This window comes from Cuculus canorus, chromosome Z (genome assembly GCF_017976375.1).
Source record: "Cuculus canorus isolate bCucCan1 chromosome Z, bCucCan1.pri, whole genome shotgun sequence".
NCBI classification, from domain to species: domain Eukaryota; kingdom Metazoa; phylum Chordata; class Aves; order Cuculiformes; family Cuculidae; genus Cuculus; species Cuculus canorus.
The window spans coordinates 5,649,329-5,793,507 of NC_071441.1; the positions used below are offsets into that span (position 1 = coordinate 5,649,329).

Here is a 144,179-nt window from a genome sequence, read left to right on the forward strand (position 1 = left end):
TAATGTGAATTTAAAAATACAGACTCATAGAATCACTAGGTTGGAAAGAACCCACTGGATCATCGAGTCCAACCATTCCTAACAATCCCTAAACCATATATATAAAATATTATTTAAAAAAAAATCCCTAAACTATAAATATAAAATACTTCATGTGAACACTTGTTGTAATTTTTATTTATATCCAATACCTTATTTTTTAATTGTGATTGTTAGAAATATTGCCTGAAAGGTCCCAGCCTATAGACCCTAACCTCTAGAAGTTGTTTATTGATTTTTTTCCCAAAGATTCTGCTGTTCCTGGACTAGTCTCTCAGCAATTGAGTATAAACAAAATATTTTTTCAAGTAGTTAATTGTATCTAAAGCCTACTGATACAGATATGGCCACTAGGAGACCAAACTCAAAACATTTTGATTGCTTTCAATGGATTATTTTGGTACAATTTGGAAAGAATGTTAAATAGTATGTACACCGTCTTCATAAGGCAGTTCCTTTTCTGAGTGCTGCCTCAACTTGTTAGAAAACAAAAGAGGTATAAGAGAAATATGAAGTGCTCATACAGTTTTCTGATGCACATATTAAATACATGGGGAAGTGAAATTTCAAGAGTATTTATAATGAAAGAAAGTATACAACTTAGCTCGGCATCATGAAAATAATTGATTGGAGAGGCATATTTTTCATCCCACCTAAACACACCTCACTGAGTAAAGGACGTTCCTGGATACTCAACACTGAATATAACGTGCCTTCTCAGGTACTTGTAGCTAGGGAAAAAGCAGATTTGGGTGTAGACCAGTGTTGGGCCTTTTCCCAGATTTCTGCCAAGACTGTTATCAAACTGACATCCAGAGAGACACTGGCAAGCCTGAAAGGTGGGTTTGTGCTAACTTCATGAAGTTCAACAAGGCCAAATGCAAGGTCCTGGACCTAAGTTGGGGCAATCTCAAGCACAAACACAGACTGGGTGGAGAATGGATTGAGAGTATCCTTGAAGAGAAGAACTTCGGAGTGTTGCTGGGTGAGAAGCTCAACATGAGCAGCTCATGAGAAGCCAACCTGGGCTGCATCAAAAGAGGTGTGATCAGCAGGTCAAGGGAGGTGATTTTGCCCCTCTACTCCACTCTGGGGAGACCCTACCTGGAGTATCACATGCACTCTGGGGTCCACAACACGAGAAGAATATGGATTTGTTGGTTTGAGTCCAGAGGAGGGCCACAAAAGAAATGAGAGCGCTGGAGCACATCCCATATGAGGACAGGCTGACAGTTGGGACCGTTTAGCCTAGAGAAGGGTCTGAGCAGACCTTATGGCAGCCTTCCAGTACTCAAAGGCAGCCTACAGGAGAGATGAGGAGGGGCTCTTTATCAGGAAGAGCAGTAATAGGAGGAGGTGTAGTGGTTTTAAGCTGAAAGACGGTAAATGTAGATATTAGGAAGAAATTCTTTACTGTGAGGGAGATGAGACACTGGCACAGGTTGTCCAGAGAAGTTGTGGATGCCTCACCCCTGGAGGTGTTCAAGTCCAGGTTTGATGAGGCTTTGAGCAACCTGATTTACTGGAAAATGAACCTATCCATGGCAGGAGGATTGAACTGGATGATCTTTAAGACTGCTTCCAATCCAAACTACTCCATGAGTCTATGAAAGGGTTAGAAGTCCATTAATCAATTAGTAAACATTCCATAATAAAAAAAAAATCATATAACATGATTTAAACTAATCCACAGAATAGTTTGGATGGTGGAGTAGTACATTTGGAGCTTGGATGAATGGCTACACCAAAGGTACACACACTTTACATTACAGTAGTAATAATAACTTTAATATCTTAATTTTTACTTCACTACATTATTGCAAGACATGTATAGCTTCCAAGCTTTGATGTAATCAGATCCTCTGTTGTTTTGATTTTTCTATGTTTTCTATGTACAATCGGAGCCCTAAGTATTTTGCACAGAATCATACAGTGGGGTACTTTCTGTGATTTTTAACAGATACTGCAATTCTCATAGCCTGATCTCTTGAAAATGGTCTGATGGGACACGTGTTTCTGATTTTACTAACAGCTTATTCATGTATTCAATTGCATGAGTTAGCATTTTGTGTTAATGAAATAGTATACAGTGGTGTCAATAAAGGTTTTGGTGCAAATTATCCTCATTTATAGTGCAGTAATCTAGGGATCAGTGCTTCTGTATCACTCACTTGAGGCTTTGTCATGGTTCCTTCATTTTGCCTTTCACAGGGGCATATTTTCTTTACATTGTTGGGGTGGGCAAAGGACATATTGCATTTTTTCTCTGGGATTAGTGAGTGACAAGACATCAATTAGGTGTCTGAGATTCACCGTGCTTCGTTAGAAAATCTTCAAACTTATATGAGAAAGCTTCCATATAGTTAAACACGAGGTTTAAATATTTAGGTGTAACTATAAACCATAATTAGATAGGTCCAAACCCAATTCATTTTTAATATTCTATTTCTTTTAATGAGATGGAAAACAATGGGTTTTGTACGTGTTTGTTATTTTCAGTTGCACTGAAACTGTGTTTGTGTTATGTGTTGTACTTTTCTTTCTCGAATTCAACAGGAAATCAGGAGGACAAATTCTGCCTCACAATCTAACTTAATAGAGTAAATAATGATACTTGATACTTCAAAAGAGGGGCTGTTTTCATGCATTAGTTTCAAGATCACTCCCTGAAGCAGTTATAACTGATTGTGTGAATACAGACAATCCGTTTCAGCAGGGGAACGAATTACAGAATTGTGCTTATACACTGGTCTTCTTGTATTACTAAAGCTCACTAACTTTAGTGTACTTTGTAAAACCCGAAATGTCTTGAATGAAGTCTTATATAAAATGTAACTTTTTTTCCTATAATTAAGGTTTACTTCAAAAATGCAAGTATATGTTCTTCTTCCTAAACCCCTTCATTCTTTCACCAAATGAACTTCTTTAAATTCATTGCTTTTTCCACTGTATAAACTAGGTGGATTTGAATACTTTCAGGAAGAATCTAAAGCATTTGGTTGTTGTTAGTGGAGAGATAGCTGACTCACACATGCAAAAGATTAAAGAAACTTACAAATGTTCAAGTGATTTTTGTTTTGTTTTGTGGCTATACAGCACCAAACCACATCCTGTAGTACAACGGACCTTTTCCCTTTTTATTTTTATTGTGTAGTATCATTTCTGGTTAATAAAACAAACAAAGACAATATTCTTATTCTCTAATCCCCATGTTTTATTATTTTTATTTAAATATAACATACTATACATTGTTGCTCAGTGAATTCTGTTTCCTTTTTCCTTTTTAAATCCCCTTCTCTGTTTTCCTTTTGCTCAGAATTCTGTTATGCTGAAGGTGATACAGAATACAGAGCTTATGATTAAGGATGTGCGATACTCTATAGATAGAGTGTCTGCAGTTTTCTCCCACTATAGTGGGTATTACAGTATACCAAACACACAGGAATCATTGATTCCTTCAAGGCTTTTTTTATTTTGGTTAATTTTCAGAAACCACTATTCATGACACAAATTGCTCCTGACTCACTTTGGAAAAGTGATATTTCCTGATCTTGGCCTCTGAGCAGCATGGTGTTTTCAGTACTATGATAATATTTACACATAATCCCCTGACCAAGTCATCTAGGTAATCCTGTCAAAAGAGAACTTCATTTGTACCCTAAATGTTCTGTAAGTGGTCATCTAACACTGCATTTGCCCAAGCTCACACTGAATGTTTACAGCGGGTGGTCTATTATGTCTTGTCAGTTTTAATTATCAATAAGGATTTTTTAACAGCTGAAACTCACTTTTATCATGGTAATTAAGTTTTGCTGTGACCTGCAATCACATATAAAATCTGAAATCCTTGTTTTACTTTCTAGGAAAATCTCATTTGTGAAGAAGAAAGGTGGAATAAAGAACCATGAAAGGCAAGGTCAGCTGTCAGCTAAGATGTTGTTTTTCAATAAATTCCTGGTTTTAAAATAGTTGACTTTCTTGAAAGACAGGAAATGCAATCTGACCATTTTGTATTTTATGGGAAAGCTATTATTTTTTGCTTTTTTAAAAAACAGCTAATACTTAAATAACAGATTAAGACTGAAGTGCTGGTTAAACATTGATTTAAATAAGTTATAGAAGACTCCAACAACACCAGCTTTTATAGAGGTTAAACATTCTCAAAAAGACACATTAAGCAAGGCTCTCCCTTGTACCAAAATACAGTTTCCAAACAATAAAAATAAAACCAACTTTTTCACAACAAGAAATATTGAAGATAAAACTGCAGCATCAATATAATCTCATAGTTATCACTTAAAGTATTTAGAACAAAATAATATACTACTTTTGTTTCTTACTAAAGACACTGCAAAGACTTACTTATTTAAGTGGAATACAATGTGAAGACAGTGGTACAAATTGCTTGATGTACTGTTTTCTATTTATCTGCTCTAACAAAATGAATCTCAATATGGTTACATTGGTGAGCTATCCAGAGCTCTCTAAAATTACAGAGTAAAGCAAAACATAAAACAAACTTTATGTACCTTTAACTGAACAGACTTCCTATTATGCTTAACTTTGTTATACTGCAGTTGCTCCAGTTAAGCCATGGGACTAGTAACACTTCATAAAAATGTGCTGGATATTATGTATTTTGAGCCTTCAGTTACTATGACAGATATGAAAGGCATGCTAAAGCTGGTTACCAGCACAGCTTTTTGATTGGCTCTCATATATGCTATACATGTGAGTAATAATTTCTGATAAATGCATGAGCATGATTTTGGATCTCCTGTCCCTCAGTCGTCACTTATATATCATTCCCACTAAATGCCCATGATTCCGCAAGCTGGTAACAAGGACAAATGTGCTGAATGGGCATCAACTGAATAAGGAGTGCAGGGCTATATTGCTTTCTTATTTACCTTTCAGAGGCCAAATTTTCACTTGGGAACTACACACTGTTTAATTGTAACATCTGCAATCTCAGTGACTTTAACGGGGCTGTCCAAATCCAGGTTCCAGCCCAATGCTTGCTGCAGAATACTGCACTGCTTGCAATGCGTTAGGTCTTGGTTCCAAATTGAAATCAAAGTCAGTTGAATATACATACAGATTAACTGACACCCAAGTACAGAAGTGGCCCCTTCTCACGACTTCAGAATAGCAGAAAGACCCTATCAACAAAGTTTTTCTTGAAGTTTGTTCTTGAGTGCTGATAATTAAAAAAAAGATCCCCAACATAAAGACACTCAATACCGTAAATCCAAGCACTGCTTGTTTGGTCTTTTTGCTTAAGTGCAAGACAATTTAGGAAAAAAATGGATTATACACATTAAATTCTGCCTTTAAAGCCTTGTCTAATACCTATTCTCAGAGTACTTCTGAGGTTTTGACATTTAACCTATCAATCTCTTTGTGAAGTACTGAGAAAAAGAGAAAATAACAAAGAAGCAAATGAGAAAAACATTTCAAATCAAAAAGATATTTAACATCCTATTAAATAAATAACTTAGAGAGAAATAAAAAGAAATGAAGTTAGAACATACAAGCAAACCATACTATTCGTTTTGTTAGAACAGTTTTACACTACTTTGCTTATATTCTTTAATCCTATCCACAAGGCTTCTCCAGAAATGTTATTATTCGTGCATATGACCCAAGTGCTTCCAGTAAATGCTTGCGTGCCTAACTGTTCATTGGATCATTAGGCTTGAATGAGCGATTAAGGTCTTTGATATGAGTTAGTATTCCATAAATAACTTTCCCCATGAAGATCATTCAACAAATCGTCTCAAGTCCCTTAGGTTCCGTTGCAGAGATAAAAAAAATTGTTCACACTGGCAATAACTTCCATCCCATTTGATCCAGCTTATATCTTGATTATAAGATATGACACTGAACTAAATAAAAGTATTTCATGTGCCAGCAATGAGTACAATACCTTCAAAGGCTTCCCTAGCTCTCTTTTCAAACAAGCAGATGTCTGCACTGTTTCTTTGCATTTACCCTTCAAAAGGATTACCAAATATTCTTGACATAAAAGCCTTTGGTTCAACTGTAAAATAGTTCCTTCATCTATGACATTACAACCATTGGAAGAAAGTGAGCTGATGTGTTTTTCCTTCTTGTTTTCTGCCCTCTCTTCGTGGCTCCCCTTCCATTCAGAGCCACAAACATTTGCCTTCCATTATGCTTCCAATTTAAGGATGCATATGTGTTATATCCATTTTCTTCTATCCTTTCCTTCAATTTGCAATCACTGTTAAACTCCTTCTGTTAAAAGAAGAAAATAAATATACAAATTCAGAATAAACATACATTTTCAGAGTTGCAGTATACTGAAGGTAGTTTCTAAAAATGTTTTGGAAGATTTCAGTCTTGCATGCATAATTCTGCAGTGTATTTAGAGAAAAGTTTCAGTATGTCCAAAGCATTTGAAGTAGTATTAGTTAGATTGCAAAAAAAGGAAATCAACAAAAGACATAATCAGTTGTTAAGTGTATAACTATAGCAATGAAATTATATTATTCACTCACAGCTGAAATGATACTTCCCTGTATTGGAATACAGCAACAATATTAAATTGAATTCTCAGTCATAAACTCAAAGTATGAGGTAGCGATCCTGGACTCGTTCATTGTATTTCAGTTCTAACAAATAAAAAGCTTAAATATCTTGACCAGATTATTGATACCATATGTTAAACAAACATGCATGGCATAGACCTACTTCTTATTTAAATTAAGATCCTTTACACCACCCTGGCCATGAAAAAGGGCTTTTTTTTTATATAGCTGCTCTTACAATGGATGTGGCCTATTTACTTTGCTGACCTGAAGAGGGGCTTAGACTAAAAAAGGATCCCGTAAGATCCCGCATCTTATTGACTAAACAGTTGATTAAGATTTTCTATTTTTAAAGGAGAATTATCCTGTTAGAAAGAATGAAAAATACAAGCATGTGGAAGCATGTATGGGGGACATTATTTTTTTCCTACGACGTTGACTGCACTTTTACAGATTTGCTGCTCTATAATAAAAACAAGAATGCTTTGGGGTTTTTTTATGAACAAATAATTCCAATACATCAAACAAAACAGTTTTATCACATTACTTGTATTCCATTTAGAGGGCTTTTGGAAGTGTGACATATACAACATACTTGAATTAAACCAAAATTTAGCATTTTGTTCCTTCTGTGTTTCAGAAAATAAGACGTTATTTCACATCTCAGACAGAAGCATGTCAGAATCTGAGACTATTACATACTAACTACAAGTTGTATTTTTAAGGTGTCTAAAAACAGGACAAAAAAAATGTCTGAATAATAAACAATTTTCATGGTACAGATAAGAATTTCAGGGATCATTCATTGCATTAAAAGTCCTTAGACATTCAGCTAGTAATGACATAGAAAATATTCATGCTAATAAAAAAGGACATCAGAAGGTTAAAATATATATTCTCCATTCCTAATAATTTAAATTGAAATTTTAAAACTCATTAATGTTTGGTATTTTGGAACAATAAGGATTTTTGGGTCTATAATTAATGTTTTACTTAGTTGCTGCTAAGACCGCAGACCACATGCCTGTTTTTTCCTAGCAGAATTGCACACATTGAAAATAAGTTTGGCTCCCCAAATGCTCTTTGACTTTGGATTTACTTGAACAACGACTATTGGGGAAGATGCTATCAAGAGAAGACTCTCCGTAAAATGACCCTTGATACTGCCAGTGTTCACAAAGCTACATAAAAATAATTTAATATTTATTTGCTGTAATACACCAAGTTTAGCGTCAAGGTATGAAGAAGCCAGGTGACCATCAATCAGAGTTCTAAACTGCACTAACTTCTACTATCTGCCAGCAAATAGATAGTCTTCTTTTTCTCCCTCATTCTAGCCAAAGTCAGTCAAATGGAAACATATTTAATAAACATAGAAACAGTCTTGGCTCATTTTCCCAGATGGAGAACCCTACTTTAATCCAAACTTTTATCTCTATTCTTAGGTAATACACAGAGAATGGCCGATGTTGTGATATGGTTAAGAAGTCTTATTGGCAGGGCCTGAGTGTTAGTCTTTGCTCATTTCAAAAAATTTCAGCATAACCCTACAACAATGTCTATAGTGCACATGCTTAAGAGTGTTTTTACAATTTTTATTGGTTCCATTTTTCATATCCATCTGCAAGCTGCCACACTGTAGTAATATGTCTAACTGCAAGTCTTGAAAGGATGGGAAAAATAATAACAGAAGCATTCTTGAAATCTCTGAAGTATTTTGGAATAGGTTTTGATAAGTCATTATGCTATGATTTTATGATGTGAATATTGAAAAATTATCTCAGCTGGAATTTAAAAAAAGGCTTTCCACATTCGTATCCTCCTGTCAACGCTATTTCTAATACACTATGAATTACTGAATCTTATGGTAGCCATTTCCACCTATGGTACATGAAAGCCGCTTGAACTTCTTTTGCATGTGCATAGGTTTGGGATGGACTCTCACTACACCAACCACAGCTAACAGCTTGGGTAGGAGTATTATGTCAGACTTTGGGATGGACCATCAAAAATGAGTACATTAAATGCTGTAAACTGAGATGTCTGAGTTGAAGATGGTGATTTATGCTAACACCTTCACATTGTACAGAAGCTTACAGAGATCGACGGCTGTAGCGTAACTGGTGAACGGTAACTTTGCCAGCAAGTCAGTATACCCATACACCATTCAGTGGTGCAGGACTGAGCACTGCTTATGCTGTATTTCTGACCAATGTAGTTCTAGAAATTAAAATCCAGGAGTTTAAAAAACATTTCTTTGTTCTAGTCTTTTCTTAATCTGATTCTTTGACACTACCTAGGAGTTAAAAAAGTCAGAAGTAACCTTTTGAACCAGGAGCGACTAGCCACAGTGTATGTGAGGGAGGACAGTTTATACGGTTTGTATGAATGAAATCCACTCCATAGAAATACTTCCATAAATAAGAGGGCCAAATGACTTAAAGCCCCTTGGGTTTCAGTTGAGACTGACATTACAATTTTATTTTCAGCAGAGGTAGGCAGCTTAGCTACATCGCCCAAGGATAAATCCAGCCCCAGTATCTGTCTGTGACCTGCTCTCTTTAAAGAGGATGGATGTTCTGAATACCAAGCAATCTGAAGATTGGCTCATAACCTTCGCAGATGACTTGAATAAGTTTACATTTATGCGGGCTTAAACTCACTGGAACTGGCAAAAAGCCGCAAAATTACAAACCAAACCAGAGGCAACAGCAGAACAATGTTGTGTTTCTGTAATCCTGTGGATATGTGAGGGTACGCTTGAGTTTAGTAGTCAGATTTGAAGATCATATTGCTTCCTATTAAAAGTACTTGGATAGTTACTGGGTTTGTTGGGCTAGTTTGTTGTTGTCGTGTTTTTTTTTTTTTTCCCTCTGAAAGTATCATTAACCCCAAACTTTCACAAATACAAGTAGATTATATGTGGATAATTTTCAAATGATACTCAAATTGTGCTCAGTCAAAGCTTATCTATCTGCTGATATATGTCTAGATCTCTCTGTACTACCCATAATCTTGTGTATTAATTAATGCAGTCATCTAGAAACCTGCTTTTTGGAAGTCGTAGTTTGATAATTTTGAGTGTCTGCTTCATCAGCTGAAGTTTCCAAGATTTCATATACACTTTATCTTCCCCTGAATTACTGCTAAATGTGACTGCACTGCAGAACGGGAAAAAACCAGCCTTAAAGATTACATTCTGTAGGACCCTTTCCCTTAGCCACTACTTAATAAGAAACCCAACCGAGGCAGTAAGCATGATAAATCCCAGCAGCTGCTTTGGTATATGATACGAGCTTAACAAACAACAGGCAGCTTGTGAAGAAGGGGGCTACTGGTTTACCAGAGGATGAAATTTTGATTAACATCTCATTTCAGCTCTAATTAGTAGTAATAAACAGACAACTGCAGTTTTCAGTAGGTAAAAGGGGGAACTACGCTGACTACTGCAACCCATTTGGAAAGTAAAAAAAGATACTTACAGAGCCGTACACTTTTCCTTTCTTGTTCATGGCTAAATAATAGTTGCTCTTAACGGACTTAACTGCCACAACTCCAATTTCTACAGATGTTATCTCCAATATGCCTAAAAAAAAAAAAAAAAAAAAAAAAGTAAGGTATTGAATCACTTCATTAGAGGACTTTCTCAGTACAGAAAAGACAATAAACCTGAAAAATAGTAAATATTCTAATATTCAGAACCAACAAACTTTAGCAAAAGTCCTCTTGAAACCACTGCAAGAATATATGAAAACATTGTTTCAATTAACATGCTTTCTTTACTAACCCTGCATTTTAAACCCCATAAGTACTAAACAGCCGTATTACTCTTAGGATTGATTTTACCAAAATCTATCAGAAAAGACATCTGAACCAAAGCATTAAATTAAATCTACAGCATCTCTCAATAGAATGTTAGATTTAACCCAATCTTCAAAATCAGTGATAAACTACTTATTCCTTATAGGATATTCAGATAAACTAAATATCTTGGCTGCACTGAGCTGATAAATTCACTTTTGACTAGTGTGTTGACTTTTTTGGATACAGTAAGACTAAGTCTAATCACCAAGTTATCTGTGTCTTTCAGATATCAAAATCATTTTGCTCTGTTTGTAATAAATACGTTGGATTTTTTTTTTCTTTAAAACTAACTCTTTCTGTGATACTGGATGGCTCAAGGGTCCAATTATTTGAGACAGAGCTTTTCATCTCTATATTTTCTGTCAAGAGCATACTGATTTGAGAGTAGTAGAAGTTACTACAACTTAGACAGTGACTTCAGAGATCCCTTTTCAGCTATTACTAGAGTAACTGGAGGGCATCATCGTGTCTTAGTTCAAGACAAATATGGCTCCAGCTACATAAGTTCTAAATATTTTATCCAGGTAGTATGCCTGGTTCCGACACTTCCCTTGTTACTAAAGTAGACATTAAAGTAGTCAGAACAATAGCCCATCTAACTCAGTGGTCACTAATGGGATAATTACTGGAGGGGCTAAAGTACTGAGAAATTTGAAGGAACATCCTAAGCTGAGCCAACAAATAACATGACAAACAGATCAGCTGAAAAAACATTGATGAGTTGCTACGTAGTTAAAAAAAATCTGCAATGATTTCCTCCTGAAGATGTTTGACCCCCTTTGATGGATATTTTTTTTATTTGCTTAAGAATTCCTTATGGTAACCACACATCATCTGAAGCCAACAGTTTAACTTGGTATTTGGTGTTCTGTCTGGAAATGCTGATTTTTCTGTCTCCGGAAACTGAATGCAGTCTGTTCAGACTGTGGAACTATGTGGACTTCAGTATGTAGAGGAGGGGAGGAGGATGTTATTTCACTGTCAATTTTTTTGAAATAGGTTGCTTTACATGCAAAAGCCATTCTGTACGGCCACTGAACTGGTCATGAGTGAGGGTGTTACTTGTTCTGTGACTAGAAGTAGAGGCTTTGATGTTAGCTGGGTAGTGGCTGTGAATCAGAAATGAAATATAATAGCTTGTCTTTATTGAGAACTAAAACTGATAACATAGATCATAGAATCATTAGGTTGGAAAAGATCTTAGGGATCATCAATTCCAGCCATAGCTGTCCACTACTGAATCATGTCCCCAAGCACCTCATCTACCTGCCTTCTAAACATCTCCAGGGATGGTGACTCAACCACCTCCTTGGGCAGCCTGTTCCAGTGCCTGAGAACCCTTTCTGTGTACAAATATTTCCTAATGTCCAATCTAAACTTCCCCTGACACAGCTTGAGGCCATTCCCTCTTGTCCTATCACCTGTCACTTGGGAGAAGAGACCAACATCCACCTCTCTACAGTCTCTCTACAACCTCCTTTAAGGCAGTTGTAGAGAGCAATAAGGTCTCCCCTCAGCCTCCTCTTCTTCAGGCTAAACAACCCTAGTTCCCTCAGCTGCTCCTCATAAGACTTGTTCTCCAGCCACTTCACCAGTTTCATTGCTCTTCTCTGGACACGCTCCAGAACCTCAATGCTTTTCTTGTAGCTAGGGGCTCATAATTGAACACAGGATTCGAGGTGTGGCCTCACCAGTGCTGAGTACAGGGGCAGAATCAGTTCCCTGGTCCTGCTGGCCACGCTGTTTCTGATACGAGCCAAGATGCCATTTGCCTTCTTGCCCTCCTGGGCACTCTGCTGGCTCATGTTCATTTGGCTATCAACCAACACCTTGAGGTCTTTCTCTGCCAGGCAGCTTTCCAGCCTCTCTTTCCCAAGCCTGCAGTGCTGTGCAGGGTTTTTGTGTCTTAAGAACAGTACCCAGCATTTCGCCTTGTTAAAACTCATCCCATTGGCCTCAGCCCATCAATCCAGCCTGTTCAGATCACTCTGTAGAGCCTCCACACCCTACAGCAGATCAACACTTCCTGACAGTTTAGAGTCATCCATAAACTTGCAGAGGGTGTATTCTATCCTCTCATCCAGGTCGTTAATAAACATATTGAACAGGACTGGACCCAGCACTGAGCCCTAGGGACACCACTTGTGATCAGCCTCCAACTGGATTTAACTCCATTCACCACCGCTTCCTTTGGTCCAGCCATCCAGCCACTTTTTAACCCAGCAGAGGGTGTGGTGTGCCTGTCCAGGCCAGCTGTAGACAGTTTCTCGAGTAGGACACTGTGCGAAAATGTGTCAAAGGCTTTACTAAAGTCCAGGTAGACTACATCCACAGCCTTTCCCTCATCACATGCATGTGAAGGAAAGAGAGTGAACATCAAACTAGGCAATCTAACATGAAAGACCTCCTTTTATTTTCAAGAGTGGAGAGTTGGCCTTTCTAGAATGAATTTTTAAATACATATAAAATTGTATACGTGTATAACCTACATAAATTTTCATATGAGGATATATAAATTCCATACGAGAAAGATTTCAGTGAGAACTGCAAGATTAACAACAGTAGGTCTAGATCTAGTAAAGCCCTTCAGAAAATGGACCATATTAAACCAGCAAAAATAATATTGAATAATATTGGGGAAAAAAGTTTCTTGTTTAACCCAATAAAAACTTGAGAGTGGAGGATTATTATGTGAATACATCAAAATACAAATATAAATGTTGAAAGACACAAATGAAAATGATTATGTATTATTTAAAAATCTGATACAACCCCCTGTAAGATTTTTATGGAAAGGTCCTTAATTGCAGTATGAAAAATCAGCATGGAGTCGCACACATAAACTAAGAAAACCTATGCTGTGAAAGATCTGAATATCCATGGAACATGTGCATACACACAGAATTCTGCACTGTGTCTCACACTTGAAACCAAGGCTCAAACAACCAAAGTGAATACACAGTTACACACGGCACTACAAGTCTGCAAGGGGGTAAAAACCAACAGTTCCCAAAATCAGCTTACTCCATGATCAGTAGTATGCAATTCAGTAGCAGCAAAGGCCCCCCTGATATCTGCAGATGCCTAACTGCAGTCAAGCAGAAAAGATATGGGCAGTTATTAAAATGAAAACTCTTAAACACGACTTCCATGTGTCATTTACTTGTAATGTTAACTTGAGAATTAGCACAGGTGCTTAGGTGGAAATAAGAGTAACTATACCTCAGGGGAACTCTGTAATCTAGGAATACTCAGAAAACATGAGGGAAGAGTTAGTTAAAACACACGATCAACTTTTAAGGCTGTCTGCTGTTGAAAAGGAGCCATATATCATTTTCCATATGTAAAATAAAGAGAATTATACAATCTAATCTCATGAAATTATGGTTGGACTCGATGTTCCAGTGGGTCCTTTCCAACCTGGTGATTCTATGATTCTATGAAATATCCTGATAGCTCACATATAGCATTGTCATGCCATTGTTACAAGCAGGTCAGTTAAGTCCATGTCAGCCAAGGTCTGTTATACTCGTATTTATCTCAAAATGTTGATCATTTTCACAGCAAAGAAAAGCCAAAGTTGCTTTCTTGATTTTCCATGAGACCATTAATATAGCAGTAGTCTTTAATACTTCTCTCACATGAAACATCTCCTAAAGTATTTGTGCTCAAAATCAAACACATGTAAACAGAACGCCTTAAGTTATGTGGAAGACAAGCTATTAGAAGGTAAGAATGTGGTGAGAACATTGCTGCAACACCCATTTCTTTTTACATGAGTGACAAGATTTTTGTATTTTCCATGCCAAAAAAGTGATGAGAAGAACTTAGTTAATTCTTTCTACAGAATTTAATTACTGTAACCCAAACTGCAACAACAATGAAATTAGCCTGGCTCCATTTCTAACAGCAGTAGTAACAAAAGAAAAAAAGAAGATACTGGTGTAACACATGCCATTATTAATTTTTATGTTGAAGTGGATTTTAATGAGTTATATTTTGTCATAGTATCTTTGTAACAATAACATTGTATTAGACCATTTCAACTGATTATTACACTCACAGCTGAAGGAGAACAGTGCTTATACAAGAAACCTGCACTGAATTGATTTTAAGCATTCTGCACTTGAATGATGGAGACACATTGCTCTTCAGTAGAATACCTGAGTTAAAGTAATGTTAAGTATTCATACAATTAATGAATGTATAGTATTATTTTCTAGTAAATTTTGTTTGTGATCTCACACACTCTTACATTCCCACTGGGCTTAAAGGTAGTCATGTTGCTACATTTACATTATATCCAGAGTAACTAGCTTGATTAGATCTAGTTATGCTATTTATCTGGAGCCAAGTGTAGCTGAATTCTCTGGAACTCGTATCAGTTTGATCTCATCACCAATGATCCTGGATTTATTCTCATTGAGTTTGTTTTACATATTTGGAAACTGAAAGATGTATAATTTTCAGCAACAATTTTGCATATTCTAACTTCTGCAGCATTTTGGGAAAGAAGGGAACATTTTAATGGCTGTTTTTTCTTTTAAATGAATTTATTACACTTGATCTACTACTCCTTGGATAACAGAGACTTAATCTGATACTTATCTACCCTGCTACTCTCTGTAGACCTTGGAGACTTGGAGTTACATGCTGGTTACAAATACAGAACTAGATTTTATCTAGATTGCAGAATTTTCTCAGGAGGAGATTCTCTCACAAGTTTGACAGAAATCTACTGAAGTCAACAGGAATTTTTGCATAGGTATCAGTGATGCAGACACATATTTCAAAGGTCAGCATGAGAGCACCAACTCATCTGACGTGGATCTACAAGCAGAAGTTATAAGGCCTTTTCTTAACTTTGAAACAAACTTGATCTAAATCAAATGTCTTTGATGAAAGGGTGAAAATTCTTGAATATGAAAGGTGATTATTCTTGAGCCATTATTAAATTCAGCACGATTGTATAAAAAAAAAAGAATTTGAAACATACATATGAAGTTTAAAACTGTAGAGTTTTCACCATCAAATGAACCTAACTTCTTGAGAGCACAAAAGATTTTGTATTTTCCTCAAGGTTTATGTAGTAGTCACAGGCCGTGACTAGACTTCTATACTGCTGCAATAAAAATATAATTTTCATGGGCTATCAAGATAAACTCTGTAAAATTTCATATTCTTGAAGTGCTGAAGGCTTGGAAGTAAAAGCATATGTGCTAGTATAGAAAATATAGTTGAAAGAAGGCCTGAACACTGTGAGTACTCCACTGGCCTTAGATAGGAAAGGAATTCTTGACAAATGATTGTTTTCAGACACCTTCAAAAAATGTTATTTTGTGACTCAAGGGTAACCTATTCCACTATCTACATTAGAGGGTTTTTCAAGTGTCCAATTTAAATGGCCTTGTTGTAATTTGAGCCCATTAATTCTTGTCCAAACTGTAAACTAACATGAAAAATAGATGACTTTTTCTTTGCAGAAACCTTCTATTTGTCACGAATTATTATCACTCTTACCTATCCATCTATCTACTTTTGCTTTCCAAACAAAATCATTTTTTTAATTCTTTCCTTAACACTTCTAGTTATGCAGTCATTCCTTATTCTAGACTATGATTTGATTACTCCTAATTAAATGTTGTACTTTATGCATGCTTCCAGTTCAACACTCATTTATTTTATAATTTCTCTAATTTGTCAATGTTGTTCTGAGTTCTCATTCAGCCCTCCAAAATACTTGCACCTACTCCAAGTTTCACGTTGCCTGCAACATTTATAACATTCATAACATTATAACTTTCAATTCCTTCTATCAAGTTATTAACGCATTTTTGATCAGGAGATACCTTGAAAAGAATCTTAGAATCATAGAATTGCTAGGTTGGAAGAGACCTTTCAGATCACTTAATCCAACCATACTGTCCACTACTAAATCATATTGCTAAGCACTTCATCTAGCCAGCTTTCAAACATCTCCAGGGGTGGTGACTCAACCACCTCCTTGGGCAGCCTGTTCCACTGCCTGAGAACCCCTTTAGAGAAGAAAATTTTTCCTGATGTCAAATCTGAACCTCCCATGGTGCAACTTGAGGCCATTCCTTCTTGTCCTACTGCCTATCACTTGGGAGAAGAGACCAAAACCTACCTTGCTACAGCCTCCTTTCAAGCAGCTGTAGACAGTCATAACGTCTCTCTTCACCCTTCTTTTCTCCAGGCTAAACAACCCCAGTTCCCTCAGCCGCTCCTCCTGACTTGTTTCTCCAGCCTCTTCACCAGTTTCGTTGCTCTTTTCTGGATATGCTACAGGACCTCAATGTCTTTCTTGTAGTGAGCGGCCCAAAACTGACAACAGGATTTGAGGTGTGGCCTCACCAGGACTGAGTACAGGGGAAGAATCACCTCGCTGGACCTGCTGGCCATGCTGTTTCTGATACAAGGCAAGATGCCATTGGCCTTCTTGGCCACCTGGCACTCTGCTGGCTCATGTTCAGCTGCTGTTGACCAACAGCCCCAGGTCCTCTTCTCCAGGCAGCTTTCCAGCCACTCTTCCCTGAGCCTCTGATGTTGCACAGGGTTTTTGTTTCTCAGGTGCAGGACTCAGCACTTGGCCCTATTGAACCTCATACCACTGGTCCCAGCCCACTGATCCAGTCTGTTCAGATCCCATTGTAGAGCCTCCCTACTCTCAAGCAGCTTAACGCTTCCTCCCAGCTTAGTGTCATCCATGAATTTACTAAGGCTACACTCAATTCCCTCTTCCAGGTTATTGATAAAGATGTTGATCAGAACCAGACCCAGCACTGAGCCCCAGAGAACACTACTTGTGACTGGCATTTTGTAGAACTTAATGTCTCTTTAGACAGGCTGCGAAAAACTGTGTGTTTGTGAAAATATTATTCCATACTATAAGATATCCGTTTACAATTTGCTCACTGATCTTGGTTAAGAGAATATAATTAGAGGTATTTCTTTCAAAAACAGTCCCCAAATTTATGGTATCTAATGCTTCTATACCTGAAGATTTTTATCTCACCACAGTTGGAAATTAGGTTGGTTTGGTATTCCTTCTTTTGATTAATAGATTAGATATGAAGAAATCTTTTACTGTGAGGATGATGAGGCATTGGAAGAGGTTGTCCAGAGAAATGGATGCCCCATCCCTGAAGGTGATCAGGAAAAGGCTGGATGAGGCTTTTAGCAACCTAATCAAATGGAATATGTCCCTGCTGTAGCAATAATGTAGAAATAGATGATCTTTTATGGTGCCTTCTGACCCAAACCATTCTGTGACTCTATGAGAATTTCTAAGGTGTTTACAAACATATACTTAAAAATTACTTTTCCCATACTTTTTCTTAGGATATGATGACTTGTCTCTAGGTCTTTGTTTTTTTTTCCCTTTTTAAAGATATGCATTATATTCACTACTTCCTGAGTTATCTGGAGAGTCATTATCTAGTTTTCAGAATGAATCTCTAGAGGCTCGGCCAACCTACCCAGCAGAGCAAGTAAATTATATTAAAAAAAAATGGATAAATCATCCAACTAATTTTAATTTTGTTCTTTTTTTTATTCAAGCCAATGTTAGCTTCTCTTCAGAACTCATGTTTCTTTTTTTGTGAAGACTGAAACAGAAAAGCCATTTCAACATACTTCATTGTATGTCTCCTGTATTTTGTATCTGCATCACTGCTTGAGCTCAGGGATTTCCATGCTTTAAAACTTTTCACTCCAAGAAAATGTGTAAAGTAAATAATTTCCATGATATAATGTGACTTGTAAATGATAATAAGCACTACAAAAAATAATATTCTTGAGGGAAAAAACCTCATTAGCAGTTACTCATATCTGCTCCATGTTTTTTAGGAAGTTGGCAAGAAACATAAAATAATTAAAAAAAATTGCTGTGGTCTCCATTATGGTTTTAAAACAGATAGCACATTATTATTTTACAGCCATAACTCTCTAAACTTCAATAATTACAACTAATCCCCTTTGACCACATCCACTATAAAAGCATAGTTTTCAATACCCAAACTGTTTCCAACTCATTATATTTAGAAACATTTTAAATATCAATTTGAGATGTGCCTTGTAGCTACGCATGTGCTGTCTTTACAGGTCCCAAAGGCTAGAAACATATTCCCAACAGCAACCAAATATATTTAACTTTAATAAACTGCATTTTTATAATTTATGAAAGTGACCATTATATAAATGACAAGGCAACAGAAAGCCGACTGGCTGTCTTGCTCTGCACAAAGAGACTGTAAAAATACAAGTGACAAATTGCACTTACATAATTCCGTATACCGACTCCAAATATCCCATTTTTTAAATAAAAATGCTGGTAATATAAGGCAAGAAATTTACAGAATATCTTGAGTGAAATTATATCAAATAATGACTTAGAAAAGACAACTTAACAGTGTGTCAGATGTATTATCAAGGCAATACTGCAATGGATCTAAACAAACCCTGAAATGAGAACCACTTGATTCTGGGACCAAATTCAACTTCTTTGCAGTGTGAGGCAGTGACCGTTATTTTGTAGCTGCGTCATTTGCGTAATTAAGTTTTTAAAATGCACTTTAAATGTCTACAATCTTAGCTGCAGTCCTCTTAATGTAGAGGAACAGGACAATCTTGCATTTTTCTCCCCCTTTTGGAGATAATCCAATATATGTGGCAATTCATACACAATCACTCTCTCCTTTGCCTTTTCTTCTGTTGCAGAAACATTACAGGAGAGTGAGTTCAGTTGTATGGAATGCAACGATGACTGAGAGCTTTTGAAACTTTCCAATTTGGTGACAAGAAGCTGCTGGGCCTGTGAAGGCGGCTACTGCTCTTCGTGGGTAACAAGTGGGCAGAACTTGATAACATTAATCCACACTGACTTTTCAGAACTTTAGTTTACACATCCTCCCGGGATCTTCTCTGAAGTGGTCTTTTGACCATCACTGTCTTGGGTCAAACAAAGTTGGTGATAAGGCATAAAGATAAAGACTTGATAGTTCAAAAAGCTGCTCTTAGTAGCTGGCTTGAAAAGAGGTGGTTTGAAGTAATGGGTAGTCGGTTTGGATGTGGTCATGAATGTGTGAAGTGCTAAGGAATATGAGGCCACTGACTCTGTTTCCACCCTGTTTCACTATTTACATCTGTGGAAAGCAAGTCGAAAACATCCCCAAATGAGAAGCTATACCACTATTCCTATCTTGTTTTTGTTTTGCCTAAGAATTATTGACAACAGAAAGAGGAACATGGTGCAGTGATGATGAAGATGAGGCAAGATGGTGAAGATAAAACAAACCAAGGAAACTGAAAATCGGCTAAATAAGACTTGCCTTTGGAAGCTTTTTCAATGAAGGAGAGTAGTTCCACTAAAATGTAATCTTACAGACTTTGCCATTGTCTTAGGAAAGCCACTTAACATACAAATCTCCCAACCCATGATGCCACAATGGTAGACATGTATCTCAAATAATAACTGTTCTGAACCATAACCTGAGTTTTGACATAAAACTAAAACTTTATTTGAAGTTAAAATCAGTTCAGTGGGTTTTATTATTTAATACTTCCGAGACCTCTGCCCTTCCTGCTCTAAATCAGATGTACAAGTACTGAAAGGCCATAAAGCAAGCTGCTGAAGTGTTTGTCATATTTAGACCAACTACAGCCAAAAGGTGGATGTCCAGTGAGCTTTTCAGTCCAATTCCCACATCTGATACATTCAGATAAGCCTGAGATATTTATCCAGAATCCTGGAAGGCTGTGGGAACAGGACCTCTGAGCCTTCCTGCATTAGCACAATATCAGCATAAGATGTGAAATCTCCCCGGTGTATAAAGACAATGTAAAAAAGGCATTAGGGTTCTTCCTCAGACCTACAAAAGGATTAAAGGAAATCAATCAGGTTCTCCTTTCATTACCTACTGCTTTTATGGCTTTAATTTCAGAGCAGAGCAACAACTATTCAACCAATAGTCCTCCGTAGACCAAATAAACGGAAGGGTGGCAGCAGTAGGGTGCAGGGAAAGAAAGAACCTCGGTGATGCAGTAGTGAGAGTTGGCAAAGGAGCAGTCTAAGTTTAGCTACAAGAATGGCAGGAAACAAATGAACTAGTATACATTCTGACATGTAACAAAAACATATCAGTTCAGGAGTACATTTAGCCTACCTTTTGCCCTCTTGTCAGTGAAGAGAGGCAACTCCAAAGAACAGTTTTAAACACCACCCTCCTTCCATTAAATGTCCAAGTTAGATGGGTTAAACTTAAGCAGAGGGAATGCAAGAAGTGACTTTGAGGACCCATCTACACAGCTGGTTAAAATGAGCTCAGATCTGCCCTCAAGGGCACCTTGTCCATAACTTTCATCACTATCACGCAAGCATGTCATCAGATTTAGCCAAAGTACTGGAATTATTTTGCAGCAGGAAAGATAAACACATTTTCTTCCTTCACATGGATTTAATTCATGCTGTGGAGATGTGATGGCTACAGGTAGCACCAACTGTACGTAGCTCTGTTAATCGGAGCTCAGATTTCTCAAGCACCATGTTTTGAGACAGGAAGATGTACAGCCAGCTACATTAATGTTGATGGAAAATATAAAGGTCTGAACATCCTGGCATGTGTGACCCCAAGATTTGATAAATGGTAGATTAGACACAGATAGTATCAGAATTCATTATCTAATATGTTTCTGGAATGGAGGAGTTATAACTGATGACTCATTCTGGCCAAGGAATGGTAGCAATTTGCATGCCAAGCATAAAAAAAGGAAAACATCCTCCCATCCCCCCATCTGGTTATATGTTATAGTACATATATATGGTTAGATGCAGGGCTGTCATTATCTAATTTGTTAGATCTCTTGACAACGAGGGCTTAAGGAGTTTCAGGCCTCTCTTCCCTCAGATACTTTTTCCTGCCTCCGTGCTGAAGTTCACCAACCCTTCAAATGTAACTGTTTGTGGAGCAGCACTATAAACAAAATCATTGGAATGATCTGGCTTGGAAATAACTCCAAATAGAAAACAAATCAACCTAAACCCCTAAGAAATAAACAATCCAAGTTTTTACAGTCATTCTTCGTAGTATATGTTTTCTAGAACTCCTATTGCTCTCTTTCTGGTCTCTTTCCAATTAGCTAATTTTTTTGAAGTGAAGTGCCCAAGTCTGGACTGATGTTCTAACTAAGGCCTGATGGGTACTGCATTGAGCAGAAAGATTACTTCATGTGTTTATAAGGAAACTTGGATCCCAATCCAAATCCTAATCGAAACTTGGCAGTCCATATATTTTCCATTTAGCAGACAGGACCAGGCACTCAGGATCTCTGCCAAATCTTAAATTTCTACATCTCCACAGAAATACACCAGAGAATAGAAAGCTTAAAAGAGAGTAGTACAGCCCAGTAAATTTTCTCAGGGATGTGCAGAGCTGCATGTTTTAACCTGGGTAGGATCCCGAGTTACCTTCATGTTCATGATCATTGTGTTTGCTTCCTGCATTTTGCCATTTGTCTAAGTTTCAATGTGACTAGTTGCAAATTGGAAGAAACTGGTCAATGTTAAGGGAGTTCCATTTGTTGCCCACCCTAACATGCAAAGAAAGGATAATACATAGGCAGTTGCACTGCAGAAGAAACAGTCAAAATGCATGTCGATGCCAGAAGAAGTAGCTGTTCACCTGCAATTTCAGGAAAGGCAGGTCTTCACTGCTCAGGCTGTCAGCTGCTGCTCCGTCAGAAGCTTCTACTAGATACAGTACATATATTTGCAAAACAGGGCATGAATTACAGCTAAGTGGAGCCAACTGTTACTTAGGCACTGACAGGTAGGAGCAGATGGACATGAGCCTGGGTGCTAAAGTGGTCAGAGTATGTACAAACAGATGAAAAATACTATCCCTATGGGAAGTTGTATGGAAGCTGTGAGATTTATGAAACTCAGTGTGCTGCAGATGGCCTCTGTTACTTGTCTGTCAACAATCTTTAGTCAAATGACAGGTTTGTTGCCTCCTACTGAGACTGTCTGCTACATATACTGTAGTTGTCGTTCTAGTTAGGGCTGTTCAGCTGCACATCAAAATGAGACAACAGTTTCTTTCAACAGTTATGTTTGATTTTGGTCCTCATTTGTTCTTATGATCGATCTCAACTCCACTCCCCATTGTGCAAGACAACAGGACTTGAAAAATACGGTCTATCAGTTGCTGCCCTCAAATACTTCTTGTGTAAGGTAGGAGACAGAAGAAACTTTGCATAATGGTATGACAAAGCCTGGCAATGTGCATTGCACAGTCTTTGGTAGGTAGGATCCTCTTCTAAATCTGCATGGGCACAATGACCTAGTACTGGGGTAAAACAGAAAAATCACAAAGTTCTACATGCTCTATTTTATGGGACCATGATTAGGTACAGTTCCTAGGAGTACCCTGCTGATGCTACATTTCTCTGAAAATAAGGGATGCTTTAGTGTTTCCCCTGCAAATCAGAAAGTTGCCAAACACACTAATCCACCAGATCAACTAGTTGTTGGGTGTATTGGTTTATATCTGTCTTTGCCTCACACAGGAAAAAGGAATCCATGGTATTTTAAAATATGGGATCCACATGTTTATAACACAAGAACACCCCTGGACAGTTATAATGATCCATCTTCTTCACATCCTTATCTTTCGCCACAGTTACTTATCAACACTTTCAGTATTTTCTTCTACAATGCCACAAATATTTCTAATATTGCTTGGTCAAAATAATATTTTTTAAGGAAACTTTATAATGACTGTGGGAACAGAACAAACATCTGAGAAGGGTAGATTAGGGCAGCTGTATGGCATGGGTGATCTGCATGAAGAAAATCACTGCAAACAGTATTTCAGTAAATCTTAAAATTCCCAACTGTTCCTTGTCACTTTTTCCCTCCACAAATTCTTCTCTTAACTGGCCTGGATGTGATAGAATAAAAGGCAGTTCTCTGACCCTAATACTCAAGTTTACACAGTTTGGTTCAATGTTGTATGTGATTTGAGATGACCAGTCATAGATTGTGAGTAGGTCACAACGCCAGTGGGTACTTTGCAAACAAACTACTGTCTGAATTTTTCATAGAAAATATTAATTGAAAGACACAGTTATTATTACAATTGTTGTGGGACTGTCTTGGAGAAAATAAAGATAAAATAATTACAAGTTGTTACTGTATAAGAAGATGTCAAGGCTAACAGTTCAGCAGCTGAAAAAAACTCAATGACCTCTAATCACCACTTGATACTTTTTGTCCATTCATTTTTTTGTTTTCTCTAACATAAATAATTCTGTGTACTTAATTAATGCTAAATCACAACCAATCAAAAAGTTACCATTCAATAACTGTATTATTCTTGTTATAATATGTGATCAATTGCTCATTTTTTATGCTAGATTTGTACTTCGTCTTGTATATTCTGTATAATTCTTTCATCATCAAAGGTATGCTGAAACACTAAAGCAGGTAACAAGGTCTGTACTCTTACACATAGATGTAAACTATTGCCTGGTATAGTGCAAGCACCTGATATATGTCTTTCACAGTGTTTTCATCTTTTATACTTAACTGTCTCCTAACCTGGCTGGACCTGGTATCTTCAGTCTTCTAGTACAAACAGTTTTATTCTAAACTCTGATGAGCAGTGATAAGTGCTGTCTTCTTAAACATTCATTCAACACCTCATCAAAAAGCAGGATGACAAAATCATCAATCTTGAACAGAAACATGAAAGGCTCATCTGCAGAGCACAATCACTTCACACCCTTCTGCTTTCATTATCTTCAAGTCACCTTCTACATTGTTTCCCACCTTCCTTGCTGACATCTTCAGATAGCAGCTAACAAGCATGTTCTGCGCATAACATTATGTGAACTAATTGCATGTGCTTCTGCATCATGTCTTGTCCTTTTATACAAACTCTGATACCCTAGTTTGGGTTGCTGAAATCTTTTTGGTCTTTCCTCTCCTTGAACCATGCAAGTGTCTTGCTCAAATACTCACAAAACTATGCTTGGGACAGTTAACAGAAAATATGATTCATACGATTCATATGGTTCAACACATTCTTTCCAGCTTTTTTACCCAATCTTCTGTGTTGAAATTCATGTTTCTGCTCACTGGAGCCTAACAGCACAAAATCCCAATCAGCCAACGAATGGCAATAAACCACTTAACTGACAGCGTGTGCGATTCTGCTGTGATGACAGCAGAATCCTCATCAGGGATATGTGAAGGCAGGCAAAGAACCTCCCCTCTTCTCTATGTGTTTTTGTGTCAGGCTCAGAGATACCTTTGCTTACACTACTGTCTAACATCTTAAAGAGCACCTGGTCCTTAGGCCATTTGGTGAAAACTGTATGACAATCACATTCACACCTTCTAGAGTGGTCTAGTGAATACCTGAGGGTACTTGCTTCAATTTTCCTCAGACCCTGAGAGACTTACTCGTAGCCCTCAAACGTGTCTGCATTTTCACTGAGTGACGTATTGTGAAGACTGTGGCAGCCCACCACTTTGCTTTTTGTATAGTCTGATGCCAAGGTCAGACAGACATACACCTGAAAAGCCCAACATGACGGTGTATAAAACCAAAGGAATCAAGCATGGCTTGGTCTTATCCATATTTCCTCTTAAGAGTGCTCCCTGCAGTGAATGATCCTGAGAATTCTCTAGAGGTTCATCTCTGGAGGGAATATTTCATGCCAAAAAAGCTAAGAATGAACTAATGTGCAATGATAACAGAACCACTCCTGAAAATTTGATTCTTAATGTCCATGTTCTTCTGCCCATCTCCAGTGAATTACTTCCTTTCTATTCAGCATTTTCCTGGTGCTTTTTTTCCCTTTAAGCCCACACTGTAATCTCTTTCTCTACCCTTGTGGTAAACACTAATAAAACAATTTGATAGAAAAAGATTATACAATTAAGAATTACAGTTGTTGTCTTTATACTGTCAGTTTATTTATGTACTTTATTTATTTTGCTGTTTGGAAGTCTGTGTGTGTCAAGATCACTCTTTGGGAGCTCCTTGCTGTGTACAAACTAACACAATAATCAACAGTTACAAGACACAGATATATCTATTGTCATGCCTCTGCACAATCATAATTCACTTCCATGCAATTAGAAAGCAATTGGACTGCCTGACCCCACTCGGTCCCACCAGTTGCATTGTCGGCTGTCTAGGAAAAAATTAAAGTCTTCAGAGGAAGCAGAAGATAATAAACCAGTCTCTGGTGGGAAAGCTGGAAGAAATTTTTGACTAGGATAGAAATTATACTGCAACTATTTCCTTTGTTACCACAATAGAGTAACATCACTGACACTATTTGCAGGTGATTTTAAATTTCCGTGTCTCATAAGCTTAATGTACCTACTGAGCAATAGCTAGTGTTTCGTCAAATCTTTGATAAGATAGAGATAACAAAATCCCAGCTGGCAAACTACATTCTCAGTTCTCTTGTATCAAAGTGGAACAGTTCTGGCGCAAGGAGCTCCAGCGCGTTGCCTGAAGGATCTCAAAGCTGTCAGTGACACTGCTGCAAATGTTAGCTGGCAAGATGCAGTGCCCACTGACCTCAGCAATCACACACACCTTCCTGATTGATCTTAACTCTTTAAATATCAATCTCTGATTTCCAATACAACAATTTCAATGCTCTAAGGCACACAAAAGGGAGCTCTGTGACCACACTCCCAAATTGAGGCAGATTACCCACAGGCAAGAAGGCTGGAATTTTCTAGTTTATGCCAGATCTATCCTTCCTCCTTCAATCCTGTTTCAGCAGGAGATGTCAGATGAATTGATAAGTTAGTAGACTGGCACAGCTGTTAGCTGTTCACCACTATTTGCTCAAAAACATATTAAGTGCAGTGCTCAGAAACAGATAGATTTTTATGGGAAGTATGCTCTATTTTATTAAACCTTATCTCTTTGTCTTAGTTACTGCATAACATGTAAAGCCAGTGATTAGTACCACCCCAAAATATACTGTAATCATAAGCTGATATTACAGCAGTTCCTTATTTCTGTGCCGCTTCTGACAAAATATAGTAGGTCTGAAAAGTAACAAAAAACATCCCTGCAGATCTGTAGGCTGTGGTTGATTAGACCTACCATTTTTCTTAGAGAACAACTAATAATTTGTCACTTCCCTTACTGGTCACCTATTATCTCATAAAAGCTACATCTTTGTTTACTGGTAAACACCAAGCTATTACTTAACAAACCTCAACAAAAATTTCCAGCTGATGCAAAAGTTACTAGGAGAAGACAAATAGCATGAATACTTACACCTGACTCCAGGAAACCTGACTTACCTCTTAGTAACAACTAGACTAAAGCAAATCACTGATGGATTTCCAATAGAACCAATCTAGAATGTCTTTCCACTCCACCCTCATGAAATATTTTATCATATACATTAAAAGAAGCTATTACCTGTTTACTGAATGTCATTTCTCCTTTAAGTACATATTAGTATATATATTAAAATACCCAGAAAGAGTGTGATCCTCATTCCAGGATCGTTAGGTATCAGAGCCAGCATGATCAGTGTGAGAAGCCACTAAACACTGCTGACAGCTTTGCAGCAGTGACCTAGCAGAATAATAGCAAAGCTTGAAATAGGACTCTGTGGTTTATTTCAGTGTTTTATCCAGTGAGGCTAGAATATTTAATAAGAGCAAAGTTTCCTAGTGATCTTAAAGTATTTGAATATCAATCTCTAATTCCCAGCTTAACAGTTCAAATGTTGTGGAAAAGATTTCTAGGTGCCTTTTCAATTTATACAATAATTTATGTTGTTTTGGAGGTCATCCAGTCCAAACCGAAGGGGCCAAATTCAAAGTTTTGTTAAGTTGTTCTATGTTTCCTTTTCGGTATCTATGTTATCTCTGATGTGGCTGTCCATGAAAAGAGAGAAGTAATTTCCATGACTGAGGATCCTTAGAACCCCTCTCTATCAACCATCTCCTCCAAAACAGGATCTACTATATGCAAACTGAAACCTCAGTGGAAGTCACTGGGGTAGAACTGACATCAGATTCAGAACCTGGTCCCGATTCCACTGTAAACGAATTAGAAGCGCTAAGCTTGGAAATCACTAACTTTTGACAAGAAGGTGGCTAACGGGGCACTGTAAAACATATGCAAGAAGATGATGACAGCTGATTCTGATTTCTCTTCCAACATGTGGATTATGTTACATCCACCCAAGTGCTAAGCTTTCATCTCAAACAGTTGTGATGGTGAAGGCTTCTGGGGGTCTCATTGTCTAATTATGCCTGACTTAGAATTCACTTAACTTAGACTAACACAGATAGGAAGTCAAGTTCTGTTAGCTGTTCCACCTTTCACCTTACCACACATCTGGGAAATATTCTGATCAAGATCATAACCTCGCATTTTGGCATTAGCTACCTGAAAAAACATTAAGATATCACCAACAATTTGCCTTTGACTGGGAAAATTAGAAGCATATTTGAGATGTAAACACTGGTGTGGCACTAATATTTCTGGTAATGATTAAAGGCTGCTACTTGAACCATAATGGAATAAACCAAAACTGACAGTCTTAGACCATGCCCATTTTCAGTTTAAACAAGATAAGAAAATCCCAGTGGTATATCATATTCCTAATAAGAGAAAAAGCTGGGAATATTTAGAGATGGGTATTTTCAATGAGATTTACAAATGGAAAGCAGTATGTGCAAAGTACAGTAAGAAATTTGTGGTTACAAAGCAGAAGTGGGGATAAGATCCACTTCTCTCTGCTGTAACAAGCCCGTCTACCAGTTGAACTTAGTAGAATTGTCTTTAATCGTGAACAGGCTAGACCTATATGTATCCTAGAATCAATAGAGGGCAGCATTCATAAGCCAATTTATTTCATACTCATTAGCCAATTTATTAGACTATCATCCGCATAAATATTGTTTACATCTAGAAAAAAGATCAGACATCAGAAGCTCGTAATACAGGAGTTCAAGGGGAGGAGAAGCTGGGAATATCCATATGTGGGAATCCTTCCTGCACTGTTTCCAACTCCCAATTCAGAACTCAAGTCTACAGTTTGGCCTATGTTAGGGAAGATTTGCTGTTACAATCATATTGGCAAACCTCGCTCACTTCTAGGATGATTTCTGTGTAGAGGTTTCTGCTCATTTATTAAAAACACCAAAAAGTACTCTCTAACATAAAATATTCAGAGGCTCAGCAGAGATCAAATTGTAGAAGATAAAGCCAGGAAAATTAATTAAGAATGAAAGCAGCGCATTTTAATGAAAATTGATCAGGCTTTGGTACCATCAAATTAAAAATGAATATTATACATATAATGATGTGTCTAAACCAAGATTAATGCCTGTCTGGGATATATGATTAGCCAAATATTAGTTACGGTCAAAGTGGATGTTACTGTTCTTTTTGCAGTGTTAGCTGTAGGAAATGCTATAGGCTGTGACACATAAGCAGCCAGAGTAGATGCTAGGATCTTTCCATACAATTAAGAATTCTAAGAATTGCTGCATATTGGCTATCGATTACCTATTTATTTAGTTTTTCTTTTCTTCAAAGTTATATTTTTAGGTTAGAATTGTTTTAAAAAATGAGATTTCCTTCCAGAAACAAGTGTTTCCTACTGCATTAAAATTTCACATCAATAAGCAAGAAAATAGAAATTCTGTCAAATCATGAAGCTGTATATGCTGCTAAAGACGGTGAAATGGGATACTCCACACACTAACAAAAGCATCTGTCTCACATGTTTAATTTTTGAAGCCTTTGATGTGTTTCAAATATCAGTAGACCCTTTTCCTCATCTTCTCTATTGCAATGCAAGTGCAAAGAAAACAGACTATAAAACTGAACTGTAACAAAAGCTTCCCAGAACCTTTGAACAGCTTCATACAGTTTTAGCATTTATAAGAAATGCTATAATATCTGAGCTAGCATTTTTTGATAGTTGGTGACCATCTATCTACCAAAGGAAAAATAAATGATGGTGATGGAAATAACCTATACATGCTTGGGGATATCAGGAGTATACAGCTTACATACGGGTTATAGGATTTATTGCGAAAAATTCACAATAATTCTATAAATAAAATGTAACAAACAGGTTTAGCCAGAAGAAAGCAGAAAACCCTAAGCACGTAAAAATTTGATTTGAGATAAAGATAAGAACTTTACCTACAACCAAATTTAAATATCCTCATAAAGGTGATATAGATAGCTCATGTATGATCGAACTACTAAACGTAGGTAAACACTCCAGGATAGATAGAAATAGACTAAAAATATTGAAGCCGCTGCCAAATATTACCACATAAAAGGAAGTGGAGGGGGGCAGAGAGAAAAAAAATTATAAAATCCAAAAAGCAAGGCATTTTCAGTGTCTCCTTCCCCAAGTGTACATATTTTTAAGCTAATTATTTTTTACTTTTTTTAGTTAATTCATTACACTGATTTACCTAGTCAGTGTATGCTTTAATTTTAATATTAAAATTTAGTATGTTTGCTCCGTTGATGTAAACTGTCTTTAATTCTGCCATATTTACTCCTTAAGATTCTCTTCCATTCTCCCTCTGTTCTGTTGCCTGAAACCACAGGATAAATCAGTACTGTAAACAAAGGTGGACACCTACAATTACTTCTAGGTATGCAAGACTAAAATAGTGAGTACTCACTTTGGCTTAAACTAAAGTAACTTTGGCATTCATTTCCATCAAAGAAGCACCCGCTTCAAATACAGTTTTTCAAACTTCTTTGACAATAAAATTTTAAGGAATACGTATGTATAATGAGCAGAAACAACATGTGTAATTGCATGTGCATGTGCTGGAGGCAGGATTTTGCCTGCCAGAGACAAATGAAAATATAATACCAGAGTGCAAACAGAAAACAGCTCTTCTGAAATCCTTGGAATTCACGTGTTTGTGACTAGAGAAACTTGGGTAATGTCAATAACCAGAACAATATTTCCCATCAGAAGACGAATTGCTGCAAAGACTCAAGTTATATTGAACATGCATAAAGTGCATTGGTTGCTAATAACTCTCTCTGATACACAAAAATTACGTAGAAAAAGGAAAGATACCATATTCTACATGCAAGTAAAATGATAGTGACCTCTTGTAAATACTTCATGTAATCCAAGGGCACAGGGTGAATTTGCTTCCTTTAAAATTTGATATATTTCAGCACAGGCATGAGACACCATTCATCTTCCCTTCTCATATTTCTACCCACAGGACAGATGTCAATGTTATCTAATGGATAGATGCCTGTTAAGCTATTTTCCATATGGAGGCAGGGCAAACAAAAGAAATAATAGAACCAGAGAAGGATGTCTTTCAGAAAGTATTCCAGGCTTTTTCCTAATTATGAGTATCTTTTCAGCTCATCTGTTTTTGGCCAACTTCTAGCAAACATCTATGAAAAACATGATTTATTTTTGGTGACATCAGATAACGTATGTTTATATTAATACAGACAATAATATCTACTAATCAAAATCTAGTTGATGGATATTAAGCTTATTAATGCAGGTGTTTGCACTTCTCTTCATGCCACAGAAATGGTCTGCTACACAGACCAACGTATAATTTTTCAGCAAGCAGAAACGTGATGAAGTGGTATAAAAGAGAATAAATAATAAAAACTGGAATTCATAGACTACATTGCAGTGTGCAGTTCAGCACGGGGTTGAAGTGTATCCACACAGCACAGTCACAGACTAACCGCAAATACATCACAAACGCATCAAAAAATTTCTCTGTACAGGGACACTTCATTAGTAAACAAGAGATTGCAATGAAACATTTGGCTGGCTTTGCTGAAAACAAATTGTGAAATGTAATTATGAAACACAGTGTCTGAAAATGGATGCACAAAATGGCTGGAGTTTATACTTTTTCTTCCTGTAAGCCACGAGCAGGGCTGACAAATACCATGGTCGCAGCTGGTTTAGTAGAGTTGTGTCAACTGTAGTTAAAACTCAAGTTTGCTCTCTGACTTTTTCACATAAAATACTTTCACTGTACAGCCTGAAAGTCTTGCCAACACTGGAAGCAATCTACTGTTTAAAGAAAGGCTCATGTCCCTGAAAACATCACGAACAATAAAAATCAGTTTAATGAATATTGCAGAATTAGTAGATACGATAGCACACAATAACATTTACAGTTCATCATATAGCTTCCACAGAAACATTATTTTGCTTTGTTTATTGCAGTAATATTTAATTTTTGCCAAAAGAGTGAGCAAGTAAGATAGAAGCATGGTGACATTTAAGATTGGCCTAAATTCAAACAGTTCATTCTCATGCTAAATCTGCTTCCACTAAAATCCATGTTGAATTTTGTGCACCTCTGCACCCCCTTATTCCTTTATAATATTATGCCTCCTCAGTATCTACTGATTGAATATTTGGTTCTTAGATACATAAACACATATTACTTTGATTGTAAATAGTGGGGTGTACAAAAGTCTAAACACAATAACTTTTTTTAATGGTTTTGGCTGGTAAGAGCTAAATTTCTTCATTGTAGCTATATGGTGATGTGTTTTGGATTTGTGATGAAAGCAGTGTTGATAACACAGGATATTTTAGTTACTGCTGAGCAGTGCTTATGCAGTGTCAGGATGGCAAAGCCTTTTCTGCTTCTGACATTGCACCCCCAGTGAGAAGGATGGGGGTGCACAAGAAGCTGGGAGGGGAGACAGCCAGGATAGCTAACTCCAATTGACCAAAGGAATATTCCATGACATATGATGCCATGATCAGCTACAAAACTGGGTTGGAGAGGGTATTTTCTTGGAGCTCCCATTGCTTGGTGGCTGGGTGGCCATCAGTTGGTTGTTGGTGAGAAATTGTTTTTGTATTTTGTTTCCCTTTTTTTTTTTTTTTCCATCACTTGTTTTACTGGGTTTTGATGATTTTCTTCCCCTCCCCTGTTTTTAAAAAAAGTTATTAAACAGTCTTTATCTGAAACCATGAATTTTGCCACTTCTAATTCTCTCCCTCATCCCACTAAGAAGGGGAGGGAGCAAGTGGCTTTGCATAGTGCAGCTGCCTACTAAGGTTTTGAAACATGGAAATTGCTTAATTACAGGCAACCTTACAACACTCCACATTATTAAACTTGCTACTAAATCTCTCATGTATAACTGGAAGAATACATATCTTTAGCATTAGATTTGTTTTAATTAAAAAAGAATCAATTTTAAGATGTTATTGACTTTTAACATGATATCACTTATCTAATTTGTTTTTAATTTAATAGAATTTTTTAATAAGAAAGTTCAGCTGTATGACAACATATGAAGACTGACACTAAAATCATGATAGTAGATGAAGTCATACACTTCGTAACGAAGTTAGGTGTCAAACAAGTAGTAAAGGACATGGATAAAACACTGCATCCGAATTTTAGCAGAGAAAATAATATCTTCATTATGATTTATTCAATTTATTCATGTCAGTAAATCATCCATTCAAAGTCAAGTAGTTATTAGGGTTTTGATGGTGGAATTTTGATAAAGATAGTGAAATTTGTAACTGGGAAGAAATCAATGATTAAAAAGAAAGCGTCATAAGAGGAGTTCTACTACTTTAAAAAACCCAAAGGAAACAGTAACCAGAAACAGCCAGTTAAGTACACTAGCTGCATACACTTCTTTCCTTAATAAATTACTTCATACCAAATGTAAAACATGTTTTGACAAATTACTCTTTATGTTTCCAACATAATGTCATTTAATGTAATTTAACTAACAAAACAATGTTAAATTGTTGGGTTTGAATTTTTAGTTACATGCTAATTTCTTTCCAAATGTGGCTTGACAAAACCCATATGTAAATGATTATCTTGTAAGCAACTAACTTATCGTCCACCATTTTCTAGCAAAACCAAAAAGAAAAATTATAAATGTGAATAACTGTTCATTAAGCCATATAGCTATGCACATACAAATCTGCAGAGACTTTGTGGTTAGCAAATAAAGAGTGTTATAATAATAAGCACCGAACAGTGAGAACTAACAAAATGACCAAAACCAACAAATTACAAATGATTATTTTTAAATTAAAATATTCCTATTGGATGCTTTAAATCATAGTAGTATAAAGTGGGGTAGTAAAGCTGAGTTAAGTTGCTTGCTATGGGCATCAACTGCACCATACAGTTGTTTAATAAACTATAGACCTTACTTCCTGTTTAGGTTTCTTTTGAAAGTAGATTTCAAATATATCCTGTATTACATAGCTAAAAAATACCAATTTCAGTATTTTTTTTAAAGCATTGATTTTTACCCATTTCCTTCTGTATCAATAGTCTTCTTTAGTGTAAGCAGTAATCTTGTCTCTTTCCGTATCTGTAGGGTTTCTCCTTTTTATCTTCCTGCTTTGATAAATTAACAGAGAAAGCTTACGTTCTCTTTCAGCCTCTCTTTTGCCTGGTTAAACAAGTATGTGCTCTTAACAGTGCCAGAATTTACAACTACTCCACCTCTACAGGGACTCTCTAATGAAGTACACCCAGCAGCTTGTGTTGATATTTTTCATGGCTGTGTCACATTAGAAATTCTTATTCATCTTGTAATGAAGGTGATTGCTGACACCCTCCTTTCAGATCAATCAATAGCTACTGAAAATACATATTCCTGTTACTAGTGCATAATGTTATGTCTTGCTCTTTAAACTATCAAATCTGCCCACCTCTCCACCCCTCAATGTCATCAATTGTTTCCTATGAACTACTACTGCTTCATATTTTAGAGATTTCTCAATGTTACACCACCAAGTTTCGTTTTGTTTCCCACATTACTATGGAAAGCACTGAAATTTTATCAGCTCTCCTTAAAACCAGCCCAAGAGATGAGATCTCATTTGTTTTCCCTGTCCAGAAAAAACAATCATCAAAGAAAGAGATCAGATTACCATGGCATAACGCTTTTTTGGAAAACCTGTGTTAATTTTTATCCCATTTTCTGTTTATTTCTATGCATTTAAAATCAATATTGAAGAAGAGAATAATTATATCCTACGATTTTTTAGATTATCTGATTTTCAGCTGTCTGGCCGAATCAAAAAATAAAAATTTGAATAGAAAAAGCAGAGGAGTCTAAGAGCACTCAGAATCCCTAAAAGCAGTGACCTAGTAGATCCCATCACAACTGTTATTTTTTGCCTTACAATTGCCAGTGGCAAAGCATCCCATTTCTTTTTTTGATGCCACTGAATAGAGAATATGTGATGGGCTGGTGTGATCGGCTATCACAGGACAGAAGTCTCAAAATGCCTTTTTTTTTTTTGCTAAAATCTTCCTCTAAGACCCTATATCCTTTGAAAAACAGCCCACAAAGAGGTGCTTTTCTGAAAAGAAAGCTCAAATCCATCTTGTGGGAAAAAAAAGAGTTTATGTAATACACAAGCAGCAGGGCAGTGTAAAGAATGACAGTCTGTCATTGTTTATCAATAGAAGGAAGTGAAATTACAGCCTTGCTGTCTTCATATGATTGAAAGGGTGAACGCACATACAAATAGGGGATGGATATGCTAAAAGTAAAACTAGATAAAATGATTCCTCCTATCTTATAAATATCCTGAAGATGAACTTAATATACACAAGGCTTTGTGCATAGGAGTGAATTACCTAGATCTTTGCCCATGACGATATCTCTATATGGTCTTGCATCAGCCATCTAAAACACATATCTTGCTTCTTTACAATAACAAGAGGATTTTCCTGAGATGGACGGTTTGTGCTAGGTATATATATCCATGCATAAAAAGTATTTATGTTTAGCTGCAATGGTGCTCTTAAATCTTATTAGGATGTATCACCCTGTTTTGCTGATTTCCATATTCATGCTCATTCTTGAAATGACCTTCGTCGCCAGAGCCACAGTTCTCAGGGCATGTCGTGATATGTGAAGTCAAAGCAGAGACTCTAAAGGATACTGTAGAGTTTTTCACAGACTTTTTTGAAAATGTCAGAAAGGTGAGAAGGAACAGACAAGAAACAGCAACAGCATTTGCAAAAACTTGATTAAATGATAAATAAAGACTAACATGGCTAGTGGAAGCCAAACAAAGGTTTCTGAAGGTAACAGTTCTCAGAATTCATTCCAATAGAATTTGTTCAGTGAGTCATACCTCTGTACTGTTACCATTTCTTTGTGCAGATAAAAATGCTCCAAAGATGAATTCTGGGCATAATAATTGCTACCTGAGAAAAATTAATTGTAAATTGTTTGAGGGAAGATTGGTGGGAGATCTCCAGATGCTGAAGACCCGAAACTTTGAGGGCAGCCATGTGTCCAGTAAGGCCCTTTGAGACAAAACTGTGTTGAGAATAAGATGCTATCAAGGATGAGTTCAAAGTCATGTTGAAATTACTATCCAGGATCATTTTTCAGGAGGATGTATGCCCGTCTCCAAGGCAAAGCTAGAAAACTGATACTTAGTGATCGATCCCAAACATACAATAATTGTTACGGATCATTCAACCTTGGAAATATAGAATGAGAATCTTCTGAGAAAAAGAGATATAACAATCTCTCGGCTTTCAACCTTTTTATCTAAGCTAAACTACATTTTAATTCTTAGCTTTACTTAAATGAATATTCTGCCAAGACAGTCCTATCAGAAGTTGATTTATCTGGAACTACATTTAAACCTGATATAAAAACCTCCCATTTAAAAGTTAAGGTAAAGAGTAGCTCTTGAAAAGAAGAAGCTTAAAAATAAAACAAAATAGAAGTAAATTGTATTTTTGAAAGGTTTACCCTCTCCTCACCTCACAAAGTAACACCTGCTCTGTAACACCACATTTTAACAACGTAGGGACCAACTTATCATATAAAATAATGATTTACACAGGAGAACTGAAATTCTTGTGTTGAAACTAATTGTTGTTATCCTCCAGGTCTGAACCAAAAGTACAAGTCAGTAAGTTTAAGCAATCTAAGAAAATAAGGCACCTCTAATTTTACATTTGTAAGGGATCAGATTTAAAGTTCAATGGAGTCAGTGGAACTTCCATGAACTTCAGTCTGGACCCTTTAATGACACATATCTCAGTGAAGTCCACTTCCTCGCAACTCAAACTCAGCTCTCAATTGGAATGAATATTACTTTATCACAATCTGAAAATATACACACAACACAGAAGATGACTGTAAAATAAAACATATCAAAATTATGTATTAATGTATGCTGATGATCAGCAACGTCTGTGCCAGACAGAGTCAACAGTTGTTTTTTATCAATCTGCAATAAAGGATATATTTTCCTTCAAAAACAATAATCACCTTATCAACAACTCTCAGCAAACACATGCAAGGAGGCTTTTCCTCTTTGACCTCTGAAGGGGAAATATTTGTATACCAAAACCAACATAACAAAAATACCACCAAGCCTTTTCCACTCACAAAGACAAACAAAAAATTGTGTAACTCAGTAAAATGAAAGGATCAAACCCCATTTACTTGATAAAAAAGCTGCTTCCCTGGAATCAATACAGTACCCTCTTTTACACCTCAAAGAAATCTTACTTTGTTTCTAAATATTATTTGGGTAGTATGTAAACTTTTAATTGGTTTCTTGGATATGAGGTTGTTAGGACTTTGTGAGGGGATTGATATGTAAAGGCACTGGTGGTATATAACATCCTAAGGAGTTTTTGTTCCTGGAATTTCAGTATTTTAGTGACTTTCAAATAGGGATGCTGAGCACATTTGTCACCGGCTGAACGTTACTACTAGTGCACAAAGAACTAAGCTCCGAAAAATGTTTTTCTTTCTTATTTCTATCTGTGACACCAAATTAAGAGGCTACTTAAAAACACAAAAAAGACCTCAGCAGTTTCTACAGAGATAAATAAGCCTGGAGCTAGGACACCAAGGAATCTCTCTCAAATTGCACACTATTAAGCTATTGCTATAACTTCATAAACTAAAATGCCACTGTAAGACAAAAAAGTGAACGCTTTTCTTGCTGCTAATGAAGTAGTTTCTCTACTAAGATCTGTTATGCACCAAACAGACCCTTGGGAATGCCTTTGTCACTTATTTCTGTCTAAGGCAGTATGTTTTCAATTCATTATTTTGTATGAGGTAATATCTCCATGACACTCTTTAACATTTAAGATTGTGAAAAGCGGCTCAAGAGTTGCTTTAGGAATGCTGTTTTTTTTCAGAAATCAGTGGTTTACACTCTAGTGAAATGCAGACTGACCCTAGTCCCAATGGTAAAACTGCTGATTTGATAGAGACTGCCACCAGGTCCTGCAATTCCAACTGCTGCTTTCTTACTGTGGTGTAATATAATGAACAGGACGTTTGTAATATAATGAACAGATGCATTCCTCTCCAGGAAGACCTGGACAGAGCGGAAGAGTGGGCTAGCAGGAACCTTATGAAGTTCAGTGGAGATAAGTGTAAGGTTATGCATATGGAGAATACATAACCCTGGATTGTAGCTCAGACTGAGTTCTACCTGGGGGAAGGACCTGGGGGTCTTGCTGGACAACCAGCTCAACGCGAATGAAGTGTGCTGCAGCAGCAAAGAAGGCTAACAGGATGCGGAGATGCATCAAGAAGGACATCACCAGCAGAGATAAAAGTCGTCATTATCCCACTTTACTTAGTGTTTGTCAGGCTACACATGGCGTACTATGTTCAGTTTTGGTCCTTGCCATATAAAAAATATGAAAACAAGCTGAAGAGGGTGCAGAGAAGGGACACTAAGATGGATCAGAGGACGAGGAACCCTACCATATGAAGTAAGGCTGAGAACTGAGTTTGCTCAGCCTTGAGAAGTGAAGACTTAGAGGAGTCTTTATTTCCACGTACCAGTACCTAAAGAGTGTCTGCTGAGGATGGAGACTCCCATTTTACAAGGAATCACATGGAAAAGACAGGGGGTGATGTGTATAAGTTGCTCCTAAGGAGATTACAATTGGATTCCAGAAGAAAATTTTTCACCATGGGAGCACTTAAATATTGGAATAATCTCTTCAGGGAAGTGGTAGTGAATTCCTCTACAATGGACACTTTTAAGGCACAGCTTGACAGCGTTTTGGGGCATCTCATTTAAACTATATATATAACCTAAAAAGGTGGACCAGATGGTCCTTGAAGTCCCTTTCAACCTGGCATTTTATGTTTTATGACAAAATTCACTGAGGATGTGATACTGACTCTGTCTCTGTCCGAAAACTAACTTTTACTGACTAAGGACAGAAAATGAAAGCAGTATATTTTTGTTACTCTATATCTATCACTAACAAGAGATTGCACCACAGTGTCATGGGAAGATAATTTTGATTTACATCATAAAGAAAATGTCTGCCTTGGATTTCAGTGAGGTCTCTTTAGTGCTTTCCACTAAAGAAACAAGAGGGTAAATCAGAACTATGCAAATATCTTGAATTAAACAAAAATAGTTCTCTCTTAAACTTTAAGTTTTCCTTCTAAAGAAGAGACACTAACAGGCATTAATTACTGAACTTTCTGCTTCCCTCCCAGTCAAAGCTGTCATTTCTAAGTTGCGACGTAGTTACTCAAGAAAATGGAGGGGCAAAGGCCCTTTCTGGTGCCTTTGAATGTTCATTCCCTTAATCCAGTCTAATTTTCTGAGTTTGCAACAAGAACCAGTCTCTTCTTGTGCCTTTCACCCAACTCAGCAAATATGGCTGGGCCACAGCTTACTACAGAGCATGCTGCAGTTGTTATACTCAATCTTATCTTTACTCACTAGAGAAGAAAACCTTTTGTTGTTCCTAAACCAGGAGCCAATGCCTAATTTTCTAAGGTTAAGATACTACAATTATCACAACAAATCCTGAAATCCCCAGTCTGAAGGTAGTTCTTGACATGCCCTCTTGCTCCTCTTTCCCTTGCTGCTTCCAAAGACACAAGTCTTCACTTTCGTCAAGACTGTGTTTCCTTAAGTGCTCATATAGCATCTCACAAAGCAGCCCTTGTGGTCACAGTATCTAACTTCTTCATACAAAGAAAATTCCCCCCTGCAACACCAAACAAGTAGAAACCATGAAAGAACAGCCTGACATTTTTTAAGTGTACTTTCAAAAATATTCAGTACTTCTTTTTATGAGAAGAGTAAATAAGGATAACATTACTGTAAAAGAGAACCTATCTCACATCTTTACATCTCAAACAACACCCACAATTTAGGGTACTCTTTATTTCAGTTACAGCAGTAGGACATAAAATTCTTTAACTGGCTGTTTTATTAGGAAAGCTGAGTTCATTAGGTGCTTACACACACACTTCCTCTTACTTTTAATTCATAACTTTGGTGTTCTCACTGTTGAAATACAGAGACAACTTACTGATGTAAACCAAAATGAAACAAATTGTGAATTGCAGCCCACCGGTGTACTTTGCTTTGGTGTACTTTATTAACCGGCCCCATCTATGTCCTCTTTTTTTTTGCCTAAAAAATATCCATTAGAGACAGCCGCATGGCAACATGGAGTTTAGACTCAAACAATATTTCTGCTGGTATTTTTATTATGCAAGGCATTAGTACTTATGAAATAACAAACATGGTGAGGTGATGATGACCATGTAATTTAAGAACACAAAAGAGGAGAATACTTTGAAGACAATCTTAAAATTAACAACAAAAACTCAGACTTGAGCCAGATGATACCATTAGTGTACCGGTTTAAGCTTTCTGCATGGACACCCATACTTTTAAAAGCTTTTACATTTTATATGAGGTCATCATCTAAAGCTGTTAATACTTGGCATTTTAAAAAGAAATTTCATACCCTGGCCTGTGGGTATGAAATCTCCAATGAGCTCTGTGAAATGAAGAAAAACCCTCTTGAAATGCTGATGCCTACAGTCTAATTAGGACTCATGAGTATTATGGGAGTGATGGCACTACATGCATCTTACAAGAGAAGGGGAGGTATTTGCCTGCTGTCTCAAGTACAATGTTTGCCTTTGGACCAGGCTGCAACAGAAACCCACAATGTGCATTAAATGCCTCTTGCATCCTAGGTCTCCAGTGAGGGCAGGATAGATGAACCATGCCTTGTTCTTTCCCTTTCCCCCCACAATATAATAAAAATATTTCCTCAAATAAGAGCATAAGCAATATTTGCAAGAACGATATCTTCTAACTGAGCTAAGATCAGCATCTACTGGACAGGAACCAAAAGACTCCTCAGCCCCTTGCAGCATATTAATAACAAAAGACAGGTACAAATCTCAGATGCCTGGACTCAGCTCACAAGTTAACAAGGCAAGATATTTGACACTCAGTCTGGTTCCAGCCAATCTTTATATAATCAAAGATGTTTCCAAACTGGTATTTATCAATTTCAGTGTGGCTCTGTTGCTCTCCTAATTTTGTACTGTTACTTTCTGAGCAGTGATGACTTCAGAGCTGACAAAGGTGCCAAAAGTTGACTGCTGTCTACCCCATACTATTTGCACAGAGCACTGCAGTGCTCTTATCTACAGGAGTCAGCCAAAGGACTCTGCTTTTGGTGGTTCTTTGCTTTCTGCATGGCTGGAGTTTTCAATCCTCAGAGAGTCACCGATTTGCCTCCAGGCTAGAGTTTCTAATGAAAGTCTTGGTGCCAGGATTTTGTACATTCTATTTTGCCTCCAGTCAGGATGAGGAAACATCCAAAGTAATTATCCATATTTAAAGACAAAAAGTAACAAATGGGTATCCAAGGAGCTGTAAGGTTCAATATAGGCTATTTCATCATACACTTAAAATTGGCCTACAAACACCAGGCCTCAGTTTTGCAGTGATTAAGATTGAAAACTCTGCAGAGCAAAAGAGAAATAAATCTGTATTGAGGAAAACTACTGTGGTGGGAAAGCTGCCCTCTACACATTACCACCCACAAAGCCATATGGGGTTTCCATGGATAAATATGTGACTGCTAGCAAGAGCTGGGTGGGAAACCATCTCTCTAGCCCAGGAAACATTTCAAGATTTCAAAAGTGTTCCCATTCTGTACCAAGGAGGGTGACCAAGCCACTGGTACCACTGGAATCAGACAGGTCGGTATTTGTATCCAAAGTAAAAATGTTACAAAGCAAAACAGATTGTGACAAGATAGGTTTCAAAATCTGCAGTGTCGGGGAAAAAACCAGATTTTCTCACCACTAGAGTCTGAGAGCAAAATCAGAACAGGAAAAATCCAATCAGAACCCTCGGAGCCTGGCAAAAGTGATGTACATACGGGAGAATGGACAAAGTCAAAAGAGGTACAGCACACTTCCCCTTTCTCTTTTCAAATGTAAATTCTTTAGTATGATAATATCTGGTCATTGGATAGTTTAAGACTGGAGTGATAAAATCCTGAACATCACAGGCCAGACGGAAAACACATAATTAAGCTGGTGGCCTATGGTCTGCTACCTTCTTTCTCGATGGTCCTGTAACATGGCCCACAACAAAATGTGACCATTCCTGAGATACACTCTTGATCAAATCCTAAATACGAGTCCATTTCCAGGTCAAAAGGATGGCGATATGAGGTCCTTCAGGGCACCTCTACTTTTCACTAAGTCTAACCTAGAGTTTTCATTATGGGCTGGCAAATACGTTAGCAGACTTCCATGAAGTATTCTATACCAAATCCTACAAATGCCCTTAATAGAGAAATTCAATTTTCTATTACTTATAAACAATTAAAATATTTTCCTAACATAAAGACAACATTCAGACTGACATGAGAGATAAACATTTTCCGTAAGAGCTTCACAAAGCTAATAGGTGTGAGAGACAACACCTCTCGACATCTGTGATATTCCTACGTTTTTTCTTTGATATTTGATAGCCTAATGAATTCTGGGAGCAGAACAGAACATAAACCGAGAATGATGCAAACAGCAGTGATGTGGACAGGTGAATTTTCTGCATTTTAAGGAGATATTCATGGCAAAGGCCCGGAATTTGGGATACTTCATAGATAAAAGTGACGGCTTCACATACCACACTATTACTCCAGCTAATATTCAAAACTATTATTCATACAGACATGTAAGTTGATTATGTTATACTGCTACATCATACTCAAAGTACTACAGGACTGTTATTACTTCCTGTGCTTCCAGAACATTAATTAGCTTATCTCACTATAGTTTTGAAAATCTCAAGTACAAATGCTGTTATTCTATTCAACAAGTTGAATTGCACTACACTTAATTTCACAACTTTGATAATTCAAATAATAAAAACATAAAACTCAGGATGAGGAGTGGATTTTGGGCTGGTAAAGTATGCTTGCTCTGTATTTCTTTGGCACACCTTGCACAGAGAATAAAATTTCTCCAAAGCCTCCTGGGCTATAAAAAGGAAGAACAGACTGAAGAACAGTTTTCTCTAAGGAGAAAAGATGCTTTGGAATGCTGTGTTTGAAGGCAAATCTACAACATAATTTCAACTAAATGTTCCTCCTGTATTCATGGGAAAGAAGCCACCAAAGCATATCAATGAACTTGAGTGTCTGATGTATACAATGCAAATATTTTAGTAGCAGTGAAACATTGTCCAGCTGCCTCTTTCAATCCAGTTTAGCAGGAAGCCAAATGGTCCTAGGCTGTTACATAAATTTGGTGACACCTGAAAGAAGTCATGCGCTCAGCTGGACAGATAGGTTTTGCATGGGAATATGTTGTATTAGGAAAGTTATAAAGCAGCTGGAGGTTTAATACAGAATCTGTGATGGATAAAATCCAGGGCTACTGGCTGGGCTACTGCCTGCTCTTAGTCACACCATCTCTACTCAACCAACACATGCAACATATTAACAATGCAATAATTAGTACACATTCCTGTCTGCTACTTAAAACTTCACTCCCAGATGCTGCTTTGGTCTGATCTCAATTTTATTACCTTTGATGATTCCCTGGACTTCGTAACACCAGGTTCCATTGCTATTCATTAGACTCAACAGTGGTTAGGCAGACACTAGCTGAAACCAGGTTTCTAAGAGAAATACTCTTGCTTTTATTTCATGTGGTTAACTTCTGTAAGTTACCATCAATCTTTCCTCTAAATCCCCTAAAATCTATGTTAATGCATGCGTGTATCTGCAGCCGTGAGAACAAAGCCAGGCAGCTAGACAACAAGCCAAATGATTAATTAATTAAAAAAAAAAGCTATTTTGCAGTAAACCGCCTTAAGTAAGGGAACATCTGTTATTTAATCTATTCTTTGTACATAGAGACACACTCAAACACACATCTACTCTTTTCGATTCTTATGGTTTCTCTACACCCATTACACTACAAGACACCTAATACCCTTCTACCGCTGGGCATTCAGACCTGGTCATCTTACAGAAACATTTCTTTTAAGAAAATGCTCATGAGATATACGTCAGTGAAGGCATTTTTTGTTTAGAATTTTAAATAACCAGATCTCTTATCTTTTATCTTATTGTTCTAGGCCTTGTCTCACCTTTTTTATCTATAACTATTTTGTAGCAATGAGTGTGAGCAGAGCGAATTATTTGGCATATCTTTCTAGACAGCAGCTATACACGCTTGAATGTGCAAAACAGTATGCACATTTGGACACTATCAGTGCATACCCAAAGGCTTATCTCCGAACATCAAAGATTTTAAATTTCTTTTAAATTAAAATAAATGTAAGCGGAAAGATGTCATACAAACACAAGCTGTCAAGGTTTGGCTTGAATTGATCCAAGCAAAATAATGCTTTAAAACATCTTTACCTGCCACTCGCTTATTGCTGCAGCAAAATATGTGAAATGAAATGGAAAGAATAACCCAATTGCCTAGTTTGCAACAACTGGAAATATTCACATTAAAACTAGAAATTGTGAATCTTAGCAGACATTAACGAACATTTTAGTATTGAGTTGCTGCAATTGTTTATACAAATCATTCAAAAAGGAACAGGGCTGATATTTCTGCCTATGTGGAAATCTTTCTAGAACTTCAATATTCTTTTAACTAGAAAGCTAATGCTCAGAAAAAAGATTAGTATAACTCTACATTTACAAGCCTTTGCAACTGCCTTTGTTATTTTCAGCTTTATTTAAAATTAGCTTAAATAATAAAACTATTTTCAAATCTTGACTTTTTTTCTAGAAAACGATTTAATTTCACTTTCAAAATTCAGAGGTACTCCTAGTTACAATTTCAATCCACCCTTCTATTTTGCTGGCACGTATTTAGAAGAGTGTCATCTCTCATTGCACAACCAATATGAATTTAAGAATGGTGCAATGGCTTTACTTTTGTTACCCATAATGAGCAATTTTTCAACATGGACATTTCACATCATGTTTTGTTTTAAGATACGTCTTACACTACTCTATTTACTGATGGAATGGAATAAACAAACAAAACCAACAAACTACTCAAATTCCTCAGATCAGACAATGACTAATTAAGTGTTAGCATCCAGGAAGGGTGTCAAACCAAACAAGGAACAAACAGAGCTTGTTTGCCACACTCTTAATCAAAAAACTACATATGAAACATAGAACTGGTCATCTTGATAATGGAAAAATAAATAACAAACATAACTCATAAAAGCTAGAGTGTGCAGACTGGAAACCAAAGCTGATTCTGCAAACCCCACGCAAATGATATTTAGCCTCGAGAAATTATCTAAGTGACCATGACAGGGTATTGATATAAAGAATGAGATCCTTTAAATTGTACATGTGGTCTAATTAAAAAAAATGGAAAAGGCTGCACTCACTTTGAGAACCAAAATCTCATTTGACAGAAGATGATCAAGTGTGCCAATTACCATGGGCCCATTTCTACCATGGGCCCATTTCTACCACTGAATACTTAATTCTCATTTCTTGTCTTCCACCATGAGCTAATAGACCTTTTCCCTAGTACATGGTTCTTCTGGGACCAGCAACATCCCACCTGTCCAGAAGGGAAGTCAGCTACATACACTCCTGCTTACAGGGAATAAAAGCTCCACTTTAGACTACTAACATTCTAAAGCAAACTCTTTCCAAGCTGTCTCCTTAGAAAAACCTACTATCACATAGCAGATAATTGCTATTTACAGACATTATTATATCAACAACTTAGTCTGTTTCAATTAATATGAAGTAGAATTCAATTCTCCTTCCACCCACTCTCCCCCTCAAACCATATGAAATATAAACTCAATTTAACATCACTCTGCCAATATTTAATAATTTCATTAACTGGACTACCTAACACTCTTTTATTACACAACATACTAAACTATATAAACATAATTTTTGGCACATGTGTATTTTAATTCAAAACCCAAGTTGGACAGCACAATGCAACATTTGGCAAATCACAATCTTATCTTGGCTTTTGTAGTAATAATGTCTAAACAAAAGTAGACATTTACTGGCAATAGCAAACAGCAGAACTTGCGTCTTTTCCTTTTCACAATTCACAGTATCATGCTGGCATTTGTTATACATTTCTAAGCACATTTTGACAGCTAAAAATGTCCCACATCATATCTCAATGTAATGGCTGTTTTACTTTATATTGTTGCATCTAATCCACTTTAAAAAATGATGATCCAATCATTTTTGGTGCAAAAGAATTCATTAGAATTTCAAGTAATTTAATCTAGCAACCTGGAGAATTGCTTGAGTGTTCCATGATTTTTTTTTTTTGGCTGTGATCTCATATAGGCAAATTCAAGACAGCTCCTATGCAAGCAGTGCCCAAGTGACTTCCAGCATATGAGATATATCAAACAGATTTAAAAGATCATTACGCTGCTGCTCTGAAGAAGCAGGAATGAGGTGAGACAGAAGTGAATTGCCATGCTTTGAGCTCAATGGCTGACCTTCCAACCCTTCCTCAACTTGTTCCTGCACACTCCAAAGTATAAAGCTGCCTCTTCTCATGAAAAAGAGTAAAGAAAATGGTGTTGGAATGCAAGGAAACATCATAACAAGAGACAGACGGAAGCAGGTACTTGCACTCACATTTCTTTGTTTTGCATAGGGGATAACCAATTTCACTGGAGTTCAGTTTGAAATAAAATAATCTTAAATGAGACATGATTGTCCTTAGGACTGTTTTTGTTTTAAAATCTTATGCTTTCTGTTTTCAGCCTAACAGCTACAAGGACTCTATTAAAAAGAAGGCAGTAGTTCATCACCATGCTTACACTGCACTTTTGACAACACTTCTGTTCAACCAGTTTTAATATTCTTCCAATGAAAATTAGATTCCAGCTCAAAACACAGTTTTCACGGGACAACAGAGAAAAAGTATTTTTCAAGCTAGCAAAATGTGACCACAGAACCTCAAAGGTTCATGTACAACATATGCAGATGTTCTACTAAAATTATTTTGAGCTTCTATTAAAAAAGAAAGATTGGGTACTTTACATAAAAAGAAAGCTTTTTGGAATGTACTTTCCAGGTGTTAAACTTTTGGAGCACAGGTAGGAATCTTTTTCCTTATATGAAAGAAATACCACATATAGGATGTTCAGCTGACCTATAAACTTATTTGAATTCATAAATGACTCGTGAAAAATGTAAAACCATGTGTGAAGGCTTCAAAATACAAGCAGATAACACAGGGGATGGGCAAGCACAGCTCTGCGGCTTTGCTAATGATAGCTTCTTCCAGATTGTTTATGTAGTGCGCTGCAGTGTCAACTGATGTCCATAGTGCTGGAAACTTTCAGGCACAATTAACCTCTGTAGCCTCTTAATGCAGTTTCGCCTATAATCCACAGGTCCATAGCAGAGAAGAGCAAAGAGTTTTTTCAGGCCAAATTGCAACATTTCACAGAGAAGTCAGTGATTAAAGCCAGGCACACAGACAGTAAAAGCAATGGAAAGCAGAGAAAAAAAAATGTCATGTGGTGCCCATTATCTCCATATATCAGCAGCAACAGTCCACGCTTCTATGACATCTTGATGCATCAGAGGAGTGCTAAGAATAGCTTTGGTTGCTGTATCTTAGAATGGCAGGAAAAAGTGAAAATACCTAAAGGCTTCAGGAAACACTATACTGAAAAGACCCTCATGATATGGAAAAAAAATTCTCAACACATTTTTTTCACCCCTCCTCAACACAGAAGCAAGAGACCTGTACGGATTATATCAAGTGCAAATACATAGACACATAAAATGCGGTTTCCTAAAGTGCTTCTCTAAATAAAAATGTGTGCTTAGCACAAAAAAGATACAGCTTCATGGGTCCATATTGGGACCAGTGGTGTTTAGTATTTTCATTGATGATACAGATAGTAAGTTTGAGTGCACCCTCAGCAAGTTTGCAGACAACACCAAGTTGAGTGGTGCAGTTGTCACGCCAGAAGGACGGATGTCATCCAGAGCGACCTGGACAGGCTGGAGAAGCAGGCCTGTGTGAACCTCATGAGGTTCAACAAGGCCAATTGCAAGGTCCTACAACTGGGTCAAGGCAATCTATGGTTTCAATACAGGCTGTGGGATGACGTGATTGAGGTCAGCCCTGTGGAGGACTTGGGGGTGCTGACGGATGAGAAGCTCGACACGAGCTGGCAATGTGTGCTCGCAGCCGAAAAGGCCAACCGTGTCCTGGGCTGCATCCAAAGAAGCGTGGCATGCAGGTCAAGGGAGGCAATTCTCCTCCTCTACTCCTCTCTTGTGAGACTGCACCTGGAGTATTGTGTCCACTTCTGGAATCCTCTACATAAGAAAGATATGGAACTGTTGGAACAGCTCCAGAGGAGGGCCATGAAAATGATCAGAGGGCTGGAGCTCCTCTGCTATAAGGACAGGCTGAGAGAGTTGGGCTTGTTCAAACTCGAGAAGAGAAGGCTCCCAGGAGACCTTATAGTAGCTTTCCAGTACCTAAAGGAGGTATAGAAGAAAGTCCAGGGCGGGGGGGAATGGTGGTGGTACATTTACAAGTATGTAGGAGAATAGCTTTACATTGGAAGGAGGAAGATTTAGACTATGCATTAGGAAAAAAAATTTCACGGTGACTGTGGTGAGGCACTGGAACAAATTGCCCAGGGAAGCTGTGAATGTCTTCTCTCTGGAGGTGTTCAAGGCCAGGTTGGATGGGGCCTTGAGGAGCCTGGTCTAGTGGGAGGTGTCCCTGCCCATGGCAAGGATGTTGGAACTAGATGATCTTTAAGGTCCATTCCAACCCAAACTGTTCTATGATTCTAGGAAAAAAAGACCTTGTCTTGCTACACCTGAAAAATGACAGGGGAAGCAGTGTCTTGCTTAGGGAGCAGAGAACAAGCGTATTTCTTTATGTTTACCCTAAAAACACAACACAGGGGTATGAAACCAAGGACAGATAGAGCACCGCCTGTTCTCTTGTATATGTAAGGCAGAGAGATGATGACCCATGGACAGGTTTCTGCATAGAAAGCAATAGTTCTGGGCACAGTATTACACCATCATAGTCATGCACCTTAATTCTCTAGTTCTATTCAATAACTCTTAGGGACTGAAGCTACCTAAAGACTGCCTGGAACTATATTCCATCAGTCATACAGACATCAGTGCACTGAGTCTCGAGTATTAACTTAGACCTTTTGCAGATGGTCAAACTGCTTGCCTGGGCCAAGAACTTGGACACAGACCTGCAAAAACCACAACAGTCATTCTCATTCTCAAGCCTCATGCCAGTGAAGAGCCTGACTATTTTGGCAACGGTCACTACAACTGTCTTCTGAACATTTATTTGCTCACTCTCCCAATATTTTTCCTATTTTGAAATTAGTAAGCTACATGTGGAAGCTCTACAACCAAACATTATTTAATTTGAAAATATCACTAAATTAATTACATTTTCCCATTGAAATATTGACCTTCAACCAGATTTTCAATTGAACTTTCTAAAAATGTGGATAAAATTACTTTTTTATACTTTGAGAAGAAAAAGAGAAACATCTTGTTAAGTTCACCATTGCAAAAAAAAAATTAAATTTGGACAGTTTTCATGATATATTTCTAACTAATTCATACAAAATGTCAGGCTTCATTTAAACTGACATTATTTTGGACTTTGTAGGAAAGCCTGTTTCAATATTTCATATTCACTCTAACTGGAAAAAGACTCCGAATTTCAACATTTTTAAGAAAATGGGGGAAATAAGTTTCTTTCCCCAAACACTGATAAGCTATTTTTCTCCTTTTAAATTTCAAGAGAAGTCTCATATGCAAATCAGTGAGAATAAAACATTCATTACATGATAAATTGTTTCAAGTCACCTTTGTCTACATAACTCTTAACACAATATCTCAACATTTCCAACAGTCTGCCAAATACACTGTAAACTAGGCTCGTTTCTATTACTAATTGGGCAGAGGGCAGCCTTCATCAAGTGGCAGATGAGGTCTGTTTGTGGGGGTTGTTAGTTTTGGTAGTCTTGGTATAATTCTTTTAGGTATGGGACGTGGTCCACAGTTTTGGTTTAAGACCAAGTACCTAGAAGCAGTTCTAGAAAGGCAGGAGAATGAAGGCATTATCTTAGAAGAAAAAGGCATGTCTACACAGAACTGTCCAAAAGATCCGCAAGAAACCAAATTAAACTGCCCCACAAAAGCTATTAAACTTGAGTTTGGAGAGCAAGACAGCTACGTTTCCAGGATGCCATACAGAAATCAATACACTACCCCAAGAAGCATAGCTTATTATCCTGTGTGGCTGTAGCTACGTTGCTTTGTGTCCAGAACCAGCAGGAAGGTGATGGACTCCATCTCATAGAATCATAGAATCACTAGTTTGGAAAAGACCTCTTAAAGCATAGAGACCAACCATTCCTACCTGTCACTAAACCCCGTCCTTGGGTACCTCGTCTACCCTCATCTCAAAATACTGCTCCCTGTCTAGCAATGAACTAAGAGTGGGAAGAGTAGCACTGATCATGAAGGTATTTTGATTGAAAGTAAGAATTATTTGTAGCTATTAGAAGAGTGCAACTGTGGAACAGCCTTCAACTAAGGAATATGGTGAATAAACCTACCTGATGTTAACTGAACTTTCTGAGTTTATATGACAAGCACTGGTAGTAACAGGGGCTGTATTAAGGTTTTCCTTAGTCCTACTTTCCTGTGACTTGACACTGTTTTAATTAATGGACACACACCAAGCGTAACAAATGTCTGTCATGAGGTTGTGCACGCAGTAGAGCTCCTCAGACACCGTTAACCACAGAGTCAGGCTGGCTGCTTCCTGATCTTGGGACACAAGGCCTGTCTGACCACTTTGAATTGATCCACCAAAAGCTGATAGTAAAAGAAGCCAGAGCAAGATAAGTAGAGGGGTTTTTTTTGGTGCTGTAAGTTCTCTGGCTACATATTTCATGGCTTTCCAGAACTTCCCATGAACTTTGTGGCCAAGAGCCACAAACCACTCCCCACCTACCTACAGCTCTGAAACTGCCAAAGACAAGATGTTTGTAGGTGGGAGAGGCCATGAGGGATCATTCTGGAAATGTTGATACCGTGCATAAACTGCTGTTTCGCAGAAACTGTCTGCTGAAGCTATCCAGTAGGAATGGTTCAAATATTAGTGTTTTACCTTTGGAATTTATGCAGATATGGAGAAGATAGAGATTCTAAGGTAGTTATAAAGCACAAAGAACGAGGAGCTTATTGTGTGAATTCAGAGTGTTCCTGCATTCTCACTGCAGCTTGCAGCACAAAGAATTCTTTTTTAATTTCCTTTTCCTCTTTATCCCACAACTGACCTTTTCCTTTGGCTATTTCAGCCTTCCGTAAAGCTGACATCTGCAACTTTTTTCTAGGACGGGTACAACGCATAAAATCAACAGGTATTTTCTCCTGCACTACGTTATAAAGTGCTGTTATTACTCTTATAAAGTGCTGAAACGATACTCTCAAAAGAAATTGCAATCACAATGTGAATAAATTTACTCCTTTAAATCTCCAGTTTCAGAGAAACACGAGGAATGCATAACTGAGGAATGCTGGGCTGCTACGCTTAAGTCAAAACTCCATTCTCTCTGTTCAAAGTATAAATGATTTTGGTGATTTTATATATCAAACGTCAATCCTTTTAACATTCCCTTTATTTTTTTTCCTTCTAAAATATCCTGCACCCCTGATATGAAGCATGAGTGAAGAAAAAAACCAAAATCTACACCAGCCAGCCTTTATGTGATTTATCCAGATACAGTATAGCTGTTCTCCAAACACTGCAGTGTACACTTGCTCTAGATAATATCAGCCAGGGTGGCTGAAATCTTGTATTTAAGCTAGTAAAGCTAAGCAAAATTGCTGCCTTTCTATCAGCAATTTTGTTTCCTTCCTGGGTGAATGCCTTTTCTTCAGTTAAATCTCCCTTAAACATTAACTCATCCATAAAAGCTTAACAATATGAGAAGGAAGCAACTAAACTTTAAATTTAGAATCCACATGCAAAATCTGCCCGTTTTCAGGCTGTCCATTTTCAAAAGGACACTCTCTTCAGCTGACATCTGTAGTGAATACATTAACGACACTTAAAACGTTTATCTTTCATGATGAAACAAACTCAGTTCCCAAACCCTTTCAAAGAATAGCTTACGGATTACCACCAGCTCTTAGCTTTGTTCACTAAGAACAACTTGTTTCCAAACATTGCCAGTTTTCTTGACTCCACTGGCTGATGGGCATCTTTACCAAAAGAAGACACTTTCCAATACTCTTGTCTTTAGACAGAATTTCCTATTGTCTTGTTTTAATTACTTCTGTAGACGCTTCTTTTTTTCACAGAACAGGTCATCGGGCACTGGCAGAGGCTGCCCAGGGAGGTGGTGGAGTCACCATCCCTGAAGGGATTTAAAAGACCAGTAGACAAGGTGCTCAGGGACATGGTTTAGTAGCAAACAGGAATGGTTGGACTTGATGATCCAAGAAGTCTATTCCAACCTACTGATTCTACGATTCTTATGTTTCTGTATTTTTAGTTTAAGTTTGTAATTTGTCATACATGTACAACTATGTTGGATACATACCCTACCATACAAAATACACAGAATGGCACTTCACCCTTCAACTGACATTTCTATTAAGAAATTGAATATCATCCTTTGTATCATGAACAAAATTTAGAGTGAAATAACCTTAAATAATGATAAAAGAGAGAAAATCTTTTAACTCTCTGCCTCAGTCCCTGTCTCTGAAGAAGGGGAAATTAACAGAGCCATATTTCAACATTTGGTTACTTAATGTCTGTAGAGATTAAAAATTCTACCACTGAATAGCAAACCGAACACCTGTAGCACGATACTTCTAGATTAACACATGAGAATTTTAACTTCTTGTAAACTTCCATTTTTTGCTGCAACTCACCAAGCTTTCTGCCACTACTTAGCCAAAGTGAATGTAGAGTTACCGTTCCAACCATAGATGTATTACTACAGTAAAACAGTCTGCTAGCCTAACAAAAGGCTCTATAATACTGTCTTTTTCTAAGGAGCTCTTATTCAGTTGAAAAGTTCATCTTACCATATCAGTTATTTTTGTTTAGAGATATTTTAACATTTTGTTCCTAATGGAAGCCAATTAGAAAAATGAGGGCAAGAGGTTAAGCATACATCTGGTCTCCCTATTTAACATAGAAGTTTATCTTTTGCATGTGTCTGATGATAATTTAGAAGGGGAGGCACAAAGGAAAAGAAAAACTTCCTTGCCCTAACACTTGTATATTTTTCTGTTATGAAAATGGCAGCCTCAATTTCTCATTTGACATATGAAATAGCTCTGCCATAAAAATCTGTATTTTTCAGCTTTATGTTTAATTGTTGGAGCCAAGAAAAGGAGGTGAAGAAATAAGACAGATCTTACTTGGGCTGACACTGTTTAAAAAGTAGGCTATGGGAAGCATGGCTCTCATTATATTTAAGTGAATTAGTCTGTTTCATTTAAAAAAAAGGGGAGGGGAGATTAACAAGCCAGCAAGGCCCTGCTGTAAGATTTTGACACTTTTAGTGGCTTGTGACATATGACTTGTGAGTATCAGCTCTCCTTCAAAATCAGAAAACAAATCTACTAAATGGAAAAAAAAGGTCATCTTGTCATGTTAGAAAGGATTCATTAGCAATGTATTTTTGGGAACACAAGAATAAGATAAGTTATTTAGCTGACTAAACTCTGAAATTATTATTAGATATCTAAAAGTCTATAACATTTGTAATCCTTTCCTAGGTAAAGCAAATTCTATGTTCCTCCTGAAGATATTAATCTAATGTGTCCAATGATATATTTCTACTTATTCTCAAGATGTTTCACATCATTCCCGCATAACCAACTTAGTGGCTTTCCATGATAGGGCAACCACAGCAGTGGACATGGGCAAACCAATGGATGTGATCTATCTGGACTTCCGTAAAACCTTTGACACGGTCCCCCACAACATCCTTCTCTCTAAATTGTTGGAGAGAGATGGATTTGATAGGCGGACTGTTTGGTGGATAAGAAACTGGTTGGATGGTCATATTCAGAGAGTAGTGCTCAATGGCTCAAACTCCGGATGGAGATCTGTGACAAGTGGTGTCCCTCAGGGATCTGTACTGGGACCGGTGCTGTTTAATATCTTCATCAATGATACTGACAGTGAGATCAAATGCACCTTTAGCAAGTTTGCAGATGACACCAAGCTGAGTGGTGCAGTTGCCACATCAGAAGAATGGGATGTCATCCAGAGGGACTTGGACAAGCTGGAGAAGTGGGCCTGTGAGAACCTCATGAGGTCAAGTGCAAGGTCCTACACCTGGGTTGGGGCAATCCCCGATTTCAATACTGAATGGGGGATGATGTGATTGAGAGCAACCCTGCAGAGAAGGACTTGGGGGTGCTGATTGATGAGAAGCTCAACATGAGCTGGCAATGTGTGCTCATGGCGCAGGCAGGCTGGAACTAGATGATATTTAAGGTTCCTTCCAAGCCAAACTATTTTATGATTCTATGATTCTATGAGAGTTTTTACATCATAAACTTGACAGAGCAAGCTCTCAGAGGTGCTCCAGCAGCAGATGCCCAGGGATTACACCAGTAAAATATAAGTGTGCTCTTCAGTTAAGGCACTTGCAGATTCTTCGGAAACTTTATCATATGTGGTACATTAGACGCATCATCATGCAACCTACTCTTGCGTTATTGGTATGTTTGTGAGTGTTCCGCAGCCTTTTTCCATGCAGAACTTCCACAGCTTGGCACACAAAACACACCTGTATATGAAGAGCTTATCTATATGTTTATGACTGGCTACTATGAAAAGCAGAAAGATTCTGGGACTACCATGAAAAAAAATTTAGTTGAAAAAAACCAACAATTCAACTATTAGAGAATGCCAGATTGATGTTTACTCAAACTCAAAGAGAGTTTACTCAATGAGAAGTGTCTGGTGATCTCAGCAATAATGTCTTGCATTAAGCACAGGGTAACAGAAAGTTACACGTTTTAACATACTAGGTTTCCTGCTCATCATCACAGATACATCTTCAGTTTGCATTGGTATGTGAACACTTGTACTTGTCCCAGGATAAGAGAGTTGACTAAGACTTCCTCCACCCGCACAGTGGCAATTTATTAGTAGCATTATTGGCTTGACTAGTACAGACAGCACTAAATATATTCCTGAATATGAGCATTGTAATTTGCTTTTTAAAAATTTCATTTTGGACACAGGAATTACTATAATTCAGTCTGTACTGAAAAGCTCCATCAGTTTTTGTTATAGCATGGTACAAGTACACTGGAAAACAGAGAGGTTATATCTTGCGGACCTTAATGACCTATGGTATATATTAATAAATCAAGTAAAACTAAAAGTGAAAAGTTTCACAGAAAAAACCAGATATTTTACAATAGTGTTTGCCTCCAAATCCCCATCTTTGCAAAACGTTTCCTGTTTCATAAGCAGAATCAGCTGCAAGCAGAGTCCACAAAGGCATGTGTGGCAGAACTGAAGGAATAAAGCAAGCACGGTTGATTTTGAGCAAATCTGGATAATGCTTTGAGGAATTAATTGGTGTGTGGTCTGAGGCAAGAAGCCACAGAGAGGCGGAAGTTAATCTCATGTACTCTCCAGCTGCAGATATGTCTTTTTAAGAGCAGACTGCAGCAAGAAACACAGAAGAAATGACCAAGAGACCAGATTAATACCACATGAGCCAAGTGTCAGCCTCATTATATGGGTTTTCACTAAAGTTGAAAAGACTTTAACTTGGATGGCTGTCATTTCAAACAGAAGTTGTGACATGTAAAAGTAACTGCAATAAATTAAATAGAAAGAACAGTGTCTGCGACATTAAACGGGAAGTGAAAATAATTTAAAAATTGTAGGAAAATACAAAAAATTAAATAATTCCAGTAGCTTAACTCCAACACATAGACAGCATTTCAGGACAATTAAGGCAGTCCCTAAAAAAAATATAATAGGGCCAAAACCAATAAATATTGGTGAAGATCATGCTCAAGTTTCTTTGACTGACAAGCCTGACAGTAAAGAGAGTGAAAACACAATTATATTTTAACTGCTTAATCATAGAAATTATGTAGATCCTTGAGCTGAAACATCTCTCATGTACATGTTGTACATGCAGCACAACCAAACTCGGAGCTCGGCTTGACAGAAGGAGAGATCCTGTTTGCACCTACACTCACGCTGTTTGGTTAGGAGCTGTTTTGCCATTATCTTTTGTATTATGCTATGCAAGAAATTTCTTAGGTAACCTTGACAGAATGCTTGCTAGACAGGCTGTAGTTTTTTTTTTTTCCTGGGAAATATTAAGTTTTTTATACTCAAAAGACAAACATCTAAGTCTGCTAGAGCTAAGAAGTAGCCTATTCTTTCCTGTTCTAAAAAAGGACAAAAACTGCCCTTGCTACTCCTTATACCCAAACCTTCCTGTAAAAAGGCAGTGACTACCCTCCAGGCATTGTTTTTTTTGTCCTGGCAATCATCACAGTGTTACTGATGTGTTTCACAAATAATTTTCATAACAATCTTGCTTACGTAGGAAGTATTACTATCCTCACTGTATTAGCAGCAAAGAGCCAAACAGGTATTAGAGTCAAATATATTTATTAATTTTTAGTCTTCCATACTGTGATCTTAAAATGGTTTTAGCAATATCAGTGGATTCAGTCTTGTAGCTCCTTAATAAATAATTATCATCAGCTTTGAAGCCATTGGGGGCCACTGTTCTTGACTGGTTTACCCCATATGAGAAGAGACAGTACCAACAAATAAATAAATAATACATAATCGCTATATAGTCTAAATGCCGTAGGATGTACAGACTGGGTTCCAATTACTAATCCTCTGGTTATTCAGGCATGTGAAGCTGTTATTTCTCTAAATAGTACTTAAAGCAGAAAGTTTTGTTAGTATCGCCCCCCAACCCCATCCTGCAGTATCTCCCAATGTACGTTGGCAACAGGAAACCTCATCGCCACCAGAATTGCCAGTGTGCATGATTCAGCATCTCCTTCTATCCTCCTTGGCCCAGAACTAGGGCTGCTCACAAAGCAAAACCCAAGGGAAGCAGCAAAACTGCCCGAGCTGAAACTAGTTCAGGGCCTCACAAAGGGCACAATTTGCATCTCCCAGTACTAACCTGAGTAAAATTCGTTCTAGCTGCTTAACTAGTTTAAACTATGCATTTCCATAAGAAGTGAGTCAGTCTGTGTGTGCCGATGGATGTCTGAAGCAGAGGTGATGCTGGTTTATAAGTAAAAGCTAACAGACATGACAGTAAATGTTACAGTTCACAGTAATCTGTGTACTTGCACAAACTGTGCCTTCACCCAGCATCTTCATCTCTAAGAGGCTGAAAAAATCATAATTTCCTTCAACTTTTTACATGCTACTCACTTTCCAAGCTACTTCTGTCAGAACCATGTAAAGTGATAATTTAAAGAGCCTACAATGGTTTGGATGTCTGGTTGTACCTCAGGACACTCAGTGAAACTCAGCTCTTAACGTTCTGCTCCAGTTTACACATGGTGATGACTTAGCCCAGCCCTTTGGCCATATTACCTTCTGCTGACCCAGCTTTCTGGCAAGTGTAGCACAAACCCCGCATGTATGTCATTTATGGAAGGAGATCATCTTTTCAGCATCTGAAGAGCCACCTGAGCAACCAGGCCAAGATCTTGAAGCAGAGTAATAAAAAGTGACTACAGCTCAGCCCCTGCAGTTACAAGTGGAAGCTCAGTGCTTCTTTTCATGTTGCCATTACTTTTACAGTTACAGATCCTCAGCAAGCACACAATTTCGGTATTGCAGTCATTAGGACTAGTGTTTCGACAAAGGAAAGGTGTCTCGTCATCATAACATGGGCCACTTGCAATGTTCTGCCTGCCCCCGAGACTGGGAAAAGTCAGCTAAGGTTACAGTCCAGGTGAAGGTCTTCATCAGCTTACTTGCCTCCAAGGGACAGGTGCCATACGTACTAAGATAGTTCCAGGTTGATACGATTTGCGCTTTTAATGTTTACATCCAGGAAACCCACAAGAGAAAAAAAATATCTGGGAAATACACAGAGATGAAACTTTGTTCTGTTGAAGTCAAAACACGGTTTCAGCCATTATTAGGAGCTTTAGCATCTCTTAAAATGTCATAAAAATGTGTGAAAAGAAGGCACTACAGCTGTAGTCTTATAAAATCCACTTCATATTAGACGCAATCACCCCATATCCTATTCTAGAACACATATTCCTTTGCTCACTGTAGTAAGAGTTACTGAGTAGATGAACTTGTAACTACGTAGCTACCACAGATCTTAAAGATAAGCTTACAAAATATGACATAATTGATGTCAGTCATAAAAATACACCATGCCTGTATCAAAAGATTAAAACATTTAGAAGTTTAGGATATCGTGATATCCATCAGTTATATGTTTTTTAAAACAAATATAGTGTGTAGTAGTAACATAATGAAAATCTGAAGAAAACCCAGACACACCAGCCCCAAACTTCTTTTTTTCTGTAACACAAATTGCTTGCGGCTGCTTTAAATATCATATTAGTTCCAAGAACGAGTTTATCCATATGTCTGCTTGCAAGCAGTACATAATAACATTGACATTACCAATAAAGCAGGTTGTTGATCCTCCTGAAGAAGGTAACGTGAAGAATAGAAGCACAGAGCAGCTACTAAATAGTATCTACAGAATAGGGGCAGAGAAGACACAATGGAATTGGGAACGGGAAGAAGTTAAGTTATATCCCCATGCTGATTACACACTTTAAGACAAATTCAACAGGCACCTTAAAGGCTTCATAGGTTCAGACTATGAACAAACTGATGATGCAGTGAGATGAGACAGAACAAGTTAACATCACTGATGGTTCACAGCTGCCAAAAAGGGTAAGATGCTCCCCCGCTTCTCTCACACTCACGACACATGCTGCCCGTATTTCTTTCTTGTCTTCCTTTCTAGGATTGCTCTGGCACTTGTCACACTTCCCACCCCCTTCCTCTAATGCGGGCACAATATCATTGATTTATACACAGCCTCCACTTAGCACTATGCCTTAATTACAATTGAACAACATCCTGAATGCTTCCAAAATGCTTCAGCATTCCCTCTTCAACTCACACACACACACACTGACTATAGCTACACAGATGTGCATCAGGAACCTGAAAGAAAACTTTTATTTCCTTTATTTCTACACATTGTTTGCACCTCTTAATATCACTGGCAGAAGAAGGACGAGCAACTAGACACCTCAGAGCCCCCATTTCCCCTGCTGCTCCCCACGCAGGAAGAGAAGTCAGAAAGTACAAAACCAGTTAAGTTTATTGTCCTTCATTTGCATTTTCCACCATGAAAGTGGAAGGCATCATACTGCCTTAGTAAATCAAGATTTATGAAAGATCTGGTTTGTTTTTATACAATATTAATGAGCATTCATCTTTTCTAGTATCTGTAGCCATTTCCTCTCTTGCACAACACCAGAAAATATGAAGAGGGGAGGGAGAAAAAGAATTAAACTTTTTAGTGTAGTTTCAACATTTCCTTTTTCTTGAAAGTCAGCTTCAATGTGTGTGAAAATTCCTCTTTAACTGTAGAAGATATACACTACTGACAGATTATTTAGAGGTAAACGTGAAAGGGGACAGGCTAATAATTCTTTAGGCCAACTATAAAATAGAGGAATGCTTTACAGCTGACACTGTGAGTATATCAACCCAGTAATTGGATGCACGTGTTAGTAGCAGTAAAAAGGCACTGTCCAGTTGTCCACCTTACATGGGAATCTACTTTGAGTGTATTCTTTGATTTACTGTTGCAATTAGAACTGAATGTTCAAAGAAAGAACACCAACTGACCTAATTGAAAAGCAAAGAGTGCCTTTAAAGCCATTATTTAGCATGTGACCTGGCTCACTTGTAATCATTTATTTCCTCTGCAACTTCCATTTGTTGCACTGTACTCATGAAGTAGCATATTCAGTTTTAATAACTCAGCTAATGAATTCAGTTTTAGTATCCATTCAGTGATTAAAGATTAAGCCACTTCCTCCTCCCTCCTACCCGTGAAGATTTTAATTTTCTTCATAAACACAGAAAGCTTTCCGAGGCTGACTTTTCTAAACTTCATGTAACAGTACTTCCTGTTCTCTTTTTCACTATGTTATAACTAACAGCAATGCTTTACAACAAATTGGCACTAGAAAAAGAAGCAATTAATACAGCTAGGAAAGGATCTTTCCAGTCAACAGAATTAATGGTTGCGAGTACTACTGACTACGTTTCAAGTATCTAAGCAATGAAAGGCTGCAAGATACTAAAATACTGCACCGAAATAAGTTGTCAAAGCAAAAGAAGGAGAATCTGCTTGCTAAATACATAGTTAGACTAGTGGTACTAGTATACCTACTGACTGAGACGTATGCTAATGGTAACTAAACGCATCCTCCATCCTGATCTGATAATTTGCTTTTTCATAGCCCAAAGCAAGCAAAGGTTACTTTTCCATGCAGTCTCACCAAACTGACATTGATTGTTAAGGCTGAAAAACATTCAAACTATTTGTGATGTTCAAAGTGGCGAAGAGGTCATTAGATGATAAAATCCAGAGTATTAGGATAAAGTAGTTCAGTGTTTTATGGCGACTGCAAGTAATGGTAGCAAGCATTCAAAAGGTGCAAACTGACATTTCAACCTGGTGCTATTTTGGAGAAGAAGGGACTGTAAAAACTTGATTCAGAAAGCTATTCAGAAAACAGAAAATAAACAATGAAAACTGGTTGTGAAAGGAGCATTATAACAAATCCCAATAATGTCTCTGCTTCGCTCATGCTATTTCTGTCATCCCAAATATTAAGCTTAAGAATAGAAATGCAATATTATTTACAAAGATTTTTTTCCTACTTTGAGTATACCTCGTGCAATTATTTTACTTGTTTAGAGGAAAAGCCAGGAATCTACCCTGACAAGAGGTGTTACCCTATGTTCATACAGGTATCTGCTATTTTTAACTTAAGACATACAGGTTAAAAACATTTGCTTATAGAAGGGTTTCTCCCTTTTCCAAAACGAAAGGCTCTGGGGTAGAATAAATGAGAACTCTTGCAGGATCTAATCTGACTCCCATTTGAAGTGAAAAGGCCCCTATTCACATACACAGCTCAAAGACATCTGAAAGTCATCTTAAAAGGCCTTATTTCAAAACAGAGGATCTTACCCTACCAGTGAATCTATCCAAGATGTTTCAGAAGTGTAAGCACATTCTATAATGCTCACTCAGCTAACACCATCTTCAAGCAAAGCTTTGCCTGAGCCACTACCTGAGAACCTTGCATGTCCCTCAGTTTCTCTCTTCTGAGGTGTTTTTAAGAAGAACAAAATGCCAGTTGCCCCTAACTTTTTTTTTTCCTTTCTTTTTTTTTTTTTTTTGGTGCAAGTGGCTTTAAGGTAGATTTATGAAAACCAAATGACTTCTTACAACTGTATATTTTGAATGGATTTATGACAGGGCTACAGTATCAGCATGGAGGGTCCACAAGGCAGGAATGCAGTAAGGGTAACAGGAGGGTGTCATGTAGATGTTAAATAGTACAATTCTTTCCACATTCATAAATCCTAAGTGCCTAAGGTTGTATACTGCTGGTTATAAATTATATAACTGAGTTCTGCAGGGGAGGAAGAAAAAGACGTAAAGTGAGAAATCTTCTCCATGAGAACTTACACATTTCATATAAAACAACCTAAGCTTGAATTTACTTCACTAAAACAGTATCATTTCCTCTGTTAAGTCTTTTGGATTGGGAAAACAATAAACCACACCTCTGCGGAGAGTAAAACGACAAAGCACATGAGCCTACTAATCAGTCTTCAGAAAAGCAGAGAAAAGTTCTCACAATCATTTACAAACACCAGCTCATAAGGAGTTGATAACCCCAAACACCTAGCTTAAAAAACGTTTGCTAGCAAAAGAACATACTTTTCCATGTATCCTAATCTAGTTTGAGCTTTACAGCTGAGATTAAGGTACCTATCAAGCTTTATGATTTTATTACACCTGGGGTATAATAAAGAAACTGATTATCAAACAGTATCAAAATCAAAACAAACACTTTTACATCTATTTTTATGTACATAACCCAACATACAGTACATATCTGTATTTATATGTCACGTAGATAGGCACACACTTAAAACCTTCAGCAGTAATGTTCACATTTCTAGTAATTAGAGTGGCTGTTTACAGTCTTTTGGGCTACATAACTTCCTTGCTATTAGTCATTATGTTGCTAATCTGATTCTACATTAACTAAAGCAAAGCCAAAGACATTGAGGAACTTGAGCAGATCCTAAAGCTATGAATAAAAGATAATTGCATGCTCAGGGGAAAAGCCTGGAATAGGTTAGCTCGTGAGAAGTAGCTAATTGCTTTCATGCTAGCTCCCCTAACAAACGCTTTTACTCTGCAACTGCAATGTGCACTGTTTGGATTAATCCATTTTAGGTTCTTAGAGGCCAATTAACAGCCTCTCAGCTGGTTCTAAGTCCTTTTAGCTTTGCTTGAGTAAATTAGCTCATACAGCTGAGGATCCAGCCCCTTCTCGTCCATCTACTCCGAGCAGAGGTGACACCAGACAACAGCTGTGCCGCCATCTACCGTAGGTTTTGCGAAGAACTGCTTGGTCCAAATCGCGCAGAAATCACTCCAGCGATTATTCCATCTAATAACAAGGCTCAATGACATGGAGCCCACTCCTTAAACACATACCTAAATAATGGCCTGATTCTGCAATCCTTGCTCAGGCTGAACTCCTTACACAGACTGCACCTTAGCTGCTGCCAATTAAGCGTTGCATATTGTGTTACCATCCTTCAGCTGCAAAGATCTGTCCTGTAAATTTGAAGTCTGTCTGCTTCATAGCTCTATTAACAGTTGGCTTAAAGGGCAACTGAAAATAGTGCAACACTTGAAAGTCCATGTTAAAGTTTTCCCAAGCCCGCTCATTATATATCATGTAGCCCAATGAGTGACATCCATTAAACACAAAGAGCTTCACCAACTTCAAGAAAGCTTTCCAGGTGCGAGCTCAGAACTGCACACATTCAGTCCTCTTTTAAATTTTATAAATGGCTGAATCTTCTCCTGGTCAGCCCAGATCTCAAGTTAAAATGAAAGCTTTCGTAATTTCTCTTCGGAGGCTTTTTGGTTTTGCTTTTCCCCCCAACAAGCACTTAAGTCACCAGAAGGCAGTACGGAGGATCTCCTTATTCCTACGTGCAAACAACTCTATCAAGAACAGGAGCAAGGGACTTCACAGTTGTGGAGCTGCAGGACAAGCTAGTAGCTGCATTTTGAGGACAAACTTCCAGATGTAAGTAACAATAAAACAAAACCCAAAATCTGTTGTACTTCTATGAATGGACAGATGTCCTCTAGCTATGGTAAATACTGCAAGTTCAGCCACCCTCCTGACAGAACAGTGAGAAGGCACCTCTGTTCCCGTTACCCTATAGGTAAAGAAAAGCTGATGGAATAGTTCCAAGCAATCAAGTTGGAAAACATCTGCCAGAGTAAACTTGAATTTAGCGTATTCTACACTATATTTGCAGAACAAATCTATGAATGCTGCGTGAGGTGTTTGAAGCCTGGAGACTAAATTCTGTCTTCTGAATGTTTATTCTGACTTTCTCCAACTGTTCTTCTTACTTGACAGTGCTTAATTGGCACCCAGCCATAAAAGCTGTTGTCTAATTACACAACGTATAATGAACTTACAGACCTACAGATAAGGCTTTACTGCAGCATAAATGGATTTTAAATATTAGCATCTAAGAAAAAGAAAATTAGCCCCTGAGTTATAATTTTCAGTCTTGTGTGTCAAAAGTCACTATTATTTGTTTAGAAAAGCATGGTTTCGAAAGAGGAACTAACATTAGAGAATAAATAGCCTTTAATATTAAGCAGGCTACAATTTAGTGGGCTGGCTGGCTAACCCTTTATAAATGGCAGAAATCTATTCACATGTAGTTAAAAATTTTAGACTATATATTTGCATGGAATCAGGCCAGCTGGGAATTACAGCAGCATTATGATGGCACAGCTACACAGGAGGTTATGAAAAGCACAGATTTTGTGAATCATTTGCAATATTTTGCTGCAGACACCCTTGAAAAAGAAGCACAGTAAAAATATTCTTAAATGATCTCAGACCATGTACTTTTAGAGAAAACAGAATTTCACACTGCAAATTAAAAACGTAAGAGTTATCTTCTGCTAGTAAGACTGTTTTGTATTTAAAAATTTTGTACACTAGGTTTGACTTTGTGATGCAAGTGCAGTTAGCAAGTTACAAGATGATGGGAGTCCTTTCTTCACTGCACATCCACTTGAGGGACAGGATACAACTATGTATAATAAAGGCACTGTTTTGCTTTTATATAAAAAAAAAAATCACACTTTCCTCCCTTTCAGCAAATATTCTGCAGATCTAACAATGACAATTCTCTTTCTGATGCACTGACTGGAAAACAAGCATAAAACACCTATAGTTGCAGGGGGTTCTTGCATGTAGACTGAAACAGTAGAAAGATGTATATGTGCATTTCAAAGTATTCTACCTCTTCTTGGCAAGACCTTGCAAAGCTCATGCATGATTGCAACTTTAGCCAGCAGAACTGATCAGTGAGTAAGTGGGACTGCTCAGAGGAGTAGTTACTTCTTCAAGCACACTTTTGGGCCTCTTATAGACTTTTTGGCATCAATGTTCTACACAGAATGGATGGTGCTCTGAGAGATGCATACAAAGCTTTGAGAATCCCATTTTAGAGGAAAGCTGCTGTCCTTCCCCCCAAAAAACAACAACTTAAGAAGTACAGTGCTAGCACCTGATTCCACACAAATTATAAAGGCAGCCTTCATCATAGCTCTGTTTTTCAAGAATTCGCCTTTCCATGTAATACAGAAAGGCAGGTGATAAGATTCAGCTGCTTTAACATCTGAAGCTTTTACAAACATTAAGGGCATGATAAAGTATGAAGTTGCAAGGTGGAGCAAGTGAAATAGTGACATGCGATACAGCAGCCCTCTCCTCCCTGTTTTTCAGCCTATGTTTATGGGTATTTAAAAAAAAAATACCACTGAATTAATAGTAATGCCTATCATAGAGCATGACAACCTGCTGAAGTACTGTACTTTACACATTAGCTAGCAAGGGATCTACTTAAGTCACTGTAAGTTGTTTTAATTTAATGGAAGATTTATCTGGATTTATGTAAAACAACCCAAGAACGAAAACGTGGTTCTCCACCAGTGAAGCAAGTCAGAGAGTTTCCTCCAGCACTGGCAGAACAGAGCTTACTTTCTCAGCACTCTGCTAGAGCGGGACACAGTCACTTAAGAGTTACAACGCAATATACTGTGATTTACTACAGTTGCTTCCATTTGAGATTGCACAGGCAGGAAAGCCGAATAGAGGTTAAATTTCTAGCAGTGACAGCTGAAAATACGTTACCAGAAGCGCTCTGTTACCAAAAGCCTGATTACTCCTACAGAAAAGCTGGACGCTACAGCCATGGAAACACACATGCGACTTTTACTTTGAAATAATTTCTTTTTTTTTTTTTTTTAAAAAAGAAAAAAAGAAAATGACAATGCGACGCGTGTGAGGTCCGTGGGAGCCCAGCCCCAGATGTGCACAATGGAGCGCGTAACGGTCCCTGCGGCGGATCCACGTCCCGCACCGGGTCTCGGGAGCGGCACCGGCCAGGAACCGTGTGCTGGTGTGCAGGGAAAAATGAAGCATTGTTCCCATACAGCCTTCTCATCAAGGCACTCTTAATGACAGGGGACAATGGTTTTCAAGCTCGGGAGACAACTGTGCTCCCCCCCCACACACCCACCCCAGCGCCACATCCGTACAAGTCTTTCTAATTTGCTCCTCAGCCAGGCAAAAGAAAAAAAAACCAACCAAAACAAAAATAAAATAAAAAGAAAATGGGCGAAGCCATTTGCAAAGCGAATGTAAGCGGAGGGGTTTGCAGAGGGGGCTATTGGGGAGCAGCATCCCCATCCCACCATCCCTCCCCATCCCCTTCCCAGCCGGAGGGCCCAGGGTAGGCAGCACGGTACTTACTGAAGGGGCAGTTCTCCTTCTTGGTGCCGCTGACCTTGCCGTTCTTCTCGATCTTGAGAAAGTACTTGTTGTAAGAGTAGAGCTTCCTCTTGCGCACGTCTCCTTGGAGGTGATTGTAGCTCCGCACGTGTCTCCCCGCACTGGAAGGAGAGGAGAAGGACGAGGGGAAGGAGGAGGATGATGAAGAAGAAGAGTTGGTGGCCTCCGGGGACAGCATGTCCTGGCTGAGGTCATGGCAGGTGACAGGCACAGAAGACACCAAGAAGAGCAGCAGCAAGCAGCAACAAGGCAGGTGGGAAAAGGCTGAGGCACCATTTGTCAGTATCCATTTGCACATTGTACTGAAACTCTGGGCGCTGGAAAATGTCTTATCAAATGAAACATACTGGAAGGGTAAAACCTGGTAAAAGGCAAGTGGAGAGCCGGTGGTTGCTGCTTCTGGTTAGATTCCTCTGAGCTCTGATCTGGCCTGAAGTAAGTGCACCAACATCCATAACTCAGGGGACAAATCGCCTCAGAAGTTGCTGCCTTTTAATCCTTCGAGTCCTCCCTCAGAAAAAAAGAGCTGTTGGTTTTTTTGTTGTTGGTTTTTTTTTTTTTTGGGGGGGGTTGCTGTGGTTAATCCTCTTTCCTTTTTCTCTTCCCCACCCCACCCCCCCAACATACACACACGCTCCCCAACCTGGTTTCAGACTTCCCAGTATTTTGTTCTCTTCCTCACTCCTTTCTTCACCATCTTAGATGCAGAAAGGTCTGAAAAATAGATGACAGCAAAGTCAACAACAACAGCAACAACAAGAAATAATAACCAGCGGAAAGGGGTGCTGGAAGGGATATTTCACACATACCCCTTTATACACACTCACACTTTGTGGCTTTGCACCTTCTTCTGATCCCCACCCCCTTGCCTTTTTGCAAATCCCAAACCAGTTGCACAACTCGTCCTTTCTCACTGACAACCCCAGAGAAGGCAGTTTCTTTGTTTTGCTTTGAATTCTCCAGAACAGTATTAAAAAAAAAAAAAAAAAAAAAAGAAGAAGAAATGGGAGGGAGGGGGGGAATCCCAACTCGTCTCCCCCCCCTTTCCCTTCCTCTCCTTTCCTTTCCCTCCCCCCTCTGGCTGTAAACAGGTTGGAAGCTGTAGCCTAAATGTCAGCGATCCCCAGCCAGAGGTGGGATGTGCCTCTGGTGGTCAGCCCTCATTTGCAGGGGGTCAGGCAGCGGTGGGACATCTGAAACCCTGCGGCAGCTGTCGGGAGCGGTGCCCGCTGCTCGGGAGCTGCCCTCGCTTCCTCCCGGGCTGCAGCCGCCGCCGCCGCCCTCGCCTCGCTGCTAATTGCTCCTACAGCGCTCCTCTCCTCGCAGCCACGGCCACCAGCATGGCTTGGAGACTCATGCTTTACTCATTTCCAGCCCCAACCAATCCCCTCCGGGGAGGCTGCCCTCCCTCTTCACCACCACCACCTCCTCCTCCTCCCCGCCCCGAATCCTTGTTTTCTAGCCCAGGGTTTTTATTTTATTTTATTTTTTTGGCAGCGGAGGGCTCGAGAAAGCCACCTGGAGCTTGTTGCCTGCTAGGTCTCCCCCCCTCCCCCTCCTGATGGAGGAGGGGTTTGGTGAAGAGGTTGGAAAGAAGTATATGCTACAGGCAGACCCTGGAAAAGCAGATTATATACTGGTCAGAGAGAATAAAAAGGGTAGAGACATAATTAGCTCCTTTTCCTTCTTCTTTGCCAGCTTCCATGGAGGTCTTTCTCCCTCCTTTAATGAATCACTGATTTCTCGCTTCCGTTGCTGAAATAAAAAGTTCGCACTTTAGCCTGCTCTTCCTTTTAAGCCTCTCAAGATTTATTGTGCCTCTTTCCCCACCCTCACCCTCCTTGTCTCAAAAGAAATCAGGACCCTAAATGACCATTTTCTAATTGCTAACATGAGTCATTTACTGAATCACGCATCTGACTTCAAAGCAAAAGAGACTTTATTGGGATTGCAAAGGTTTCCCCATAAAATCTGTCTGAATATTTTGCTGTCTTTTTTTTTTTTTTTTCTTTAAAAAGAAAAAAATATCCCACCAACTAGTGCAGTTTCCTTTGCCAGAAAGAAACAATTTTTCCATTCTGAAGGCTATTTTATAGCGATTTTTCAAGCTGTTGTTTTCCTGGAGGGACATATGTTGTTGGTTTTTCCTTTGATTCCATCTCCTGATGGATTTGTCATTTCACATTCTGAATGTTATGACAGATTCATATTTCTAGCCTTTCACTGGATTGTCAACCTTCCCAGTAATTAACAGGCATCTTCCATTAGACGCAGTCTTTTAACACCAGAATATGGGATCAGAAACTGACAGGATATGGGCAGCGTGCAAGACATTAAATTTTGGTTCAGTATTAAGTATTGTAAAATAACTGTTATGGAATGCAAGTAGGTGGAACATTTACTAAGAGAGTGGAGTAGCAGAGAAGTGAAGTGGTACAGAAATGCAGCGAGTAGCTTGATACGTAAGCCTAGAACTTTTTTGAAACAGAGGCAGTTTAATAACACAGATCAGTGGAATGCAATAGAAAACTGCCCATGCAATTGCATTTGACATTTGGAGTAAATCTTAATTTAAACAACAGAAAATGCAGAAAAGAACAAATAGTTCTAAAATTAGACTGATTCATTAGATTAGGATGTTGAATATATCGTTAACCTTACAACAGAATTTAGAAATTATTTTCTCCAGTTATGGTGTTTATTCTGGAGAGAGTCAGCTCTTAAATTTATGTGTTCAGCTTCTGGGGGTGACATTTAAACAGCCTTAAAAATGAAACCGTTTAATATTAGAATCAATATGTTTTATGGTGTTGTTTATGGTACTTCAGACTATTTATTCTGCTTGTATATGCACTGAGTGCAAAGCATTTCAGAATTTTTTTTTTTTGGTAAATCTGATTTAGGCTTTCCTTTTGTGGTGACTAATATTAAAAGGGGGGTAGGAAGTGAAAAGTAAAAGCCTACTTTTTGGTGGATGCTTGACAGCTTACGTGTATGTCCACAAAGCTGCTTATGTGTACGTCTACAAAGCTGATCTCAATGTTCGCTGCTGTCTAGATCAGGAAGGGTACAACACATTATTTAAAAAAATGAAGTTCTTTTGATTCCAGCAGCCTGGATCATAAATGATTACTATAATGTCTTAAAATTATACATTTAAAGAAACTTTTCCTTTTTTTTTCTCTTTTTCCTGTGAAACGCTGGATAACACAATGCATTGGGCCTTTTAGGATCCCTGGCAGCAAGAGAAAATATTAGTTTGAGGGTCAAACAGACATATTTAACCTCTATGAATTTAAAAAAAAAAAAAAAAAGGTATTGTCTTGAATTTATTCAAGAAGAGTTCTGCTTGGGGCTGTTTCCAGCCTGTGATTGGCTGTATGTTGGCTGTAAGATCTTGTGGTTAAGTACAAACCCCACATATCTAGAATTTCATATTAAATCTGCTTCTGGCAGGTGCAATATTCACTGCTGTGCTTAAAACTACTACAATGCATGGAGTTCTTTTCTATCCCGTGTGATGACAGGGAGGGCATTTACGAAACGGAGTCCAAAAGAAAAGCTGACATAGCTTTTTAGATTATATCTCATTCTTTTTTCTACTTTCTGTATAGCCTTTCTTTTATAGCACAGTTGAGTCCCTAAATACCCCACTACTTTGTATTGTCAGGTCACCTCTTAGGTTAGCCTGAGAAAGCCTGAGAAAAGTTCCTCAGGAAAGATGCACTATTTAACGGAATTCAATCTGTCCCAATAGATTTGAATCACTAACATAAATGTATGAATGTAGATTATATCTCTGTAATGAGGCCTGAATCATTCTCAGTTACTTCAAAGGACTGAAATTCAACCTTCCTTTTTAGCAGCAACAATCAGACCTTAATGGGATCCTTTATTAATTGTTCCATTGCTAATGCTTGAAAAGCAGCTACCTTCAGTACAGATCTTAGGCTAGAAATGGTACCTGCTGCTTCTAAAACAGTGTTTCAGTTTTGCCTTTTAGTGGTCTAAGATTCTCTGACAAGTTTCCTAAGCTACAATTCTATAAATGCTGAATTACATCCAGAATGAAACAAAAAAGCCTCTTTCTTAAAAACATGCAAAAATTAGAAAATATATTCTAAGAATATTCCTTTCAGGCTATCTTCTCTCCAAAGAATGTTCAGGGAAATGAGTTGCACAGGTGAATTTTAATGAAAAATACTCTAAACAAAATAATTTTTTTATATAATTCTAGCAATTGCTTATGCAATTTTTTTTGTGTGTTTTGATCAGCAAAGAGGGATTTTTTTGTTTGTTTGTTGCTTTCTTTTCTGTGTTAAGTAGATGACTTGAATCAGAGAAGGAATATTTTAAGGTAGTTGGGATAGGTTTTGCCGTTTATGATTTCCCTTAGGCAAGGCCTAATGTTTTCTGGTGTTGTAAAGATCTTTCTGTGCTTTAGAGTATTAAAATAAACAACTGGCTCTCAGATATCACTGGATAGCAGTCATAAACATTTGCTTCTCACAGTATGATGAGAAATTCATACGCATTTTCTGGTCATGGGACCCGATTCTGTTCTTATTCAAGGTGTTGGGAAATTTGCCAGTGATTTCATTGAGAGAGATCTGGGCCAGTAATATCACTGCCAAAAAGACAGCTCTGCCAAAAATGAGGAATGCCAAATGCCGGTGACAACTCAGATCCCTCCATCTATATGTCAGTTCTGAACTGCAGAACTCGGCAGTGTTGTAAAATGCTAATCTTGATTATAAAGAAAAGGCAGTGGCACCTAGTGTCCATGATCACCAACCAGCAATGAGACAAGCTGTTTGATCTGACATGCTGTGCTGCTTGCTGAAATCTTTACACTCTGGTGTTCGTATCCACTACCACCAAGGACCAAAGGCCATTGCATTTTATCTAAATAAAATATGTCTTAAAGCTTGAGAAAGAAATCATCATTACAGTTGTTTTCTTCCGAGAAAACTGTAAAATCACCATCATTGTATTTACCTCTATTTCTCACCATCTCATGTACCTCTATATCATTTAAAAAGTGTCAAAATACTGACATTATTCTAATTTTATGTATAGAATGAGGTATAAAATAAACCCTTAAGTAGTCAGGAATCAAAACTGAAGGTGTGTGTATGTAGCTGGAATAAGACATATAAAATAAGAATACTGTTTCAGCTGCCTGTAGTTGAACTTGGTAGTTTGTAGATCATACTCTTTGACTCTTCTGTGCACACTCCTTTCCAATTAAGTATCCAAAACTGCAGAGTTTAGCAGAGTTTAATAAAATGATTTTTTCTGCCTTTCTTTGTTATTTCAAAATGACTTGTATTTCTAGGTCAGACATAACGACAGGCATGTGCAAAATGAGTCTGAGATAATCGAAATGTAGTTCAACCAGAGCTCATTCTCAAAGCCTACGGAGTCCCTTGTGAGAATGGCCAAGTTGACTGCCTAGTCTAAGGCTACTCCTCAGGAAGAGTAAGATGGTTCTTACTCAGTGAGATCTGGTGGAAAAACGACGAGCTGGCTGAACTTGCACTGCCACTAGTGAAAAAGTAAGGATTAGCTGGTTTATGTTTCATCTTTTAAGAAACAGAATCAAAATACAGCAGTTCTTAGGACCACACAGATCATCTTCTTGTGAACAGACATATAAATGGTAGGACCAGGCAGGATTTACTCCATTACTTAAATGAGTAGTATGTGTTTCTGTCTCATGGATGTATTGGCAAAACTGTCTAAATGCCATGCTTCAAGCAGACAATTAAGAAAACTGTTTATTCTTCCTAAAGTGCTAATTATAGCTATTCTCTTAGAATATGTTTATAGTTATGCTATATCTGACAAATTACAAAGAGATGTATGACATTTGAAAAGATCTGTATGATTTTTCTTTGATAAATACAGCTATTAAAAAAAAAAGAAATAAGTTAAAAGATGCATTCTATGGAGGTCATCTAGAGGAGACTACAGACCCCCAGGCATTGAGCTGCAGTGCCATAAATAGCTATGTGTGTGGGTTGGACACTGACCGTATTTAGTAATGGTCTGCTGGCAGCCAGTTTTGCATACTCTGCAGCACAAACATAATTAAAAAGGTTATATTTTCAAGGAGTTACTTTAATCTTAGAGGATTTGCTTTTCTTTCTCATTTCATACAGAACTACCACGAATGCAAGCCACGTATATACTGCTATAAATATGGGTGATTGAGAACAAAACTGCCACGAAGAGGCAAATGTCAATCAGGTCTTTGCAGATTCTTTCTTTTTTTCCCCCACTCAAACTCATGTAGGCCTACATTTTCCACTGGAAAACCTACCAGGACTCTGAGGAAGTACTTCCTCCATTCTGTTATACTCTGTCCACATAAACCTACAAACCTGTGAGTGTTTCTTTAAAAGATAATGCTGATTATATATATATATATATATATATATTTGTCATACTGGTCATTCTAAATGTTTATTCATTTTTTTCTGAAAATTCACTAGAAATACTGTCACTAATCATTCCCAGGTTCCAAACCTCCAGCTGAAGCAAGGTGTTGGCTCTTTTGTGATATTGAAGCTGCCGTTCCCTATAGGAAAGTTTTCCAAAACAGAGATAATTTGCTACTTAAATGTCATCTTTGTATGTTTGAATTGTATCTATTAATTTACTGGAAAAGGTCTTTGTGTGGAGAGTAACTGAGACAAAACTAAAACAGTTATACAAGCTCTCTTACCAACGGGAGTATGTACCCTGAAAGGTGCTAACTATCCAGTATTCTTCCTGGATCAAACCAGGTTCCCTTTCAGAAGAGCAACAAAGCCAAACCAAAGCTCCACAGTTCTGCTAGGCTCCATCCTTCTTGAGTGCTACTGGAAAGGAGCAAAGAAGTCACTTTGAGGCGTTCCTTCCTTGTGGAGCTATTTGAAACAGAGCTGACAGCTAGAAACATCAGCCCAACAGCTGAATATGCTTGCCTCGCCACAGGCAACCAGGGTAGCCAGCTGGGCTCCCTCTGAGCTAGTTAATAGCTCACACATTGCTTCTTCTTTGTCAGTTAATTTGTAGCAGTCACTGGAATTACTTCTGTGAGCAAGCACCTCTCAGCGTGAGGAAGGGTGATGGAAGCGAGCCCTTGGCTGGTGGAGGGTTGTGGAGTAGGTCTGGGAAGCAAGGGGCAGCTCCCCATCCATCCCAGCAGAGCCAGAGCTGCTGCCAGACAGCCTCTGAGCCTTCCCAACTACAGCTTCACCTGGGAGATAAGTAGCACAGTATCTCCGATGGGGCTTGTTCCACCTGTGTTTCCATAGAAGTGGGGCGTGGGGTTGCACAACGCCTTGCCAAGCACCATACCTTTTCACGTTTATCTGACAAACATGTCTTATTGAAGATACCATGAAGACAAAAACCAAATGTGGTGCCAGCTCGGTTATATGGGATTTTTTTCCCTTCACTCCATAGCTTGGGGCATACTAGTACCCTTAATGTTATTAGTTAGAACAGTGTCACTCAGATACAATTGCCCAGCTAGAGACATGCTTATTATTTAGTCCTGGGTTTCAGAAAGAACAGTCAGGCTCTACTGCTATTGGCTCTTTATCGAAGAATAGTCCCTCAAATTCATCTTATTGTTGAGATGTGGTCTCTTTAAATGTGATTTTCTCCTCTATAGGTATTTTCTAGCTGCTGATTGTGGTTTTGGAAATGAAACTTAATTAGTTCTGTATTTATTATCAGATTGTTTAGCTTTTTATTAAGATCAAATCACAGAGACAAAAGATAACAATATGGTATCTTCTTTCTAGCATTACTTAAAATGTTTACAGCATGTTAAAGATTTAAGCAACTCTCTGAAGAGCAGTCATCCATTCTCTGAGGCTTGAAGACATTATTTTTCTTTACAGCATATGGGTAACAACTGGCCTCAGACATCCAAATTGTTGCAGATTTCAACCATGTTGCCAGTCACTGATGATAATGTTTAGCTCCTAAATGCCAGATTCAGTAAACTTGACATCATGTTCCATGCATCCTAGTGTAGTTGAAAGCAAGGAACTTCTAAAATGACACACTTTGGATTTTTTTTCTTATGTGCCAGTAATTGGTAAAACACTTTCCTTGGATATTCCTAAATGTTAAAAACAAACTGCTGCAGGTTTTTTTCAGTGCAGCTCAGGGATATGTACCCCATAAACTAGGCTGAACTTGCCAAACCAAGAGACATTACTGATCAGAGCAAGCAGTGAAGCCTGTATGTATGGTATAAGCTCATTCTGAGCAGTTTTCAAAAGCACATGAGAGCTTCTTGCACCTAAAGAAAGGAGGGAGAAAGCCAAAGAAGGAAAGATACGTCCATTTCTTTCTCTTCTACTCTGCTTTGCTGCTTTGCCTCCAGTATTCTTTCCAGCCCTGAATCAAGTTATACTATTCACATGATTTACTGGGAGAAGAATATAATCTTGGAGCCCTTTTTGTGTATCTGAATTATAGCAATATAAACAACAAAGAGCAAGTTACTTGTGACAAATGTTGACTGTTGTTTGTGGGAAAGTGCTACTTAATTCAAAATAGTGTCTAAGCAGGGGACATGATGGTGGGCTGAATAGATAGGCCAATCTACAACATACACAGATGTTGCAGGAGTAAGAATATTTGCTTAGTTTCTGAGGCATTCAACATTGCTGCTTTTAATGTCTTTTGAACTTTTTTTGAATCTGGTGTACAAACGATCTAATAAAACAGTGGTGATCCTTGCTTCAGCCTGCCCTAGGCCAGCTTCGCTTGTTGGTGCTTGTGTCAAGCATAAGCCAAAAGGCAGGAAACCTTTTTTATTTAGTTATTTAGCTAGGTAGGGAGATAGTCAGTAAAGTGGCATGTAAATGCTCCATACAAAAAACTCTAGGCATGAGACAGCTAGTTAGGTCCCCGGTTACTGAATAGCCATTAATCAGAAAATTTTTAAAAAGCATTTACAAACAATGTATTAACTCGGAACATACAATTTAATTACCAAACAGTCTCTTTGCTCCTTCTTCTCTATGGACATGCATTCAAATTTGTCAACAAATCACATCATCACATAATGTACCAGAATTCATCTTTCTGAGGACAGAGGCATGGGCAAAACAAAGGTCTTTTTTTTTGCTTTACAGCTTGCAGTGAAAGATGTTCCTCCGGAAGTCTAAGACTGGGAGCTTATGCACAGCTCCACTGGACCAGTTGGTTCCTGGTGACCTTCAGAAGAAATACCTTTCCACTCTCTGGCTGTTGCTTAACATTCCCAAATATGAGCTAGGGAGAAGCCATACATTCTCCAAAATGGAAACTTGTCCTTGAACATCTGTCCTGAAATGTGCATTATGGACCCTGAAAACAGCTTCTCTTATTCCCAGCATAAGAATCTGCAGAGAAGTGATGGCTGGGATGTCGTCTCCCCAGTATTTTTTACTGATGGCTGACACGTGTAGATATCCTTTCTGAACAGTGAATAGAATTGGAAGTAGGCAGACAATTTTTTGTACATGTGCTTAAGCACTTGCATGTTCCAGTAAGTTTCAAAATGACAGCACATACATTCAAAGCTATGTATGTGTTTAAGGACTCTTAGGGCAGGTTTATTCGGGTTTTCCTACTCAGACTTTCAGCTGGCTTATAAGATGTTACTCAGGTATGGAATTCTTTCTGTAGAAATCTGGGTAGCAGTAGTGAGAATATCAAGGTTTTTAAGTGATTGAAAACTACCCAAAATGGGAGAAGAAAAACTATTTTTGGATGATACTTTTTCAAGTTTGAAGGATACTAACTTTTTCATAACTAGAAAGGATGGTACCAAAGTAGCCATTGCATATCCTCTCAGGTAAAGGTCATTACTATGGACACTGTGTTTGTGCTTTTGATGAGCATTACAGGGAACCAATAGGTTGTATGATCCATTTCCTGAAACCTTTCAAAAGTAAATTAGAAAGAAATTATTCTAGGTGGTTATTCTAGGTGCCCCTGATCTGTTGCAGTGATTGAATTAGATGATGGCTGGATCATTTTCCTGTAGTTTTCATGATTCTGAAGAAAACAAATAGGTCTTGAGTAAATGCTTAACAAAATGATTGCTTTACTAAGTGACATCTCTGAAACAAAAGTGTAAGCAAGAACAGAGTAAGCCCTGTCATCCTTTCACAATAATTTATTTTCCATTTCTTTTTATGAGGATCATCTCTCTCTAAAACTCTAATTCTGCAAAACTTAGAGAATAAACAGGACTCAAATTTCAATTGATTCTGGGGAGCTGACTTCAACAGATTCTATGTGGTTTTCCTGCACTGACCAAATTGCAGAAAAATACATCAGGGTGTGGCAATTCTAGAAATTCCCTGGAAATTCCCAATGTAGATTAAGGAAGACAGTAATTAATGCTCATTCAGTGTATGCTGATTTTTTTCATTCTTCCTGGTTTTTTTTCCACTGTAGTTTATTTGTGTCATTTGTGCACATCCACTAGGACTGTCAGAATACCTGTCAGTGTGACTACTTCGTCATGTCTGAATGAAAAATAAATAGCATAGCAGTGAAAGGCTTCTACTTTTATTTCTTTTTTTTTTTTAAAAAAAAAAACCCCTATGTTATGTATTCATATAGAGGGTTTGCTCTCTGGTGGAAAAAAAAGAAATGAAGGAAAAAGAAAAGAATGCTAACAATCCGTTGAATTTTAGGATACAAATTTCCCTTAGATTAAAAATGACATTTGCTTTAAGTAATGGATTTTTTTCCCATAATAATTGCGGGGTGATTTTGATTTAGAAAGACAAGTGAACAACATTTAAAGTCTTCAAGACTCACTATTGCATTACTGTAGCATATGAATAACTTTGCTTGTTAAGTGAACATTTGTAACCAATTAGTCTGAAGAATGCATCCTTACAGCTGAGAAAAAGAGGATCTCTCCAGCTACCCTTGTTACACTGACTTGGACACTGGTCTGCTATGGTAGCGGTACATAGGAGCTGTGTGTCCTTGTGCTTGGTTCACCAAGGTATTTAGCTGGGGATGGTGGTAGCGGAGAATAGGTAGACTAAGTTCCTTCTACTCCTCTGGTGCTGAGTTAGAGGAAGGAGTCTTTTGCTGGTGATACAATCAACTTTCAAGGAAAGGGGGAAGGCTCCATTAACAATCCAGGTCATGTGAAAGGCACTAGACCAATTCCTGTGCCTGTTTACTCATAGAGCTCCTGCCAGTTTTAAATTGTGTCAAAAATTTAACCATGTTAATTGTGTCAAAAATTTAACTGTGTAAATACTCCATCAGTTCGAACTAGTCTTGATTTTGTCTTTTATTAAGCCATATTTTGTGGTATTTTCTGTACGGATAAAAGGGTAAAACAGGGAACTATACCAAGAATATCCTCAGATAATCAACTTCCAAACAACGTATTTGATTATAAAAACGCAGGAAGCTGTAATTTATACTGCAACAATTTCTGACTGAATCAACCTCTTAGAAAAGTATGTGCATGAGTGCACCCTCACTTCCTGACCCTTCCACTGACAGCTTTTCAGAACATTCTCAAAATTAGCTGTAACAAATATGATGGTGGGTTAAGGTAGTAAGGGTCGGAACTTAGACATGGACAGTGTTTGACTCATGTCAGATTCATTACTGCTTATACCTTTACAGGACTGCCAGAATGTAATTTCTTACTGATAAGTGCTTCCTACGTATTTTATGAGAAAATGCATGAGTTACAAAGTTGGAATCTGAATGGAAAAACTGCAAGAATCGCCAAAAATTGCTGGATGTCTGGAGACATCATCATGTCTACAAGTGAGTTCCTGTTTCTGTGCAATAAAACTACCATGAGAATCTGTTCATAATAAAGGATCTTGGCACTGTGATGTACATCATCCTCTTCTTCTTACTCAATTCTAACGTTGTTTTTCAACTTCACATGCACTCATGTCCAGAAAAACACCAACTGTGGCCTAGGGTTAAAGGTTTCCTCTTAAAACAAAGATCTAGGTTCCAGTCATTGCTCAATGGTATGTTTATGCGTTTTATGACTGCCTAAGGTAAAATAAATAAGCAGGAGTTTAAGCAGGCACTGAAATTCAAGTCTCTCTTCTTACAGGTATGATTGTTAACACTCACTGGATTGAATCCCTCATGGAAATAAGCAGATTTAGTTTTAGGATTCCAGGAGAACATGGGCTTACATCACGATCTAAGGTACGCACTAGAGTGTAGTTGCTTGGTCCAGTTTTTGGTGCTTTTTAACACACTAGAAGTTGATCTGTATGTGCCAATGTGCCTTTGTTGAAGCCTGAGGTTTCTATGAACTTTAAACAATCTCTTAACAAAGATTTTTGAAAGTTCTGTTGATTAGATGCATAACTCAATCTTAAACACAGTTTTAGTTACTGCAAACAGCCGTAGGTTAACATTATTTACCCAAGGGCAATGTTGTGGCATAAATGATATCCCACATGCCCAAAATATATATAAATTATATATATATGTAAAAAACCATATAGATATGTATAAATAATATCTCACATGTCCTTTTTGCCTTCAGAAAGGATAAGATTACAGTAGAGCAGGGAAATGATAAAATTTAACTACGAGAGCATTACCAAGAGATCTCAAAATGCTTTTGAGAGGAAATCCATGTTACATACCACAAAACCGAGGTGCAAGCTATGGAAATGACTTGCTGAAAGCAACTAAGAAGGCCAGTAGCAGAGGTAAGAGCCAAATCATGACAATCCAAGTCTGCTAGTCCATCTACGCAGCAATTTTTTTCTTCCAATGTAATGTCCACTTACTTTCAATTGTAAAACAGCTGACAAAATAAGATTTTGCTCCTCTGCTTATATGTTCATCTTCTATTTTGCTCGTTTGATGTAGTTTAAAATTTTAAGAAAGAAAACATTGCATGCGCTTCTTTATTTCTTGAGTACATCTTGCCTTTTTAAATTACTTCCATTTGTAGCTCTGTAGCTTTGGACATGGGAGGCTTTCTTTAAAATGTAGAATAAAATTTACATCCATTATTGATAAAGATTCTATTTCTTACATAAACGCTAGAGCCAGGAATAACTATTATGGCTATCAGATGCATCTTGTGTTCCAATGTATGCAACAGGAAGCTCCTCTTTGCCGTATCTATCCTCCCCACAATTCCTGTGGCTAGTACAATAGCTTGTGGTTAAAAGGAACTTTCCAGAAGCCTCCAACAGTGGATTATAGTTAACACTATGAGAAAGAAGAAGCTCAGAGCATGACATCCACTGGTTTATGGTCTAGAAATTAATTAATCTGTACAACAGTCTTACCCCCAAAAAATAAAAATTAAAAAAATGGAAACACATTCCAGTAATATAAAAGTGAGGCAATTAGTGTCCACATCCAGGACTTTTATTTTTGGGTGAAATGTTGAAACATCTGTATTTTATTTTCTGCTCTTAGTGCATTTCTCAAAATTTAAACCTTTCTCTCAGTAAAGAAATTACAAAAACTGAGCTTAATTAGCTTAACTTCTGTTCACAGCCAACAGATGCATTCAGAAATAGATTTTCTCTCTCTTTCCTCTTCGTGCCATGGCACAATAACTTTTAGCTCTGAAGAAAGAAAAATTAGATTTGTGGCTCTTATAGAATGCTGTTGATTTTCTTCATGGAAGCTAAAGATAGCAGAACTGATTCTGTTGTAATTTTTGTTCCAGAATATCAAAGCTTTGTAAATTACTAATCTCATAGAAAATGACATGTCTACATTACTAGTTTTTGAGTTAGTTAGAATAGAATGGAAGATGAAGACACAGTGAATCAGATCTTAGAGTGCCAATTTTTCATATGCCATTTCTTTTAGAAAAACACACTTGCTTAATTTTCATGGAAAAGAAAGAAATGAAGAAAATGGATATGTCTAGGCTTATGGGTTGTTCTGGAATTTTGACATGTTAGTCTTGGTTTATCTTTTCTTTTTATGAAAACCTTAGAAATGGAATTTCTAAATTTTGAAGACCAGACCAAACAACCAGTCTTTAAATAAAGTTTTGTGTTGATGGAAGATTAGATGTCGGCAAACATTAGAAATACAGTATTTCAAGGAAAAAAAGCACCCTGTGTTAATTCCTTTCTAATGCTTTTGGCTGCCGTATCCCAACATACCTCTGCCATCCTAGTAGGTGCTGCTGTAACAGCTTTTACAATTTAAATTCATACACTGAAAGAAACCCTACTCACACAAGCAAGGCTGTTTACAATTCTTGAGCCACTTCAGCCAGAAAAATGTCTCTGTTAATACAGTGTTTTCCCCATCAGGCTAACAGTATGTTAATTTGAGGTTGTGTACAAATCTGCGAGAGCAGAGACCAGGATGCAGTATCGCAGGCTGCTGTTAGCCATTCAGTATCGTAACCCTGTTGGCAAGTTTTGACATCTTTCTGTGCCAATCTCAGAGTTTCCACTGTGTGGCTGGCCTGTTGGCCAAGGTCCCCTGTAGCTGCAAGACAAGTAGACACAGAAAAGGCATTGACAGGGAATCTAAAAGATTTGGAAAGGAATTTGTAGTGGAGAATAGTTAGTTTTACCCTACTTCTCTCTTGTGGGTAGCTGATGACAGATCAGTTGAGTAGAACGGAAGAATCAATTTCTTGCTTGAAGATTCTCTGACATTACGATATGCTAAAAGTAGCATATCCGTATATTAAAAGATAGGTCTATCCCATAAAGGGACCTACATTTCCTACATTTCCTGGGTAGATGACACAGGCGATTGTCCTTAAGTACTATATTCCACCTCCTTTTTTCAAAGTGACAAGGGTTACAGTAAGGTTTATCTTTGAACCAATATCATGGCCGAAGAGTTTACTTTGCACATCTTCCATGCAGCACTGTTTTAAAGAAACATGAGACTACATGGGCAGTGCCTATAATGCTTCAGACATATTCAAGATACAAGAGGTTGGGAATACCACAGCATATTTCATTTCTCTCACTATTGATTCTGTGCTGCCAGCCAGAGAAACATTTTTTTTTATTGCTTGTTTGAATACTACCCGACTTTCTTTGCCATGTTGGCACAGCTTGGGTCAGAAGAGACATACAAGCTTGGCTGTTTCATTCTAGGAATGTCACAGAGGAATTTGTGCAACTTTGGTTCTGACGTTGGTGTCACTATTGTCCAGAAGAGTCCCTTAAAGCACCTGTGGTAATTGATGTATGTTTTCTTTTGTAAGTCTCTATTGGTAGTAAGTAGAATTGATCCAGCCTCTGAAGCCTGTCACTGTTTTGAAATATAATAAATCAATCTTTTTACTAGGTTTGTTTGTAACAATTTGTAAGTATTAATGAAAAGCCAATTCATATAGAAAGGACTGATTGTATCAATTTTAAGAATACACCTTTAACTGAAGGGCTGCTGCTCAGTATACAGACACAGATTTTCTTTCAAGTTACTTTTTCTTTAAAATCCAACTTTAATGTGAAGGCACAGTTTGCCTTGTTGTAGTCCAAGCAGGATTTCCTACTTAAAGAGACTGTTTTCTTTTCTCAAACAAACAAAGAACTAGACAGTACCTACACAAAAGCCAGTTGAAAAAAAATCACATGCATGGTGCTTACTGAGTGACTTTAAGTCTTTTTTGATCTTTCAGCATGGACCTCTGAACCCAACAAAATAAACAACCCATATGATGTCCTAATTGCTCCTAGAGAGCAGAGCTGCAACACCTGGGTGTGTGGTTTCCCTTTATAAATTAAAAGGTCAAGCTAGCCCCTCCTCCCTTTAGGAAAACATCCTGTGCCTATGCTCCCAGTGGCCTTAGGCTGCTAATCAGTTTTGTACCAGTTGGTTAGTTGTGCATTGGGGTGTCTAGTTTGAATTCATTTTCCCTCCCTGTATTTTATTCTCTGCTGCTGGTTTCTTTTGGAAACATTCTTACTGTTTAAACATTAAAGGGATGATGCCTAACAAACGGGAGCACTCTCATGTCAAGCCCTCGATTCTGCAGGGATATGATGAGTCTTCTGAGTAAACTGATGTGATCTCCATAAATAGCTATGCTGGCTGACATGAGGTACCTTGCCTCCCTAGGTCTATAAACAGAGACTCACCTAGTGAGTATGAATTCCCAGTCACACCGGACCGTCATAATGGAAATGAAATAAGAAGGGGAAACTAAAAGTTTTTTAATTGGAACACAGAAAAAGGTAAGATACTCGCGTTTAAACAGAAAATTTAGAAGACTGTGAAAAGAAAACATTCTCTGGATTACCACCTGGTAGTATTTCCTTTCCAGCAAGCTTGAAATAAGCAAGGGAGGGCAGAAGCGAGCTCTGTAAAACATCTGCCATGTCTCCATTCCCACATTTCATTCAGGCTCTCTTTCAAAGTCCGTGTTGTTCCTTTATGTTGGTAAGTCTAAAGTTAAGGTGATAGTACTGGAAAACACACGTCATGCTGCCAGCATTTCTATATTTTTTTACAAAGGTAAAAACATTTTATCAGACTATAGTGTTGATGGTTTCCTTTTCTAATTCTCTAGCAGTCTCTAGACTGCTGGTCTTTTTGGAAGTACTGCGGATGTTGAATTTTAAAAAAACCTATTCTTAGAGAGTAGCATTTCTCTCTAGGAAAATAAGAATTTTAGTATATAAAAATATACTAGCAAACGGTCCAAGTCCTGACATGGAAAATGAGAATACCATGGATATGTATCTAACTTGGCTGAGGGCTGTGCCGCAGTTGAAGCTCACAAAACCTTATGTAATACTAGCTGTAAGAAGTAGACAGTAATAAAGTGAGGCTTTTGACTTGTTCCCTGGAAGAAAATCACCTAAATAAATATCTAGAAATAGCACTTTTCTACTGAGCTTGCTAATAGAACAATAATTTGAGATAGTTACAAGTGACTTTATAGTGAATGTCAGTTAGACTGACATAACTTACTTGTTTTTTAACGTGTAAGCCAGATGCAGGCTCTTATATTAAATTGTCTCTTTGGTTTGGTTTGTATGTATATATGTGGAATCAAAATTGGTTGGTAATGTGCCATAGACTTGATGCGTTGGTTATCTGAGCTGGGCGACGAGGCATCTAGACTCTGTGAGGTTAGTTTTGCTCCAGAGGTGTTTGTTTAAATCTTTGGTTTCTATTTTTGTTTCTATCCCAGAAAAAATCAGCTGGGTTAAGGGAAGATCTTTTGCTTCATGAACTGCATAATCTAGGGTATTACAAGCTATATCTTATGTTTATAGTTCTAGATCTATGAAATTTTTCTCAGGGAATGTCCACTCACAAGTGCACAGGAACAGGGGGAAACGGTGACAGATGAAATCTATTGGAAAGTCATTAAGGCATTAATCTTTTTTCACAATATAACAGTTCTTCAGGGGCTTTCAACCAAAAGATTCATAATCTAATTATCATGCCTGCGATATAATGAACTCCTCTGTTTTATGCAATATAAAATTGATTCTTAGCTGTGGGGCAAAGGTGTGTGTCTATATCTGTATCTACACCACGTAGTGCCAAGGGGCTGTAGTGGATGAGCTCCTAGGAATAACTCATCTCACTTCTCTTTCTTTGAGCTCCTTATGCTACACTGTCTTTCCCATCCTTGTTTGCACTCAAGTTCTTTCTAAAGGCTTGATCCTAACAATGACGATAATTAATGACTATGTTTCAAGGCTTCCCAGTACATCCTGTCATTTCAGAGCCTGTCTTCTATACTGTAGGCTCTGAGAGGCAGTATTTGTTTTCATGTTTTGTCTTATGCAATGCCAAGCAATTCATTCTGTTCAACAAACAATAAAAGTGGGTGAAATTTTGTTCACTGTTATGCAAATCTTAAGCCATTGAACTCCATATAGAGAGGAGCAAATGAATTTGTTTCATATACATTGTTACATGTCAATATATACCTGTCCAAAGTAGAAGTCGACTAGATTTCAGACAGGAAATTCATTTATTAATCTATGCAAAGCAGATGTTTCTCTTTACTGGCATAAGTAAATATTATCTTTGGTCACATAAAGCAGTCTATGTATTTTATATTGCTTAAGGAATAAAAGCTCTTGTTGTTCCTTCTTCCCATCTTTATCACAGCTTCACACTATCCGTGTATTATAACCCAGCTTCATATGAGTAAATGCAGCCCTCTTCTACCCAGTCTCAGTTCAGGTCTTTCAAAGGCTAAAGAGACTTGTCTGACAGTTTTATTGTCCAGATGGTTTATGATGTGTACAGGTGTTATATTTGGTAATACACCTATTATCAAAACATGTCCTGTTGCTCACTTCAGGGTTACGACTTGATGCATAGTTCCATTACAAAGATTAATAGTCTTAAGAAATGCTAACCTACCAATTCTGTAAGTGCACAGGGATTTTGTTGTTGTTGAGTTTTGGGTTTTTTTTTTTTAAAGATGCTAGATGGCACTGCTAGTCCAGGCTTCATTTTGAACAGCTGGGTTTCATAAAGCTAATTCTGCAAGTTACAAAAAGGGCGTGTAAGGTATTACTTAAACTTGACAGCGAAAGCATTCTGAGAAATATACACCATGATGCATACAATAATGTCTCCACTGTAGGAGTATTCAAGTTTAGGTCTATAACCTCTAGTTAACTGCACTTAAAATTGTTGGACAAATATCTTTGTGTTTGCATTTTGTCCTCTGTGTTTCTTCTTCACGTGCCACCTCATTTCAGAGGCATTGAGTTGTGACAGCACAGAACTTGTTACATGTTTTATTTTTTTATGCAAGATATTTTAATGCATTTAAAAGAATTAAAAATGTAATTTAAAACTTAAGGTAGAGATCCAACAATGGCAAATATATACTTTTTTTTTTACTGAAACCATTTATTTCATAAACATTATGCCACCCATGTTGAAAGTCATAAAATAATTATTTTGCAGTTCTTCAGAATATTTAATTATCCCTCTAAGGTTAGTGCTCTCTGTTTTCTTAATTCACTTTAACTTCCATTTGATCTATGGTTTACCTTTCTTTCATAGAATTTAGGGCTTTGATGCCATTATCTGTCAACAGGTGAGGGATTAATTCTAGAAAAATGCATTTTACACCTAAAAAAATGAGGGGAGGGAACAAAAAAGAAATCTTTTCAGTAAAATACTCCAGTAACATGCAAAGTCACTCCTGCTGTATAAAGATTTGTGACTTGAAAAAGTTTATACAATGTTATTGACTATTCATTCTCTGTTTAGTTAGTATCAAATTGCCTTCTTTTGTTTATTGTGCAGTAAGCTTACAAAGAAACTGCAAATTCTCAGCCTTTTGGGCAGACAGTTGGATACCGTGTCTAAGCGTTCGGAGCAACCAAACGGAACCTGCACCGTTCTGACCACTGGCTGGGTCACTGGCTGGGGCGTAAAGACTCACCTGAGTAACTCGAGAAATCCCTTCAATCTCCCCTTTTGATTTGCCTTTCACAGGCCAGTACTTTTTATTTCTTCTCATCTGTCTGCTATCATGTTAACAAGCAAAGGAGAATCTCGGCAGTTCATTGACAGCATAATAAAATGGGATTTAGATTTCAGTATTTGAAGAATGGCTTGCTTTTAGGGTTTTAAGATTTTGTCTTCTACTTTTATTACCCCAGTGATCAAAAAAACCCAAACTCCACAATGTACGTTGTTGGCCCTATGAATTGTTCACCTAATCTGTCTGGTCATAACTGGCAGAACACAGTGTATAATGAACTTTATGCAAAATTTTTCATCTCTCTCTGTAATACTGTAATATTAAACAACAAATATTCTGTGGGGCTTTTCTCAGGTAATTACTTCCATCCAAATAAAGCAGAAGATGCAAAGTCTAATTCAACACGGTTGAATAGAGAATGTGAATTAGGTGAACTGATGAAGTGAATTTGGCCTTGTGTATCTGCACAGACAAACTCAAACTTCCTCTTGGAAACCCAGTGCAAATGTAACCTAAGATTATTGCTTTGAAAATCTGTGCTAGGTGATGCTCTCAGGTGAATATTGTGCTAAATACTTCATGACTGTTGAGAGATATTGCTTGACAATGTTGTGTTTAGTTCCTAGATGAAAATAAGCACTCCTTTGTAAAACCAGGCAGGAGTGAGTACTGGTGGGAGGTTATTTAGTTGACAGAACAACCATAGAGCAATGAAGTGCTGAAAGATTTGCAAGTTAGTGTATGATAAAATACTACATTTTATTTTTATAAAACTGCATGATTGTTTTCAAATTTATGCTTCTGTATATATTTAAACTAATTGTAATATATTTTATCTAAGCAAATGAGAGAATGAGAGTGATATTGATCTGAATGCCAAATGTGGCATCTATGGAAAATCTCCATCTATGTATGAAACTGCAGGTTTTTACTCAAATCTGCAGTTCACCGAGTATGCTGACAATGTATATGCTGATACCTACTAGGATAAGAAGTTTTATGTATTAGTTTTTTAGCTGTTCCTAATTCTACATAATTTAGATGCTGTGAACTGGAGAGGTGTGCATTATTTATCAATAATGTATGTGTGGATTAGTTTCATGTGAGAGAAAGCTGAGTAAACAAAACCCCTCTAATGTGCTTTATCTATTATTAATCAGTGCAACAGAATAACTTTTAAAATATCTCAGTACACAATAGGCATCAGTAACAAATTTAAAGACTCACGTCCTGTTCTGTATTAAGTTTTTGAGATCCTTGTTTATATCATTGTAATGATATGTCTAAGAATACTCCAATGCAGTATTTCATGTAGTATTTTTTTTTTTAAGTAGAAATATTTATTCATTTTGACTATTCTAATTTTAATCCATGTCAGCAAGGGAGAATTTCAAATTAGATCTTCCATTCTTCAGAAATTCCCATACTGTATTAAGGCACTTCCTGAGAATTTCATTGACTTTCCATATAGATACAGGCTCCAGTTAGGAATCTTTCAGTGCAAGATCAGGACTGAAATTGATAGAGACTGAACACATCTTTAGAAATCTTTATTCTTCTTATCAAACTAGTACCTGGAAGATAACTCAGAATTAGTATCAATTCCATAGTGAGGAAAACCTTAAGATGGAATCCAAACCAGCTGATTAATCACCCAAGCTAGTTTGGGTGAAATGTGGTGAACAAAGGCAAGTTTTGCTTTGCTCTGGGTGTTTTATGTATTTCATTCAGTATTTCAGAGAGGGATCTCAATTAGGAAGCCTCATGGGGTGTCAAGTGTGTGGGTCTCTTGAGTATCATTGTCTCATAAGAGGTGGGAGTGTGGGCTTAGGCTGAAAGGTAGGTTTTCTGCAGAAGAGAAAGGATGTATTTGCTTGCTTCTGGAGCCTGTTGAGGAGACTGCGGTATTTTTTCACACCATGCTGCAAAAAGCCTTGCTCCTTCTTGGTTTCTTTTTCCACCTCTAACTTTGGTTTTATTTGTTTGTTTAGTGGAATGGCTTCATCAACAGGGTCTGAAACAGCGATCAGATGAGCCAATACCTGGAAGGCACATCTGAGTACACAAACTCAAGTCCTGAGATAGAAAATTATTCTTTCATAATCTGCATGTGTACTCTGCTCTCTTATAAAAGAGAAGGCAGTTCTTCCAGGCATCTTCTAAAAGAAAGGAATTGCCACTCTATTTTATGCAGATCTTACTTCAGCTGTGGTTCAGTAGATGTACTCAAAGAACGAGTGCTTGAGAAGACAAATGTTGAGAGTGACCGCTAAGGCAGACCTCGTCTATCCTGCTTCTAAATATCCATATCTGAGGTACTTGTCCTGTTGATGACAAAGCGAGTGGAATCTGTACCATAATTCCTCTGAACAAATCTTGGGAGAAGGTGAGTTGTGTCCCAAACTCCATTAGTGACAATGACATGATCTCCTTTGACCATAGAAAGATTTTTGCTGTCAATGTCAGAATGGAGCAACCACTGCAATTCGATGGAAGGGTCTTGACCCCAGAGCATTGCGTCTGCATCTCGCTATGGGTAAGTGGTAAGTTAAGTAGGGAGCAGTGTAATACTTAAGAAAGAAGCTGTTTAGTCTGTGCCAAACTGGAAATAGATATTCACAGTATTGGAGGCACTGCAAAGTTTAGGAAATTGTTGAAGAAGGATTTTCAGGGCTACTATTTTGGAATTAATTGCCTAAATTGCTCTTTAACTTGAATCAGGCACCTAATGCCTCTTTCTTCTAAAGCTTGAGCCATTACATCACTATACTATTTATTTCAAGATCTAAGTCTACTGCTAAAGGCCTGATCTGCCTGTACTGGAGATAGACTTTTTCTGTTACCTTCAACAGAAGCAAAACTGGCTTTTTCTTGTGTGTACACGTAGTAAATCTGAGGTATGAACAAGTCCTTCCTGACACTACAGAACTTCTAAAAAAGACTGTTTCATTTTTAACCAAGTTAATTAGTTTACAAGTGAGTAGGATGCTTTTATACCCTCTTAATATTCTCTTTGCAGTGTGTTGCTTGCCTGGGGTTGAAGTGGTATTGATTAACTATATGCGATAATGAAAACCATGAGAATGACCTTATGCAGAAGTTCTCTCTTTCTGATGTTACATAAAAGAGCAGAAGCCTTATGATATTTAACACACAGCTTTTTCTCTCCTCTTGCTCCTTCCTCAACCTCCTCCAAGCCAGAGCTCCAGCTAATTATGGAAGTGTTAGAAATGGTCATATACCAAGAATTTAGTGTTTTGTAAAGTGTGCCTAAGTGGAGAATTTGACTATTTTCACTAGGAAGAAGGGATCCCCACGGTCTGATAAGGACATAAAACAACTGCCTTGAGAGTTGCTTTGGTTACAATGATGTCCTATTGTGTGATTGAGTGTAACACTTAGTGTGATTGAGTGTGACACTTAGCTGAGCACATGTAAGTTAATAAAGCTTAACATGCTTGTTAATAAAGCAAGTGGGATGCCCTGCTCCACTTGCATATTTGTTATTTTTTTCAGCTAAATGTTATTGACTGTTGGATCTTTCCTACATCCTGAAGCCTATGAAATTGTTTATAACCAGCCTGTTGGGACTAAATAAGACAGCCAAATACTAGGGGCTGAGAAAACAGTACTGACAGTCTGCTCTGGATTTCATGTTGTGGGCCTCATTTTTCATATTATTTCCCATTACAAAAATATATTTGGATATGGATGATTCTCATGTAAAAACATGCATAGCAGGGTGTAGTCCCTGGTAAGGATGTGAAAGAATCTGATTCTTCTCCCAATGAAACGGGCAGGACTTTTGCAATTTCCTTTAATTAGGGAAGGAGTGAAATCCTTGAGAGAAGGACATGACCTTAATAGGCAGGCATATTTTGAGGTCCCACGTGGATTTAAATATGTATTAAATGAGTGAATTACAATGGCATTCAAATTCACCTTTACACATATTTTAAGGCCATTAAGTTTGCATCAAACTGAAAATCTTAACCTCCTTCTGCATGTCACTCGTGGGAGGAAATCTATAGGCTGTTGGGGCTGATGGCAGTCTCTTGACTCTAGTCAAGAGCTCTCTAGTGAGTTCAGGGCTCTTGACGTATTATTCCAGCTTACTTTGCGGAGACAGTGGGTAAATGTGATAGCCAAAGTTTCTTACAATAACACAGAAAGGCTTAGGGAATAATTGTGGCTCTGATGTTGAAATATATTATGTGGTAATATATTATCCTGCTGGATATCGTGTCAAGAGGATACATCACAATGTGGTTTTGTACCCATGGAAATTTTGCTGCAGACTAGCACTGAAAAAGGAACTGGAATCCATATATTACTATTTGGCACATGCTACCGAAAAAGTTTTCAACATATGTTGTATTTGATTTTCTCGGAAGCAGTGCTCTGTCCATAATGGAAAAGAGGAATCAAATATGACTGAGAATTCATTGATTCTATTTTCTACTAACAAAATTACGTCCAAACTGAAACCAGTTTAGATCAAACAAAAACCCGTTGTACATCGTAGATTTCAGCATTGCAAACTAAAACCGAACATACTCTGGTCATAAATTGTTTTGAAGTGAGGATAATTCTACAACAATTGAAACCAGTATGTATAACTTTGCCAGGGCCATGCTACTAGGAATTTGTAAAATATTGCTGTATCTGGTTAAGAACTTTCTATGTCTGGTTGGCATGTTATAGCTAGGTGGGAATTTTTGTAGGTACATATTTGTTAACTGATTTCGCATCATTTGGCAAATGGGCAAACATTTCAGTGCAGGGCTCTTTGTAATTATCCTTTCTGTAGGAAAAAATAAAAAAGACATTAAATAAAGCTGAAACAGCCTTTGCCAACACCAATGAAACAATGGTGGGGATTACAATGATTAGATAAAACTGGTGCTATCCCTTTTTTTTTTTAAAAAAAAACAGGCATCTCTCTGTCTCATTAAAATCCTGAAACCACTTACGTATTTGTTCCTTTACAAATGCTCTACTAGGAAGGTGCTAAATTGCAAGGATCAGATAATTTCTCCATACATTCAGATTAGTGTTTTTTTTTTTTTTTAAGTAAACACTGCCTAGAGGGTCAAAGTAATAGTAGTGGCTTTGAAAAGGTGTTTGAGATAACTGTAATATTAGTTTTTACCACAGCAGTATCCTGATGGCAAACAAGCACATCACAGCATGTCACCTTTTGGCAGATAGCTGCTGTGCTGTAACTTGCATCCCTGCTGGCTCTGCTTGGGATTCCAGAGGATAAATCTGGGTATAATTTGTCTAGTTGTGTCCAAAGAACGTTGCTGTGAAAGTTAATGGGAAATTCAGGAACGATTTTTATCGTTGGGAGGAAAAGTAGAAGATCACGCCAAATATGACTCAAAGCCAATTCTCAATTCCCATTTAAATATTAGCAGCCTGACACAGTTTAAAACCCTTTATTGCTTTAAACATCAAAAGTAACACTTTGTCAGATGTGAGAAGTATGAGCCAACTTTCTACTGGCTAATTGTAAATAGTACAATACTTTAAGAACATTTGTGGCTAATTTAATGATATTTAGTTAATTCGATGACCTTTAAATACAAACCCAAGTTATTTTATAAATATTAGGTTCTCCAATAAACCTATATCTAGATATCAGTATTTTGATAGGAGCCATCTGCAATATTTGAACCTTCTGCCTGTTCAAATTCTTACTTATTCTTTTGTTTTCATTCAGAAAACAAAACAATGGGGGTTTTAGCAGTGTTAACAATGTGGCACCTAAATGAGACCTCAGCTTTATGGTGTGATACAGGTACACAACTCAGATCATTAAAGTCAAGGCCAAGCACAGATAGCGATTTTGAATCAGACAACTGTTAAAATTCCTTGCGGGTTATGCACATTTTTGAAATGTAAGTACTGTGGATGGGAGTAAAAAATCATGCAGACAATATACTGATTTAGAGAAAATGTTTCATTCTCAACTCAAGTTTTGTTTAGAAAAACCTGTGTATTCCACAGAAATTACTTTGAAACCAAATAATTAATCATGTTTATAAGGGTAGTACACTAACCCATGACTAGGAAACTTCTAGTGATAATTGTTTTTCCTCTCTCAGTAACCAAAGAAACATTATACTGGATGTTGTCTTTCTAAAGCAGTAAAAAAGGTATCTTTATGTCTCTTATGACTTTGTTAATTTTAAGGTCTGTGCCTTCTGTTTCTATTTCCTTTAATTGTCGCAATGTCATTTGAATTTAATTGATAAGCTATTAACCAAACTATTTCTTACTGTTTCACCTGTTCATGTTAGATACAGTAAACAAAAATATTCCATTACATGAGATGAAAGTTACATATTTCCTGACAATAATGATAACGGTTCAAAAAGGCTCTTGTGTTTTCTCTGATGTGGTTTGTGTGTCTTGTTGTTAAATTTTAGGATAGACATCTGTTGTCAGTGTGGATTTTCGTTAATGGTTTTACGTCAGGTGTACAGATTAGGACTTAATCCTGCTAACCTCTGCTCAAAGAAATACCACCAGTGATCAGTGGCTACCCACAAGCCACGATTTTCAGAACAGGGCCCTCTCTGGTTTCTGAATAGAGAATGTAAATTGTTTAGTCTGAATAGCATTTGGCATGCAATTGCTTCGTATATAACTCATGTGTAAATGATACTTGACACTAAGCAAACCGTTGCCCTTAATGTAATTGCTCGCATTAGAAATGGAAGATTTCTTTTTTTAAAGACAAAGCTAAGAAGTTAGAGGCAAGTTGCTTTTTCTCAGATATTTTTTACATTTTTCAGCCATGATGCTTAGATTATGTAAAAAATGCAAAGACATCTCATTAAACACTGTGATAATATTTGTGCCTGTTCATGAAAAACACACTTTTAATGTAATACACAATGTAGACATAGGAATCAGTTTTATAAAGTATCTTTGGAGCTTAATGCATCCTCAGCTTTTCTTGCTATGGTTTGTATTTCAAGAATCTTTAGAAAACCCTGTGTCAGCCTCCTTATGCGTGTTTACCTTTTCCTGGTTTTGCTATTTGTAAAAACTTCTGTTTCTCAGGTCTTACTGAGTGTATCTGTTTAAAAAGTTGGTAAGGCTGGAGCACATTTACAGTAGTCTCTCTAAGCTTTATCTGCTCAGCAGAGGTTTACAAACTCTTACTAATGCAAAATTAGGGCACTGATTTATCCTGTTTTTCCCTCACCCTGGGCGTTTAAATGGGGAGAGGAAACATTATAAAGGAGTTGAAAAGCTTTAGCATACTCACCCTGCGGGGCAGAGGATAAGGGAAGATCACAGCTGCCTCTACCTCTTGGATCTGGATCCTATTAATGTCATCAAGCAGGGAATCCTCTGGAGCTGTAGGCTGGACTTGTCCTGCTGTTAACATGCCTCAGAATGAACTGAAGTTCACTAAACTTTCTGCAGCTAAGTAAATTCAGCCTTACTCTAAAGTTTTCTCTAGAGCCTAAGCCGACAAATGGGATAGTGTTAGTATGACAACCCTACGAAGCTGTTTGATGTGTGTAAACTGACTGGAGTGTGAATGTGTCTCTCCTGGGGGCTGCCCCTCCTCCTGGCCATAACCTGCTCCTCTAAAGGGGAGGCAAAGTGTAGCACTATGGAGGAGAGGCCACTCATGTGCTGCCCACTAATTCTTCTGCTACCCTAACCGTAGCAATCTCTGCTTTTGCTACCCGACTCATTTTTTATCTTTCATGTGAGATGAACGCATTCAAACCAGGGAAAAGGAATGCAAAATACCCTCCTACAGGACAGAATATATAAGAAAACAGCCAAACTAGGAAGAAAAGAACAATACCAAACTCACCCTCCCCCATCCCCTAGATTTTGAGCTCCTTATTTGTTTCATTTGGTTGTTAATAGAAAAAGAGCTCCTTTCCGTGAAATATGTTCATGATAATCTGATACCTTTCTATTGAAGTGTATTATACTATTTATAAAGACAGTTTAAACATGGGAATGCAGCTTCAATAGATATCCTGTTATAACAAGCTGAAGCTCAAATGCTTGGAAGAATATAACTTTAGTGTCTGCAGAGTTCTATGGCTTTCCTGGCATGAAAACCAGTTGCATGTTATTAGAGGTTTTTTTCAATAATGTGTAGTATTTAAGAATATAATTGTTAATTAGCCCAATCACATTGCTTGCCTAATGCTAAATGTTTTCAGAATATCATCAAATTGCCAGTAAGAATGGATGGCAAGAAATAAATGTAAAACAGCTTGTTTTTCATTAGATGTCCCCAGAATCACTATTTTTAAAAATCTTGGACTATAGTAAGAAGCTGAGCTAAGTACAAGAGATTGGTAACCCCAAGAGTATTCTGGGGAGACATTGGAATTACAAGTGACTACAGATGGAAGTGTGTCTGAAAGTGATACTGCATTAAGCAGCTGCTACACCAACACACAAAAGAAATTTTGAAAGATCACATGATAAGGAGGTGGGATTAGTTTCCCCTTCATTGCTGCTTTGCACTATTTGAAAAGCACATCTTGTCGCCTATACACACTCTGTTTACCTATGAAATATGGAAGGAACAAGAGCAGGTGCTTGGATACCATAGTTTAGCTATGTCAAGACATGTCATAAGCACAGAAAATTTTGCCATATATTTCCTTGTAAGTGAAACTGAGACACACAGATTAAAACTGTCACAGATGTTAATAGTACATTTGGTACTGCAATCCAACTTTATGGCTTTCTGTCCCTTGAAGAAATACATGTCCTCTGTCAGTGAATTCTTGTTCATGGATCCTTGTACAGCAGTGATGCTCATAAAGCGAGAGGATTAAGGAGGACATGAAAAGTACACTGCAAAGAAAGTGTTGTACATATATTTTTACAGCAATCAACAGATTAAGGAGTAGGGCAGTGTGAGTCTGAATTACCTACAGCACAGAGCAAAGATTTTAAATTTTGTCTCATTAAATAATTCCTTATACAGATCTGGAACTTTCCTTCTGAAGGATTTCACACAGCTTTTAGAAATTAATACTCTATTTAATTTTTTCAAACTTTTCCTTAATTTTAATGAGACCCTACTTAGAATGCAAAAGCGTTTTTAAAATATACGTGAAGAACTATATGCTCTCTAATAACAGCAGTACATGAAGTTTGATGTATGAACTGAACCAAATCAGGCTGGTTTAAATGGCTGTGGATGTTAGGTAGCCAAAGAGTGGGTTAGTGCCACACTTCTGTCAAACAGCACAGTGCTATTTAGTGATGAAAAGTTAGATATTACTTGAAAAAGAGTTTGTTCACAGAATAGTGGCACCTAGCACCATATTAGGACAACAATTTGTATGGCTGGAGGAAAGAATGTGACCTATCCATGAGCCCTATGCACCGCAGAATCCTGAGCTGGAAGTCTTCCACCCAAGAGTTGGCTAGACTTAGCTCTAACATCCTTGTGAAATGTCAAACTCAATCTAAAAAGGGGGTAAGTTTTGAGTGTTTTTTAATTCCTCCCAGAAAACCTCTCTATTTGAAATCTAACTTAGCAAAAAAGATAGTCAAGGGGAAAAAATAGTTGGGCCCTTCAAGGTTTCAGTGGTGGGTTTTGTGAGATGTAGTGTTTTGGTGCAGTTTGTTTTTAAAGACAGAATATCTATAAAAAAAAAATAGGGTTTGGAAGTCTGAGTTAAGTTCTGATTTGATATCCCTGAAATCAACCTCAGATACTTTAGTACTATAGTTTTATTTAGCTAATTTATGATGTTGTTGAATTTTAAGTGCTCTTGGCCTCTTCTGTATCATGAACTTGGAAGTCTTTTAGCCACTAAGTAAAAATTTTCTCCTGGAACTGAAAGCTGCTTTCTCAGGCGGGCTTACTGGAATTGGAAGCCAGTTTACTACAGTTTTCCAGACATCCCAGCTGTAAGAAAAAGTGAGTTAGAGAAAAAAAAAAAAGGGAGGTGTTAAGCACACTTTTAAAGGAACTGTACTGCAGATCTTTTTATTATAAAGGTCTAGTTTTAGGCTTATAGAGAAATAGATTGCTTGTTTTCCATGATGTTTTTGGTATCTATTTCCTGATACCTGTTGGAGTGAAAAGGGCAAGAAAATGTTTATCTGCTACCTACCAGGAGATAAATATGAAATGTTTATTCATCAGCACTTCAAAGTTCTTGTAAAGAATCTAATTTTTATATAATTGCAACCAAATGTAGTAAGTTTATGTAGATGTAACAAAATTACATACTGGTAGTTCAGTAGATTCTTTGAAAGATCTGCAAGTGAATTGTGGGATCTGAACCTTTGTCTTCTAGAATATGCTGGAAAACATTGAATGTGATATACTCCTAATTAAATTTAAAAATCCCAAATCAGAGAGCAGTAAGATGGTCAAAACTGGGTTAATGAATTTAGATTTTCAGTTCCAATTGCTTTTAGGAAAGTTCCCAATAAATCCTCAAGTCCTATTTGTGTTTTTTTCATAACTGCTTCTTAATAGTCTAGGTAGATGACCAAAGAGTTGCTTCTTCTCGCCTCACATTGATATTGTGTCTTTGGGTTTATTTCAGCTTTTTAGCTTACTTTGTGGATTTGTTCTGCAGTTTGGGTAGTATGGGTTCCACACAGCTCTCATTTGGACAGATCAGAGAATGCTGGAAGGAAGAATTAAACTGTGATAAAAACTGCTAAGAGAGTGGAAAAGGTTGTGGGGAACAAATTATCTTTCACATTTTCTATGTGAGAAGAGAAAAAGTACTACTGCAGATTATTTCTCAGCTATTCTGTGGCCCTGGGGTGTTATCCTTGTGATTTCTTTCAGGGAAGTTTCTTTGGAGACAGTACAGTTTGGAAGACTACAAATGAGATGAACAAAGGGCAGAACAAAAGTTGTCTTATGAAATAGCAGCAAAAACAGAAGGCTTGCATCTTCTTCCTCAATTGAATATTGAACTTGTTAGACATCAGTCTCCCCCCAATATTAAAAATGAGGACATTTTCCTCAGAAATGATATTTTTGTGTCTTTTTTTTTTTTCTTCTACAATGGAAAGCTTTCTGTTTTTTCTTTTTACCCTCAAGACAGAAAAAAGTAGGAAAAGCAGCACTCAGGGGATGTTGATGGTACATTTACTCAACACCCTCATAAAGCAGTGAGAAGGCACAAGTGAGAATTTTTAAGTGAGAATTTTGAGCCCTTCTTGACTACATTCCTGTTATCGAGCTGCTGAATCTGCTGCATCCTGAAGCCATGATCCAGACAGCCTTCCCCGCTCCCAGTTGTTATCTGTTTTGTGCTCATATGTGTTAATTAAAGATGTTGCCACTAACTTGAAGGAGAAATTAAAGGTTTGGATTTATATCCTGAGTGGGGCCTCTGAGTGAATATAGTTCTCAAATAAGGTAATAAAATTTCCTTATGCTTACTAATTCTGGAAGCTGAAATCTAAATTTCAAAATAGGAATGGCTAACAAGTACAAGTATAAATGCCAGTCCCATTTATCACTGCCTTCTATAAATTTGCCTTCAGAAGGACCCTTGACATCTTTGAAGGTAAAACATTACACAGGCCAAGTGTTAACAGCCACGCTAAGAGAAATTCAGCTTGTAGTTCTATCAGCATAAATACAGAGTTAGAGAGTTGCCCTTCAGTAGGCCCTGGGGAGGAACAATGCACATCCACTGAGACTTCAAAATAATTCAAATAGCTGTTGTTGTTCTTGAAACATTAAAGTGAAACATGAAAATGAGGAAACGAGTGCTGGCAAGAGGTTAGCAAGAGGCAAACAGTGTGCAGCCATATCCATGCAGCTATCCTGCTTTGCCTCCTTCACTTATGACCTGCAACGCCCTGAACAGCTCTAGTCCTGGATCTTTGCGGAAAAGCAGTTACAAGCTGTGCCAAACTGTGTGATGCTTTTGTGCTCTGAATACATGTCCTCCAGGGGCTAGGATGAAACCACCGCATTCATTTGCACTTGAGTAAAAACTACATTGTTTTTGCAGTCATTTGGCATCATGTTCAAAAACTATAAGGTCAAATTCAGCTCTAGTGTTGCAACACAAATGATTTCAATGGCATTTTGCCCACCTACATCAGAGCTGGATTTGGCCCATCATCTGGATCTACTTAGTGAATACTGCGCTAAATGTTCAATGCCTTGCACAGGGTTTTAGTTATGTACTTACCATTGAATTAAATGGGAATTTTATTCTTAGGATCTTATCCAAATTATGAAACTGTAGGATTGTGAAGGGAACTGTATTTTTGTTATTTGTGCAGCATCAAACACTCTGGAACTTAAACTGCGCTATCGGTGCTGGATGTACCTATAATACAGCTGTTAAGTGTGCTAAAATACCTTGCTAGTGCCTCAATGAAAAGAAGAGAATACCAAATAATGAAGAGATTAAACTTTCTGATGTGGGATTGCTTTACTTCGGTTTCTGAATAAGTGATGAATTCACATATTAAACAGACTGAGTATATAGTTTTCTTGAGTATGATGCTTCTAATTGCTTCATATATAGAATATATGAGTCTTTTTCTTATTGCAAGGCAGAAGAAGTCCAGAAAAAAAGTCTTGCTTTCTTCATACTTGAGAATATAATATTGTTCTGTTCATATTTCTACGTATTTTTATTTTTTAAAAAGGAATGTATTTTTAAATCTTGTCTAGATTTCTTATTCAAAGGCCATCTGCAAAATTTTGATAACCAAGGGAGCAACACAGCAAGTCGGAAGCCTTCAGAAATAGATTCACTACATGTAACCATGTGCCCAGCCAAAAATGATCAAATGGGTTTGGTTATACTCATTTTTCATAGAAAATTAAGTTTTCAAATACAGGATGTTTTTACAAAAGCATTTCATTTTCTAGGACCCCCCTTGACTTTCTGTAAATCTCTTAGGATTTTGGAAACGCTTTCATTTCTGATGGTCAAAATATCTTCCTTTGACAGGGTACACTCTCGCTGTCTCTAGTCTACATAAACCAAGTATGCATCTCTTCTCTGAGATCATTTAGAAAAAAGTACATTAATGGGGTCTTTGAACACAATTTTTCTTTCCAATTCTAAAAGTCCAATTTGTCTAAGCACAAAAGATTTCTAGAAGAGAAAGCACAAAAATTTCAATTTTAAGAAAGGAATCTGAATTTCTTTTGGTCCTCCCACATGGGAAGCTGATGCTATTTCAGATTTGATTAAACCAAATAAAAGCAATGAGATGAAATTGCCTAGTTAGTTTTAGATTTATCTGGTGGTTGTTTTCACGTAGTTGCAATTTTTCTGTCCTGTCTAGTTCTAAATTAATCAATGATGGCCATAAATCTTATCATTTGATGTGCTGTTTAATGATGTTGTAGCCTTTTTGAAGGCTCGAAGTATATGTGAAATATGTGTGCTGACTCTTTTTTTCCTCCCCTAGCTGGCAGCGTAGAAGCTTGTAGGGTGTGTGAGGAAAAAAAGAAAATGTGGGGTGGGGGAGGAAGGATGTGGTGAGTATGTCAGGGGTGAATTCTGCAGCAATTATGCATACTGAACAGTGCTTAATCATGGCAAAATGATCCTCTAAGAGAACACATGGAAAAGGCCAACGCTATGTAAGAAGGTTTCTTAAAATAAAGTAAATGAAGTAGAAATGCAAGCGCTTCAAAATAGCATTGGATGGTGGAAGTGAATGCTGTGGCATGCGGAATGATGAACTTTGCTCCGTAGAGGAGAGCTGTACTCCTGAGGAATACATGGTTTGGAATACCGAGGCTGACCAAGAATTAGGGAGTCACAAACCAAATCAAGGATACTGGGTTCATTGCAACTTATGTAGCAAAGTTAATTGCAGGAGAAGAAGCGCTGTGAGTCAGAGATCTAGAGGGTGGCTTGGAAGAGAGAACCGAAAAAGCAGGAAGCAGCAATTGTGACTACAGTTCTTAACACACACTATTATATTTTCCAAAATAAGAGAAAACATGAGAGATTTCATCTGGTGTGTTACTAGAACAAGCTTAAACGAGAATGTGTTATTGACAGAAAATCACTCTGTCGGAATTTGTTGTGTGTCCCCTAAAGATAAAAGATTGTTGCCAGCAGTAATTTTAAAAGTGTGACCGAAACTGGAAGACATGTGCTGACTCTGATCCTTATCAAGAGAGTTAACAGCTTTCCCCTGCAGCAGACACTGTGAAGCTGTGGGAGCAAAATATGTAATATATTTTGTTTCTGGATATAATAAAAGTGAGGAATGGTATGGAATGCTCTTTGGATTTGCAGGTAAGCAGTAAGTGATCTTTGACACGCTAGGGGGAAGGGATGCTGTCCAGGGGGACCACGACAGACTTGAGAGGTAGGTTCATGGAAACCTTACGGCATTCGACATGGATAAGTCCAAAGTCTGCACCTGGGTTGGGGCAATCCCAAGCACAAATGCAAGCTGGGTGGAGAATGGACTGAGAGCAGCCCTGAGGAGAAGAAGTTGAGGATGATGTTGATCAGAAGTTCAGCGTGAGCTGGTGATGTGTGCTTGCAGCCCAGAAAGCCTGCCATATCCTGGGTTGCATCAAAAGAAGTGTCATCAGTAGGTCAAGGGAGGTGATTCTCCCCCTCTGCCTTCATACGACTCTACCTAGAGTACTGCATTCAATTCTAGGGCCCCCAATAAAAGAAGCCTGTGGACCAGGTACAGCAAGTCCAGAGGAGGGCCATGAAGATGATCAGAGTCATGGAACACCTCTCCTATGAAGACAGGCTAAGATTGTTGGGGTTGTTGAGCTTGGACAAGAGAAGGCTCCAGGGAGATCATATAGCAATCTTCCAGTACCTAAAGAGGGCCTAGAGGAAAGACGGGGAGGTACTTTTTCCAAGGGCATGTAGTGGTAGGACAAGGGGTAATGGCTTTAAACTGAAAGAGGGTAGATATACATTGGATATAAGATAAAAAAACCTTCACTGGGAGGGTAGTGAGGCAATGGATCTAGTTGCCCAGAGAAGTTGTGGATGTCCCATCCTCAGGAGTGTTCTAGGCCAGGTTGGATGAGGCTTTGGCAACTTGATCTTGAGGAAGGTGTCCCTACCCATAGCAGAGGGGGTTAGAATTGCATGACCTTTAAGGTCCTTTCGGATGCAAACAATTCTACAGTACTATGATTCTGAATCAATGGAATAGAAGTTGTTCTGAGGTACTTAGATTATTCCAATTATTTATACAAAGTAGAGGAGAGCTATTTGGTAGGAACTGGAAGGATCCTAAAGCTATCCAAATGCATGTTCCTAAATTGGACTTCACATGTTAACACACAGGAAGAGAAGTTCAAAGTAACATCCTCTGTGCTTCTGCATCTCCAAGTACAGAACTGACCATTAGAAATGGCTAAAAAATTTCTTCAAGATTGGGAAGAATTTACTGGCTTAAAAGCACAGGAGACTTGTTACAATGTGGATGAGTGGGCAATGCCATTGTAGTACCACATAATTAAGTGACTTTGGACAGAGGACCAGCAAAAAGGATTTGAATTGGTGAGGAAAGGATTTTTATGAACTAGATTGTATTTAAATTTCCAAATTGATTCTAGTCACTTGTGGCTTCTGTATGGGAAATTACTTTTATGCAATGCTAAAAGTTGCTGTGGGATTTGCACTTGAATAAATTGAGCTTGATTGGTGCACTGTTTGGAGGCTGCAAATTAAATGCTTAAATTCTTGGTGAAGACTATAAATGCTAGAATATGAAAATAACATTTGTCTTTGCTAGTGTTCTATTATCTATTTCTTTCTCAGAGCATATTTTTGCACTTTTTATTTCCTGTGCTTTAACAATTAGACACTGATAATGATCAGAGTCCTCTGGGTACCTGTTGTCACAGTGTATTTACATCTCTACCTTCAGCACAATATTTCTGAATATAAGGTAGTTCTGAGTTGCAAATAAAGACGGTAAAAGCCCAAAAGAAACAAAAAGAATTACATGTCCATATGGGGACCAGAAAAATTCTTGTCCTTTGATTAGAAAAATAGCCAGGAAAAGAATTCCAAACTTTGTCACTTTTGGACAGAGCCTAGCCCAGTAATTAGGAAATTAAACACTTTGTTGTTGTTGATTCCAAAAACAAGAACTCACTCCTTTGTTGAGGGCTTTGAGCAGATATTTAAGAAACATCCCAGAGGAGTGAAGAGGGAATCTGGAACTATCCCAGCGAGTTTTATGCTTAATAGAAGATGGCTTGAGAGATCTCTTTGCAGCTGATAGATCTGGCCAAAAGTTGCTAATAATCTCAAACAAGCAATGCTCTCTGGCAGAAACTTAGCAGAGGACTAACAAAACCTTGTCAGCAGACATGCTATTTGGATTTCAGGAGTTTGGAAAAAAAAAAAAGAGATTCTGTAGTAATTTTTTTTTTTTAAATGAAAAGGAAGGGTGGTAGGAAGCAGTTTGTAATCAGAAGTCCAGTGTCAACATCTACTATTTTTTACGGTGTCATCTTTCATGATTTGTCTTTATTCTGTTTGGATTGGATAGAAGGAGATTAAAAATCTGCTTGTGCTAGTGGGATGCTTACTGGTAATGTCCTAATAAATGATTTCATTTCAATAAGCAAGCACTTACAGTATGGGGCTGTACCAGCAGAGAAGTTAAGAGCTTTCAGGTGTGATGACGTAGATCATCAGGACTCATAAACATACTAAAAGATAACTTCTGGGTTATGTGTATATATATATACCTATTGCTGGAGCAGCTAGCTCTATCTCTAGCTGTATCATCACCAGTTTGTTCTCAACAGCTCTTTAAATTGAACACAAATCGTATTTTGAGCACTGGGTTAGCTCAAGATGTATATGTTTTTCATACATCTTATTAATCCACAAAGCATGGCTGACTCTTTTATATTGTCCCCTGAAATGTACTTAGGAAGGATCAAAAGCACGATGAACAATACCAGTGATAACTGGAAGGGAAAGCAAACCCACAAGAACTTTGGATGTGGAATAGTACATATTAGGGCTTATACAGTTGCATTTTCAGACATTACTTTCAACCTCTGGGCAAAATTTCTTTCTGATTTTTTTAGATAATCACCTATGCAAGTAGTTGTATTCACATAGGCTGTTACGACAAACTTAGAAAAAAATTCTCTGCAAATTGTGTAGAAATAAGATTACAAATTTTCTAGGACTCAGCCTTTCAGCAGCTCACCCACTTGACCATCAAGCTATAGGGCTGGTTTACGACTTGTTTTGAATAAATAACTTTTTATATAAATCCTCTAATTTTCCTTTATTTTTTTTGTTTTACCAGGTGGCTTTTTAAAAATCTGTTTGTCCCTTTTTGTGCAGGTTGTGTGTGTGTGAAATGGAAATCTAGCATCTCTCTCCCCTTCTTGCCACCATTCTTCTGCAAACCTCTAAAGCCAGGACTCCAACACGAAGGTCCTGCCTTCTCATTGCGCGTTCCTATTCGGACTCAACTGGCTTGCCAAGTTTATGGTTACTTGAAACCTATATACAGCATCCTGACTACCTTCTCCAAGCAAGCTGCCTTGCCTTGGACCTGTTCCCATGTGCTGACCCTGAGGAGTTTGTTCCACTGCTGGTTGTATCCTTGCAATCAAGAGGTGATCTCTGCAGCATACAGCAGTGACATAGTAGGGATCAGCTGGAACTGCTTGGGTAGGAGTGCTTCAGCTCAGGTAACCCATCAACATTGTTTGGGGAACTCTTCAGACTCTGCTGAGCAAGCTGAAAATCTTTCCTTGTGTTAAGGTTCATGTCAAACGTATATGCTTTCTAGAATAATAATTTAATTACTTAGTTTTATTAAGATTGTTTATTAAGAAGTTCCAAAAACACTGTTGCGCGTAGCTAACAGTACAAGCTTCTAAGTGCTTATTTCAGGTAAAGGAGTAGTTAAAGCATATATTCTAAAAAGTACTACAATAATCAATTTATAACTTAAAAAATTTGAAGTGTACTGATAGTACTTAGGCTAACACCTAAGTTTTGTGGTCATAAGCACAATTTCTCTTTCCCTAAGTATCTCTTGTACCTACTGGTATGTGCTATAATATAAGCACATAGTTATTTCTTTTTTGTTTTTTTTTCCCCTAAAACTGAAATAGTTTTTTTTTTTGCTTTCCATCGTGGCAGAAACAAAGGAAAAGTCCTGTTCCTTCCAGTGGAGAGTGATTTCAAAGCTAGATATATCACTTGGCATTTCTTAAAATTGCTTTCTCTGTTCCAAAGCAACGAAATTTACAGCTTTCTATATTTACAGTGTTTCATTAAAAGAAACTGTGTTTGGCTTTGTTAAATAAAAGCTGAACAGCTTGAAGTGAGGTATCTTCAAAGTAACAAGTATATTGTGCAAAAACTTCAGAAAATCAAATAAAATAATCATAATCAAATGTTGCTCAACTGTGTTTGGATCTCATAAGCTGAACTCTGATTCGACTACGAGCAAAATGCTGCAAAAGCTAGCATTGGTTTACTGGCCCTCTTCTGGGCTAACAGCTTAGGTGTTTGTATTCCAGCTACAATCATTCCAAAAGCTTTGTGAACAAATTCAATCAAGTCTACTTTTGATGCTACATTTGCTACATTAGTGTGTGCTTTTTCTGTTGTTTTTTTGTTGTTGTTGTTTTTTCTTCTTTTTTTAAATAAGGCTTTTGCTTCTTAGCCTTGGAAAGGCTGAATTGCCTTGTGAGCAGTCATGCCTATGACTGCTTAGCTTTATGCTGCTACTTTATTTTAGGCAGACTTCTCCAGATAATTTTTCATAATGTGTTGCTTCTTAAGACTAAAAATCTTTCTCTCTTAAGAAAAAAACACAGGGCAAAGAGAAGACCAGTATGTCTACTGGAGACTTACAGGTATCAGAATATTTTGGTATTTGTATTTCTGTTGCTGAACAACTCCAACTCTCTCAGCGTGTTCTCGTAGGGAAGGTGCTCCAGCCCTCCAATCATCTTTGCAGCCACCTCTGCACCCGTTCCAACAGTTCCACCTCCTTCTTACATTCAGGATTCCAGAAGTGGACACAGTATTCCAGATAAAGTCTCACAAGTGAGGAATAGAAGGGCAGGATCCCCTCCCTCGCCCTGCTGGCCACGCTGCTTTTGATGCAGCCCAGGACACGGTTGGCCTTCTGAGCTGCATGAGCACATTGCCGGCTCATGTTGAGCTTCTCGACCAGCACCCCCAAGTCCTTCTCTGCAGGGCTGCTCTCAATCACATCATCCCCCATCATGTACTGAAACTGGGGATTGCCCCAACCCGGGGTGGGACCTGTAACCCAGCAATGCATTGTGTCTTTTTCAGTCCTGACTTTGCATGAGTGCAGAGCTGCAGAAAACTGGAAGGATTTTATAACGATGCGGTGATGCCGCCTTTAGGACTAGTCTTTACACAAACTTCTCTGCTGAATTTCCTAGGATGAAGCAGACTTGGTTTCCTAATCTTGCACTTCTGCATGGGATGACTGATGGTCCTCAGTTTTCACCATTCTTGGTCCCTGCTGCTGCAGATCAGTCAGCTCAAGAAAAAGGCAGGTAAAGATGGAATTCTAAATAATTGCTGATGGAAAGATAGCTTTCCTGTCTGTGCTAAGAAGAAAGAGCGTGGAATATGTAGACAGGAGATGTTTCTTTTCTCTGTAAGCCCTGCATAAACAAAATTACTCCTCTTTTGGTTCACAGACTCCTGTGGGGCTACTCATTTGAGTAGGGAAGTAGAGTTTTGCCCAGATGAAATATGAGTCTTAGTTGTCTCTTTCTGGTTCAAAATTATTGTAGTCCATCTGAGTATATTTACAGTTCCAACTAATTCTTTGCAGGTTCTTTAAAATACATTATGTAATATGCATTTTTACTTCTCTTGCTCTTCCTGAAACTCTAGTGTTTGTGTTAATGCTGTTCTGAAAATAAAACATTTATGTAACAAGACTATCATATTTAAGATTTTTTGGGGGGACAGTTTCAAATGTAAAAAGCATGTCAAGGTGAATTGCATAATGGAATGAGGAATGCAGACCTTCCTCATTGTCCTCATGGGAAAATAATAATCATGATACCTAATCTGAAACTACTAAAGTGACCCTCGAAAGGGAAGGGTAAGCCTTTCTACTGCCTATCCTTGGTTCTGTGCATGAACAGTGTTCTGTACTCGAAAGCTGATTGCTGTAATCTGCCTCACTTTGCATTGCTTATTGAAATCTCGAGGTCATCTATGTTATGAATTCGTGTTGTGGATGTAAAGTTTCTTTTGGTATGCCACTAAAGTAATTTCTGAGGGAATAAATAAATACTGGTTTTGGAACAGTATGTTCCAGAGAAAGAGATTTGGAACCCTTGGAGTTGCTTAGGGGGCTAATTGAGTGAATTTGATTTAAGACCCTCAGAAAATGCATCAATAATGACACACAGTCAAACTCAGGAACCAAACGAATTTTACGTAAGATTATTGTGAACTGCCAAAATTAATCAGGGCAAAGGCTGTCCAGTATTCTGTATTTATCTTTGTTATTGGCTATTTCTTCATAGAAAAGAAAAATAAATTTTTTCTTTGTGTCTGGTTTTCAGGGGTCAGTGCTGAGGGTACCACAGAAAAAGAAAATAAGAAGGAAAAGAATAAGCCAATAACTGCTTGCAGGCAGACTAACAAGCTTTCTCCATGGTCAGTAGGACTTATGATTTCCTAGTTAATCTGTTGGCCATTGCAGGAAGATAGAAGATGTTTTGATATTTGAAGAAATAGACAGCGTCTATTAAAACCATGGTCTAAGGCCATCTTTGTGTTGACAAAATGATTGTTAGATGATTCTCAGGAATTTTTTAATTCCTGTTGTAAACAATTAATGTGTCCATGTATAGCTAAGACAGAGATATTTCAAGATAGGCTTTATTCAAAACCTCCTGATGAGTATTTTGTGTAGCTTTGTCCCCTTATTTATATACAGAGAATAAGCTATTGCAGACCCCGACCACAAAATTTTGACACTCCACATCCAGCTGCTGCAGTCTGTAGTTCAGGATCTCAAGGTCATCTCTTGTTGTTATTGCTTGGGTTTTTTTCCGAACCTTTTTTTGTTATTTATTTAGAGAATATAGCTGAACATAATAAAGAATCATTAAATACTATAGTTTAATTATGTGCAGAACTAGAACTATTATGTGACTGAGTTTTTGCAAGTGCAAAGAAAATCTTTTTGTCACCAAAATGAGAATTCTCAGGCTTCACTGGGTTGCTTTTCATAGTGTCAATCAAATCCAGAGACCTCTGTAATCGTTTCATGGTGTCTCTGAGTGTCTAGTTGGGTCCTACGCGTGTTGAAGCCCTGGGAAGAATATTTTCCATCCAAAGTAGAAGAATATGCATTCTTCTTTCAAAAATCAGTGCTAGTTTTGTTTTAATTTCCACTTCCACCCTCTTCTCTGCCACCTACCAGTTTCGAGTGACAGATTCAAAGGAATATCCATAGGAATTTAGAGCGTAGAAATTAAATTCAAAGTCCCTTTGATACCTTCGACTTCTTAATTTTGAATCTTAATTCCAATCCCAGCAGAAAAACTGATCATTCTATTTTTCCAAAATCTCTGTACCTGTTTACAGTTCATCCTTTGTTTCTTTTGACTTTTTCTTCCTGAACATATTTTGTTCTGGTTGTATACACGGATGACAAAGTGAAGGTAAGACAACAGTGTCTGATTTAATTTTAATGATTTTTGTTTTAATAATCCTAGCTGAACCCAGTGACAATAAAACCATGAGTATGCAGAAGCAGTTAGAGGGAATCAGAGTACATGCTTTGGTTAGCATATGCTGAAGCTTACACCATTGTTTCTGCTGTCTGAATATACATAAAAGTCATATCCCAAATTCTATTAAAATTCTTGAACTCATTTCACTTTATCAGCATGAACATTAGGATAGCCCTTTTTTTTGCCTTACAGCAAAAATACTAATTGACTTAAAGCCAATTAAAATGTACAGCAGAGATCTTTTCTTATAAGTGAAAACATACAGTAACATCGCAGTGGCCAACTCCTGCCTTCCTGCTCCAGGTAAAAGACTTATCAACTTCAGCACTGCTTTTCCTGAATAAAGGTTAAGCAAAGTTTGCCAAAAGCACTGCCAAGTAAACTGTGTACAATTTTTGTTTTCTCCTATATAGTATAGTTTGGGCATAGCTTTCTCCAACATGCCTTTTAAAAAAAAGTTCTAAGAAGAAAGACATAGCTCTCAATCTCTATTAAAAATAAAAGACTAAATAAATAATTTGTCAGGAACACCTTGCACTGAAAATTCTCAAATTAAAAACTTCACATATAAGTCAGTCTTTATACAGCAAAGGAATCTTTACAGGAGGGAGTTCCTATTTATCTTCTGCATGCAGAGATGTTTGTCTGCATACACCTGCTTGAGAAGCCTGCACAAGAAGACCACGAACAAGTGAACAAATTGGAGATGCCTCATGCAATACATGCTGGTGCTTTTTGTTGTAAAACTGAAGGAAATCTGAGTTATTGCAATCTTAGAATGTAATGCAAGACAAATGAGAACCAGACCACAAACAATGAAGCCGAGTGCATCATTATAGGTTGAGTAATGTGAATGACTTACATAAACTATGGCTGAAACTCAGGATTTAGCAAAAGACCATCACCCTTAATTGCATCAAAGACAATTAAAAGCTCGTTAGTCTGCAAGCTGTCCATCAGGAAAAAGAACCTCATGAATCTAAGTCATAAATATTTAAGGAAGGCAATGTTTCATTTTGATTTAACTATTTTCCTTTATCTTACCTTTCTTCCTGTGTTAGGAATTGCCTTTCATTTATCCACTCTCTTGCCCAAAATGAGGAAATAACTGCACGTTTGTCTTCACCTAGTCTCCATTTCCAGCAAGATTTTTCAGCCCAAGATCTTTAATGAAATCCTCTGTCTCTCTGAAGACCTTTCTTGTTTTACTAGCAACGTTCTTTCATGAGCTCAGTGTTAGATTCCTCCTTTGCTGATACAGTAGTTCCACGTAACAATAATCCAGGTGATTGTAACAGTGTCTTGAGAAAAAAAAATGTGTTATTGGTAGCTGTAAGGTCCATAGGACTTGTTATAAGTTTGCTTCTACTTTTCATTTAAAAAAAAGATAAAAAACACTTATCTAGTGGCTCCTGTTAACGCTAGCTAGCATCACCATTAGGCTTTGCTGTCTGCACTGGATGAAATCATTCACTAATAAGCACTATTCATAGGTTTTATGCCCACATGATGAAATAAACCACAGATTATCAAAGGCTTTAAGAGTTTTAAAAGGCTCTAGATGAGACTGTGAAGAGAGAAGGCATCAAACTGAGAACAAAACTTCAATCCTGAAAGACAATGTTGTAACATCTCCAGTGTATTGTCACACAGCCACATCAAGAAACTCTCACTTCTCCTTAAGTTGTCTCAAAGACCATGGAAATTCTCTGGTGGCTGGAGGTAGGAGACAATGAAGTCCTACTAGAACAAATGCATCAGGGATTTCTCAAATGTACATTTGAAGTGGTTGACCATGGGATTTAAATTTGTGGAGGCAGACTATCCCATAAGACATTAAGTGTGGTAAACACTCCTGTGAGAGTCAGCTTATGGGTTATAAAGATTTTCTAGAGATAATACTAAAAATGAGAAAAGTCCACTGATTTATTAGCTCTTGATGCTCCTAACAGCAACGACAACAAATGGCAGAAGATGATTTACAGGGGTTTAAGTACATTTGAAACAACTAGTGTCCAACCAAAGAAAAGAGAGACACTCTTTATTTTTTTTAAGAAAGAGCTACACTAAATTAAGTCTGACAATTGTGTGGTGAAAACATTCCTTGGATTTCATAATCATAGGACAAATCATCATCAGAATTAATGTAGAGGGGAGCTTCTTTGCTGCCTTAATGGATAATAAGCAGAACAGAACAAACAGTCTCTAATCAGTAGCCAGTTCAAATTTTTACAGCTCAGATTTTCCAATTACCATTTAAAATACCTTAAGAAGCAACAAATCTAATCTCAATTCTGAATTTTCTTCCCTAACAGAGTTTCTCGTAACAGGGACTACAGCAGCTGAGTGTGAGAAAAGAGACGAATTTGTTGCCATCTGCAGAAGAGATGTTCGGTGAAAGTGACTCGTTACAGCAGATAGTTTTCCCCACGGTCCCTGACACCTGCTTTAATGTAGAATAACTACTTGATTTCAAGTATGCAAAGAGTGTTCAGAGCTTACTTATCAATGTAAAAGAGAAACCCTTACGTACTTCAAGGAGGCCCAAGTTCAGCTGGAACAAAAGCTGGAGGCTTAAAAATATTTTACTTTAATTGACAGACTGACAATGAGCTTAGAAGTTAGAAAGGTGTATGGACCATGATTGCTGCTGAGATATTTGTGAAGCCATTTTACCTGGTGGTAGGAGCGCTTCTCCACATTAAATCATCAGGTGGGTGTAAGTACTAACTTGGCTGAAGAAAAGCAGAATGAACAATTTGTGCTACTTGCAAGTAGCTCTTGCCTGGGCATTTGTTCTCCTTCTGTGGCTGGTTTATAACATCTGGTACAGTATGTTCTCCTTGGGTTCCCACAGAGAGAAGATTTTATACCATTGATTCATCTCACCAAGTTCCAGGCATAACACAAAACTGAAATATTAGAAACTAGAAAACTAAGCCTACCAATTTTTTTAAATTGAGGTAACAAAGCATTTAATTTTCTACAATCCTTGAACTACTTAGGGAGGTAGATTTCCTTTTAAATCTGACAAAAATGATATTTGAGTTTAAATTAAAATTCAACAAAGATTTAATGATTTCTATTCTGATTTAATTAATTTTCCAAAAAATTCAGACTTATACATTTTTCAGATTTTAATTGCCAGTCACTGTCCCAGAAATGGGTAACACTGAACTGGTTTTGCATTTAAACTGTAAATGCAGTACTGGAAATGAATAAATATAGCACCTTTGTTATCCAATGTCATGCATTTGTGTGGATATTTGATATCTGGATATTTGAAAACTTGAATTGAACTGCACTTCTGGTCTCTTCAAGTATTCCTTGGCAGTGGGGTGCTGCAAAGAACTAATGAGAATCAAATCACCTATCGGGATATTTATGTATCCTGAATAAACACTAAGGGTTTCTGAATTAGCTACAGTGAAAAAGTAAGGTTTGGTTGTACTGTCTTAGAGTTGACAATCATATGTATCGGGATATTTTTTTTTCCCCAGAGTTTTGTTCTGTTTTAGTTTGATTTTCTTTTTTTTTTTGTTAATTTTGGATTACAGCGTAACTTGTTCTAAACATTGTGTGTGTGTTGTTTTGGCATATCAGGCCTTTACAATCCAATCCCTGGGAATATAGATAGGTTGTATATCAGGCACGGGGACAGAATCTTGCTCTCAAATCAGGCAAAACACAGAGCCAGAATGCATGCTGAACTTGTGTTTTTGTGCTAGTTGTGGAAAACCAGAGTATTTGGCATAAAACCTATAGGTAAAAAGTTAACTAAGCAATAGTTTTGGAATGCACCTGAAGTACTGCGTGATTTTATAAGGCAATAACACTTTGTGACTCAAGGCTGTAGGATCTTTGATCTAGAACCAGCAGCTTTCAAATTGAATTTCATTGTATCATTCAACAGCGATCAAAACTGTACCTTCAAATGCCCATTGCTGTGTAAATATGATGTATTTGTAGACGTACAAGTGTATTTTGGAAGTACACTTCTAACTTAAAGGATTCATAGACATTTCCTATGTTAATACCAACTCTATGAATTCAACATTAACATCAAAATTTAGTCACAGCTACACAGACATTGTCAATGACAGTGAAAGGAATTTGGGATTATGTTTTTTAACACTTACCACCACTTATTGTTCAAAATATTTGCCACTCAACAAATTCCACTAAGCGTCCCAAAATGAGAATTAAATTTATTCCAAAACCACTTACTGACTCTGAAGGAGGAAATTAGGAACTGGGACTATATTTTATTGCCAAGCCAAAATACCTCATAATTCAGTGATTAGGGACACCCACAACCCCCCCCTCCCCTAAATAACTCACATAGTCAAGTTCAAATTTGCTCATACAAAGTAAGACATAAATCAAAATATTGCATATTTTGGAAAGAGCTTTAATGCCTAGAGAACTGAGTGTAGATCCTGCCTCAGCAACTTTTTGAGTCTAAATGTTTATTTTATCTCAGTTTTAGAATTCTGCGAGGTGGATTATTCTGTTACCATGAAATGAGACATGAAACTCAATGAATTTTTTAGTCTATTTGAATTGTGATCCTTTTCATTCTTATTCCTCCATTCTGGTTGTGCATTTGGTCTGGTATTTGGCATCAAATCTTTTACTAGAAATGGAGGAAAAATATGTTTTTAGATTTGGACCTGTTACATAGAATTTTATTTTATTTTAATTTAATTTAATTTCTATGTTGTGTCATAGCAGTTCTACCCCTCTGTTTTTATTTCCTTTTCATTTATGTGGCCAGAGGGCTTCCTATGGTTTTCATTAATGTCCTATCAAGTAGCTTGTAGGCTTGTAATATTTCTTGCCTTATCCCTATAATTTCTGTATTTTGAGCCTATTTTAGCCAGTCCTTTATCCCCTACTCTTCCCAATAAGAAGATATCCTTTTTCAGCTGCATCTCAACACCTCTGTTAAAGTTTTTTTTTTTCCTAACTATCTGTAACGCAAAAAATACTCACATTTAAAAAGCATTTGAGATCCCCCACACAGTTCCTTATCCTTTTATTTCATTTGGCTTCATTAACTCTCTTCCAGAGTTTTTTAGTTCACCTATCTGAAATTGAGAGCTTGCATTCCAGATCTGCTTTTGTTTGTCCTTCCATTTGAAGTAAAGCCACTCGTAATCCCTTGTTCTTTCTTCATAGCCCCGTTTTACGGTGGCTTTTACTATTTGTACAAACAAAGTCTAAAAGACCCTCAATTTTCATGGTCTCAGTTGATTGCCAGCTGACAGCTACCCCATTCAGAGATAACTAGCCTTATTATTCATAGATTGGATAAACAGTGCTGTAGTCTCCCATAATGGTGTAAATTTGCAGCAGTATTTGTCTCAAATAAAATTACCTAGATCTCTGTTTATAACCAAATCGAATCTGAAGTATTCATAAAGGTTTTCAACACTAATTCTAATAATTGTGCACTACGGTTCTTTATCAGAAACTGATTTTTTTTTTTACTTGATTAGATTTTTTTTTTATTCTAGTTCTTATTCACAGTGTCTTTCATCACTGGTGTTGACACCTTCATCCTTACTTATGTCTGTTCCTTTAAATCCGAGACCTATCCTTCAGTTACAGTAGCTGTTTGTTACTTCTACTGTTTCTGGTTTCACACTCTGGACTAGCAGATCTTTATCCATTTTTCTCCCAGGTTCCTTGCATTCATGTAATAAAGATTTCAGTTGTGTTTTATGAATTATGCCTAATATTTCCTGAGAGCAAGTGTCTCGAACACATTTGTTGTACACATGCTTGGCTTCCAGTTTCATTTTAACAAAAATAGGTCTTTGCCCCTTTGTCGAAATACCCAACAGAACATAAGCTTATATTTTTTGCTCAGCAAGCGTAGAACGAAAGCAAATAATGCTCTAGGAATATCGTCAGGCCTGTGACAATGACTGCAGTAGGAATAAAAATCAAGGGTTACTTAATACTTTTTATTGAAATAACACGGGATTTTTAGTGCTAATTAAAATTGAAGAGGGATTGAGAAACAGTCAAGTTTTTGTTCAAAGTCACAAAAAATCCCTCAAAATTCTTATCTCCAAAATGATTTTTATTTTTTTTTTTACAAAATTAAATATAAATACTGGTCTGTATTTTCTGTTCTAGTGCCCTACAGCAGAATGAGGTAGCCTGGAAATGTTAGCTTAGTGGCAGCAGACGAGGCCGGGAAGCTCTGCCATAAAAGGGCTGAATGTGAGACCTTGACTGAGACTCACAGTGCTGGATGTTTTTATTTCCTGTCTCTTTCCATATCCTGTCCAAAACAATCTGCAAAGTCAGAATTGACTGTTCTTATCTGAAGAACCATGATTTTAAAAAAATGAACATAAAATTTTCTACTTAAAAAAAAAAAAAAAATTCTGTAAGAAAATTCCAAAACAGTCTTAATAAATATGCCCTTAAAAAATGTCCCTCTTCTACGGGAAATAGTAAATCAGCATTACATTTGACAGCAGTTCAAACTCATCGCTTTGGGCCACTCCTTGGGAAACAAGGAGTATTTAACTTGCATCAGCCTAAGGTTTTAATTCTAAGGGCATAAAGCATTTCCTCTTCCTGGAACATCTCTTTCTGAGCCATTAACTTCCAAGGGCGATTGCCTGCTGCTAGTGAAAATTCAGGTTGCCTAGCTCATCTAATAAATATTTAACTAATTCTCACAGTGCAATTAGACTTTATTTAACCCAATAATTTTGAAGGAGCTATATCTGTAATATAGACCCACAGAAAAAAGAAAAGACTGAATGTTCAGCAGGGTTTTCAATGCAGGAAAGGTTAATTATAATTCTATTGCTGGGATAACTTATATAAAAGTCTGGCTCCAAACCATGGTACAGTGCTCAAAAGCAACAGTGCTACAACCTGAATCAGCATTATCTAGCCTTGCAAGAAATTATTAGATAGCTCACAAAGTGGTTGTGAAATCCTGACTGTTGCAATACCAGGCTGAACGATTTAAAGGCCACGTAAATGGTTTATTAGCTGCAATTTCATCATTAAGATCGTATCAATAATTACAAAATTCATTTTAATGAATGCAATTACAATAGTTTAAAATGTTACCATATTTACCTAAATACCATTGTACCATCCACTCCTTAATTGCCAAAGTGTGATGAAAAACAATTCACAGAATATTTTCAATATTTTCAAAAAAGCTAGGCAGACTTTTTGATAGAGTAGGTGGAAAAACACCTCTGTTCCTAATTAGAATGAATATGATTATCATATTTTATCTTATGTGTATATTTAACAAATGCTATTTTAATATATTTAATAACACGTAATGACAATTTTATAATTTATACTATGTTTTTTAAAAATGCATATAACATATTTATTAACATAAATCAGTAAGATATCTATAAACATGAGAGTATTTTTTGAATTGCGTTTTGAAATATAACATTATGGAACTATGCCATTAAAAAAGATTAATTTTTCATAATTCTGTTAATATGCAGTTCTTGTAGGCACATAGGGAAAGGACAAAAAAATGTATCAAACAACAAAACAGATATAAAAGATTTGCCTACAATATTAAATATTCATTTTGGCTTCCTCAAAACCATCTCATGGAAAACCTAATATTGGTCGAGATCGCCACTGCTTGCAGTCAGCAAGTAAGAGCAGCCTTGCTATGCAAATCATCATACTGCCACTTGCATCGACTCGAGATTTTCTTTGCGATCAGGCAGATAGTTTCAGCTGTACTGATCACACCAAACATGTGGATCACAGATTTGGCAAGACAGTTTAGAAAAGAAGGTCTGCAGCTGCTCACCTAATGCTTGCTTATGGAAGAAATAGGTAGAGTGGCTCCTCTTCAGCAGGGTGACCATTTCAGTCGATGACTGGCAATGGTCTGTAACTCAGAAAGAAAGATGAAGAGATGGCATTGATGTCTTTTTTTCCCGCTTATTGAGGGGGATGGGGTGCACTGAAGCCTTCCCTGAGGAACAGCTTGTGTCGCAAGCACAATTCGCCCACCATGAGCTGCATTCAGCCCTTGAGGAGCAGTAGCTCATAAATTACAGGAAACAGCCTTTCCAGAAATGAATGTGTGTTCATGCAACAACATTTAGAATTACTTTGTTAAAATCTACTCTGTAAAAGCTAAATGATATCCTTCCTATTTATTACTTGTCCTGCTTCAGCTCTTAGGGACTCCTGTTCTAAATTCGTGTTATTCATCTACTAAGGCCTTCCAACACAGCAATATTTTGTCTTTTAAGCCAAGCATAATATGAGAATATGGACGGAAACTCCCCACTTCATGCATAAAACGCTTGGACAAGTAGTGATTATTTTGCTGACAGATACTCTATGTCACTGGCCAGGAATGGTGAACCTTGTGGTGAATCTGGTATCGGTTTGGGCAGTTTTATTTGCCTTCACAGTCATTACAGGTTAGGATACTGTACTAAGCAAGAGTTAAAAAGGACTAATTAGTTTCTTGAGAAGCATTCCTCCATATTTAGTTAGATTCAGATTCAGAGCTTTGGCATGAACGATAGAAAAAGCAAGTACAGAAAAATTCAGGTTAATGACCAGTTTCTCTTGGGTAATCATCCAGTGATTACAAGATATACCAGGTTTAGTAACAGGCTGTAATTCTGGAAATAAGATACTTTACTACAAGCTTTCTTAAATCAGTTTTTCCTGTTTACTAAGGTTCTTGTCTTCAGATAAGTGAAATAATTGTACTTGAGACAATTGCTTATGATGAGCCAACTCTGTTGAAATAAAGAGCTTTTGAAATTTCCTCTTGCTTCTCTAGGGATTTCTGCTGTAAAAATGAGTTATGATATGACTCTAAGAAAGCTTGGTATATGAAGAGCTTTAAAGGCAAACTTTTTTCTTTTTGTTAAAGTAATAATTTGAGAAGGAACTCTGGCAGAGAAGTTATATTATCAATGTTCACAGTATGGCCAAGATATCCAATTGCATTTCTTTATGTTAAACATTTTTCTCAGTGATGAAAGCTATGTTTCTTTGGGATGCAAACTTTAAACCACTCTAATTCTTCGTTTTCACAGGTTCATTACTTAAAATGTGATGAAACGTCCCCTGTTAGCATCTCAGCCTAAGGAAACCTAGAGGAGATTTATCATTTTTCCATTCAGATATAAAAAGGAGGGGATAAATTCTCCTATTGAAATAGAGGACTTTTAGTGGAGTTACCAACCCTTGCTAGATAAACTAAAATACTATTATATAAACCTGTTTGAGTAACTGATCACAGCTCCTTTGTGATTACAGGAATGGAAAGTTTCCACCTCATCTCACCCTGCCTGACACTTCTTGGCGTCTCTGAATTTTCAGGGCTGCTGAAACCAAGTGGCTGAAATAAAGTTGAGACATTATCTTGAATGTCATGAACATCGAAGACAGGTAAAAGTTGACAATGAAAAACAGTACTGCTCCTAGCCACAGTGAAGGGCTGTTAATAATACATTTTTTTCCTAATCGTAAATTGTATCTAGGACAGAGTCAGTAAGGATTTGCTGGACTGACTATGGAAAAAGGGCTTTGTGGTATTTTAAACCCAGCCTGTTCCCCTGACTCCTGAAATTCAGAGCCTTACTCTAAGGCTCTGGCTAGAACAATTAAACACTTTCCCTCTTCTCATTTTGTCCATAGCCACATATTCCTTCTTCCAGCCTTTGTGCTAAATCTTACATATATGGACCAACTCCAGCAGTAAGCCTCTACCCATAGTAGAAATTAATTTACTGCAGGAAGCATGATTTTACTTTCCTGACTTAACATTGTCATGTTTGGTATTACAGTTATGCTCTAATATTTGTGTCCTTTCTGGAGCCCACCAAAAACTGGTTATAGAATCATAGAATCATAGAATAGTTAGGGTTGGATGGGACCTTAAGGAACATCTAGTTCCAATCCCCCTGCCATGGGCAGGGACACCTCCCACCGGCTCAGGCTGCCCAAGGCCCATCCAACCCGGCCTTGAACACCTCCAGGGACGGGGCAGCCACAGCTTCCCTGGGAAACCTGGGCCAGTGTCTCACCACTCTCATGGTGAAGAAATTCTTACTAATGTCCAGTCTAAATCTGCCCCTTTCCTGTTCCGCCCAGTCCTATCCCCACAAGCCTTTGTGAACAGCCCCTCTGCAGCTTTCCTGTAGCCCCTTCAGGTACTGGAATGTCGCTATAAGATCTCCTCTGAGCCTTCTCTCCTCCAGGCTGAACAACCCCAACTCTCAGCCTGTCCTGGTAGGGAAGGTGCTCCAGCCCTCCAATCATCTTTGTAGCCTCCTCTGGACCCCTCCCAACAGCTCCATATTCTTCTTATGTAGAGATTCCAGAACTGGACACTATACTCCAGGTGGAATCTCACAAGAGAGGACTAGAGGGGCAGAATCCCCTCCCTCGCCCTGCTGGCCACTCTTCTTTTGACACGGTTGGCCTTCTGGGCTGTAAGCGCACATTACCAGCTCATGTCGAGCTTCTCATGGACCAGCACCCCCAAGTCCTTCTCTGCAGGGCTGGTCTCAAGCACATCATCCCCCCTCCTGTATTGAAAATGGGGATTGCCCCGACCCAGGTGCAGGACCTTGCACTTGGCCTTGTTGAACCTCATGAGGTTCTCACAGCCCCACTTCTCCAGTCTGTCCAGGTCCTTCTGGATGACATCCCGTCCTTCTGGTGTGGCAACTACACCACTCAGCTTGGTGTCATCTGCAAACTTGCCGAGGATGCACTCAATGTAGCTGTCAATGTCACTGATAAAGATATCAAACAGCACCGGTCCCAGTACGGTCCCCTGAGGGGCACCACTTGTCACGGATTCCAACTGCACTTTGAGCCATTGACCTCTACTCTTTGAATACGACTATCCAACCAGTTTCTTATCCAGAGTACTGTTCACCCATCAAATCCATAGCTGTCCAATTTAGAGAGAAGGATGTTGTGGGGGACTGTGTCAAGGGCTTTACAGAAGTCCAGATAGATGACACCTGTTGGTTTGCCCATGTCCACTGCTGAGGTTACCCCATCATAGAAAGCCACCAAGTTGGTCAGACAGGACTTGCCCCTGGTGAAGCTGTGCTGGCTGTCTCTAATCACCTCCCTGTCCTCCATATGCTTTAGCAGAGCTTCTAGGAGGATCTGTTCCATGATCTTCCCATGCACAGAAGTGAGGCTGACAGGTCGGTGGTTCTCAGTGTAGTCTTTTCTACCCTTTTTAAAAATGGGCACAACACTACCCTTCTTCCATTAGCATTGACAGCTTCTCTGCAAGACCCTATTTCTCTAATGCTTTCCTTTTTATATCATTATTTTTATTCCTGGAGTAGATGCAAAAATCCACTGATGGAAAACCGAATGTGAAACACAGTCCTTAAGACCCCAGTGTCTCTGAAAAAAAAAAAAAAGAGAGACACTTCTTTATTAACAAATGTTTAAACTTTTTATTATATAAAATGGTCTAACAAGGACATACTTTTCAAAAACAAAAGAGCAGAGTTTTGGATTCTCACCAATTTTTACTGGAGACTAATGCAGAATATGTTTCCAAAACACTGGCACTAGGGAGCTCTGAAGCAATTGTATATTTAAAATACTCCCTTTCCTTCTGCCTTCCACTTGCTGCTTCGCTGAACAAGCCGGTTTTAACTTATCAAGACTTTTCAGAAAACATTATGAAGAATGCAATCTCATTAGGATTGTACAGAAAGCCATGATAAGTAGGTGTTAATCGTTCCCAATCAGTTTTGGAAGGGGAATAAAACACAGATTCTTCCTACATGTTTGGACTGAATAGACTTAACCCATTGGGGGAACAAGGTGAATCAGGCCGTGCTGAGTACCTAGACAATGCTTCCTTCCACAGCTGACCAGCTGAAAGAATGGACTCGGGCATGTCTGTTTTATGCTGATTATTCCCTCTGCTGTAGTAACACTGCGGAGAGCAATGTAAGTAAATACTTAAAATAATAGGTAAAGACCTTATGAAAATAGAATTTGTAGTGCAGCGAAAAACCTGGCAAACAAGATTGGGTAGCAATAGGTCTGCTGAGTGCCTTTTGTAGTGATTCCCTTCCTGACAGAGAAAACAGAGCTGACAGAGCTGGACAAACTTCAGATCACCACCCCAGGCAAGATGCGTATCCTTCCGAGAGGTCTCTGTTCTATTCTCTTGCAAGCTGCTGCTGGAGGGTCCAGGAGATATCTTCTGTTACTCTCCATACATATGCTTACTAACATATAATCTGAAATTGTTTGATGTAGTTGTAGTCTGTTGCTCATTTTGGCTACCAGAAATGTTTTTTTCCTTCCCCATCACATTTTACGTGAACCTGACATTACCGTACACCAACGTACTCATTGTTCTTTAGTTGTGGCTAAAACTATTATTTACTGTCAGCAAGTGAAACCTACAATGCAGTTTAGAGGTTACTTGAATATTGCCCAGTAGCTAAATGATTGGTTTGAAATGGATTGTAGTTTTTTTCTCGTATGGAGAGGGGAAGAAGCAGTAAATTTTAGGGAGTTCAGGCAGCTGCCCCATGTGCAACTGTGGAGAATCATCTGTGCTTCCTGGTGCAGTCTCACCTCTGGACCCCTCAGCCCCATTTTCTGGGCAACTCCTTGCAAGGCACTTGCCCAAGGGCTAAGCCCTAGCAGGTTTGAGAACAAATAATTTCCATGCAGGTAAAAGGAAGAGGAGCTTATATTCAGGTAAGGTGGGAAATCCCCCCTTCAGACCAACACCACCCAACAAGCTCCACACATTACTGGATTCAACAAGTTCTTCCAAAAAACCTCTTCAAGGTTTGCATGGTCTGTGTCTCTTCCCTGATGATTCTCTTCTTTCTTTGTATAAAAGTCACACAATATCAGCTATATACATTGTGAAACCCTAAGTGGAAGTTACCCTATGCTTTCATTTTGACTGTGAAACTTTGAAAAGGGAATGAAAAAGAAATATTTGCACATTTAGAAGTAGTTTAGTTTTTCTTATGAGTTTATTTTATATTTTGAGAACCTTGCCAGAACATATAGGAAAATTAAAATATGTGCCAGAAGCATACAGTGTAATAAATCCACCAGATAAATATTTTCTTCACCAAAACACTATGAAATCTTGTTTAAAATCTCAGCACTTTTGATCTGCCGAAGCCATACTTAAGAAACTTTACTGTGTGTAATCAGTGCTTATCCACTGAGTTACAAAGACTCTGCCAGGCATGACCACAGATGTGTTTTATATGGCTCAATAATTTTGGAATAGAACCACCTGAAAATATCTGCGGAGAGAACTTACATGAAATGATAATGAAGTTTTGATTTGTATCAGAATTATGTGTTTGTCTGAAAAATGCAAAAGGACAACAGGCTGAAAGGGCTGTCCAAGGGCCTTTCGATTTTTGTGTTCATCAGAGAAGGAAGTAATTCCTGAGAATATTGGTTAGAACAAAAGAGGAATACAAGGTGTTCCTGATTTTTTACATAAAATGTAGCAGTTCCTCAGAGGTGTTTGGGGTCCTTTTTCTGCAGCAGGGCAGCATTTGTGTCTTTTGTGTGCATATTTTTGCAGGCAGATTTTTGCAGGGTATTTTGCTTGTGGCAGCTGGACAAATGTGCATCGATGCTGAGCACTCTGCTGTGTGTCAGTCTTGTTTTCATCAGACAATATCTTCCAAAGCTTCCAAATGTAGAGGTGAAGGAGGCATCTTGTTATTTGTAGACTTGTTTGTGGACTTTTGGCTTGGAGAGGCTGTGTGTGTGCATGTCTTTCAGAAAAGCACCTCTGGGGATGTCCCACCCTTGTTCTGGTCATTCCCTAGGCTGCCTGAGCTCTGACAGAGTGAGAAGTGATGAAATATGTCAAAGAAATAACTAATTTTACTGGAATCCTTGCAACTATTTTTTTTTTCCCTCGGAACCAATTGAATCTTCAAGAGAACTTTATGGGTGAATATGTCATAGCTTTGTACAATCTCTGATGTTCGTAGCTGCCTCAAACAAATTCCTTTTAGAAACCTAACCGGTCCAAACTTTAATTCAGGAATTTCAGAGGCAAAAGCATTAGCATCTCCAAACTCACAGTCCACAAGACAACCGGAACAGCATTAGTGCTCTCCGTTCTGGATCAGTAGAGTAAAATTTGTTTTTAAATGTGGGCTGTGTCTATTTGGAAATGCTCCTGGTCCTCCAGACAAAGTGTTTGAGCAAAGGTCTGAGTGACTGAATGTCAGAGCAAATGGCTCCGATTGGAGATATGCACTGTGGAAGTGAGGAATCCTCAGGCTGTTGTGAATCAAACCCCATGTTCTAATGGAGAAGACCTACAGGTGCTGTGGAAGATAGCTCTTATTCACTGAATGTCTCAGAGCAAAAATAGCTGATGTAACTCTGGCAGGAGAAATGGCTGAAATTGTGTTCTTGGTTCTCTACAAGACTGGACATTGTGGTATAAGTGAAGCTGGTGTAACTTTAAACACTCACAAGACCCTATGGAGGCCATCTGGAGTCCAGGTGGGAAAGGATTAGGAAGATGAAAGATAAGTTTCCTTCTAATCCTCTTCAGTCCCACTCTCTGAGTAAAGTACGATGTGCCAAGGTGGGTGTGATAAGATGTCTGAAGCCATCGCCATAACCACGTCAGTTCAAAACTGAGTCTGGCCCTTTTTCCGGGATTCTGTATCTGTTGAAGACTGTTACTTGCATGGGACACTTTACAGTGTGTTTACAGTACACCAGATACATCTTGATTTGTCTTATGTTATCCTGGGTCTCAAAAATAGGCTCCTGTTAGTCATTTGTGCTTATGCTTGTGTGCATCTATATTGCCCTCTAAACCAAGCAAGAGGCGCTCCTTACAGAGACTCTAGCTGAGCGCTAGAAAAAATGTTGTTTTATACAAATAAAGAGAGAACTGGAGTTCACCATGGGAGCTTTCTGCTCTGAGTACCATGAAGGCACAACAAATGTTCCTGTCAAAAAATGAAGGCTCTTGGAATGTATGGTCTTATATTCAAATGTAACAAAAGGTCTCGTTCAATTGCATGTGTGCTTGTGGAAATCAGGAGCAATTCACTTGCAACTGATGTAGTAGTTCCAGTGTAATTTCATTATCAGCTGCAATCAACTGTGCACTCTCTTGTTTAAATGTATCTTAAGAGGCACAATTTCTCTCAGTACAGGATGGGATTTTCTTAAGCATTTCACTCCTCCAGTGCATTGCAACTTTTACAAATTAATTAATTGGGTGGTAAAATTTATAATTGTTGCTTTTTCAATCTAAATACAATAAAATTTGACACCACTGTGCCCTCAACCATTATACTAGCTACACTAGTATAAGAATATATCTCCTGCCATAGTACCGTATCTGAGAAGGACTCAAGTCACATCATTTGATCCAGATGTGAGTCTAAAACATCCTCAATCCAGACTCAGGAAACACTAAAATTTAAGACTGTTTCCCCGGTGTTTACTTGGCCAAGTTGTACATGTGTTATTTTCTGTTCCTGGTTTCCTTATTAAATGGAAACCTTAATGTATCATTTTGTTATTTATGGTCCACCATAAAAGCTACAGGATACACAATATGAAGAGTTAAAACTGAGGAAGTTAAAGCTTATCATTAGACTTTCCTGACTTTTGAGTGCACGTTGCTCGTGTTAGCTAGCTAGTATTTCCTTACGTAAATTTACTTGCTTTATGGAAATTGTAAGAGCTGCAAGGCCACTTTTGGCTCGCCCAAATCTCTGTTACCTCCTTGTTCTTTAGAAGTGATTTCATGCGTTTTATGGCACATCTCAGATTTGAATTCTCACCAAAAGCTTAAATAAATCGTGGCTATTCTAATTGACTAGTATGAAACCTGCCATAAGGACTAGGGGTAGAGCTCTTATTCGGTTTAAGCCATTGCTTGTTTAAATTACAGATTTGATGTTGTAATGGATGGGAAAGGACTTTCACATGCAATCCTGTTCTTGTTATGAGTGTTATTCCATCAGGCAGGGAAGCTGCAGAGCCAGGATCCCGGGAAGCAACAGTGTGCGCTCCCTCTGCCGGCAGCCACGCTCCGGGTCCAGAGCCCCCACCGGACCCAAAAGCTTCATCCCAGTCCTCTGGCACAGACACGGCTCGGATCGGCCCCGCAGAGGGCATCGGGCGGGAGAAAGAGGGGGAAAGAAGAGGAAGAGGGGAGCGAGGGATGAAGGAGGAAAGGAAGGAAAGAAGAAAAACGAAAAGGGAGAGGAAAAAAGAAGTGAAGGAGAAGAAGGAATGGATGGAGGAAGGGAGGGAAAAAAAGAAAGAAAAAGAAAGGGAAAGAAGAAAAAAGGAAGAGAATGGGGAAGAGGAGGAGAAGAAGGAAGGGATGGATAGGAAGAAAAAGAGAAAAAGAAAAAGAGAGAAGAAAGAAAAATAAGAAAAAAGGAGGGAAAAGGGAAGAAATGGAGAAAGAAAGAGAAAAAGTAAGAAAAAGAGAAAGAAAGAGAAAGGAAAAGAAAGAGAGAAAGAGAGAAAGAGAAAGAAAGACAGAAAGAGAAAGAGAAAGAGAAAGAGAAAGAGAAAGAGAAAGAGAAAGAGAAAGAGAAAGAGAAAGAGAAAAGAGAGAAAGAAAGAAAGAGAGAGAAAGAGAGAGTAAGAAAGAGAAAAAAGAGAGAAAGAGAGAGAGAAAGAAAGAGGGAGAAAGAGAGAAAGAGAGAGAGAGAAAGAGAAAGAGAGAAAGAAAGAGAAAAGAGAGAAAGAGAAAGAAAGAGAAAGGGAGAAAGAGAGAATGAAAGAAAGAGGAAGGAAGGAAGGAAGGAAGGAAGGAAGGAAGGAAGGAAGGAAGGAAGGAAGGAAGGAAGGAAGGAAGGAAAAGAGAAAGAGAAGAAGGAAGGAATGGAGAGGGAGAAAAAAGGAATAGAAAGAAAATATTTTTCTCTCCTGTGCAAAGCAGGGAAGGAGGGGTTGGATTAAATAGCTGGTGAGGGAAAAGAGGAAGGAAGATTGTTTCTTTTGACAGCAGTTTAATGTTAGGTTTAGTATTAATATCAAGCTGCATCCTTAGATATAAACAGGACAATGTAAGTTTAGCTAAACTTAAGTTTAGTTAAACTTATAAAAAGGTTGAAAAGTTACTTGTCGGGAGGAAACTAACTATGTGTAGGGAAATGCTAATTTCCAGTTACTAAAAGAATCACTCACAGTAATTCATATATAGATATGAAGTATATCTTGGAGAGTGTTGGAAAAGAACCATATCTTTAGTGTTCATGATTGGTAGTGACTTCTGTGTGACCAAGCTGCAAATGAAATGTCTGCTTTAGATATTTAGTAGTTCAATTCATTCATATCCCTTTTTTACTCTTCCATGTGTAACTCTAAACCAAAATGCTGTATTTTTTATCAAACAGTATCTCTAATTTTGTGATTCTATTGCACTCCTCTCTCTGAGCACTTGTACAAGGTGGATGGAAACAGAAAACCCAAAGGCAAGGGGGCTAGAAACTTCAAGAAAAAACTGTCCCTGAAAAATATATTCCTGATTTTAAATTAAACTTTTTTTTAATAGGATTTCTGTTTACGCTTCACTCTCTTGCTAGATCCAGCTGAACTTTCTTGAACTTTGGGTGCAGTTCTAACACGAAGACCTCACCAAACTAGAATATGCTACCCTTTCCATGACTCTGTTCCTGTTTCTTTACTCATAAGTTTCCTTGTTTTCTCGCCTTCACTTGGGAAGAAACAAGAAAGAGTGACATTTCCTATCTGTATACATCATCATCATTAGTGACGTTTCCTATCTGTATACATCAGCATTAGTTCTTTTTTCTTCTGGGTCACCTTGTGGTTGTTGCCATCCCTTAGCTTCTCTCTTATTCATCTAGTTGCCATTTCTCTCTCCAGGGTTAACTGCTAAACTGATATTAAAATTAGCAAAGTATTTCCTAGCAAAGAGGAAATGAAGGCTAACAGGAAAAAAATTAAGCACTGTGAAAAACAGACATAAAATATAGCACTATTACAGTTCGTCTTATGTTATACAGAGATTTTTATGTTGTTTTCCTCATTTTATGTTCTGTCCAATGTAATGCAAAAAATATTGGTGACAGATACCTATTTTGCAGTTATTTTAAGCAGGCATGAGATTTGTATCCTTTTACAGTTCACATAGTTATATTTTACGTCAGTGCTGCAGGAATGGAAAAGAGATCTTGTGGAGAACAACTCTACAGACAGCTTTTCTAGAAACTTTTCTTCTGTTCTTCTGACTTACAGAAGAGTTCTTCTGACTTACATGCCTTACAGGTACACTGGGAAATTGACATAGGGATCAGGTCTCTGAATCACGTACCTGATTAGGGGGCAAAAAATTATTCTAAATCTAATGTATACAGAAAAAAGAAAAGTTAGGAGAAATCAACCAAAGCTAAGTCACAAAATATGAATGGATTTACCCATTAGTTATGACCTCATACAGAAGTAAAGGAGCTTTAATTCTTTATGTACGTTAGCTTAAACTGAAACAAAACTATTTTCCCCTTGATAGTCTAAAGGGAACAAAAGCTAAATGCAGTTGCGCATAAAATTATTGACTAATTGATTTTCCCAATATTTCTTGAGAGTCCTTGTAGACAAGACCTCTATGATCTTTAGTGCATGAATTACTAATACAAACTATCCTCAGGTTCTGTGTCATTTCTAAAGTATTAATTAAAATAACTAGTGATGTAACTAGTGTTGCACTGGTGTGTGATGTCTTGATTATTAGTTGTGCCAGCTTGTGAGAGTGTGTGGAAAAAAAAGGAAAATAGTCAAAATTTTATATCCAGAGATTCTTCTAGCACTTACCTTTTACCCAAGCTGATTAAAGTCAAGGTTACAATTTTTTCTGTTAGCATCCAAGGGTTATCGCTCAGCTAACAGTGTTCATCCTCCTAAACAAACTTGCCTACAGGCCTGCACTACCAAGACTGTGAACATTCTTCTCTTCTATTCCTATTTTGGAGATGCTCTCCTTACTCAGGTTTATGCAGTAGCCATGGCAAGCAAAGAAATGTGTAAACTTAGAACAGACTCTTTCTAACATCTTAAATCTATTATATTTAGAGGCCTAAATCCATGTCTGATCTAAAATACTTTTGTGGGTATGTACCAGGATTGGATTAGACCCAAGAACTAATAATTCCCTTAAATATGTATAAATATGAGTGCATGCGTGTATGAATATACACATTAAAAGTGATATGGGTCTGTTTGCTAAATACTTGTTGATTGCTTTTGCCAAACCTATATGAATAAGAACTGTTTTTTGACTTTGTATTAAAAGTACTTCTGGCTGAGAAAAAAAAATTTATGAAGAGCCTCAGAAGAAGTAACCATTCTGTCCCTCAGAGACCCTATGTCACTTATGGCAAAGTTAAAAGTAACGAGGAACCAGCAGAGAAGCTCCCTTCTTTGCTACTTAGCCTTTGTTCAGCCAGGTTTCAAAACTTGCCTAGTCTTTATTGATTCCTATACTCAAAGCTAACAACACAGTAAGAGGTTACCTTTTCCCTATAAACTAAACAATGAGCAATTATGTATTATATGCTGAAAGTCAAATAAATCAAACCTTATTAGAGATGGCTTTCTACAAAAATTTGTACTAGTTGTTTCTCTACTCTCAAATCTTTATAAATCCAAACCGCTCTGAATGACTTGGCTTAAGAAAGGCTTATTGCATTTTTTGTTTATTTGTTACAAATCAGTGCAGATTAAACTAAAAGAAAAAATGATCCATATGGCTTTTTGTAACAACATAGTAATATTATGTATTCAGCAATACAGAAAGTTTAATGAGGTTCTAAGTTCCTTGACACTGGATTTTTTTTTGGCTAGTATAAGATACAGAAGTGATATGACCAAAGACTTTGTGTGTAAATTTAATAATGAATTAATCGGTTTAAAGCAATTATTTAGGTAGTGTCTATGAAGCATTTTTTGCCTAACTGAAGAATCTACTCAGAGTAATTGGACACTTCTCCAAGCAAGAGCTGACCTTCTGTAAGAAGTTACTCTACACAGCCTTGTTTGCAGAGAATTGTAGCTACATCTGTTCATACTATACATACGCATAACTCTGGATACGTATAGAAATTTAAAGGAAGATAGGAGAGGAAACCAAGGTCCTAGAAGCCCTGGTTTCACAAATGAAGCAATGAAAAGTAAGATAAATTTAAACAGAAGGGTACTGAAATAATTTTAAAAGTACATTCGACTGTTCTCTCCAATTCTTGGTTTGGATGACAAGAAATTGGTCTTTCTCAAGAAATAACAGTTTGACTGTTGATTTACTTCATTTGATTCCATTTCATATTCCAGAAGGAAATGATAAATGTAATTGGAAAATAATTAGAAATTCTAGAGTGGCCTTGTAGGATATCTGATCTGCTGCTTAATTTAACCTAAGTTACATTCAAATGTTTAAAATCTGAGTGTCTTTTACTCTTTCACATCCTAAGGAGCTGATGCAGTATCTGTAAAAATGGTCAACTGTCTAGACACGGCAACGGTAATTTCACGTATGTTTGCAGCACTTCTGATGGAACAAAAGTTTCCAGTTTCTGTTGGAAGATGTAAGAAACAGAGCCAAAAGCAGAAATGCATTAACTACTTTGTTCCATGCTGGATTTAATGTAAACTACAGTCACATTCTCTCCTGTTTCAAATCTTAGTCTTCGTATGGATGTGCAATTTTTCTAATTTATAAAGTTTGCTTTCTGCATGTGTTTGGCTCCGATACATACAACGGAGAAGAACCAGTCAGAATGACATCCTCAGTAGGACAGTTCTAATGTGCAGGCAATCAAGCTACACCAGCCTCCCTGCCATGACCAGCTGTTAACCCATCAAAATGTGAATATTCTGCCCTAAACTAGACCCCAGCTATTATTCAGAAACATGGCGCAAGCCTTTATAGAGCTACGACTCATATTATGCCACAAACTCTACAAAATACAGATATGGCTATGCCCAAAACTCACTCCTGTTTGAGTGGTGAATGCTTTCCTCAGAGAGCCTTACTAGTACTCAGCCTAATATTGTCCAGACACTAGTTATTTTTTGCCAAATAGGCAGCATATGAATTTAGCCATCGGCTCTACACCTATCTTATTACACAACATGTAATGATATTTTAATTAATGAAAGTACTGCTAAATATCACTGATAAGCCTTCTAATATACATAAGGATTTTTTTCCCCCGGGGTTTATTACCTGGGATATACCTCTATTATATAATTCTTGCTACTAAGTAGACAAAGCACAGATTTATGCCAGCTTGGATAGAAGAAACTATCCTAGAAACAGTCAGACAAGTGGTGTAAAACCCAGTTCTATTGACACAAGATGAAAGTTCTGGTATAGGTTGAATGACAAAAAAAAGATTTTATATTTGTAGGACTCTTTTTTTTTTTGCCTGCAGAAAAACTTCAAATATGAATTGTACTTCTGGAAACCATTTTAACCAACAGTTCAACTGAATGTTACTGGGGCAGTCAACAAAGCATGTAATTTCCCAGAATAACAGTTGCCTTTTTTTCAGAATCGTAGATATTCATGGCATGTTTGTGAATAATTGAAAAACTGACCTTTGTAGTGGCAGATAAGTTTTGTTGAAACAACCATAGCATATGGTAGAGTTTCAGAATTTCTAGATTAATTTCCTTTTTATATTTGGTTTGTTAGGGGAAACTATAGTTTCAACAGTTGTACTAAAATGCTGAGAAATCATTTTTGAAGGGAAAATGACAGCAACCTTGCACTGGATATCAGTTGGGTCTAATGTGAATGAAACAAAAATAATATTTGGACCGTAAGTTACATTGGATCACAGTTCGGTTTGTCTTTTGAGCAACCCTATGTATTCCAGTTTTGAATTCTACAAAATCTTTCATTTGGTCTAGTAACAGAGTATGAATTTTGTGTATGCCACTGACAACATGGAGGCAACTAATCAGGAGTCCTGTCAACATGCACAGGGAAATTGTTCTTCAAACACTGTGTCATGAAATTTCTCATTTCTTGACTTTGAAGTTCACAGAATCACAGAATCACAGAATCACAAGGTTGGAAAGGACCCATTGGATCATCGAGTCCAACCATTCCTAACACTCCCTAAACCATGTCCCTAAGCACTTCATCCACCCGTTCCTTAAACACCTCCAGGGAAGGTGACTCAACCACCTCCCTGGGCAGCTGTTCCAGTACCCAATGACTCTTACTGTGAAGAATTTTTTTCTGATATCCAACCTGAACCTCCCCTGACGGAGCTTCAGGCCATTCCCTCTTGTCCTGTCCCCTGTCACTTGGGAGAAGAGCCCAGCTCCCTCCTCTCCACAACCTCCTTTCAGGCAGTTGTAGAGAGCAATAAGGTCTCCCTCAGCCTCCTCTTCTCCAGGCTAAACAACCCCAGCTCTCTCAGCCGCTCCTCGTCAGACTTGTTCTCCAGCCCCTCACCAGCTTTGTTGCTCTTCTCTGGACACACTCCAGAGCCTCAACATCCTTCTTGTGGTGAGGGGCCCAGAACTGAACACAGTATTCAAGGTGCGGTCTCACCAGTGCCGAAAAGTTGCAAGATTTTGTATGAAATGTTCCTATTTGCTTAATTTCACGCGAGTAGAGTTATAACTGTTGGACATTGCCTGCAGTCAGTGTTTGGTTTCTCTTTCCTTTTCTGGGGTGTTTGTTCTAAAATCGATTGCCATAAGGCTTTTTGACTTCATCCCAGAGAAAACTAGAAGTAGGCCCTTCCCATTCTTACGTGAATTGGTACTCAGTCACCACTGACCTGATCAAGTGTAGTAGCACCAGATGCTGAGGAAGTCAACTGGTTGCCAACATGACATTAACAGGAGTTTCAGCAGTACCATAAACTTTACAGTCAGATTTCTTGTGTGAAGTTCTTAAAATCTTTCTGTTTACAATTGTACTGCGTCAATGGAGGCTTTTCTGTTTGATGAATAGGGTGTAAAAATGCTTTCCACATGAGGGTATACTCTGTTACAATAGGCAGTCAAAAGATGCCTTTCTTATGCCATTATTTCAACACTGAAATACTTAGCTAGACTCCACCCATGGTACATGGTACGTGTCTTCATAGTTTCAAGTTTTGCAGTAATTAATTCTGTGTAGACAATGCACCCTTCTGGTTATGGAGAGGATTTTTAAGGCAAGAACATTTCCTATTAACAACATTTAGATGAGCCCATGAATTAAACCTCAATATAAGGTTTAACAAGGCCAAGTGCAGAGTCCTGCACCTGGGACACAAAAACCCTGAGCAGTGCTACAGGACTGGGGAAGAGTAGCTGGAAAGCTGCCTGGCAGAGAAAGACCTGGAGGTGTTCGTTGACAGATGATTGAACACAAGCCAGCAGTGTGCCCAGGTGGCCAAGAATGCCAACAGCATCTTGGCTCGGATCAGAAGTGGTTTGGCCAGCAGGACCAAGCAGTGATTCTCCTCCTGTGCTCTGCACTGGTGAGGTCACACTTTGAATCCCATGTTCAGTTTTGGGCCCCTCGCTACAAGAAAGACATTGAGATCCTGGAGAGTGTCCAGAGAAGAACAACGGAGCTGGTGAAGGGGCTGGAGAACAAGCCTTATGAAGGGCGGCTGAGGGAACTGGGGTTGTTTAGCCTTGAGAAGAGGAGGCTGAGGGGAGACCTCATTGCTTTCTACAGCTACCTAAAAGGACGTTGTGGAGATGTGGGTATTGGTGATAGAGGATAGGACAAGTGGGAATGGCCTCAAACTGTGTCCAGGGAAGTTTAGATTGGCTATTAGTAAAAATTTCTTCCCAGAAAGGGTTCTCAAGAACTGGCAGAGGCTGCCCAGGGAGATGGTTGAGTCACCATCCCTGGAGGCGTTTAAGAGACGGGTAGATGAGGTGCTTAGGGACATGATTTAGTAGTAGACTGGTAGAGTTGGAGTTGATGATCTCTAAGGTCTTTTCCAACCTAGTGATTCTATGATTCTATCTTCTTGAGGAAGTACAGGTAACTTTGATTCAGCTGTATAAGTGTTGGCTGTATCACTGAATGATTACCTAAACAAGCTGAACCATGTGGGGCTCTCTCCTGACTGTATCTCAGAGGTCAATATTTAGAGGCCTGGATCTTATGAGATCCTTTTTCCTCTTATGGCCCGCCTCCGGTATGAGGTGTCCGCATGGTTTGGATGAGATTATGTTCACCATAGTGTACTCTGCAGCAACATTTTCTTTTGAGTGTGCAGTGGTCTAAAGGTGGCAAGGAATCAAGGAATGCAGAAGTAAAGCTAAGTGGACTTATTGCTGGAAAGTGAAGACAAGCAAGGTTTTGGGCTCTCTGTTCATTCATGCCTACATTTAGTGGCAGGTCCAACTCTTCTGTGGGAGAGAAGGTAACAATTGCATAGTGTTGCAAGTTCTAATGTATAGATGAATATCGTGAGATAGGTTACGTAAAGGAAAGACAAAAAAGAAGTGTAGTTTTCCTATCCGTGTACTAGAAGAACAAAATAGAACATGGCTTATGGGATATTTTGTTGTTTGTTTTACTATAGTTGATGATTTCCTCAATGGGCATTGTCCTGCTTTAGTGAAATAAGTATTTCTTGTATGTGGTACTGGCTATGTACCCTGTGTCTGTGTCTTTGCAGAATTATGGAATCATGGAATCACTAGGTTGAAAGGGACTCACTGGGTCATCAAGTCCAACCATTCCTACCACTCCCTAAATCATGCCCCTCAGCACCTCACCCACCCCCAGGTCCTTCTCCTCCGTGCAGCTCTCCAGCCACTCTTCCCCCAGTCTGTAGCACTGCACAGGGTTGTTGTGCCCCAAGTGCAGGACTCGGCATTTGGCCTTGTTAAACCTCATGCCATTGGTCTCAGCCCATCGGTCCAGCCTGTTCAGATCCCTCTGCAGAGCCTCCCTACCCTCCAGCAGATCCACGCTTTGACCCAGCTTAGTGTCATCTGCAAACTTGCTGAGGGTGCACTCAATGCCTTCATCCAGGTCATTGTTAAAGACATTGAACAGGACTGGACCCAGCACTGAGCCCTGAGGAACCCCACTTGTGACTGGCCTCCAGCTGGAGTTAACTCCATTCCCCACCACTCTCTGGGCCATCCAACCAGTTTTCCACCCAGGAGAGTGTGCGCCTGTCCAGGCCAGAGGCTGACAGGTTCCTAAGCAGAATGCTGTGAGAAACTGTGTCAAAGGCTTTACTGCAGTCCAAGCAGACTGCATGCACAGCCTTTCCCTCATCCAGTAGTCGAGTCACTTTGTCATAGAAGGCGATCAGGTTAGTTTGGCAAGACCTGCCTTTCGTGAACCCGTGTTGACTGGGCCTGATCACCCGGTTCTCTTGCGTGTGCTTCAGGATAGCACTCAAGATCACCTGTTCCGTGACTCTCCCCGGTACTGAGGTCAGAATGAGAGGCCTGTAGTTCCCCAGATCCTCCCTGCAACCCTTCTTGTAGATGGGCACAACATCAGCCAGCCTCCAGTCCAGTGGAACTTCCCCAGTCAGCCAGGACCTCTGGAATATGATGGAAACAGGTTTGGAAAGCACATCCTCCAGCTCCTTCAATATTCTTAGGTGGATCCCATCCGGCCCCACAGACTTGTGGGTGTCTAGCTGGGCAAGCAAATCTCTAACCATCTTCTTCCGGATTATAGGAGCTTCATTCTGCTCCTCTAACTCCTCGGTTTGTACACAGGGGGAGCAACTTCCCTTACTATTAAAGACTGAGGCAAAGAAGGCATTAAGTACCTCAGCCCTCAGCCTTGTCCTCATCCCTTCTCACTGCTGTTCCTTCTGCATCCAGTAGGGACTGTATATTCTCCCTCGTCCTCCTTTTCTTGTTAATGTATTTGTAGAAAGATTTTTTATTATCTTTCACAGACTTAGCCAGTTTCATTTCTAGTTGGGCCTCAGCCCTCCTGATTTTTTCCCTGCACGATCTCACCTCCTCCCTGTAGTCCCTCCAAGACGCCTGTCCCTTCTTCCAAAGCTCATGGACATCCCTCTTCTTTTTGATATCTCTCAAGATTTCCCTACTCAACCAAGCTGGCTTTTTCCCCTGCCGGCTCCTTTTCCGGAACACGGGGATGGCTTGCTCTTGAGCTGCTAGGATTTCATTTTTGAAGAGCGCCCAGCCCTCGTGGGCTCCCTTGCCCTGAAGGACTGTCTCCCATGGGACTTTGCCAACCAGCCTTCTGAACAGTCCAAACTCTGCCCTCTGGGAGTTTAATGTGACTGTTCTACTAATCCCCTTCTTCATCTCACCCAGAACTGAAAACCCTATCATCTCATGATTGCTTTGTCCCAGGCGTCCTCCAACCGTCACATCCCCCACAAGGCTTTCTCTGTTCACAAACAGCAGGTCCAGGAGGGCACTCTCCCTTGTCAGCTCACTCACCAGTTGTGTGAGGAAGTTGTCCTCCACGTATTTCAGGAACCTCCTAGACTGCTTCCTTTCTGCTGTATTGTACTTCCAGCAGATATCTGGAAGACTGAAGTCTCCCAGGAGGACAAGAGGTAGAGATCTAGAGACTATCCCCAGCTGTTTATAGAAGAGCTCATCAGCTGCTTCTTCTTGGCTGGGTGGTCTGTAACAGACTCCCATCACGATATCTGTCTTCTTGTGGGCTCCTCTGATTTTAACCCACAGGCACTCAGTCCCCTCTTCACCGTAACTGACCTCAAGTTAACCTTGAGGTATCAAAGCACTCTCTAACATAGAGGGCTACCCCACTTCCTCTCCTACCCTTCCTGTCCCGCCTGAAGAGTTTATACCCCCGCATAGCTGTACTCCAGTTATGTGAGTCATCCCACCACGTTTCTGTGATGGCAATGACATCGTAGTCACCTTGCGCTACAACAGCTTCCAACTCCTCCTTCTTATTGCCCATGCTGTGTGCATTGGTATATATGCACTTCAGCTGGGCTGGCAAACTTTCAGCCCTCGTAAAGAGCATAGAGCTCATTCCCAATTGACTGGTCCTTGGAATAATTAACTCCACAGTGCCAGTTTCATCCTTACTGTCCCCAGGTATAATCGCCCCCACTTGCTCTGTGGTGGTGTACTGGCGGTCCTCTCCAGCACACCATCTCTCAGTTACTGGAGTCCTGCTTCCAGGCTCACTCCCAACTAGCCTGGTCTCGTCCCCCTCACCCTTTACATCTAGTTTAAAGCTCTATTTAAGAGCCTAGCTAGATTGTTAGTAAGGACTTCAGTCCCCCTAGGAGACAAGTGTGTCCTATCCCTAGTAAGAAAGCCTGGAGGTGGGTGGGTCACCCCATGATCAAAGAAGCCAAAGCCTTTGTCCTCACACCAGGCTCAGAGCCAGGCATTAATCAACTGTTTCTCTTTGACCTCCTGCTTCTCATTCCTTAGCACTGGAATGGAACTAAACACTACTTGTGCCTCAGAGCCCTCCAAAGTTCTCCCAAAGACTCCCAAAGACTCTTCAGCCCTGAGTCACTCCTATAATGTGAAAGGTATGTTACACATCCTGCATTGATAAGCAAATATCTTCACATATGTAAAATCTGACTCCCAGGCTTCACAGGAATACCACACCAGTGCTCAAATGCAGAGTCCTGCTTGTTCTATGGGAGTACAAAAACCAACCTGAAATCTAAGCAAGAAAGTCTCATATTAGTAACACAAAAAGCACTACTGGTAGTCAATTTTATATAAACAAATTTATACCGTAAGCATTTTTTTGCCCCACTTTCCTTATGAACTATTAAAAGGATGCAAACTTCCAACTTCTCTCTGAGAGAAAATGCTGACACCATTAGGTCTGTTTTCCTCTACCTTCTCAATGATTATTTTCCCCCTCCTCTTCCTAGCCAAAGAAGAACCTAAAGAATGCAAAGTTTATATCTACTTCCAAACCTTTCCACATATCCATAATATCTCCTATAGCAACCAACATCTCATTACAGTAGTCCATAAATAAACTGAAGTAAATATGGAAATTTTCCTGCTGAGGCACCTGAGACTTTGATGTCTCAAACAACCTCCGAGACTACAGTTAAAAAATACTGTAATGTATGAAGCAAGAACTAGGAGCAACAGTGTGGTTTAACATAAATTTAGTCATAAAGGCTACAGAAATTACACTTCTGAAAGCCATAGAATACTCCATTTTATGGGAGATATTTTTCTTGTTGCTTTATGGAGACAGCATTGACTAGGCACAATTTGAAACTATGAACAGCATTATAAGTGGCACTATTTGTGTGAAAAGGCTGGGAGGATAATAAGCTACATGTTCGGAATGTAAATTAGAAGTGCTTGAAATTGACTGTCAGCTCAAGAGCTGGATGTCATGTTCATGTAGACAAAACCTAAATGATATGGATATACAAAGATGTAAAGGATAAAGAAGTATGGATCAAACAATGGACTTGACATGAATGATGTTTGGAGTGCCCTTTTCCTCTGTACTGCAACAGCTCTTACATCCTGCTTTGCTTCCTATTGCAAGCTGACAAGAAACAGGCGTGCTCTGCCTTTGAATGGCAGATGGACCAAGGCACTAAATATCTACTGCCTTGACTTTCCTCTGTTTGTTTGAAATAGACCATCTCTTTATTTTCACTGCATACTTCATAGCGTCTTGTAGAATGCAAGATTTTCATCAAAATATATGTTCATAGCAAACTTCTCCAATTATAAGAGTGTACAGCTTCCAAACCGAGAACACTAAAACTGTTAAGGAGAAGTCCAATTATATACAGTGGACATTTATAAAAGTCTAACTAATTGTAGTAAATAAAAACCCACATGCTGGAAACAAATACTTGTAGCCAAATCCAACTGGTATAAAACATCATTATATCCCCGCAGCAGAAATGATCTTTTAATGTGTACGCATGTATGTCTGGAGGAACATACTTGTCTATGCTAAAACTTAGGACTTAAGGTCACACACAAGCCAAAGCACTTCGAATAGGTATATGTGACTTATTTTTTACCTTGTGTTTTGCTTCTTTTGGTAATCAAGCCAACTAATTGCCCAGTCAGAGAAACTGTTATGAGGAGAAGAGGGGAACCAGGCTGATTTGTACTCAGACTTTTTTCCTAAAGGCAAACTAGGTCTTGATGGTCTGGAAAATTAAAGCATTGTACCACAGGCCGTGTTGACAGAGTAGTAGAGCCTAGCTTAGCGTAGAAACACTGAGTTTAGCTGAACGACAAGAGTTACAGTTGTCTGTAGCTTTGCACTTGCCTATACAGGGGCTGAGTTTTTCATTAAAGCAAAACTTTAAAAAACAGGCAGTGCTTTAAGTTGAATTAAGATGGGTAAGGAGACCTAAAATTTTCAAGTTATGTTCCATATTCTTCCAGAGAAAAAGCAACCAAATAAAGAAACCAAATAAAAGGTCACATCTCTTCCACAAATTTTTATACTCACTATAGTTAGAACAAAGATTATGATGATGACAGAAGTGAGTAAAAATCACCTCCTTTTATCCTGGTTTTATTACTCTATGTTGATGTAGCAAGTATGTTCAGATCTCAGGCACTAGTGAGATCCTTGGACTGATGGTTGATCAGAAGGAGGATAGGTATTCAGTATGCAATTTCAGCTGTCAAAAAAGGACAGAGTTACTGAAAGGCAGAAATCAACCAGTAGTTTAAAAGGAACAGAAGCCACCGAAGAATATAGTCATCAGTTCTACAGTTGCTTCTTTTGTTATTATTTCCCATTCACAGAGATTTTGTTTATATATTGAAAACAAAATTATTTTCTACTTAGTGACCATACACATTTGTTATGAATAAAGAGCCAAATAGAAACTACTGCATTTAAAACCAGTCTCAGACTCCAGTTTCTCCTGACTCATCCTTGTGATTCATTTGCGGATTCTTGCACATGCATTTGTAACTGTTTGGTGGCTCATAAATCCTTTTTATTACTCTGCATGGTAGGGCTACCAATGGGAAGATGGATTTTGCCTTAAGTAGAATCTGATGAAAAGTGGAGTGACTTTTTACATTCATATCACTGCTTTTCAGTGTGAAAGTTACAGACGATTGTGAACTCAAGAGGATAATAGGGGAAGCATGGGTCAAAATGAAAACAATAGCACATTTCTGCATCTGCATAATAAAGGCCAACATATACTCTGCTAGGCTGTGTAGAGTAAAAGAAGTGTTTCTATTGAAATATGAACTATATGCCTTTAGCCTACTATATATTACAACTATACAAGTTGTGAATTAGCCAGAAAGAGACACTTTGCTTGGGACTAAATCATGCAAAGTACTGAGAAGGACTAAGTAGAGGAGGTTAAATCAGTACAACAACGCAAAGCTTTAAAATTATATATAATTTAATAAATTAACTCTATTAAAAGTTACTATTTTTGTTCCCCATCACAAGAGTGACTAGCTTGTGTTTGATGATTCTTGTATATCTGGCTCTTTAATGCAGAGTAAGCCCGTGAAAGCCTGAGTATTACATTGTTTTCTTGCTGTTACCTTGATCTGCTGGAAGTACCTTAACCTGAAAATGAACACAGGCATATGAATAAAATGTATAGAGGCTGTAATGAAAGACAGGTCACTCTGCTGCCAGATCTTCTTCAAGCTGCTCAGGAATGAAATCATTGAGATTCCTTATTTGGGAATATATGCTGTAATGATTAAATTAGGGATGTCCTGGCTCCATGGGAAACATGGAGCCAGCCCATACAACTTTAAGGTTAACTTCTGACAGTGGAATCATTCTGCATTTTATTTTCAACAAGCAGATGAAGAACAAGACCGTGAAAGAGTAAGAAGTCAGCTACTTGTTTTCTACACTGTACAATTTTGCATGGCTCTAGTCCTCTTAGAAGCTGCTGCATATTGCCATGTAACACTTTAAAAACAATGAAAATAATTTCATATTCTGCTTATCACCTCGTCTTCGTATGTATCAGGACTTTTCTAGCTGAACGTTTAAGATAGGCTTTCTTATCTTAGTTTTTCACTTATATTTAATGTTATATTACAAAACATACAAATTATGAACTATGTGCAAGAATGAATTAAAAAAAAAAACCCGCATATATATTAAGCATTATCTTTAGCTTGTCTCAAGCATCAGAAACTAAGTGAAACTGAGGGGATGCCAACATAAGTCAAACAGCCTTATGCTGAAATATGTTGAGTTGGGGTGTCCCTGGGGTCTCCTGCAGAAATATTAGCTTATGTCCAGCAGTGGCATAGTTATGTTATGTAGTGCTCCAACCGAGCTAATCATCCAAGGAGGAATGCCATAATGATGTGACAAAAATATTTATGATTCTGGAATTAGCTCAGGCATCTCTTCATCATGCAGCATTGTAAGATGTAGACATAACCTTCATGGCTTATGATATGCAGGAAGTCAGATTAGATAGGTGACTTGGAGGCCAGCTTGGGCCCTCAGTTCTATTAATCTATCTACATATCACAACAAACCATAAACATATTAAAGGAAGCAGTAAAATAGCTCCATTAAACACTACATTAAGAGAACAAATTTCCACATGAGCCTGAGGTGGGGGGAAGCAAGCCATTTAAAGTTTTCTATTTAGATAATCAGAAAAAGAGGGAAAAGACCTTGTGATAACACATTCATTTCTTTTAAGGTTAATAGTGAGACCGAGATCATTAAGCTGGAGAAAACGTTATGAGGAAAGGGGGAAGAACAACCAACCAGAAATCTTGCAGCACAATTGAATTTCCTAGGTTCTGCTGCTGCATGCATTCTGTCCTCATCTGCTGTATTCCATACAATATCTTATCACCCCAATATTTGCACAACTTCCAATAATGCATTCAGCAACGCGACATCTGCCACATGTTCATTCTCACATCTCCCCCCTAGTGGCAGATGTGCAAGACGTGTTGTGGTTTGGGTTCATTTCAGTGATAGATTCAGGCTGCTGCATGTTTCTGACAAAAACAAAAATAAATGTGGAGAAAATGACTGCGATGCAGAAGGTATCAAGCTAGTTTTTTACGTCTGGGGAACACATTGCATGGTGTTGGAACAGATACTGAAAATGCCTGTCCCTTGCAGAGGAAAACTTTAAGCTTGTCCTAGTGAGCATCGTTGCCTCAGGAGCAGGAATTTATTAAAGTCTAGAGCTTTAGGTGAAAATGCTAATATACTGGCTTTAGGTTATGGAACTTTTCCAAATTTGATAGGTGGTTATCTTTACTGTAGAGAATGGGATGCAAGTTCGAGTTGTTTACAGTAGCCAGTATTACTATAAGGACAATCTGTAATATTTTATAATAATTAGTGTTTCCTATGCACTTAATGCTTCATGTTCCACTGAAAGGTGATGAGAGTTTGAATAATTTAGGCTAAATCATCATCTGCCAGTGTATGACAGAATTATTTGGACAGTGACACTCCAGAAAGCACAGACTGGTGATAATACATTGTGTAAGAGCTTGCTTCAATAAAGAACACAGGAATAGTCCCAAAACCCTAGGCTGAACTGATCAGTTTTGAGCATAAATACCTTCAGCCAAATAAGACTGTACATTTTATAAAGGCTTTCCTTTGCCAGAGTGTTGTCCAAGACCAGCAATCAATCATCACACAGCTGATTTAACCCACTATGTTGCTAAGGATCAGTCATGATAAATATTCCTCTATCTGGTTTATGTTCTTTCCTGATATTGAGTATCACTAATTTTACTTTCCTTTTAGAATTATTTTATGTAAGTAGGCAAGCATTTGTATGCAGCCATCATATGTTTGTTTTCAGAGCTTACTGTGATTTTGTCGGAACAAAATTTCACTTTATGTGCAGACAGAAGTACCTGGGCTAATAATAATTTCTAGCATATTACTAGCTGAGCTGCTTGGCTAGGCTAAACAGCTCTCTGCAAACTGCCTAATATGCACGTAGGCAGTCTTGTAAATCTGGCTGTATGAAACTTCCCTAAAATTAAGCAATTCTCAGTACTGCTTTTCTGTTGCTTATCAAAACCAACTGGTTCTTCATATAGCTGTGATGGTCCCTTTTTTTTTTTCAGCTCTGAGTACTATTTTTGTTCCTGATTTATGATAATCCTACCTTTCTGGTTTCTTTTTTCCTTCCATCAAGGTGATCTGTTGAAGAATCTAGTGTGGTTCTATGAAAGAAGATGCTTCTAGACATTCTGTGACCAGACCACAGGAGAAAAAGACCACTAAAGAAGCTAAACTCTACCATTAATGGAAAAAAAACCCCAACCATCAGACCCAAAATAATTAACGTATATCACTACAGCAAAGGAGATTGCATTAGGTGACACAGATTCACACACTATGAGCAGGAAGACACGTGGGTTAGACAATCTTGTACATAGCGTGGGAGGCACCTGGTTCTTACTGCTAGAAAGTCTCCCACAAGGAAATTTAGCCAGTCACTGTTTCTGGAATGCTAATATCTGTTCCCTGCCTTACTTCCACTGATGCCTTCCACTGGAGATTGGTGCTTTCTTTTGCTTCTTGTGAATATTTAGCCCTGTGGCATAACAATGAGAAGACAGCCGTAAACGGTGAATTAAGCAATACGTAACATATTGTGTAACATTTAAATGAAAAGTGCCTCAAGTAAAATAGATGTATTGCATGTATTAAAATTGCATGCTTTGTTAAAGTATAAAAGTTCCATGATATATTCATGGAACACAAATGCCTTTAGAAACAATTAATTTTTATACAGGAGTCCCCTAAAGAATTGAAGGAAAGCTGTATTCACATCAAGAGTGCTGTGGTGCAACGAGCAAAGTTCCATTAAATGCAAATTGAGCCTGTTCTATCACGGTGCATGCAAACTCAGGAAACAAATCAAGTAGGGACTACTCTTGCTGGCTTTGAATCATATGCTCTTAGCATCCAAGACGAAGAACACTTGCTAAAACAGAAGAGATTCCCTGATCTTCTAACTGGCTGTTCAAAAGCCTCAGTTGATCTGTAGCAGAAGCCAACAGAGTAGAGAAGTCTGAATGCTCAGATGTATCAATGTTTCCACAGTCAAATGATGAACGCCTAAATATCATTTAGCTCTGATCCCACCTCCTGGTAGTCTGGAAATAACAAACATAAAAGAAGTAACAGTACTGCCTTCCTCAATAATCAAAAGTATGAGATAAAGGCTAGCATCTCAGATTTATTTAGTACTTTTTAAATACTCTTCTTTGTATTTTCTTTCTTCATAATGTTTTACTCTTCGCAGAGCATTTATATTTCTTTCCCAAGTAAAAACCAACATTGGAATTTAACATCATGAGCTGAAGCACAGGTGAAAAAGCTTAAATAGGTGATCAAACTTTCAAAAATGTCAGCTTTAATGGAAGATGGTGGGATCTCAGGTCTATGGAAAATCAGGTCTAATATACAGCTGCTTTACTGTAGACTCAGAAGCCCAAATTTAGATACTCAGCTCTCAATAGCCTTACTAAATTTCCTTTCATGTTTTTGTTTTTTGTCAGTTTATTGTACTATGTCTCTTGGTTTTCCAGTTCTTTTGAAAGTATTGGAAAAATACGATATGAGTCCAATACTAATTGTTTTCATCTTGGAATATTACTCATCTTTTCAAAGAAAAGCATAATTTCTAGGCAACATTGTGTTCCTTATTTGCAAAGCTGTTTGTTGGCTGCATCTCACTCCCATATATACATGCCAAGGATGAGTAGCTCTATGCATCCAAATGTATTATTTGTTTATAACGTGTGCAAATTGTTCAGAATTAATGTACTGAATGAATGCACTTCTGTTATTCTCATCTTGTATTTCCCTTAAAACATGCATATCCCTTCCTCAGTCTTCTTCTAGCCAAGATTTTGAGAGTTGACAGCTCATACGTACATACGTAGAAATACGTTCTTAGGTTCTTGATTTGCTGTCTATGAATTTCTGTATGAACTTTTTTTAATTAACCTTTGCTCTTGTCTTTCTGCTGGATAGGAGAGAGAATCTCAGATATTTCAAATAAAGTAAAATCTAAGTTTTGTGTGCCTCACATGAAAGCATAACTGCTTGATTTGGGATTTTGTCCTAGGTTTCCATGTGGTTTAGTTAAAGAGAGAAAATTCACACTTGCTTTTTATATAAGAAGTTGAATTATTTGCTAGTCAGTTTATTTAGGTCAGCCTTTTTAAAAAGAGAAAGATATCCAAGATCAAAATGTATCATGTCTGTATGCCCAATAAAGCTGTTGATCTTCTTACTCCACTCTTCTGAGAAGAATCCGTAGCTGGAAATGAAAGAGCAGAAGGAAAACAGAGGCCAAGAATAGCAGACCTCCCACTGGGATCACAGCCTTTGTCTCGTTCTTTCCATTACAATGACTTGGAATGGCAACAGAGCCCATGAACTATCATTACATGTGGCTGTAGTGGAAAGATGGCCGAAGACACTTTTACTAGTAGAAATAATAGTTTATTTTGTAGATGAAGAATGTAATGATACTAAAATGTTCTAAAGATTTTAATTAATATTTCTGAATGAAAGACTTCTTCTTTACATAAACACTGATGATGAAAAATAGAATTTAAATTTCACAGCAATATTTTTTAAATGGGCTGTCCAGTCTACTACTTTCAAGGCAGCTCTAGGGTCAAATAATGACTAATAAGAATAACCTACAACATAGAAAATAACAACAACAGCAGTTTTTCATTCAGGAATTGTGATCCACTATCTAGTTACAGCAATTAGAAGTGATGCATCTACAAATATTGAGTATTCCAAAGGATGTTCGTATATGTAACCAGTTCAAGTGTATACTAAAATGCAGACACTCTGTCTTTAATGAAAACCAACTACTTATTTATTGAGATATCTCACAGATAACTTTGACAATTACCATTTTCTGTACACTTAAATAAGAAAGTACTTTTTCTTTTGTAATAATACGGTAAAAAAATCTCTGGTACGTAGGAATGAAAAAGTTTACAATGTCTTTTCCAGAGTTACCATCTAAAAACTTCCCCAGGGAAGCTGTGGCTGCCCCATCCCTGGATGGGGCCAGGTTGGATGGGCCTTGGAGCCTCTGATCCAGTGGGAGGTGTCCCTGCCCATGGCAGGGGGGGTTGGAACTGGATGATCTTTAAGGTCGCTTCCAACCCAAACCATTCTGTGATTCTATGAAAGGGTAACACCTGGCAGGTAATAGGGCCTGTCATGTTAGCAGTTGCTCAAGACTCTACAAGAACATGCATTATCCTTCCATTAGGGATACTAGCTGTCAAAACAAATTATGGATGAGTTGAGTGAAGAAGAGATTTTCTTTCTGCTCCCTCCTTACTGGATAATTGAGCATTTATGGAGTTCTCAAATTGGGGTGACCTGAAGCACTGTTGGTCAGCTGGATTCCTCTGGGCAGGAAGATTTTGCTTTTCCAAGGAGGTGACAGTTTGCTTACCTCATATAACCTCATCCTAAGGCGTGCTGTTCAAATCTAATAACCTATGTTTTCAATCAACGTGGTCTGTAACACAATCCAAACTGGCATTTCTTTGCAAACAATCCCTAGAAAACAAGCTGTACTGTTATGTTGTAAAGTCTGCTTAATTACACTCCACATCAAATGTTCCTTTATAGATGATTTATGCATTTTATGACCTGGGGAGAGATTTGTAAAAAATTAGTTTTAATCATATTCCTTGTTCATGTAATATGCATTACTGTACTTCGTACCAAACAAGAGATTACTCAAACATTATAAAGTCTGATATTTCAGCCTTCTCTGTGTCCCCTGATTTTGTCCGATATGTATGAAGACACATTCTTATGCGACTCTTTCTTCTGTGTCCTTCACCCTTTTGGATTTAAATACACGGTCTCAGGCTAGT

The 144,179-nt window shown here is 38.1% G+C and overlaps 1 protein-coding gene across 3 annotated transcripts; it reads right to left on the reverse strand.

Annotated features, from left to right (window-relative positions):
• Window positions 1-1,928: 1,928 nt before the first annotated feature.
• Window positions 1,929-115,220, reverse strand: FGF10 (fibroblast growth factor 10). Of its 3 annotated transcripts, XM_054055355.1 has the most exons (6): window positions 115,117-115,220; window positions 108,336-108,592; window positions 66,761-66,831; window positions 66,079-66,624; window positions 10,076-10,179; window positions 1,929-6,300 (listed from the first exon to the last, which is right to left on the reverse strand). In XM_054055355.1, exons 4-6 carry the CDS (start codon window positions 66,413-66,415, stop codon window positions 6,103-6,105), a joined length of 639 nt encoding a protein of 212 aa, XP_053911330.1. In that variant the 5' UTR covers window positions 66,416-66,624; window positions 66,761-66,831; window positions 108,336-108,592; window positions 115,117-115,220; the 3' UTR covers window positions 1,929-6,102. The 3 variants fall into 3 exon arrangements, with proteins under 3 accessions (XP_053911330.1, XP_053911331.1, XP_053911332.1); XM_054055356.1 differs by lacking the exons at window positions 108,336-108,592; window positions 115,117-115,220 and adding an exon at window positions 66,945-67,064; XM_054055357.1 differs by lacking the exons at window positions 108,336-108,592; window positions 115,117-115,220 and adding an exon at window positions 66,945-67,064 and having other exon boundaries at window positions 66,079-66,628.
• Window positions 115,221-144,179: the final 28,959 nt, after the last annotated feature.

Bases quoted from the DNA above. Each gene is read 5' to 3' on its own strand.
- FGF10 (XM_054055355.1), bottom strand. From the start codon at position 66,415: ATGTGCAAATGGATACTGACAAATGGTGCCTCAGCCTTTTCCCACCTG. The intron at 10,180-66,078 runs GTAAGTACCGTG...TTTTTTTTTTAG, and splicing joins GAAGGAGAACTGCCCCTTCA to GCATATTGGAGATAACATCT. The intron at 6,301-10,075 runs GTAAGTATCTTT...TTCTTTTAACAG, and splicing joins AAGGAAAAGTGTACGGCTCT to AAGGAGTTTAACAGTGATTG.